This window comes from Moschus berezovskii, chromosome 25 (assembly GCF_049115385.1).
Source record: "Moschus berezovskii isolate FMDL1 chromosome 25, NW_MosBer_1.0, whole genome shotgun sequence".
In the NCBI taxonomy this organism is placed as follows: domain Eukaryota; kingdom Metazoa; phylum Chordata; class Mammalia; order Artiodactyla; family Moschidae; genus Moschus; species Moschus berezovskii.
The window spans coordinates 23,042,810-23,186,988 of NC_142484.1; the positions used below are offsets into that span (position 1 = coordinate 23,042,810).

A 144,179-nucleotide genomic window follows, 5' to 3' on the forward strand; every position below is an offset into this window, starting at 1 on the left:
CATCCTCTGTCATCCCCTTCTCCTCCTTCCTTCAATCTTTCCCAGCATCAGGGTCTTTTCCAATGAGTAATTTCTTCACATCAGGTAGCCAAAGTATTGGAGCTTCAGCTTCAGCATCAGTCCTTCCAATGAATATTCAGGGTTGATTTCCTTTCGGATTGACTGGTTTGATCTCCTTGCTGTCCAAGAGTCTTCTCCACCACCACAGTTCAAAAGCATCAATTCTTTGGTGCTCAGTTTTCTTTATGATCCAACTCTTATATCTATACAATACTACTGGAAAAACCTAGCTTTGACTAGACGGACTATTTTTGGCAAACTAATGTCTCTGATTTTTAATATGCGGTCTGAGTTTGTCATAGCTTTTCTTCCAAGGAGCAAGCGTCTTTTAATTTCAAGGCTGCTGTCACCATCTGCAGTGATTTTGGAGTCCAAGGAAATAAAGCCTCTCACTGTTTCCATTGTTTCCCCCTCTATTTGCCATGAAGTGATGGGACCAGATTCCATGATTTTCGTTTTTTGAATGTTGAGTTTTAAGCCAGCTTTTTCACTCTCCTCTTTCACTATCATCAAGAGGTTCTTTACTTCTTCTTCACTTTCTGCCATAAGCATGGAGTCATCTGCATATCTGAGGTTATTGATATTTCTCCTGGCAATCTTGATTCCAGCTTGTGCTTCATCCAGTCTGGGATTTCACGTGATATACTCTGCATATAAGTTAAATAAGCAGGGTGAAAATATACAGCCTTGAAGTGTGTATATATATATATATATATATATATATATATATATATACAATATACATTTGTACAATATACAGCCTTTCCCAATTTGGAACCAGTACATTGTTACATCTGGTTCTAACTGTTGTTTCTGACCTGTGGGTCAGGAGGCGGGTCAGGTGGTCTGGTATTCCCATCTCTTTAAGAATTATCCAGTTTGTTGTAATCCACATAGTCAAAAGCTTTGGCATAGTCAATAAAGCAGAAGTAGATGTTATGGCAACCCACTCCAGTATTCTTGCCTAGAGAGTCCCTTGGACACAGGAGCCTGGTGGGCTGCTGTCCATGGGATCGCACAGAGTCAGACACGACTGAAGCGATTCAGCATGCCTGCATGCACTGGAGAAGGAAATGGCAACCCACTCCAGTATTCTTGCCTGGAGAATCCCAGGGACAGAGGAGCCTGGTGGGCTGTCGTCTAAGGGGTCGCACAGAGTCGACTATGACTGAAGCAACTTAGCAGCAGCAGCAGATGTTTTTTTTTAACTTTCTTGCTTTTTCAATGATCAAACAGATGTTGGTAATTTGATCTTTGGTTCCTCTGCCTTTTCTAAATCCAGCTTAAACATATGGAAGTTCTTGGTTCACATACTGTTGAAGCTTGAAGAATTTTGAGCATTACTTTGCTAGTGTGTGAGATGAGTACAATTGTGCAGTAGTTTGAACATTCTTTGGCATTGTCTTTCCTTGGGATTGATCTGTGCTAAGTTGGGTAAATTTAATTCCCTTTCAAATGTAAAGAAGTTAGCACATATACCAACCATACTTAGGTCTCCAGGAGAAGATCTCTATGGAGTGAGTGAGAGGTGGATTTAACCAGAATCGGGTTTTGTCTGACAAGTGTGGCCGAGGGAAGTGTGACAAGGACCAGGAGGGAGTATGCAAGGTAGTGATTACCGCAACAGGTCATGGAATCTAAACATGGCAAGAATGGAAGTGAGGGCATGGAAATGGTGGGCAATGATATGTGTTGAGTCAACCGAAGGAAAGTCAGGGTAGCATTTGCCAATCATTGGATTTGGGGTATTAGGGAAAATAAACAGTGCAGATCAGAAGTGAGGGGTAAGCCGTGCAAACTTGAAGTGTATTTTGGAGGTAATGCTACTGTAGGTGATGGCAAGATCCAGGACTGGATGATTAAAAATTGTGGGAGACAAGGTTAAATGAAGGATGTGTTTAGAAAACTGAGAGGTTATAATGTTGGATTGACCATATTCAAGTCTCCAGGAGTGAGGATGAAGTGGTACTGGAGATGACTATAAACCAGGCACTTAAACCAGAAAATAATAAACATTCATATACCTGCCTCAACAATCAAGCATTTATTGAAATTTTATTATATTTGCCAATCTCTTTAAAAATGAATAAATAAAACTAAAGATACAACTATGGCTCAACCCTGCAGCTCACTTTGATCTGTCACTCTTCAGTTCTTCTGAAATTGATGAGTATTATTCTCTCATATGCATAATAGGATGTCAAAATTGAAGGTTACATCTAAATATTCAGATACTGCACAAAATACATTTTAAAAGGGAGGCAGCATGATTTATAGAATTTGAAAGTGGTTACTTTCAAATTCTGATAGCTGGTTACACAGCTCTTAAGCTGTCATCCATGTCAGGGTGTATAAAAATGTTTAATATGGACATTTTATGTAAGGCTTAAAATGTGGAATTTAGAGGTGAGCCATCTTTCCCTCCCCCATCTTTGGCTCTCTCCACAGGGCTCTTCATGATGTATGGAATCCTTAGCCAAAGCTATACAGTTGATAAAGTCTCAGGATTCACAGAGCTGACTCTAAGAGCCCCGGTCTAAGTTGCTGACAGGGCATCGAGGCACCCTGCCTGGTGCACAGGCTGCCAGTGGTCTCCCTGTCTCTTCCCACCACCCTGTGCCCCAGCCCAGGAAGCCCTCACCCACAGCCAAAGCTTAATACGGCACTTGGAAATCAAGGATTGCGTGTAGAATATAGAATCATTTGGATCTGAGTTCCTAGTATTGAATGTATTTTAGGAATGATCAATATATTTGATTGGAAAAACTGAAAACTATGAATGGCATTATTTTCATAGTTACTTTGTATTGTCTCCTGAGTGTCAAGAGTTTGTCAGTCCTCCTCTCGGGGGATAAGTCAGTCTGAGGGGGAGCCTGTAGTGTTGTCACGCCATCTGTTGGCAGCCCCTTCCTGTCTGTCTGAGTGCCATGGACAATGAGTAACCACTGACAGAATAGTTGAGAATTCTGTACTGAACCTAAAGTTTTTATCAGTATGATTGACATGAATATAGATGGTTCAGATGTTTTCAATCCTGCTCCTCCTGGGGACTGACCATGAAACTGACTAAAAGTCACAGCCAGAACAGTCAGTACCAAATCCTGAGGCTACAGAGTGTTCCAAAAACGAATATATGTAAGCTAACAATAAATGGTTTCCAAGGTAATTTCTATTTTGAAGTCGATACTGAAGTTGCAGTGGCCAAATTGGAACTGGTGGGCACATTTTTTTTTGACTCTGCATTGATTGGAATGAAAGTTAAATAACTACTCATAAGTTCTCAAAAGTGAAGGTCATGTTTTTCATTCCTAGAAACCATGCAAATTGTCACCATGTCAGGGACAAATTCCTCCAGAGGGCCTTTCCTAAACTGATTTCCTGGACTGTTATTATGCAGGCAGAGTCTAACTCTAAGGATATTATTTTCCCAAGACTAAAGAACCCAGGGAGCTCTAGACACTCATTTGTGTGTTAGCCGCTCAGTCATGTCCAACTCTGCAACCCCATGGTCTGTCCATGGAATTCTCTAGGCAAAAATACTGGAGTGGGTAGCCATTCCCTTCTCCAGAGGATCTTCCCGACCCAGGGATCAAACCTGGGTCTCCTGCATTGCAGGCGGATTCTTCACCATCTGCACTAAATCCTTTTATGTGCAGAAGGCTTCCAAATGCAGGCCTAAACATGAATCTTAGGGGAACAGAGTCTCAGAGAAAAATAAGGATTCTTCTTTTTCTGTATCATCAGGTAGAAAATGATTATGAACAGGGTTTTATGATTTTAGGCAAACATTTTTTCCTATTGAAAAGAAACTAGAAGTACAAAGCATAGAGAAGATTCAAAGAAGATAACATGAGAAATTTATTTATAATGTACAGAGAGATATTCTGCTTTCAGCTGAGAAAAACAGAAAAGCCAGATGAAAAAAAAAACTCTGAAAACACTGAGGAGTCACTGAGACATTTCAGAGGCACGAGGCTGCGAGAAGACTGGATGATTGCCAGGTCTGGCAGGGCAGCATCACTTCTCAGAGTTGCTTCTGACTGACCAGGGAAGAGGTTCTTCCTCACCGCCCCAGTCTGCCTCTGGACCTCTCCAGGGTTTCCAGGGGAAAGCTTCCTCCGTGTTCATCCACCTCAGAAACATCCTGGAGAGCCCTTGGTAGAACCAACTTGAGGGTTTCCCATGACTGCCTCCACCTAAAGAAGCCAGTGAGGAAGCAGACGATGAAGCTGGCACAGCCATTAGCACAGGGCAGCACAATGCCTTGGCGGCAACAAGAGAAGAAACTATAACCAGTTTCAATCCCCCACCCAGGGAATGAGTGGATGCCAGCAAGCAGGCCACCAAAAGGTGGCGACCATTGTGCTCAGGATGGTCACATACAGCCTATCACCTCTGCATCCGGTGGGCGCCACACAGGAATATGATTAGCAGGGTCAGGCTGGCCCTGGAGAGAGCCACAGATACGAATGTCAGAGTGATGTCAGCACCTGTTGGCACAGGTGTGCCTCTCTCTTTAAGTCTTTACCATTTTTATGTCTGTCAATCTACTGTTCACTTTACAGTGGATGGTGCATCATATTTAATGGCAGCATCTTTTCTTTCTTAATTTTTTTTATTTTTATAAAAAATTTAAAGGTTACTTTCCATTTACAGTTTCTACAAAATATTTGCTATAGTCCTCATGTTTACAATACATCCTTGAGCCTGTCTGAGACCCATTACCTTGCACCTCCTACTCCCCCAGGCCTATGCTGCTTCTCCCAACCTCCCTGCTGGTAACCACTAGTTGGTTCTCTATACCTGTGAGTCTGGTTCTTTTATGTTATATTTACTAGTTTGTTGTCCTTTTTGGATTCCACATCTAAGTGATATTATATAGTATTTATCTTTCTCTGTCTGACTTCTTTCTCCCAGCATAATGCTCTTCAAGTCTATCCATGTTGGTGAAAATGGCAAAATTTTCATTCTTTTTTATGGGCCGAGTAGTATTCCGATATACATATGCGTATACACACACCACATCTTATTTATCAGTTCATCTGCTGATGGACACATACATTGTTTCCTTATCTTGGCAGTTATAAATAACACTATGAATACTGAGTTGCATATATCTTTTTGACTTAGTGCTTTTGGTTTTTTGTTTTGTTTTGCTTTTTCAGATATATACCCAGGAGTGAAATTTTTTTGGATATATATCCAGGAGTGGGTCATATGGTAGTTCTAATTTTAGTTTTTGAGAAACCTCCATACTGTTTTTCACAGTGGCTGCACCAATTTATATTCCCACCAACAACATTTGAGGGTTCGCTCTTCTCCACATCTTTGCCAACATTTGTTACTTGTAGACTTTTTGACTGATAGTCATTCTGAGAGGTGTGAGGTGATATATCATTGTGGTTTTGATTTGCATTGTCCTGATGATTAGTGATATTGGGCATCTTTTCATGTGCCTCTTGGCTGTCTGCATTTTCTCTTGAAAAAATATCTATTCATTTCTTGTGCCAATTTTAAAAATCAAGTTGCTTTTTACATGTTGAATTGTATGAGATGTTTATGTATGTTGGATATTAACCCCTTTTTGGCCATATAATTTATAAATATTTCTCCTATTTAATAGGTTGCATTTTTTTCCAACATTTTCCTTTGGTATGCAGAAGCTTTTAAACTTAATTAAATCCAGTTTGCTTATGTTTGCTTTTATTTCCTTTGCTTTAGGAGGTGGGTCAAAAAATATTACTTCTATATTATGTATTTATGTCACAGAGTGTTCTGCCTGTGTTTTCCTCTAGAAGTTTGATAGTATCCAGTCTTACTTTGGAGAAGGCAATGGCAAGCCACTCCAGTACTCTTGCCTAGAAAATCCCATGGATGGAGGAGCCTGGTGGGCTGCAGTCCATGGGGTTGCTACGAGTCAGACATGACTGAGTGACTTCACTTTCACTTTTCACTTTCATGCATTGGAGAAGGAAATGGCAACCCACTCCAGTGTTCTTGCCTGGAGAATCCCAGGGATGGCGGAGCCTGGTGGACTGCCATCTATGGGGTCACACAGAGTCGGACACGACTGAAGTGACTTAGCAGTAGTAGCAGTCTTACTTACTTTAGGTCTTAGGTCTTTTAGTATGTTTTGAGTTTATTTTTATATATGGTATTAAAGAATATACTAATTTTACTTTTTTATCTGTAGCTGTCCAGTTTTGCCAGCACCACTTGTTAAAGAGACAGTTTTTTTGTTGTAGATTTATTCCTAAGTTTATTCCTAGGTATTTTTTCTTCTTTTTGATGTGATGGTAAATGGGATTGCTCCTAAGTTTCTCTTTCTAATAGTTTGTTATTAATGTATATAAATGCAACAGATTTCTATATATTAATTTTGTATCATACAGCTTTACCAAATTAATTGACCAACTCTAATAGTTTTCTGATGGAATCTTTAGGATTTCCTGTGTAAAGTATCATGTCATCTGCAAACAGTAGCAGTTTTATTTCTTCATTTCCAAATTGGATTTATTTTTCTTCTCTGATTGCTGTGGCTAGGACTTCTAAAACTATGTTGAATAAAAGTGGTGAGAGTAGAAATCCCTGTTTCGTTCCTGATCTTAGAGGAAATGCTTTCAGCTTTTCAAGAGTGAGTATGATTTTAGCAGTGGAGTTATTATATATGGCCTTTATTATTTTGGGGTAGATTCCTTCCATGCCAACTTTCCGGAGAGTTTTTTGTTGTAAATGGACCTTGAACTTTATTAAAAGCTTTTTTCTGTATCTATTGAGATGATCATATAATTTTTATTGTTCAATTTGTATCATTTTTTTAGATTCAGTATATAAGTGATATTATATGATATTTGTCTTTCTCTGACTTACTTCCCTTAGTAGGATAATCTCTAAGTCCCTCCATGTTGCTGTAGATGGCATTATTTCATTCTTTTTAATGGGCAAATAATATTCTATTGTATATATGTACTTTATCTTCTTTATCCACTCATCTATCAATGGACATTTAGGTTGCTTCCATGTCTCGACTATCGAAAACAGTTAAGCCTGCAATTAAGCCCTGCTGGCCATCAAGGCCAAAGACTCCGAAGACCTGTCTTCCCAATGCCAGACTCTCAGACTGGGGAGCCTGACATGGGCTCAGAACTCTTACCCCTGTTCGAGAACTTCTGCAATATAATTATTCTTCAGTTTGCGGGTCAGTCACCATGGATTAGGCTAGATCATGAGTCTGCCCATCCTACCCATCTCACTGTGGTCGCTTCTTTATGTCTTCTGTGGTAGAAGATCTTTTCTGGTAGATTCCAGTCGTTTTCTTTTAGTCGTTCTGCAGACAGTTGTACTTTCGGTGTACCTGTGAGAGGAGGTGAACTCAGGGCCTTTCTACTTTGCCATCTTGTCTGCTCTTCACCATGTGCTTTTTATTCATGGCACTGAACAGGTAGGTTGCAGTTCTAACTTTTAAGTGTATGTCTTTTGGTTTCTTTTGTCTCCCTGTTATCAAAGCTAAATAACGCTTAGACGTGCCTGGGCTTTTTTGGTTGTTATTGTTCGCTATTGTATCCCCAGCATGTAGCACATGTCCCTTAGAGACTGCATATTATAATGCCCCCATTTAACACCGGACGAAGCCCAGGCTTAAAGAGTCAAAGGGTTTCCCTGAGATGACATCCTGAATAGCAGGCTCAGTACCAGTTCTGGGCTCCTCAAGCCCTGCCTGAGGCTTTCCCACTGTTCTCCACCACATCATTTATTATGGGAGGAGCCCACAAAAAAAATCTTCATGTGAGCTTGCAATGTGAGAGATTCAGAGGTGCAGAAACTGATAGTTGCTCCAAATATTCATTACTTCTAGCACATAATTCTGAGAGTTTTAGGCAAGAAAAAGGATCCTTGTCCCAGCTTCCCTTAATGCTGCATGGCAGGATGTGATTAGACACTGGCCAGTGGGAGGTGAGCAGAAGTGATGTTAACTAACTCCTGGGTTGTGCATTTCCTCCTCCTCTTCTCTGGATGGAATGCTCACGTGTCCGGGAGCCATTCAGAACCTCAAGGATGAAGTCATCTCTCTAGGGATGGGGAGCAGCAATTTAAAAGTTATCTAAGGCCTTGAAGGCATCAGTCCAGTCCTATTAATAGTAACTTCTTTCTTGTTTAAGTCACTCTTTTTTTTTTTTTTTTTGCTGCAATGTGTGGCATGCAGTATCTTAATTCCCAAACCAGGGATTGAACCCATGTCCCTGTACTGGAAGCTCAGAGTCTTAACCACTGAACCACCAGGGAAGTCCCTGAGTTACTTTTATAATGAATTTCTTTCTACAGAAGCCCAAATTGCAAACTTAAAATACTTTAAAAATCCTTTAAAAAAGTCTGCATTTCATGTTTAAGGAGTTCATGATGATGGTGAGAGATTAATCTAAAGAAGTAATACCAGATAGGGATGAAAACAGGCAAGCAGGGAAACAAACTGTGAGATACAATGAGAGATTGGTCTAATCATGCTGAAATAGAGAAGGTTCCAGGAAATAGCATCTGTGAGGAGGCTGTAAGACTTGTCATCAAATCTCATTTCCATCTTTTCCCTTCTCTCTGTCCTGGGAGAAGACATTTCTGTGTCTCATGATGGCCTCCCTCTCCTTCTGGCTCCTGGATGCTCTCAGTGAAAGGGGGACATTGACAGGTGATTGGAGGGAAGGAGGAAAACAATCTGGGGATTTCTTTTTTTAGCATTCTGGCTTTCTCCTGCCAGGCTGAGTCGGCAGTGGTGATGTAACTCTACTTTCAGGGATGGAGCCCCTGTCTGGTGGCCCTTTTAGACAGTCACAATGACAGCTACAGCTAGAGCCCTCCCTGAGTTCTGGTAACTTCTCCCCTTGTCTATCAAGCCTAGTGATGTTAAGTCTCCCTTCTACTACTTTCCCCAGTGGAAAGAGGTCATCGTCCCATGTAACTTTCCCTAACCTGCTCAGATTAGTAAACTGTCCCTTAATTAAACTCTTTTTAACTATCACGTATTAGGCCATCTGTTGTCTGCTGGAAGCCTGGGAGCTACAGAAAGGAAAAGCACATTTGAAAAGGAAGTAAAACAAATGCCTGTGTTTTTCTCATAACTTCAGTTTTGGGATGCATGCATGTGCTCTATCTTGCTCTCTGAGTTAAGGACAGAAGCAGATTTCTCACGGTGATAGGACATTTGAGTGGTTGAGAAGGAGAGGAGAATGGGGATAAAGTCTTGATTCGTCAAGGGGAACCATATTGATTCATCAGTTCAGATCTTCAAGGTCAAGGCTGACAGTCTCCAAAGTTGCCAGGAGGAGGCTTCCTGTCTCCTGCCCTTTTCTGTTAACCCCACCTCAACCCCCCACCCCTGCCGCCATGGCTTCCTGAATATTCCACCCCAGGTAGAGTTATGTGATTAGGCACTAAGAGGAAAAACCCAACAGTGGCTTTGGAAATAAATACTCGATAAGTGTACCTTTCCTCCTTTCTTCTTGCTGGAATTGCCAAGCTGGCCCATGCTGAAGGGAAGAGTCTCATGGGATTGACAGTCTCTAGACGATGCTTCTCTGCCTTGGAGAGGTGACCACAGGAGGAGGGTGAAGGCTGGTACCTGGATGAGACTTATCAAGGGTGCTGTACCATCCCATGATTTCCTGTATAGGGACCTGCCGGCAAATGAGAATGTGGACTTTTCTGAGTCATGAGATGTTACTCACCCTTTGGTTCAATCCTTCTCCTGTCTCTCAGTAATGATTATACATTTTAAGAGTAAACTTATATTTCTAATTTTTAATTTATCAGTATTAACAATAAACTCAATTGATTCCACATATGATACCCCATATAAGATTCTCTATGTAAGAATTTAGAATCTGGCGGAGATATGAGGAATTGTCAGAGTGAGAATTTAAAATAACTGTGATAAATGTTCTATGTATTCATTTTGGAGACTGAGAAGGTATCTGTATGATACTAAAATGGTAGATGCATGATATTCTGCATTTGTCAAACCCATTGAACTTTATAACACAAAGATTGAACCCTAATGTAAACTATGGAACTCAGTTAATACTATTGGCTCATCAGTTTCAATAAATGTGCCTCATTAGTGGAAAATGTTGGTAATAGGAGAAACTGTGCAGGGGAGTGGGTGGGGAGAGGGAGCATATGGGAACCCCCTTTACTTTCTGCAAGATTCTTCTATAAATTTAAATGTGCTTTGGAATATAAAATCTATTATAAGCAAAACCACCAACTGGATAAATATTTATAATATGCATAACTCACAGAGGACTCATATTCAGCACATAGGAACTCCTACAAATATTGAAAAAGGGAAACACTTAGTGAAAATGGGCAAAAGGTAAACAGACACTTCAAAGAAAAACAAGCAGTCAATAAGCACATGAAAAGATGTTCAATTTATTAAGTCATTTGGGAAATGCAAATTAAAACATAATGAGATACCACTTCATACTCATCAGAATGGCTGAAACTCCAAAGCACCATGATTGTGAGGAAGAGAGCACCAGAACGGGAACTTCCACACATCCCTGGTGGGAAGGGGAAATACAACAGCTGCTTAAGAAGAGTTAGACGGCTTCTCATAAAGCCGCTCCGTGAGCCCCAGCAATTTCAATTCAGGTGATTTACCCAAGAGAAATGAAAACTCATGTCCCAAAAAAGATCTGAATAAGGACGTTCACAGCAGCTTTATTCACAATAGTCAAAAGTGTAATACTCCACATATATCAATATGAAAACAAACTGTAGACACCCATCCGATGAAGGAGACAAACTGCTGGTATGGGCAATGCAATGTCATAAGTAAATCCCCCAATATTATGCTGAGTGAAGGAAGGCAGGACAAGAAAGTGCATTGTATGAGTCAAAGTTCAGACAAAAGTAATCTTTGGTGACAGAAGTAGACATGATGCTTGCCTCTAGGGCAGGAGGAATGACTGGGAGGGACACGAGGGATCTTTCAGAGGTGATGAAAATGTGTTATGTTTTGATGGGAGCTTTTTGTTACATGGGTGCATATTTATTAAATTTTTTTATTGTAGTATAGTTGATTCACAATATTGTGTTAGTTTATGTTTTGATGGGAACTTTTTGTTACATGGGTGCATATTTATTAAAAAAATTTTTTATTGGAGTATAGTTGATTCACAGTATTGTGTTAGTTTCTGCTGTGCAGAAAAGTGAATCAGTTATGCATGTATGTATAGCCCCTATTTTTTATTCTTTTCCCATATAGATCATTGCAGAATATTGAGTAGAGTTCCCTATACTTATTAGTTATCTATTATATATATATTGAAGTGTCTATGTCAATCACATGGGTGTGTATTTATTGCCAAAACTCATTGAACTGTATCCACCAATGATCTGTGCAATCACTCTGTCTTAATTATACTTCAGTTAATAATTATTGAAAGATGCAACATTTAAGCTTAATATTTTATTTTTATAGAAGAGGTAACAAAAATATTTTGTGTGTAACTAGATTACTAAAATCAGTGCTGTGAGCTCTTTGAAATAGAAGGTAAATCTGGCACAGATCCTGTTCTCGGAGAACAGAGTCTAGCAAGACACACTGGAAACGTGCAGGAAGGATTAGTGAGCTCCAGGGCAAAGATGAAGGAGTAGGAGTGAGAAGGCGTGCATGTCGGATTCTACTGGATGGTATGCAGAAGGAAACCACAGGAAGATGACCCACTTCAAACCTCCGATACACTTTATTATTGATTGATCTGGTTGTAAAACTTCATGCTTGAAAAAGTTGAAAACGGTGAAGGCAACAAACTTAAAGATGGGATTCAAATCTGGTAAATGGAGATTTAGCACAGGCTGGACTTAAAAATTCATCATTTTTTTCATTCATTAAATCATTTATTCAATAAACATTTATTCAGTTTGGGAGTCATTCTGAGGCCTGGCAAAATCAAAGACTACTCTTAGGGGCTGGTTGGAAATTGAATTCTTTTCATTGTATAAAAACTGATTGTAAGAAAGCAATAGATTGTAAGAAACTGGTCACAAATGTCATGTTTAATCCCTGCCAAGTGCAGTGACCAAAGAAATTTAAGACCTTTCATGCACTGCGTTCAACTTCTGATGAAGATGGGATTCTTCATAAGTGGAAACAGTCCTGGAACCCAGAGTTGGCGAAGCTCCCATGGGGTGGGGTGAAGGCCCCTGGGTAAGACAGTCCTGAAGACACTGCCAGTGCTTGTGCGACAGGCACCTTCTCCCTTAATCCTCACTACCCAGATGATTTGTTTAACCGTTTTACAGTCAGGGTGGGTCCAGAGGCTGAGAGAACCTAAGAAATCCTCCTGAAGTGATAGAGAGAAGGTTGTCACTCAAAGCCACAGTGTGTCTGACCAAGGCAAAGACTCTGAATCAGGACACCAGACTGTTTCTCGACTCCAGGGTTGCCTGAGGAAGGGAGCTTTCGCTTTCACCCACTTCTGATACGTCCTCCAAGGCCCGCTGGAGCGCCACCTTGAGGGTCCGCCGCCCTGGCTTCTTATTCTGCCTTTGCCTGAAGGAGCCCACGAAGAAGTAAATGATGGGGTTGACGGCGCTGTTGATGCAGGACAAACCAAAGACAACCAGGCAACGGTGACAGGGGATGGCAAGCAAATCATCCTGAATCCAGATTAAGAGGAACCAGAGGATGCCGTAGGGCAGGCCGCAGAGCAGGAAGGCCAGCACTGTAAGCACGATGGTCACGTAGAGCCTGGTCAGCTGCACGCGCTGGGACTTACACAGGATCCTGAGCAGCAGGGCCAGGCTGGACCCAGCGAGAAGCCCAAATAAGAACAACAGCCACCCGGCAGCGATGAAATCAAACACCTGACACCAAAGATGGCTGAAATCCGTGAAGAGGAAGCCACAGTACTTCCCCTCCAGGATACTCAGCAGCAGCGCCAGGGACCAGAGCACGGTGCACACGATGGCTGATAAGTGTGTGGGGCGGTGGCACCGGTACCAGACGGGCCACAGGACGGACATGCAGCGCTCAGTGCTAATGGCGCTAAGCAAGCTCAGGCCCGCCAGGTAGGCGAAGGTCATCACAGTGGTGAAGAAGCTGGGGACGGAGCTGGAGCTGCAGCAGGCGATGAGGGCCTCCAGGGAATCTATAATTTGGCAGCAGAGGCAGAGGAAGTCGGCTGCCGCCAGGTTGAGGATGTAGACAGTGAAGGCATTCCTGCGCAAGTGAAAGCCCAGGAGCCAGAGCACAACCGCGTTTCCTGCCAGTCCTCCCAGGGCAACGACGGCCGTCAGCAGGAACAGGGTCGTGGTCACCGTGCTGAAAGTTTGAGGATGGGCCTGGTCAGTGTGATTCATGGGTGTGAATTCTGTCTCCCAGGCTGCGGTGGTTGGATCCAAGCTCAGAAACCCTCCGCTGGTGTTCCTGGGAACACAGAGACGTGAGAGCACCTGCTGTGTGATCATCCATTCTCACGGCCACCCTGCTAGGTGGGAGTTACTGTCCCTGTGTCACACAAGAGGGAACTGGAGGCCAGCAGAGATTCAGATACTTACCGCAGTCCACACAGCCCTGGAGACCTGGAATATTTAAACCCAGTTCTCTCTGACTCAGAAACAAACCTGGAGCTGACTGTGGCTTAGATCATGAGCTCTTCATTGCAAAATTCAGGCTTAAACTAAAGAAAGTAAGGCAAACCACTAGACCATTCAGCTATGACCTAAATCAAATCCCTTATGATTATACAGTGGAAGTCATGAACAGATTCAAGGGATCAGATCTGATAGAGTGCCTGAAGAACTATGGACGGAGGTTTGTAACAATGTACAGGAAGCAGTGACCAAAACCAACCCAAAGAAAAAGAAATGGTTGTCTGAGTAGGCCTGACAGGTTATCTGAGGAAAGGAGAGAAGTGAAAGGCAAGAGAGAAAGGGAGAGATATACCCAACCGAATGCAGAATTGCAGAGAATAGAAAGGAGGCCTTCTTAAATGAAAAATGCAAAGAAATAGAGAAAAACAATAGAATGGGAAAGATTACAGATCTCTTCAAGAAAAGTAGAGACATCAAGGGAACGTTTCATGCAGGGATGGGCACGATAAAGAACAGAAACGGTAAGGACCTAACAGAAGCAGAAGAGACTGAGAAGACATGGCAGGAATACACAAAAGAACTACACAAAAATGGCTTACTGACCCAGATAACCATGCTGGTGTGGTCACTCACCTAGAGCCAGACATCCTGCAGTGCGAAGTCAAGTGGGGCTTAGGAATCAGTACTACAAACAAAGCTAGTGGAGGTGATGGAATTCCAGCTGAGCTATTTCAAATCCTAAAGATGATGCACTTACTATGCCAACAAATTTGGAAAACTCAGCAGTGGCCACAGGACTGGAAAATGTCAGTTGTGATTCCAGCATGCCAAAGAGTGTTCAAACTACTGCACAATTGTGCTCATTTCACATGCTAGTAAGGTTATGCTCAAAATCCTTCAAGCTAGGCTTCCACAGTACATAACCAAGAACTTCCAGACGTACAAGGTTTAGAAAACACAGAGGAACCAGAGACCAAATTACCAACATTCACTGGATCATAGAGAAAGCAAGGGAATTTGAGAAAAACATCTGCTTCATTGACTACACGAAAGCCTTTGACTGTGTGGATCACAACAAACTGTGGGAAATTCTTAGAGATGGGAATACCAGACCACCTTACCTGCCTCCTGAGAAACCGGTATGCAGGTCAAGAAGCAATAGTTAGAATCAGACATGGAACAACTGATTGGTTTAAAATTGAGAAAGGAGTACAACAGGGCTGTATATTGTCACCTTGTTTATTTAACTTAAGCAAAGTACATCATGTGAAACGCTGGGCTGGATGAAGCACAAGCTGGAATCAAGATTGTCAGGAGAAATATCAACAGCCTCAAATATGCAAATGATACCACTCTAATTGCAGAAAGTGAAGAGGAACTAAAGAACCTCTTGATGAGGGTAAAGAAGAGAGCGAAAAAGCTGACTCCATCTGACCCCATCACTTCATGGCAAACAGAAGGGGAAAAAGTGGAAGCAGTGACAGATTTTTCTTTTCTTGGGCTCCAAAATCACTGCAGATGGTGACTGCAGCCATGAAACTAAAAGACATTTGCTCCTTGGAAAAAAGCTATGACCAACCTAGACAGCATATTAAAAAACAGAGACATCAATTTGCTGACAGAGGTCCATATACTCAAAGCTATGGTCTTTCCAGTAGTCACGTATGGATATGAGAGTTGGACCATAAAGAAAGCTGAATGCCAAAGAATTGATGCTTTTGAACTGTGGTGCTGGAGAAGACTCTTGAGAGTCTCTTGGGCAGCAAGGAGATCAAACTAGTCAATCCTAAAGGAAATCAACCCTGAATATTCATTTGAAGGACTGATGTTGAAGCTGAAACTCTAATACTTTGGCCCCCCAATGCGAAGAACTGACTCATTGGAAAGACCCTGATGCTGGGAAAGGTTGAAGGCAAAAAAAGAAAGGGGTGGCAGAGGATGAGCTGGTTAGAAAGCAATCACCAACTCAATGAACATGAGTTCGAGCAAACTCAGGGAGATAGTGAAGGGCAGGGAAGCCTGATGTGCTGTAGTCCATGGGGTCGCAAAGAGTTGGACACAACTTAGCGACTGAAAAACAGCAACTCTCTGACTCTATTGCCTGGGCTCTCTCTACTGCAACATGACCCTCTAATGACATGAGAATATCCCTTCTAGTCAGCCTCCCAGGCCATGTTATGACCGCAGAAGACAGGAGGAGAAAAATATGGACAAATTATGTGAGGGTGACCAAAAGACTCTGAGATCAGAATTCCTTCTATCTGGGACTGAGATAACCTTCTAGGGCCAGGAAGTCATGCTGTGGGGGCCATCTTTGTGACTAAGAGGAATGCACCCCCTAGAAAGAGAGGAAATCATGATATGAAGAGCTCTTGCTATGACAGGTGTGAGTGGGTCAGGAGGCCTCTTGAACTAGAAATGGCCCCATGTGTGAGCTTTATAAGGACAATGCTTTTCTCCATGCATTGGTGTGTGCCCAGTGCCTAGTTCTGTGTGGCGGACACAGTTTAAGTCACTCTTATTATGGATTTTTCTCTAGAGAAACCGAAATTGCAAACTGAAAGTACTGGGTTGGCCAAAAGGTTCGTTAGAGTTTTTCCATAAGATGGTATGGAAAACCTGAACGAATGTTTTTGCCAACTCAATACTTATAAGTACCTGTGTACCCCTACCTCAAAATAAAAACCCAGTGAACACATTCTCAAGGCATTGCTGATGATGTGTGCATGCTAAGTCACTTCAGTCGTGTCCGACTATTTGTGACCCCATGGACTGTAACCTGCCAGGCTCCTCTGTCCATGGAATTTCCCAGGCAAGAATACTGGAGGGGGTTGCTGTGCCCTCCTTCCTGACCCAGGGATCAAACCCGTGCCTCTTGTGTCTCCTGCACTGGCAGGTGAATTCCTTTCCAATAGATAGGCAGCACCACCTGGGAGGCCTATCTCTGATGATGGTGAGAGATTATTCCAAAGAAGTACACTAGATAGAGGTGCAAGCCAGCAGTCAAAGAAACAAACCGAGGAGATACAGTGAGAACCTGACCCAGTCCCAGGACTGTGAGGATGCCTTGGGAAGAGGGATGTTTTCACCCTTGGCCATCGTCTCCCTTCCTCTTTTCCCATCCCTGCATTCCAGGAGGAGATGTATCAGTGGCTAGTTGATGGCCTCCCTCTCTCTCTGCCTCCCGTGTGCTTCCAGTGAAAGGGCCATGCTGACAGGAGGCTGGAGAGTAAGGAGGCGGAAGAGAGTGATTGGGGTTTTGAGCTCCCTGGCTGCCTCCCTGCCAGGCGGTGAGTTGGCAGTTGGCAGTGTTATGCTGCTTGAGGACATAGCCCCTGTCTGGTGTCACTGTGGTTTTAGGAAAGGGCCAACTACAGCTCCAGCCAGAGCCCCCCGCCTGGGTTCTGGTAGCTTCTTCCTTTTCCCCATCAGGCCCAGCAATAGTAACAGCTCCCTATGAAGACTTGGTCTTGGTTGGGGGTGGAGGGCGGGGTTCAGCGTCCTTTAGAAATAGCCCTTAGCTGTGCCCACCTGCGTTAAATTCTCCTAAATTACCATCTTAGATTATGCCCTGTATTTTCTGCTGGGACAAGGCCAGATACAAGGATACAAGAAACAAGACAAACAAAATAATATTGACTAGCAAGCAAATCAGTGACGCCTGAGGTTATCAGCAGCAATTTAGCTTTTCAATGCCCGCATGCCACCTCCCTCCCTAAATCAGAATCCACAAAATATTTCTCTTCATAAGCAGATTTGAATGTCTGGAGAGAAGAAGAGCATATAGGGAAGTGGAACAGAAGCAGAAAGAACCTGCTTGACCCTATTGGGCTCTCCCATAGTTGAAGCTACCAGCAGCCAAAGCTTCCATTGGGAGCTTCCTGTCTCCTGACTGTTGCTGAAGGGTGCCTGTACCCCCTGCCTGCCCTACCCCGACATGAACTCATGAGAGTGTGGACTCAAGAGGAGACAAATCTGCCTTTGATCAGAGATAGTTCTTGAGCAAATTCTTACCTTGACACCATTCTTCTTGCTGGAGGTAGTGAGTGGAAAAGAAATAGCTTTGCTGGGCCGACAGACGGCAGAGAATGCTTTTCCACCCTCTGGATGTGTGGCTTTCTGCAGGAGCAGGAGAGAAGCCTGGTGACCCAGGGAGGCTTATCAAGATGCTGAAAGACCCTGCAATTTCCTGCAGGAGGGGAACTGGCAAATGAGAGGTCCTGGAGATGAGAGAGACAAGAAAGCTCACGAGATGTTTTTTTATTTGCCCTGACTCCAATCACTTATCCCTGCCTCTGTACCCATCCTGACCTCTTCGGTCCCCCTCCCTATGAGGAAGGGCTGTCCTAAAGCCTTTTGCTGCTTGCTGTGAGCCTGTGCAAGACACCGACCTACCAAGTAACATGAGCGTCTGTAGCTAAAGAACGGTTTGCTTGGCATTCAAGGCCCTGCATGGCCTGGCTCACTTGATCTTTTAAAATTTAATCACAGAAGTAGTGAATGCATATTAATTTTATTTCAAATGATACCAAGATGCATAAAATTACTAGATTTGGGCACATTTAGGGTTGTGTGGCCATAGACTAAGGTGCAAAAATGAAAAGTAATGTCTCTCCTAATCTAATTTCCCAGTAGCAACCAAGGTCCAGTTTCCATTCTTAATTATTTTAGATGTTAATGCTATAGCTTTATATGGTAAAAAAAACCATACATTTATATTTTTGATTTATGAATATCAACAACAGGGTATATTGAGCTCCCTTATAAAAGATAAGGAATACCACCTGTACTCTGTGTCACCTTTCTCCCTCTACGTCGTGATATTTGTTAGCTAGATTGTATTTCTTTTTTTATTAAAGGCTTAAAAAATCTTTTTAGTTCTATATACTTTATTTAAAAGAAATAATTTATTTAATTTTGGCTATGCTAGATCTTCATCAGAAAGGTGACTGGGGACAAAATTACAGAAAACAGCAGCTTTCCTAGGTATGAAAAAAAGTGAGGAAAAAAAAAAAAAGAAAATGAAACCTCAACTACTTCTGGAGAGAAAAAGAAATGAGGACTGGGCTTTTCTCTGGGCTCTTCCTCAGTCTCCACAGGCAGCCAGTGGTTTCTTTCTTCCAGAGCTGCCCTAAGGAAACCTCCTTAGCATCCACCACTTCAGATTGCCTGGATCCTAGCTGCAGTGAGCAGGGGCTACTCTCTAGTTGTGGTGTGGAGGCTTCTCATCATGGTGGTTTCTTCTGTTGCAGAGCGTGGGCTCTAGGGCATGTGGGCTTCAGTAGTTGCAGCTCCCAGGCTCTAGAGCACAGGCTCAATAGTTGTGGCCCATGGGCTTAGTTGCTCTGTGGCATGCGAGATCTTCCCGGACCAGGGATCGAACTCATGTCCCCGGGTTGGCAGGCAGGGTCTTATCTACTGCACCACCAAGGAAATCCAGCCAGATTTTTTTAGATTGTCTGGAGCCCAACCAGTATTTTCAGTCTTAGCTCCTATGACTTCATGTGCCCATCCTGCCACTACATTGAATTGCTTGTGGTTTCATTTGAAAACTTAACTATGACCCATTTAAAGGACCTGAGAAGTCATTCATTCATTTCCCCAGCACTGTCGTGTGCATATGCTGTGCCAGGGCGCTGTTTCAGGCATGAAGATCTGATGATGGTGATACACAAGACTGTGCCCCTTCCATTCCAGAGGAGCTGGGGAGCTCATCCTTGGGAGTGAGTATTTGTGGAGAAGAGGTTTGAGACTCAACACTGGGGCCTCCAACCTCCAGAGACCCCGAGGAAGAGGAGGACTCGGCCAACACAGCAGTGAAAAGCAGCTACTGAAGGAGTAGTAAACTAGGAAAGTATCCCAGAGACAGAACAGAGACGCTATTGTCGAAGATGTGAGTGAGCCACAGCATCAGTCCTACCAAGAGATTGACCAAGATGAAGACTAAGTAAGAACTGGCATAGTGAGTCCTGGCCGATCCTGACAGGCACGGTTCCAGCGGATGTCGAGGCTGGAAAACTGGAAGAATGTGGGTTTTGGAGAGAACGGTGTGATAGCAGACCTGGACAACCTCAGAGAGTCATCCTGTGATGCTACCACAAAGACAGGTCGCTCAGAAAGGTGACTGGGGACAAAATTACAGAAAACAGCAGCTTTCCTAGGTATGAAAAAAAGTGAGAAAAAAAAGAAAATGAAACCTCAACTACTTCTGGAGAGAAAAAGAAATGAGGACTGGTCAGCCCTACCAGACAGTAGAACATACTCGAAAGCCTCGGTGAATACAGTGAGGCGTGAACATGAAAACAGGCAGAGAGATTGAGGCAGCGGGACCGAGAGTCTCAGGAATCAAACAGACATGCATGTGGGATCCAGTATATGAGAAAGGGGCCATTTTGCATGGGAGGGGGTAGAGCTAAAATAATAAAAATAATAAATCAGTGAAGGTTATTGGGCAACTGAGAAGCCAATTAGAGTAAAATGCCTTAGGGACCATAGCTCATATTTACACCTTGTTAACTTTTTTTTTAATTGATGAATAATTGCTTTACAGAATTTTGCTGTTTTCTATCAAACCTCAACATGAATCAGCCATAGATATACGTATATCCCCTCCCTTTTGAGCCTCCCTCTCATCTCCCTCCCCATCCCACCCCTCTAGGTTGATACAGAGCCCCTATTTGAATTCCCTGAATTAACTTTAAAATGGATTGTGTATTTAAATATAAATAAGAGAAGCAAAAAGAGTCAGAAGAAAACACGGGGAAATTCTTTTTTGGTGTGTGTTCAAAGAATTTTAACTATAAATACTTTGGTATTCTCTGATTGGTAGGGGAGGAATAGTAATCCTTTTTTAAAAATATTGAATTATAGTTGATTTACAATGTTGTGCCAATCTCTTCTGTACAGCAAAGTGACTCCGTTTCTTTCTTTTCTCCTCCATTATGGTTTTAAACAAGGTAATGAGTATAGATCCCTGTGCTGTACGTTAGGACCTTGTTGGTTATCCGTTCTAAATGTAACAGTCCCAAATTCCCAGTCCATCCCTCTCCCTTCTCCTCTCCCCCTTGGTGACCACAAGGAAATTCTTTTATAACCCTGGATTGGGGAAGATTTTCCTAAACATGACACAAAACTCAGAAATCATAAATAAAAACATTGAATAAAAATAATTGAAAATTAAAAATAATTTTTCTTCATGGAAAAGGTCACTGTAAGCAAATCAAACAGCAAACTGGGGAAAAGTATTTATAATGCATTTTGGGCAAAATTATCTATTGTGTATGTCTGTATTTCTGACACATTACTGAGAGAGAATTTTAACAGCCTAGTAAGAAAATGACCAACTCAGTTCCTATGAAACCCATGTTTCTTAATTAAGCATGAGAAAAAATGTCATACTCATGATGATCAAGGTTCATTGAAACTCTACCAAGATATCTTCACCTTCAGATTTTCAAATATTCTAAAGTTTGATACTTCGAGAGTGAGTAAGGAAAGTGGCACTCTTGTGTGCCTGGCACTCCCAGCCAAAACGTGGCCCCCAAAGAGAAGCTGCTTATAAGACTTTACAAATCTATGCTGGCTAGAGATGTGGCTGAAACCCTGGGAGCCTGGCCAACAATCACCACAGTCACCAGCTTTGCAGGAACAGGTCTCTAAACCTTCCCATTGAAAAAGATTTCTCAAAAGATGTGAGCAGAAGATGAAGTTCTTCGGTACTGCCTAGAATGTCACTGGCTTTACAGAAGATGTTTTTTTCTAATTTGTCTGGAAGTAGGGTGCTACCTCTGTAGTCACAGTCCTGTACCTGGACACAAGGGTTGACCAGCAGGTTCTGTCTTAGCCCTTATTCCCTGCTTTGCCCTGTTCTTTGTTTGGTTCCGTGGACAAAGTGTACAGCTGTCTTTCCTCATGAACAACACCAGGACCTTAAAAGCTTTAACCTCTAGCCCCTTCCTCCCAATCAACTGTGCTCCAGTATTACTCCCCTCCAAGACATAAACTGTTTATTAAGAGTTCTAAATAGTCAGTGTTTTTTCAAATGTATCCCCATAAAACTAGTGTGTTTTTGCTCAACTTCTCATTTCACCCCTGGTGGCTCAGCAGTGAAGAATCTGTCTGCAATGCAGGAGACCCAGGTTTGATCCCTGGGTCGGGAAGATCCCCTGTAGAACGGAATGGCTACTCACTCCAGTTTTCTTGCCTGGAGAATCCCATGGACAGAATAGCCTGATGGACTACAGACCATGAGGATGCAAAGAGTTGGACATGACTGAGTGACCAATTCTTTCTTTCTTTCCTATTTTGCATCTCTTATCTTCCATTCGTTGAGATACATTCTTCAGAAGTTCCGTTCGTGAGAGTCTTTGTGGGGTTAATGCCCTGGGTTTTTTTCTGTCTGCAAATGTCCTTGTTTCACCCTTATTTTCTGGACGTGGTTTTTTCAGGCTGGCATCTCAGGGTGACAGTTACTCTCCTCCAGCACATTGGAGGGCCACTGTCTTTGGCTGCCAATGTTATTCTTGTGAGATTGGCCATCAGTCAAGTTGCCGATCACTTTCAGTGATCTGCCTTTTTCCTTCCTAAGGGCTTCTCTTTTTTCTCTGATGTGCTACACTGTCATCAAAGTGTGTCTAGTGCCTTTCTCTTTATATCACATTTTGGGTTTATGATGTTTCCTGGATTTTAAGATTACTGTCATTCAGTATTTCTGGATGGTTTTCTGCTACTATTTCTTCATATATTGCATAGTGGTTGAGACCACAAACTCTGGAGCCAAGCTGCTTGGCGTCTCTATGAGACCTTGGACAAATATTGTAATTTCCGTGTTTCAGTTTCCCCATGTGTAAAGTGGGGATGATATTATTCCTCATCTATAAAGTGGGGATGACATTATTACCTACCAATAGGTTTTCTCGTGGACGTTAGTGAGTTAATTACATAACAGTTCAGAACAGGGACACATGGTAAATGCTATATATTTGCTAGCTCCTATAATCATTTTTATGATTACCTCTTTCTAGACGTTTCATCCAACATACGTGTTTCTCTTTCTAGTCTCCATATCCCTTAACATCTCTTTCTTGTTTTCTTTTTGGCTCCTAGGTAGCTTTCTTGATAATTTCTACAGATGGATCTTCTAGGTTTCTAGTCTCTTTTCCTCTGTGTCTAATCTTCTGTGTAATTCATCCACTGAATTTTAAATTCAATTTTTAGATTATTAGTTTCTAGATAATCTGCTTGAGACTTTGTTTCGATATTTGCTTGGTCAGTTTCTGGCTTGGTCTTGAGGCTGATTCACATTGTCAATTCTCTTTTATGTCTTTAACCCTATTAAGCAGAGCAGTCTTAAAATTCTCTATCTGAGAATTCCAGTGCTGAAGTCTGTGTGTGCTGACCTTCCTGTCTGGTTTTCCCTCTGCCACTTCATGATGGTGCTTTGCTTCTTTGCGTATTTGTGATTTTAGACTGTTAGCTGCTCACTTTCCTTGGGACTTTAATCTGTGGGAATTCTTCCAGGTCTGGATTATAGTTGAGTTTCTAAAGAAAAGAACTTGTGTTTTCTTTTGCTGATGGACTGGAGGAGCTTCCCAGCATGGCTCTCATCTCTCAGGATGTCCCCAGAAACCTCACCTGTCATTTGTAGCTTTAGCGAGACCACAGGTTGTATGAGTTTGGATCACAGTCTTTCCTGTGGCTACAAATTCTCCAGAGAAAATTTCAGTGTGTCTAGATCCAAGCTTGGTAAACAATTTCTTGGTGGTTTTATTTGTTACTAATGAGAAATACACTAAGGTTTAGTCTTTTGAGGTCTCAGTTTTTCATGGGCACCCTTGTTAAACTTCCCAACTTTGGGTTGTCTAAAAACTATATTTTCTAGCCCTGCTACATCATGAAGAGCTTAAAGTAGCCATAATAGGCAATATGAGTTTCTTTTTGAGAGCCAAGGGGATTGACTTAAAGAATTTAAGGGAGGAAGTAACTTGATCAGCTCTGTGCTTCAGAGAATCCTCTCAGGCTACTGAGAGGAGAATATAGATGAAAATACAAATCTCTAGTCAGACCTCTACATGGAAACAACTGCATGAATACTTTGATTCATGCACACAAAGTATCCAGCTATTTATGCTGTTTTGTAACATGTAATATATTTCTAGTTTGATCCTTTTAATTGTGGAATCTGTTTTGTCCTAATCCCTTATCTGTAAAATGAGATGCTTTCTAGCTGTGATGAATCTAAAATGAAAATCGTTGGTACCTGTGGAGGTTTCTTCATGTACCCTCCTCTCTCCTTGGATCTGTTTTGTACCAAAGAGAGTGAAGACCTCAGATGGGAATCTCTGGCAGGCCAAGCTTCATCCCGGGATGACTTGCATCTGTTAGGGCCTTAATGGTTCCCAGAGGCTCCCCTTTCCATCACTGTGATATGCTCAGCAATCTAGGCCCCTCTCCACAGCCGCTAAGTTTATGTTAGAATTCTTTCCATTAGAATTGAGAATGCAGGGCAGTGTCATTTAGAGAGTCCCTATAAAGGACAGTTTTGTTGGGGAGGATGTGGAGGCGGGGAGGGTGTGTGTGTGTGTCTGTGTAGCTGATTTTACTACATGAACTTGCAGATGTATATTTTGGAAGACAGGGGCTCATCCCTGGATCTCATTCCATGCCATGCAGTTATTACCAGCCACTGAAAGCCAAGCAGATGCAATAAAACCAGGAGAGAGGAAATATCCTGATGACGTCATTTGGACTCTGGATCGCACTGTTCCTAGAGCCAGCCTCTCTTGCCAGCTCCAGGAATAGCTATTTGAACCAATAATGTCCCATAATGAATTTCATTTGGGTCTGCCCTCTGCTCACACAGCCACCAATATGTCCATATCAAAGCTTTTATTGCACTGTACATTAAGCATCTCAGGACATGATTCTCCCCTGTTGTACTCCGAGGTCTTTGAGAAGAATGAACACATCTTTGAGTCCCGGGGCCAGCAATAGTGTCTGACCCAATGCTCAGCAATTATTTTTACTAGAAATGCATGCATTTGTGCCTGCAGGCATGAGTGAATTAGTGATTGAATAGACACATTGGAGAGATGAGAATTGGGAAGTGATTCTGGGCAGAGAACTTTAAAGGCTTCACTGTGAGAAACATCTGACAGTAGGAAAGCAAACCAAAATAAAGGCAAAGAATAGTTAACAGGTTAAAATACATTTAAAATGCACCCAACATGAGACTTCCCTGGTGGTCCAGTGGCTAAGACTTCCATTCCCAATACAGGGGGCCGGGGTTTGATCCCTGGTCAGGGAACTAGATCCCACACACTGCAACTAAGATCTGGTGCAGCCAAATAAATAAATACATTAAAAATAATAAAATGTACCCAACAGTTAAGAAGTCCAGCCCTGTGGGAAGTAGAATGTACCTGGAGTTGACTTAAATTAGTTTCTAAGTCCTGTACTATTTGGGATGGAGAAGGCAATGGCAAGCCACTCCAGTAGTATTGCCTAGAAAATCCCATGGATGGAGGAGCCTGGTAGGCTGCAGTCCATGGAGTCGCTAAGGGTCGGACATGACTGAGCGACTTCACTTTCACACATTGGAGAAGGAAATGGCAACCCACTCCAGTGTTCTTGCCTGGAGAATCCCAGGGACGGGGAAGCCTGGTGGGCTGCCGTCTATGGGGTCACACAGAGTCGGACACGACTGAAGTGACTTAGCAGCAGCAGTAGCAGCAGTACTATTTGGGAAGCAGTGTATTAAGAGCGTGGAGGACCAGGCCATCATGAACACAGAGAATCCTAGGGTGTCCAAGAAAGTGGAAACAGAATGTGCTGGACTTGGGGGTGGGGACAGTTTCTGGGTTGCAAGATACTTTCTATAAAAACCTTTTTGGAGGGTGGGCTTCGCCAATCTTGGCTGTTCTTGACCAGGGATGGAGGACCATGAGTGCATAAACAGAATGACCCTTGATCTGTGGTGGCCCTGCCTTGGAATGCTGGATCAAGGTTAGTCTGAACTGGTTGGATGGAGGGAGAAACAGTTGCAAGGCTTCAGGGAAGGAAAGAGGCTTCAGCAAGCTGGGGAGAGCTTGAGGAGGGCAGGAGGTCTGGGACTCCCTTGCAAGAACTGACGTGATCCTTGCATAGGGAATCACACAGCTTCTCAGACTCTTGGTAACACCAGGTAAGGCAGCAGGTGTGAAGAGCCCTTCTCCTGGGCGCTCCAAGCCAGAGGACCAGAAGTCTCCTACAGAGTCAGGAGCTCCAGGAAGGGCCTCATGCTTCAAGGCAGCTCTGAGTTGACTTTCTACTGGAGTGGAGGAGAAAGAAGGCTTACTGAATTATTTTCTTCCCATTCGTCTTTTACGTCCATCTGTTCTTGCTCACTCAAGGGTTAGGCTCCTCCGAAAGTCAGCGGATCATGGAGACAGGAGCCCCAGGGCTCCCGAGCAGCCGTATGGTCAGGGAAGCCTGTGGCCAAGATCATCTCAGTGGGGAGAGCCAACTCCTGTCTGATCCTTCATTCTGTGTCCTTCCAGCCATCAGCAATTCAGATCTGCTGTCAGGGAACATTGCCTGGGGATTCTAGAAATGAAAAAGTTGGGACAATCAGTGCTCTAGTTTTCCTCATTTGGAATTTATTTTTCCTCCGAGCATCATGTAAATTCATCCACAGATATTTATTGAATGGCTGCTTTGTGCAGGGCACTGGCGTGGACCCTGCTTATAAGGAGTGAGTATCACAGAGTAAAGTCCTCAGTTGAGTTCAGTTCAGTGGCTCAGTTGTGTCTGACTCTTTGTGACCCCATGGACTGCAGCATGCCAGGCTTCCCTGTCCATCACCAGGTCCTGGAGCTTGCTCAAACTCATGTCCATTGAGTCGGTGATGCCATCCAACCATCTCATCCTGTCGTCCCCTTCTCCTCCTGCTGTCAGTCTTTCCCATCAGGGTCTCCTCCAGTGAGTCAGTTCTTTGCCTCAGATGGCCAAAGTATTGGACTTTCAGCTTCAGCATCAGTCCTTCCAGTGAATATTCAGGACTGATTACTTTAGGATGGACTGGTTTGATCTCCTTGCAGTCCAAGGGACTCTCAAGAGTCTTCTCCAACACCACAATTCAATAGCATCAATTCTTCGGTGCTCAGCTTTCTTTGTAGTCCAACTCTCACATCCATATATGACTACTGGAAAAACCATAGCTTTGACTAGATGAACCTTTGTTGGCAAAGTAATGTCTCTGCTTTTTAATATGCTGTCTAGGTTGGTCATCGCTTTTCTTCCAAGGAGCAAGTGTCTTAATTTCGTGGCTGCAATAACCATCTGCAGTGATTTTGGAGCCCCCAAAAATAAAGTCTGTCATGGTTTCCATTGTTTCCCCATCTATTTGCCATGAATTGATGGGACCAGATGCCATGATCTTTGTTTTCTGAATGTTGAGTTTTAAGCCAGCTTTTTCACTCTCCTCTTTCACTTTCATCAGAAGGCTCTTTAGTTCTTCTTCACCTGCTGCCATAAGGGTGGTGTCATCAGCATATGTGAGGTTATTGGTATTTCTCCCAGCAATCTTGATTCCAGCTTGTGCTTCATCCAGCCCAGCATTTCTCATGATGTACTCTGCATATAAGTTAAATAAGCAGGGTGACAATATACAACTTTGACGTACTCCTTTTCCTATTTGGAACCAGTCTGTTGTTCCATGTCCAGTTCTTACTGTTGCTTCTCGAACTGCATACAGATTTCTCAAGAGGCAGGTCAGGTGGTCTGCTATTCCCATCCCTTGAAGAATTTTCCACAGTTTGTTGTGATCCACACAGTCAAAGGCTTTGGCATGTTCAATAAAGCGGAAATGGATGTTTTTCTGGAACTCTCTTGCTTTTTCTATGATGCAGCAATGTTGGCAATTTGATCTCTGGTTCCTCTGCCTTTTCTAAATCCTGCTTGAACATCTGGAATTTCGTGGTTCACGAACTATTGAAGCCTGGCTTGGAGAATTTTGAGCATTACTCTGCTAGTGTGTGAGGTGAGTGCAATTGTGCAGTAGTTTGAATATTCTTTGGCATTGCCTTTCTTTGGGATTGGAATGAAAACTGACCTTTTCCAGTCCTGTGGCCACTGCCGAGTTTTCCAAATTTGCTGGCATATGGAGTGCAGCACTTTCACAGCATCATCTTTTGGGATTTGAAATAGCTCAACTGGAATTCCATCACCTCCACTAGGTTTGTTCATAGGGATGCTGCCTAAGGCCCACTTGACTTCACATTCCAGGATGTCTGGCTCTAAGTGAGTGATCACACCATCATGGTTATCTGGGTCATGAAGATCTTTTTATATAGTTCTTCTGTGTGTTCTTGCCACCTCTTCTTAATATCTTCTGCTTCTGTTAGGCCCATACCATTTCTGTCCTTATTGTGCCCATCTTTACTTGAAATGTTCCCTTGGTATCTCTGATTTTCTTGAAGAGATCTCTAGTCTTTCCCATTCTGTTGTCCTAGTGTCTGTGGTATTATGGAGACACGTGCGTGTAGTTAGTAGGCTTGGATTAACTCAGTGCTCCTCTGGTTGATTTTTCCTGTTTGATCTGTTCATATTCAATCCGTGACAAGAAGATTCCAATGCATTTGCACATTTTTTTGTGTGTTCCAAAAAGGTCTCTGACTGTGAATCCAGCCATTCTGGGTTGCCTGAGTACTCTGGCCCTAGAGGAGTTCTCTGATGGCTTCTGCTCTAACCCCAGGGGAGCTCTATAACGAGGACCCCTTCTGATGGCTTTCCAGGGGGCCCGAGCCTGGGCTCTGCTGACTAGCTCATCGTCTTAGTGCTTGAGTGGCAGATGCAGTGGGCTTCTCCCTCACTGTCCTTTCCTGACGGCCTCCTCCTTTCCCATAACCTCTCCGAGGCTTTAACCGTGAAGTCTTGGATAAAGATTGTGCTCCTTGAGTTTCGCCTTGTCATCCGGACCACCTTCTTCGGCACTCTGGCCCCTGTCAGCCTCAAGTGCTGCCTTTCTGTGGTCCTCCTCTTCTGGTTACCCTGTCGCTCAAGCCCGGGACTCGTTACTGTTTCATGTTCTCAGTGTCTGTTTCTGCTGGTGGCACAGCTGTAACCTGCACAGCTCCCTCACTTCTGGGTGGCCCGAGCCACAGCTTGTGTGTGTGTGTGTGTGTCCAGCCTCAGCCTGATCTCTGGGGTACAGCCCAGCTCCCAGCTGTGGCTGCCTGGCAAGCTCTCTGTGCCCACATGGCTCTGTGCCCATCTTACCTCTGTGGCCCACCCCTAAGCATGGCTGTGTTCCTTGTATGGTGGATGGATATTTACTGTGGTGAGAGCGCAATCTATCTTGTCTTGGGATCTTCTGTCCTGAGTCAACGGCAGTGCCTCCTGCTTCTTCACCTGCTGTCTTACATCATCAATGCGATCTATGAGATCCAATAATATGCTGTTTATGAGATATTAATTTAAAACCTAAGGATACAGAGAGATTAAAAGTAAAGAAATGGAAAAAGATTCACCAGGTAAACAATAACTGAAAGATAATGTAGTTATATTAGTCTTTATGGTCATAAGGAGCTTTTTATTATAAAATGATTATTTTTATATTAGTAGAAAAATATCTAAAACATAACTTTTATGGGATGGGGAAGGAGGTGGGAGGGGGTTCAGGATGGGAACACATGTAAACCCATGGCTGATTCATATCAATGTATGGCAAAAACCACTACAATATTGTAAAGTAATTAGCCTCCAACTAAAATAAATAAATTTAAAAATTAATAAATAAAATGAAAAAAATATAACTTTTAAAAAGAACCATTTATAATATCAAAAATGTTATTGGGAATAAATCTAAAGCAAAGCATATATAACCCTATATGTAGACACAAAAAAAAATTTTGAGTGACATTAAAGATTATCCAAGTAAATAAAGTTCATGTTCATGGACAGGAAAATCTAACATTATAAAGATATGAATTCTCTTTATTTTCTCTACTATACATTCAATTCAACTCCAATAAAAATCTCAATAGAATTATGTGCAGCTTGATAAACTGAGTTTTAAATTTAAAAAGAAACATCAAAAATAGATAATATGCTTCTGAAAAATAAGTTTAAGGAGAGGGGACCTGCACTTTAATATGAAGCTGTAGCAGTTAAGACTATATGGTACAGACCTGGAGAGAGACAGATTGATCAGTAGATTGCAAAAGATAGCCCAGAAAGATTCACTCAAATACCAAACTGAAATATAGTAGAGCTAGCATGGGAACTTAATGGGTAAAGGAGGAACTTTTTATTAAATAAAGCCAAGAAAAATTGTTATTGTAGCAGAGGGGGTTTTTGGTGTCCACCAAAAATAAAGAATAAAATGTCTTACTCAAGGTCACACTTTAAATGATTCTGACCCTTTGCTGCTACTGCTGCTGCTAAGTCGCTTCAGTCGTGTCCGACTCTGTGCGATCCCATAGACGGCAGCAGACCAGGCTCCGACGTCCCTGGGATTCTCCAGGCAAGAACACTGGAGTGGGTTGCCATTTCCTTCTCCAATATGTGAAAGTGAAAAGTGAAAGTGAAGTCGCTCAGTCGTGTCCGACTAGTAGCACTCCATGGACTGCAGCCCACCAGGCTCCTCCATCCATGCGATTTTCTAGGCAAGAGTACTGGAGTGGCTGCTTACAGCCAACCTCAAATGAGAATATGAAAGAGGACGTGGCGACCCCACAGTTCTCAGTGCTTCAGCAGGGGCTTGCCTTGTAAGCAGCGGCCCACAGAAAGTTGGTGATCCGATCAGAGAGTCCGCGGCAATGTCTGACCCCTTGTGACACAGGTATTTATATTTTAATGTCCTTGTAAAGTTTAAGATATTTAAGTATACAAAATCACCATCCTTCCTACTCTTGGTTACACATCATGCCCATTTAACCCTTCAGACCACAGCCCAGCCCTTTACGTCTGTGTAATCCTCATCATGTGATCTTCAAGAAGCTACTTAACTCCCTTGGGTCTGTATCTTATCATTCATAAAATCGGAATAACATCTGCCTGCAGTTATTCTTAGGGATGTCGAAGCAGGGAGAAGCAAAAAGCAAGGTTTTAACATTTTGGTTTTAGAACTATCCCATCTGATGAAGACGTGAAAGAAAAGAAATGTGACATGCCTCACAGAGCCACTAGGTGGCAGTAGATGATTATTGTGGGGTCGTGTTACCCTTGACCGGCCAGCAGGGGGCTTACGTCCATGAAATCTGGAAAGAGCTCCAGATTAAATAGGATGGCAAAGGGACTTATAATGTTGCTTCTGGATGGTTATTCATGGATGGCAGCGAGCAGCTATTCCTGCCAGTTTAGGGCAGTGTCTATGAAATCAACCTCTGGAATGGTTATTCCTGGTCTCCAATCCTGAATCTAAGGATTACTAACTTAAATTTGATACCAGTTAAGTTGCTTAACCTCACTGACCCTCAGTTTCCTCACATGTGAGATGGTTGTGTCCTCTTATAGGGTTGGTGCAAGGTCCTCAACACAAGTGAGTGCTCGGCACAGGAGAAAAGCCCTAGGAATGTCAGGAACGTGCTCATCTTTGTCCCCATCATCTTTATTATCGCATTCCTTTCCCACAACTTCAGAGCCTCTGAAGCTTGGCCTGAAGTCCAATCCCCCAAGGCCAGCAGAGTCTGGAGCTGCTCAGGCCATGTCTGCCCCTGTGAGTCTCTGGGGCAGAGCAGTGAGTGTGCTTTCACTGCTGCTGCTGCGTCTCTGTTAGAGTAGATACATCGTGCAAACACTGGCTGTAATGAGGTAAAGGATTGTTATGTGCTGTGCTGTGCTTAGTCTCTCAGTCATGTCCAATTCTTTGCAACCCCACGGACTGTAGACTGCAGGGCTCCTCTGTCCATGGGGATTCTCCAGCAAGAATACAGGAGTGGTTCACCATGCCCTCCTCCAGGGGATCTTCCCTACCCCGGGATCCAACCCAGATCTCCTGCTTTGCAGGCAGATTATTTACCATCTGAGCCACCAGGGAATCCCCCCAAAGGACTGTTATAGCTGATGAAATTATCTTAGCTTTCACAGGGTCATTGGATGAGGCACATGGCCCTTGGGTCCCCGCAGAGACCAGCTCCCTTCCATGGCTTTCTAGCTCCACTCATTCACTCACTTCAGTTGCTCAGTCGTGTCCGACTCTTTGCGACCCCATGAACTGAAACACGCCAGGCCTCCCTGTCCATCACCAACTCCCGGAGTCCACCCAAACCCATGTCCATTTAATCAGTGATGCCATCCAACCGTCTCATCCTCTGTCATCCCCTTCTCTTCCTGCCCTCAATCCCTCCCAGCATCAGGTTCAGCATCAGACGAGTCAGCTCTTCACATCAGGTGGCCAAAGTATTGGAGTTTCAGCTTCAACATCAGTCCTACCAATGATCACCCAGGGCTGATCTCCTTTAGGATGGACTGGTTGGATCTCCCTGCAGTCCAAGGGACTCTCAACTGTCTTCTCCAACACCACAGTTCAAAAGCATCAATTCTTTGGCGCTGAGCTTTCTTTATAGTCCAATTCTCACATCATACATGACCACTGGAAAAACCATAGCCTTGACTAGATGGACCTTTGTTGACAAAGTAATGTTTCTGCTTTTCAATATGCTGTCTAGGTTGGTCATAACTTTGCTTCCAAGGAGTAAGTGTCTTTTAATTTCATGGCTGCAATCACCATCTGCAGTGATTTTGGAGCCCAGAAAAATAAACTCAGCCACTGTTTCCCCATCTATTTGCCATGAAATGATGGGACCGGATGCCATGATCTTAGGTTTCTGAATTAAGTTTACTGAATTTTCAGATCTTAATTTTCTTAGTTGAGCTTTAAGCCAACTTTTTTACTCTCCTCTTTCATTTTCATCAAGAAGATCTTTAGTTCTTCACTCTCTGCCATAAGGGTGGTGTCATCGGCATATCTGAGGTTATGGATATTTCTCCTGGCAATCTTGATTCCAGTTTGTGCTTCTTCCAGCCCAGCATTTCTCGTGATGTACTCTGCATATGTTAAATAAGCAGGGTGACAATATACAGCCTTGATGTACTCCTTTTCCTATTTGGAACTAGTCTGTTGTTCCATGTCCATTTCTAACTGTTGCTTCCTGACCTGCATACAGATTTCTCAAGAGGAAGGTCAGGTGCTCTGGTATTCCCATCTCTTTCAGAATTTTCCAGAGTTTGTTGTGATCCACACAGTCAAAGGTTTTGGCATAGTCAGTAAAGCAGAAATAGATGTGTTTCTGGAACTCTCTTGCCTTTTCGTTGACCCATCGGATGTTGGCAATTTGATCTCTGGTTCCTCTGCCTTTCTTAAAACCAGCTTGAACATCTGGAAGTTCATGGTCCACATATTGCTGAAGCCTGGCTTGGAGAATTTTGAGCATGACTTTACTAGCGTGTGAGATGAGTGCAATTATGCGGTAGTTTGAGCATTCTTTGGCATTCCCTTTCTTTGGGATTGGAATGAAAACTGACCTTTTCCAGTCCTGCAGCCACTGCTGACTTTTCCAAATTTGCTGGCATATTAAGTGTAGCACTTTCACAGCATCATCTTTTAGGATTTAAAATAGCTCCACTTCTATCACCTCCACTAGCTTTGTTCGTAGTGATGCTTCCTAAGGCCCACTTAACTTCACATTCCAGGATGTCTGGCTCTAGGTGAGTGATCACACCATCGTGATTGTCTGGGTCTTGAAGATCTTTTTTGTACAGCTCTTCTGTATATTCTTGCCACCTCTTCTTAATATCATCTCTTCTGTTAGGTCCCAACCATTTCTGTCCTTTATTGAGCCCATCTTTGCATGAAATTTTCCCTTGGTATCTCTAATTTTCTTGAAGCGATCTCTAGTCTTTCCCATTCTATTGTTTTCTTCTATTTCTTTGCACTGATTGCTGAGGAAAGTTTTCTTATCTCTCCTTGCTATTCTTTGGAACTCTGCATTCAAATGGGTATATCTTTCCTTTTCTCCTTAGGTTTTCTCTTCCCTTCTTTTCACAGCTATTTGTAAGGCCTTTTCAGACAGCCATTTTGCTTTTTTGCATTTCTATTTCTTGGGGATGGTCTTGATTCCTGTCTCCTGTACAATGTCACGAACCTCCATCCATAGTTCATCAGGCACTCTGTCTACCAGATCTAGTCCCTTAAATCTATTTCTCACTTCTACTGTATAATCGTAAGGGATTTGACTTAGATCATACCTGAATGGTCTACTGGTTTTCCCTACTTTCTTCAATTTCAGTCAGAATTTGGTGATAAGGAGTTCATGATCCGAGCCACAGTCAGCTCCTGGACTTGTTTTTGCTGACTGTATAGAGCTTCTCCATTTTCGGCTGCAAAGAATATAATCAATTTGATTTCACTGTTGACCATCTGGTGATGTCCATGTGTAGAGTCTTCTCTTGTGTTGTTGGAAGAGGGTGTTTGCTATGACCAGTGTGTTCTCTTGGAAGACATCTATTAGCCTTTGCCCTGTTTCATTCTGTACTCCAAGGCCAAATTTGCCTGTTACTCCAGCTATCTCTTGACTTCCTACTTTTGCATTCCAGTCCCCTAGAATGAAAAGGACATCTTTTTTGGGTGCTGTTCTAGAAGGTCTTGTAGGTCTTCATGCTGCTGCTGCTGCTAAGTCGCTTCAGTCGTATCCAACTCTGTGCGACCCCACAGATGGCAGCCCACCAGGCTTCCCCGTCCCTGGGATTCTCCAGGCAAGAACAATGGAGTGGGTTGCCATTTCCTTCTCCAATGCATGAAAGTGAAGAGTGAAAGTGAAGTCGCTCAGTCGTGTCCGACTCTTAGCGACCCCATGGACTGCAGCCTACCAGCCTCCTCCACCCATGGGATTTTCCAGGCAAGAGTACTGGAGTGGGGTGCCATTGCCTTCTCCAGTAGCTCTTCAAAGAACTGTTCAATTTCAGCTTCTTCAGCGTTACTGGTTGGGACATAGACTTGGATTACTGTGATATTGAATGGTTTGCCTTGGAAATAAACAAAGATCATTCTGTCATTTTTGAGATTGTATCCAAGTACTGCATTTTGGACTCTTTTGTTGACCATGACGGCTACTCCATTTCTTCTAAGAGATTCCTGCCCACAGTAGTAGATATAATGGTCATCTGAGTTAAATTCACCCATTCCAGTCCATCTTAGTTCGCTGATTCCTAGAATGTTGATGTTCACTCTTGTCATCTCCTGTTTGACCATTTCCAATTTGCCTTGATTCAAGGACCTAACATTCCAGATTCCTATGCAATATTGCTCTTTACAGCATCCAACCTTGCTTCTATCACCAGTCCCATCCACAACTGGGTGTTGTTTTTGCTTTGGCTCCGTCCCTTCATTCTTTCTGGAGTTATTTCTCCACTGATGTCCAGTAGCATACTGGGCACCTACCGACCTGGGGAGTTCATCTTTCAGTGTCCTGTCTTTTTGCCTTTTCATACTGTTCATGGAGTTCTCAAGGCAAGAATACTGAAGTGGTTTGCCATTCCCTTCTCCAGTGGACCGCATTCTGTCAGACCTCTCCACCATGACCTGCCCGTCTTGGGTGGCCCCACACGGCATGGGTTAGTTTCACTGAGTTAGACAAGCTGTGGTCCCTATGATCAGATTGGTTAGTTGTCTGTGATCATGGTTTCAGTCTGTCTGCCCTCTGATGCCTTCTCTCACTGCCTACCATCTTACTTGGGTTTCTCTTACCTTGGGCGTGCGGTATCTTTTCACAGCTACTCCAGCAAAGCGCAGCCACTGCTTCTTACCTTGAAGGTGGGGAGGCTCCTCTCGGCCGCTGCCCCTGACCTTTGACGCGGGGTGACCGATCCTGGCCGCGCTTCTGCGCCGTCGCAGCCGCCGCGCTTCTGCGCCGTCGCAGCCGCCGCGCTTCTGCGCCGTCGCAGCCGCCGCGCTTCTGCGCCGTCGCAGCCGCCGCGCTTCTGCGCCGTCGCAGCCGCCGCGCTTCTGCGCCGTCGCAGCCGCCGCGCTTCTGCGCCGTCGCAGCCGCCGCGCTTCTGCGCCGTCGCAGCCGCCGCGCTTCTGCGCCGTCGCAGCCGCCGCGCTTCTGCGCCGTCGCAGCCGCCGCGCTTCTGCGCCGTCGCAGCCGCCGCGCTTCTGCGCCGTCGCAGCCCTTTCTAGCTCCAGAGAACCCAAATGACTCTCCGGTCTCCCTCTCCTCCCCGAATTGCTGTTGAGGACTGGCTGCCTGCCAGTGTGGTTTTCTCTGGCTTTCCTCTGCCAGTGCTTGGCCAGGGCAGGGCAGCGAGAGGTACACAGTGGGATTTGTCCAGGACAGGGTGGGTAGGGTGTGTGTGAAGCCTGTGGTAACAGTTTGGGCAGCCGGCCGAGGAGGAGGAGGGCAGGGTGCAGGCCTGGCCTGGGCTCAGCTTCAGCCTTCAGCTCCCTGAGGGGTGGGGTTGTTGGATGGAGGACACCTGTGGGCCCTGGACCTGCAGTTCTCTGTACTTGGCCAGCTCCTTGTATGGGGCTGGAGTTGAGAAAACCAGGGCTGTGGAGCTGGGCTCATGCCCAGTTTACAGAGAACTGTGCCCTTTGGGAGAATGGCGGGCAGAGCCTGGCTGGAGCAGAGTATGTTCCAAAATACAGAGATCTGTGCAGTGTCAAACCTCCTTCTCATGTGCCCTTCAAATGCTATGCTGGTGGTGCCTCTGAGACTCTGGGCGTGCAGGCCTCCTAGTGCTCTGTATTCCACCCTCTTCTCTGCCTCACGGAATAGCTTTTATCCTATAGGACCATCAGGCTCCCTTCTTGGAATGTATCTTGGCTCACGGGGTGCCTTCTTTGGTTGACTCCTGCAGCCCCTGAGCACTGCTCCTAGATTGGACAGAGCACACCCTGCTCTGCAGTTACATTCATGGGTCTATCCTCCAGGTTGGAAACCCCCTGAGAGCAGGGACCATGTCATGCAGCCATGGGTTCATTCATCTGTTTGTTCAACAAGTACGGGATTGAGCACCCGTTACTTGGAGGGCCTTGGTCTGGGTGCTGGGGCTTTGTACAGGGAGCCAGGCCTGAAATCCGGCTCCTGAGTCCCGCCTGACCTAGTGCTCTTTCCAGGGCCCTCTCCCTTCCCACCTCTCGCAGAGCCCAGCGCCCCCAGGGTGTACTTTTGCTGGGTGGGGGGTGGAAGTGTTCAGGACCCACCATCCTCTCAGCCCCAACAGGCAAGCCCTTGTGTTGGGGGGCTCTGGGGGGCCCCCCTTCATCTTCTCTGGACAGTCCCAATCAGGGAGCAATAAGGCTATATCTTTTTCTTTATATAAAAAAAAATAAACGTGATTTAATGTACATTTATTCTTAACATGGGGAACATGTAGTATAAACATTTCCTACTGAATAAGTGATACTCATTAAGCCAAAACAGGAAATAAAGGGAATTTTAAAATCAAGTTTTAGCTGGATTGTTTGAAATGCAAATATTCAGATTTTAATCAGTGGAAAAAATCTCAGTTGTGTTTTTTCACCAGGAGCTTCAACTGAATCTAGAACTTTTTCACACTTCAATTAGAAAGAAAATAAAACAGAAACTCAGAAAAAAAAACAACTATAAAATTGGCTGCTGAGAGAGCAAAGACTTTTTACAGAGACCTGTACAGCATCATGCCAAGAGGGGCAATGTCTGGCAAGAGTTGAAATGGCAGTGTCTTGCTTTGTGCAGGTCAAGCACTGGTATAAGCACTTCACATGTATTAACTCATGTAATCTTCACCGCCACTGTACGAAGTGAGTACCTTTATCACCCCCCTTTTCCAGATGATAAATGTGAGAGAGAGAGGTTAAGCAACTTGCCCAAGATCACACAGCTAACAAGGAGCCATCAGAAAGCAAAAGATAGTCTGTGCAGCTGTTGTAACCCTGACCACTTCAGCAATGGCCAAGGTAAAAAGGTGAGCCTAGAATATGTGAGGCGGAGCATAAAAGATGTCTAACATGCCTAGACACCTTTCCAGGACACCCAGCCACCCTGTGAGCCAGGCCTATGCTATCTCATGCTCTATTTGGGCCCACTGGGCTGTGCTGCTTGGTTTCAGAAGGGGGTGGTCCATGAGCCCTCTTTCGAATACACAGGGCTGCTGGGGAATTCTCCCAATTTGCCTGAGCCCACGATCACTTGCTGTTTTTTTAAGTAAAAACCACAGCACTCACACCCCAGGTGTGCATTATCAGATTCCCAAATATGTTTTCATTTGTAAATTTCCTCCAAAACATTTAACTCTAACCTCTTCCTAAACTGCTTATGACCATTCAGAATGCCATGTCTCATCCTGCTTCTGTTCTGCGGGTCAAAACAGAGGCAAGCAGCCAGAGAAATGGTGGGGCTTGAGGACAACTCAGCCACCTGGGGGGATATCTTAAGAGCCCACAGCATCACTCAGGGCTCTTGGGGGTACAAACACTGAACCAGAAGGGCAGGGCTCATGTCTGCTTTCTCACCTTGAGATTCTGCATAGGATTCCATTTGGAAGGAGGTTCCTTGTTCTAAAAATAAAATTTGAAAGGTACTGGGCTAGGTTATTGCTAAGATCTTCATGGACTCCCATCTCCTGGGGCTCATTTGTTCATTCCACAAACATCACTTAAATGCCAGAAGCTCAGAGGCACAGAAGGTCCAGTGGTAGATAAAAATGTTATGGTCTCTGCCCTCATGGAGGTCCAAACCCATTTGGAAAAAGACAGCAAAGTAGTTATACAGGGTGGTGGGTACCATGAAGAAAATCTATATGCTGCTGGGATCTGAAGTAAACTGGGGCTTCTTTAGGAAGTTTAAGTTGAACCCTGGAGGATAAAAGGGAACCAGACCTGATAAGAAGCAGGGGGAAAGCATTCCTGGTGTAGGGAACCACAGGTGCCAAGGTCCTGTGGCAGAAAAGCTTAGCTTCTACTATGGCTGCAGCTGAGAGAGGGAGAAGGACGGCCTGAGTAGGGTTTATGCTAAGTGCACAGTCATTGAAGAGCTTAAGCAAGGGGGAGACCCTATCTATTGAAAAGATCACTTTTCTGCTGAGAGAAGAATGCCTTGCAGGAGGCAAGGAGAGCCATTAGGAACCTGCCGTAGGAGTAGAGGTGGATGATCTTCATCAGAGCTGGCTGGAATTGTGAAGGACCTGGCATGGGGGCAGGTACAGGGGTGAGAATCATGTTCTGAATGTGTATGAGAGATCTCATTTTCCCACCTGCACGATATGGGTGTTCCCAGAGGTGGCTTCCCTAGTAGCTCAGATGGTAAAGAATCCACCTGCAATGCAGGAGACCTGGGTTCGATCCCTGCATTGGGAAGATCCCCTGGAGGAGGGAATGGCAGCCCACTCTGATATTCTTGCCTGGAGAATCCCCACGGACAGAGGAGCCTGGCGGTCTGCAGTCCGTGGGGTGGCAAAGAGCTGGACACGACTGAGCGGCTGAGCACAGAGCTGTCTACGCCTTTTCTCTCACCGCCTGGAGTTCTCTCTGCTCTGCATAACCTGCCATGCTGGTTTCTCTGTGCTCTGTGCTCAGGTGTGCCTGCAGACCAAGGGACACTGGCCCCTGATCTCCGCGTGGTTAGTACCTTCTTTTCATGTGAGCTTAGCTCAGCTATTGTACCCTTACCCAGACCGCCTCCACCCAGACTGTATCACCTCACCCTATTTTATGTTCTTTACTTTTACTCTTTGAGAGGAGCTTGCCCATTTATCTGCTCATTGCTTGCCTCGCCCACCTCCACTGTAATGTAAACTTCATGAAGGCAGCAGTCTTACCCAAGGTGCCCAGGTGGCTGGGGGCAGCCCTGCAGTGCTAGGCCTCCCCACAAGAGGGCGCCTGTAAATTTCTTTTTCCGTTTCTGGCTGGAAAACTCTCCCAGGAGTGAAACTAACAGAACCTTAACTCAAATTTCAGTTTGCCTAGGATTTGTCACATTTATGCATACTATCATGTATCGTGGTCTTTCGTGTCTCTGAGAGTAAAAAAAAATTTTTTTTTCTGTGGGATTTTGAGATATTGCCTTGAGATGGGGAAGGGAAGTGGCATGGGACCATCTCCCTCCCATACCTCTTCTTGTCTGCTAAGCTTACACCGACTCTTGCTTGGGGTGACTTGTTCATATGTCTCCACTGACTGAAGCCAGAGACAGATTGTCTTCAGACATATGGGATATAAATTAACATTTTCTTGATCATAAATATGTATTTGGCCATTCCCTAGAGATTTCCTAACCGATTGGGTAAGACTGAGGAGATGTCTGTTCAGATTGATGAAGGCTGGGAAGGGTTTGACGTAACAAGGGAACAGAGAGTGTTGCCTGGTAACTGATCATTGCTGTCATTAGGCAGCCATGGAGTAGTAGAACGTGCGCAGGGCCAAGGCAGGGTCACGGGGGTGAGCCCTGTTTTCCATCCTGGTTCTGTTGGCTTCTAGCCACTTTGTGATGGCTCTGAGCCTCCTCTTTCTGTGAAAATGACAGTGCTTTGGCAGACAACGAGAGGCGCTTTGTAAACACATATGCAGGTGGTGATGGTAGAAGGGGGAGGGATTATTAACTGCTGCTAGCACAGTCACGTTTGAGACCCCTCCCCTGGGACGGAGGGTCCCACTATGAAAGAAGGGCTCCTGTGGAGCTGAGAAGGGATACGAGGAATGTCTGGATGTGTCACTTAAATAAGAAGGAGGGCCCAAAATAGGAACTGGGAGCTGGGACAGGAAGGTGGGGAATCCCAGAGGTGGGAGGAGTAGCCCAAGACAGGATGGGCCAGGTGGAGAGATGATTCTGGAAAAATATTTTCAATAACATTCCTTGCTACTGACACAGGGCAGGTGTGAGCAGGCTGCATTTAATGGCTAGGGAGGGGATGGACACGTTTCGAATGTTTTCCTATTGGAAAACGTGTTGTTGGCTTCAATACAGGAAGTTGGGGAAACTTGTTCATCATTAGTAGCACTTAAAAAAAAAATCTGCCTGGTCATTTTTATAGTCACTTACTCTTTACTCGCTTTTTATTTTCTTTTTATTTCTTTAAGCATGTTCAACATAATTGTTCATTCGTCTCTGTCCCCATATCTGAAGTCTTTGTGGGCTGGGCTCTGCAGGGCGCTGTTCCTGCTGTCTCTCACTCATGGTGGTCTTTCTCCTTGGATGCACTGAGATTTGGACTGTGAGGCCCTTTTGGAGGTGGTTTCCTATGATAACTCTGTGGTTTGGCTTGAGATGCATTCCTGCAGAAGGACTTGTGACTGTTTCCAGGCATCTGGACATACAACAGACCACAGTCTGCTTGAAATTTAAAGGATCATTGGAGAGATTTTAAGGGCAGGCTGCCTTGTCATTTCAGACTCCTGCATCAAGCAAGGGTCAGCCTGTAGCTCTCAAATCTCAGAGGACAATTTTTTTTTCTTCAGCTCCCCCAAATCAAGACTGACCCAGACACTTTTCCTATTTTGTGTTTCTTTTTGTTGTTGCTGCAATTCTTATCTCTCCCCAGTGTTCCTCAGGGCAGCCCTTCCTGAATCCTGGCTTTCTGTGGAAGGGTCTCCAGTGTGACTCCCCAGCCTGCATGGGTACAGAATGAAGGCTGTATACTATCCTCCTCTCTTCCTGGCACAGTTCTGTGCGTGGCAGTTCTAGGCCACGAGGTCGCGCCTAGCCCACCTGAGCATGTGACTGTTTCTTCACATGCATCCGCTCGGACTTGGATCTGGCTTCACTCCTGGCCTTAGATTCCCCTTCCTTGATATAAAGATGTGTTTTAAAATATTTTCTCTAACATTTTGACATGGTTCATGGGTGGGGAGTTTCAGGGAGACCTCAGCATTACCTGGGAACTCATTAGAGGTGTAGAATCTCAGGCTCCACGTGGACCCACAGACTCAGAATCTGTGTTTTTATATAACCCTGGGAAACTGGGTTGAGAAGCATGACTTTCCTCTACTCTATTACCTGAAACAGAAGGAGATCAGGCACTTTGCATGGATATTCCAGGATAGGGAGAAAATGAAACTATTCTTTTCCCTCCCCCCGGCTTCTCCCTGGATCAGTGGCTCAAATGAAGAAAGGCTATGGTTAGTGTTATGTCTCTGTCAGCAGCTGCTTTTCTCAGACCTGCAGAAATCCTGGGTAGATGGACTCAGCCCTGGGCGATTCCTGAGCTGGGTGTGACTCCTGGGGGTGGGCTCAGAGGTCCCAGAGCTGTCCCTGCCCCATATCTGCAGGGCCAGGCAGCCCTCATGCCTACCGAGTTTTCTCCATCTGCCCCCCAAACCACGCCCCCCCCAGCTCGCCTCCCTGATGTTCCATCTATACCACTGATCTTCTGCGTTAATTTCCCTACTCTGAACAGTAGCTGGATGGAGCTGGCCCTGCACCCCAGCCTTGACCCCCTTCTACTCTTAGAGGCAACACAGTGAATCTAAAGGGACAGGACTCTTCCCCTCTATGTTCAAGGATCTATTTCTGTGGGAAAATAAGTGGACAAAGGAAGTAGCCCATGGAGTCCAGGGTGAGAAACCATAGCCTTAAATAAGATTACTTGAAATTCTACATAATAAAATGTCCACTGAAGTGCCTGAACTTGGCCTGGCACTAACTTCTTCACATATTCAGCATCCCTAACTCTTGCAGTGTGGCTCCCACTTCCTCAGAATTCATGATGAGTGAGGCCCTGGGCTCAGCATGTGGTATGCATCATCTCATTTAACCCCCACACCATCCCCGTGCAGAGATGAGATGAGGGAGGCACAGTCTGCCCGCTGTCCAGGGACACCAGGTGGGTAAACATTTGGATTAGAACCCAGATCTCTGAGACTAAAACCCACTCTCTCTCTTTTTTAAAAAAATACTTATTTTTGTTCATTTATTTGGCGGCACCTGGTGTTAGTCGCAGTACATGAAATCGTTCATCGTGGCATATGGAATCTTTAAGTTGGAGCACGTGGGATCAAGTTCCCTGACCAGGGATTGAACCCAAACCCCCGCATTGGGAATGCCATCTCAGCCACTGGACCACCAGGAAAGTCCCCCCATGCTCTTTCTATCCCTCTCTTCTGCTCTCCGAAGTGCAGCACCCAGCAGAGCCACTGACCCAAAGAAAGCCCTCAATACATGTTTCTAAAATGACTGAATCTTGCCACGTAGAGACTGCTGATATTGAACGCCTGCTCTGTGCAAGCACGTTCTCTATGTTAGTTTGGATCTTTACAACAATCCAGAAAGGTACTGATGATTATTATTTGTTTTAAAGATAAGTGCACAGAGGTTCAGAGATGTCGATTAAATTTCCCAAAGTCACACAGCTGATGAGTTTTTGATCGAGTTTTTGACCTTGAATTTTGGAAATTAAGCCTTTCTTTTTGATGCCTAAAGCCGTGTCCTTTTGCTTATATCATTTCATCCCCTAATATGGGGGATTTAGTCTCGGGAAGGGGTGTCTTAGAGTTGACACGATACCAATGGTGCTGGAGACCCTTGAGCAGTCTGTGAGAAGCACCTGGAGGCAGACGGTGTGTGGAGGGTGTCTAACAATGTGAGGGAGTGAGTGCTCCATATCTGGGGTATTAGGTGTCTTTCCCTCCAGAAGGCCCGGAGGCTGACAGAGGGCAACCTGGGTGATCCCTTATCTGACAGTCTGAGGCACAGGCGTCCTCTCGGTCAGCCCTGGAAATCCCTGGAGAGGATGACTCTGAGCCACCCATCCGGAGCAGGGTAATCCAGAGCACAGTCCTGGTTATTCTAGTTTCTAGGAGGTATTTGGCAAAGTCTTGATTGATGAAGAAATCACCCAGAGTAATTAGTGACGCTTGGGTCATCTTCTTTCCTCCTTTGCCGGCCTCACCCAGTGAGTGGCCTTTCACAGGGGCTGTTTTTTCCCCACATGTGGAAGCAAAGAATGTGACACAACAGGTTCTGACCTTGAGTCTCAGCTGGGAAAAAGTTGAAACCTGAAATAAACGGAACCCATTATGTTTACAGTTGAATTTCAAAGGGCTGGTCCCCTAAGTGCCCTCTTCTAACCAAATACTACGAGCTCAGAGCTCTGAATGCACTGAACCATCCTTCAAAGGCAGGTAATATATATTGTCCCCTGCCTGCCATGGGTGCTAAGTCAGTCTTCCTGAAGTCCACCTCCAGCCTGGGACTTCCAGCCACTTCCTTTATCACACTGAAAATCTTCAAAACTATCAGTCGGAACAGTAATGATTTGTATTTGTACAGAAAGTGGTAGTGACAAAGTCCTTCCATGTTCATTCCCATTTGAATCGCCAAAGACCCCTTTTGCAGTAAAGGGGTAATGTGAGAAGTGTCATCTCTGTTAACCAGACCAGGAACATGGGGCTGTGAAGGCAGAGAGCTTAAGGGACCTGAGCAAAGGTACCTGGATTCTAAGAAGCAGATCCAGGACCCCAATCTAGATTTCTTTATTCCAGATTCAGCTACAGCTACTGACCTCCCTTACTGGAGGAGATCATGTGCCTTGCATCAGTATAGCCCCTCAGAATAAATAATCTTACACAAGGAGAAGAGTGTAACCTTCATGACCTCAAAAGTAAAAGTGCTTCAGGGCATCATCTTAGGCTATGACTGTCCACACACCTTCCTGTATCACAGTAAAGACTCCACTGTGGTTGTCACAATGTTCACGTCTCTTTTCACAAGAGAAAGCAGTGTCTCGTAGTGACCGGGAGCACAGGGTTCACGTCTCACCTCCTCTTCAGCTGTGTGACCTTGGACAAGTTAGCTAACCTCTCTGAAACTCGATTCCTCATGGCTGACCGCGTGGGCATGGTGATGATGATTGAATGAGATAAGTCCTGGAGAGCTTAGCAGAGTGTTCAGCACAAAATAGGTGCTCACTAAATATAGACTGAAGATACTAATATAAAGCAAGGACTGTCAGTCAAACCCTGGGACTACCAGGATCATGTCTTCGGGCAGCATTGACTGAATACATGCTCCATGCCAGGCGCTTCTGTGTCCATTGCTCACTGGCTCCTTATAGCACCTCTGTGAAGCAGGCATCATTATTCCCATTTTACGCATCAGGAAACTGAGGCTTACTTGCCAGCTACTGACGTTCATATGTGTCAGAGCTAAGATCTGTACTTAGCTCTCTCTGACTCATTCCACGGCTCTTCTGTGCAATAGAAAGTGATCAGTATACAGAGATGAGAAAATGTGCTTTGTTGATTAGGAGTAGGGTGACAGGAATCCCCTAATCAGGGTATGCAGGGACTGGATCTCCTGGGATGTGGCTCTCGAACTCGCTATGCAGCTTTGAGTTGGTCACCTTGCCACCCTGGGCCTCGCTGTCTCCATCTGCATACCAAGGGGGTTGGACAGATCATCTCAAAGATACTTTCTAGCTCTGTACGGCTACGATGTGCCTCAGATTTCAGAAAAATTCTAGTCTGTGATCCTAGAACGGAGGAAGCATAACAATGGCCCCTGAAATCTCATATCAGTTTAGCCTTGTGAACCCGTGTGTTTCTGCATGAATTCAGAATCTGCCCGAGGAAAACTCTCTAATTATCCCACAGGGACTAGGCCAGCTGGTAATTACCCGTATTATTTTTAATTGTATTTTGTAAGGTGCCTTTCATCCAAGATCTCAAAGGGCTTCTCAAACATTCATTAGTGGAGCCCTGCCCCCTTCTCTGTGGATATGAAAGGCAGAGACAGATTTTAATGTCAGAAAGAAGAGGTGGAGGAGACAGAAGCGGACTGGGACCCCAGGATTAATTTCATCTCTGAGTTCAAAGGAGACAAGAGCAGAAATTTGCCAGAGAAAGTCCCACCTTCAGAAGTTCAAGAGATACTCAGTGAAGAGCAGATGGATCAGGAAATATTCCTTACTTTTAAAAAAATCAGTTCCTGTGTGCCTGGGAGAGATCATTCCGTTTGGCTCTGTTCAGTTTGGCTGCTTCATTTCAGTGTAGACTTGTCCACTAGTTGTCCTTTGAGCTGGTCTCCAGCAGTCAGGCCTGTGCTGATGTGAAAGATAGAAGGGAAGCACGGGTTTCTGAGTGTATTCACCATAGACTTGGGCACACTGGAGTAAGCAGAGGGACACAGGAACCTCCCAGGAAAGTCCCGATGGATGCTTTAAACAGATGGCTAAAGCCAAAACCAAGATGCCCCAGCATGTGGCCAGTGGCTGCCCCAGCACCTCCTGGGCAGTAGGTGAGGGAGAGAGGAGTTTGGGTCCATATGCTAAGTCCAGGGACATGATTGACAAATGACAGATGACCATTGTGAGAAGTGCATCGTGAGGCCACTCTGTTCCTTTCCTCCCCACTCCCCTGCCCCATAACCGAGACATTCGCGTACTTGTACCAAGTTTATCCCCATCCCATTGACTGGGTAGAAGGGAACACGAGAGAGCATGAAAAACTCTCCCAGGGTTGGGGGAGGGGCCGATGGGCTTTCCTGCTGGTGTGTGAGCTCCCAGAGGACAGACTGGACTGCCATTCACCACTTTCCCCAGTACATGTTCTGGGCACCGAGTGGTGGATGCTCAGAACATATCTGTTGACCGCAGGCATAGATCATGAAGCTGCCACTCTGTTTCTGGCCTTGCAAGATGGTCCGATACAAAACAGAGAAGGAGCTTTCCTCTCTGTGGCTTGGAAATGGTTGGATCCAAGCCAGGGTCACACGGTTCCAGTGACTTCAGAATGAAAGACTTAAGTCACCGATAAGCTAGGGGTGAAGGTGCATATGGTGTGGTGACCAAGGGCCCAGGGTGAGGTGTGTGGGAAGCAGGGCCCGCAGTGCGAGGTGACAAAGAGGAGGGCTGTCCTGCCTGCCGGGAGCTTGCGCATCTTTAGCAAGAAGGCTGGGACCCGTGGGGTGAGGCTGCCAACGCTTCTGCTGATGGGGGCTCCCAGGCCCAAGACTGGTCCACTGGAGATGGTGCAGCTTGGAGGGCTGCAGAGACAGGGGGAAAGGATGAGGCCTGACCTCGCCCGCAGGGAACCGGTAGTTCTGTTTCGGAGATTAGACTTACACACAGAGCAGTTCAGAGAACAATGCAGGGTTCATCGCTGACTATAGACTGTGACTTTCCTATGTGGGAAGAAAGGGTCTCACTCAGGGCAGCCTTTCTTGTTGGGCCAGACAAAGGTCTGGGTGTTCTTTCTGCTCCAGATACACCTAATGATTGGCTGTCACATCGGATGACAGGAACGTTATGTGGCCGAGGTCAGAAACAGGGAGGAGTCTGGAGGCCAGGATGTTGGAGAAAGCTTCAAGAGGGAGGAGGAGCCGTGGTGGTTACTATTAAGTCACCAGTAAAAAGAATTACTGTCCCCCTCACCACCTTGTTAAAGGGCGGAGTCTGTGTGGTGGGGGTGATGGGGAGAAAAGTGAGAGGTTCTAAGAGGCAGAGGCAATGCCTTAGAGCTCCCCAAAAGTGAAGTCGCTCAGTCGTGTCCAAGCCTTTGCGACCCCATGGACTGTAGCCTACCAGACTCCTCTGTCCATGGGATTTTCCAGGCAAGAGTACTAGAGTGGGTAGCCATTTCCTTCTCCAGGGGATCTTCCCAACCCAGGGATCGAACCCCGGTCTCCTGCATTGTAGGAAGACACTTTACTGTCTGAGCCACCAGGAAAGTCACAGAGCTCCCCAATGAGAGAGCATTTGAGAACATGCCTGCTGGGGATCTGATCCCTTTCTCCCCGTTCTCACTCTCTGTCCGTGGGGATTCTCTGGGGCTGACATCACCTCTTGACTTTGTGGGTGGCCCAGAATTCAGACTCAGTGCTGGACCCTCCTAGCCACAGGATCTGTCCAGGGATGGCACCTGACACCTGCTGAGCCAGTGAGAATCCCCTCAAGGACTTCTTGTAGAATTCCTGGGGATAAGGCACTCTGCTCTTTGGAGTTGCCGAACTAGAAGAATGTAAGCCTGGAGCTGCTGGGGGTGAGCCTGGATATTGAAAGATGAAGCTAACATAGAAGAAACCAGAGCTTCAAGATAAAGAGGGACTTTTGCAAACTCTTGATAAGTATTCAGATACAGAAATAAATGTACTTCTTTTAAAAAAAAAAGAAATAAATGTACTTCTTTTTTTTTCTCTCTCTCTCTTAAGCTATTAGATTTAAGTTTCTGTCACTTGTAAGAGAGAAAAATCCTTACCTCATATGTCCAGTTGATCAGTGAACCAGATCCTGGGTCTCCTGATCCATCCATCCATTCACACACATACATTTAATAAGTAAGGCACTTGCTCAATGCATTTTTTTGGATGAATTAACAAATGACTAATTTGTCATGATGTGTTTGATGAGAGATACATCCAGCTCCCTTTAATCCTGGTGGAGATTTGTCAACAAAGGGCAAACCTAGTTCTGAACTCAGAACTTGGAAATCAGTCAGGAATTCAGTCCTCCAGGGCAGTACTGACTTTCATCAATGTCTTCAGCAACACAGCAGGACATGATCTTTCCTTTGCTAAACATGATTCGGTTGTGCTGGTGCCACAGCCCACATGGGAGGGCCCAGGATGTCACTGATAAGCATGTGGGTTTTCCTGTTGGAGCTGATGCCAGGACTATGAGCTCTGCAGTGACGCGAGTGTGAATTGCCAGGGAGGACTTACTTGCTTTGCCTCATGGGACCTGTTTTGCTTGTTGTACATGGTGATCACACCAATGGCAGAACTGGCCAAGAACCTCAGAGATGGCCAACTCTCTCAGGATGACTCTAAAATAAACTCAAGTCAGACGACATAGAAGTAAACTGGTCACAGATCTCAAAATGCCTGTTTTTCCAACGAAAACTATAACTCGCAGAGAAGAAGGGAAGTGGCCAAGGCACTAAGAGAATAAGGAGAGACTCGATCTGGACTCCAGACTCCCAGTCTGCTGCTTTTCCTACAAAACCACTTTCCTTCCTTGGGCCACAGCCCCAAGTAAGTGCCTGCTTTGAAGAGTCTCCTGTTCTCCCTGTCCTCATCCCCCTAGGAAGGGCTTCTGGAAAAATCACCTGAAGGCTAACCAAAACTAGGCCAGCTGGATACTCCCCTGGGTTCCCTGGATGGCCTCCTGAAAGGGTTTTCCCTCCCTAAGCATCGTGGAGTCCTGTTCTCCTGGGGCCACAGCAGGGCACAGAATTCATCATTAGTTTTGCTAGGCCCATTCCCCAAACACTAACCACTTTAATCATCTCTGTCTTTGGTTCAAGAGCCCTTGGCCCCTCCCTACATGGAGGAAAGTCTAGCCCGATATGGTTCCAACCTACCTTTAGAGCTTTTTCTCTCTATGTTCCCATGCAGAGTCTCTGCTACGACCACAGAGTCTTCTTTTTCTTCCCTGGGTCCACCTTCAGTACTCTGGAGTTCTGCATCTTTCTTTGCCCTCCTAATGTACAGCCTTACTCTTCTCACTGACAGACATTCCCCCACCCTTTGAGGTCTATCTGTAGCCCTGACTCTTCTATGAAGGCCCACCTCTGACCACCCATTCTATGCCCTTTCTTCCAACAAGGCCACCTGGGTTCTAAATATGGAGCCATAGTCCCACCTCTAATTTCCACACCAAGCCACAAACCCATCATGGGCCAGTGAATAGCCCCTGGTGCTTGATTCTCACAAGAGGAGAAAAGGCAGGCCGGTGAAGCTGGGTCACGTGCTCCCAGACATAGCTTGTTTGCAGTTGGAGACAAGTCAGTGAGGGCCCCATCAAACTTGTTTTCCCGGCTGAGGTTCTGGCCCAGGCTTGTCCCCGTTTCCCAGGACACCGCAGATGCCACTACGAGGTGTTGCCTCAAATGTTCAGGGAAGAGAGACAGCTTCCTGGGAAGACAGAAGAGTATGGGCATGCTCGGAGTAGACTGTTAGGCTCCCGAAGGGGATGCTACTGTCTTCTGGCTGATCAGACACTCTCCAGAGTTTAGGAATTGTGTGATTAAAGGTGGGAGGGGGCTTCTCTGGCGGTCCAGTAAAGACTCTGAGCTCCCTCTGTAGGGTTCAATCTCTGGTTGGGGTTCTAAGATCCCACATGCTACAAAGCAGAGCCAAAATATTTTCTTAAAAATAAAAATGAAGTTAAAGGGGGGAGGTGGAAGGACTACTTGAAAGAGGAGCCCATGCCAAGAGGGAAGGGGTTCTAGGAACTAGGGACAAGTAAACTGAAGAAAAAACTTGAGAGAATGTGATCTGTGTCTTTAAAATGGTCAAAGGGCCACTGAGACCAGCAGAGGTGGACCCATCAGTGTGGTCCCTCAGAACCGAAGTTGAACTGGGGCAGGGAAGTTACAGGGGAGCAGGGTTCTGCTCAGGCAGTACTCTCAATCATGGGAAGATGACAGTGGGAAAGGAATAAGCGGGCTCCTCCTCAGCAGGCGTGTCCAAGCAAAGGCTTCAACCTCAGCTGACCCCCCAGTTCACCTCTGCTTCTCTGCACAACTTATCTCTCCATTTCTCAAAGAGATCTTTCAAACCTCATCTGCTCTCCTTGAGGGTGGGATGAACGGAGAGTAGCATGGAAAGATATACACAACCATATGTAAAATAGATAGCCAGTGGGAACTTTCTGTATGACACAGGGAGCTCAACCCGGTGCTCTGTGACACTCTAGAGGAGTGGGAGGGGAGAGGGAGGGGACATATGTATACCTATGGCTGATTCGTGCTGATGTATGGCAGAAACCAACACGGTATTGCAAAGCAATTATCCTCTGATTAAATTAATGAAAAAAAAGCCCACCTCATCTTCTCTTCTTAGGCCTCAGCACCTACTCTGGTGTAAATGTATCAGCCCATCTCCACTTTCCCCATTCTGGTTCCAATAGAGTTGCAACATCTCGTAACTAGTGCCCCAGCCAGCTGCTTAGGTTCCCACCAGCCTGCCTCCATGCTGCCAGAGGGAGATTTCTAAAATGCAGATGCGAACCTCTAGGCTCCTACCTAGAGCCCTGCAGGGGTTTCCTGGTGTCCTTAAGAAATGGCTGAAATTTCAAGACCCCTCTTGGTCTGATCTTGGTAGCCTCATCCCTTGTTTTTTCCCTTCAGCACCAGCAGTTGTGGATGATTAGATCCCTGCCCCACAACACTCACTCCCACCTCTGGGCCTTTGCACATGCTGCTCTCCCTCACCTGGAAGCGTTTTCTTTCTTATTACTGTTCCTACCTCACCCACTCCACGCCACCTGGCTCTCTGCAACTCATCTACTAGGGTCTCAGGTTCAGTGTCACATCTTCCAGGAAGCACTGCTTGGCTTCTGAAGTCTGGGTTAGATGTGCCTGCCATGTATTCCCTCAGCATCCTATTGGATCCTCAGCTTTTGGCACATGATAGTGCATGTGCGAGCGCACATGTATGTGTGTGTGTTTGTGTGTGTGTGTGTGTGTGTGTACTCCACCCCCTCCCCCAGCAGAGGGCAGAGACCATGTCTTTTTTTGTCTGTTTTGGATCAGAGACCTAGTTCCAACTCAGAATATATTGGTTGAATGAAAGAGTGTCCTTCTTTGCAAAGAGGCTGTAGAAGGGATTCTTTCTTTGGGCCCTTTCCACCTCTGGGACCACCTTTCCATAAAACACACCCTCTCCTACCCTTAAGTGGTATGTTATCATGTCAACAGAAATTTTCAACATTCAATTCCTGTTTCAAACAGAAATTCAGTCTAGGTGATGGTGCAAATGGCAACAGAAGACTCCTCCGAGATCCAACATGACCAGCATTGGGTTGCATAATATGATTGCAGAAGGAAGTCTCAGTGGTGAAATGTTTGTTTCCATAGCTTCACGCTCATTCTCGGTAGCCAGGGGAGGGTGATTAATTTTCTGGAGGGACTGTTTAGACAGCCTACCCCCCTGGATACTATCTTGCTTCCATGGCTCCTGTATAACTTGGTGCTGTTGTGTCACTTGGCAGAAACAAATGAACAAATGACATTGATAGCCAACAACATGCACCTTGCTCTACACGTCACACCTTATACAAAAATAAGCTAAAAATGGACCATGGAGCTAAGTGTAAAATGTAAAACCATAAAATGTTTAGAGGAAAACGTAGGAGAAAAGCTTTGTGATCTAAAATTAGGAGAAGAATTCTTAGACATGGCACCAAAAGCACAATCTATGAAAGGAAAGGCTAAACTATTTAGACTTCATTAAAATTGAAAACTTTTGCTCTGTGGGCGACTCAGTGAAAAAGATAAAATGATAAGTACCAGTTGGGAGAAAACATTTGCAAACTACCTGACAAAAGGCTTGTTTTCAAAATGAAGAACTCTATACTCAACAGTAAGATAAATAATGCAATGAGAAAATGAGCAAAGAACTTGGACACTTTCCTAAAGATACGCAGATGACAAATAAACACATGGAAAGTTGTTCACCATCACTAGCTATTAGGGTATCACAAAGAGATACCACTGCACACCTATTAGAATGGCTAAGATAAAAAATACCAATGAAACAAACGCTGGCAAGGAAGAGGAAGCAGAGGGTTTAAAGTGGGTCTTACATCTGCTCTTGGTGAGCATGTGAAATGGTAACAGCCATTCTGGAAATCTGCCTAGGAATTTAAAGCATTAAACATATACTTGCTGTGTGATTCATGAATCACAATCTTGGGGACTTATTTCAGAGAAATGAAAACATGCTCACATAAAAATGATCATGGCACATGCTCACATTAAGTGTCCTAGATGCAAAAGTTCAGAGAAGCTTTATTTGTAGTAGCTCCAAACTAGAAAACAACTCAACTGTCCTTCAATACGTGAAGGTCAAACAAACTGCAGTACATCCATCTCATGGAACACTACCCAGCAAGAAAAAGGAGTGAATTATTGATAAATGCAACAACTGAGATGTATCATGAAGCTATTATGCTGAGTGAAAAAATGGCAGTCTTGAAAGGTTAAATACTGTATTATTTCATTTATAAAACATTCTCAAATTGACAAAGGGGAGATGGAGAAGAGAGAAATGCTTGTGAGGGCTTGGGAAGGGGAGGGAGGTTTGATTATAAAATGACAACACTATACGGCTGCTTTGTGGTTCTGGGCAGTTCTGTGTCTTGTTGTGGCAGTGATTATAGATATTAATACATACACAAGTTTTATAAAAAGAGTGAGTGCATGCAGACACTGGTCAGACTGTTGTGCTGATCAATCAGTAACGCACTGTAGGTGTGTAAAATGTTACAGCTGCAGGTGGCTAGATGACCGGTATGTAGGGCATTTCTGCATTATTTTTACATCTCCCTGTGGCTCTAAATTATTTCAAAATTAGAAGGTAAAAAGTGAACTGGGAAAAAGGAAGCAAAGGAGCCTCATACTTATTAAACATCTAACTTGTGCTAGGTGCTCTTTTTAAGGAGGTTGCCATTATCTTTATTACCTCCACCATAGTTTGGCCTCAGGTCAAGCATCAGGGAGGGAACACAGCCCCATCCATCAGAACAAAACCCAGTTTTCCTTAAACTTCCATAAGCCCCTTATCCTTATCCATCATAGGGCAGACAGAATGAAAACCACAATCACAGAAAACTAACCAAACTGATCATATGAGCCTTGTCTGGCTCACTGAAACTATGAGCCATGCAGTGTAGGGCCACCCAAGATGAACGGGTCATGGTGGAGAATTCTGAAAAAACATGGTCCACTGGAAAAGGGACTGGCAAACTACTTAAGTATTCTTGCTTGAGAATCGCATGAACAGTATGAAAAGGCAAAAAAGTATGACATTGAAAGATGAACTCCCAAAACATGCTACACTCCAGAAAGAATGAAGAGACAGAGCCAAAGCAAAAACAACGCCCAGTTGTGGATGTGACTGGTGATGGAAGTAAAATCTGATGCTGTAAGGAACAATACTGCGTAAGAATGCTAGGTCCGTGAATCACGGTAAATTGGAAGTGGTCAAACAGGAGATGGCAAGAGTGAACATCAACATTGTAGGAATCAGCAAATGAAAATGGACTGGAGTGGGTGAATTTAACTCAGATGACCATAGTATCTACTACTGTGGGCAAGAATCCCTTAGAAGAAATTGAATAGCCATCGTAGTCAACAAAGAGTCCAAAATACAGTGCTTGGATGCAATCTCAAAAATGACAGAATGATCTCTGCTCGTTTCCAAGACAAACCATTCAATATCACAGTAATCCAAGTCTATGCCCCAACCAGTAATGCTGAAGAAGCTGAGGTTGGATGGTTCTATGAAGACCTTCTAGAACTAACACCCAAAAAAGATGTGCTCTTCATTATAGGGGACTGGAATGCAAAAGTAGGAAGTCAAGAACTACCTGAAGTAACAGGCAAATTTGGCCTTGGAGTACAAAATGAAGCAGGTCAAAGGCAAACAGAGTTTTGCCAAGAGAACACACTGGTCATTGCTAACATCCTCTTCCAGCAACACAAGAGAAGACTCTACACATGGACATCACCAAAAGGTCAATACCGAAATCAGATTGATTATATTCTTTGCAGCCAAAGATGGAGAAGCTGTATACAGTCAGCAAAAACAAGATGGGGAGCTGACCGTGGTTCAGATCATGAACTCTTTATTGCCAAATTCAGACTTAAATTGAAGTAAGTAGGGAAAACCACTAGACTATTCAGGTATGACATAAATCAAATCCCTTATGATTATACAGTGGAAGTGACAAATAGATTCAAGGGATTAGATCTGACAGGGTGCCTGAAGAACTATGGACAGAGGTTCGTGACATTGGACAGGAGGCAGGAATAAAGACCATCCCCAAGAAAAAGAAATGCAAAAAGGCAAAATGGTTGTCTGAGGAAGCCTTACAAATAGCTGAGAAAAGAAGAGAAGTTAAAAGCAAAGGAGAAAAGGAAAGATATACCTATTTGAATGCAGAGTTCCAAAGAATAGCATGGAGAGATAAGAAAGCCTTCCTCAGTGATCAATGCAAAGAAATAGAGGAAAACAATAGAATGGGAAAGACTAGAGATCTCTTGAAGAAAATTAGAGATACCAAGGGAATATTTCATGCAAAGATGAGCACAGTAAAGGACAGAAATGGTATGGACCTAACAGAAGTAGAAGATATTAAGAAGAGGTGGCATAAATACACAGAAGATAGCAAAAATCAATAAAACCAAAAGCTGGTTCTTTGAGAAGATAAATAAAATTGACAAACCATTAGCCAGACTCATCAAGAAACAAAGGGAGAAAAATCAAATCAACAAAATTAGAAATGAAAATGGAGAGATCACAACAGACAGCACAGAAATACAAAGGATCATAAGAGACTACTATCAGCAACTATATGGCAATAAAATGGACAACTTGGAAGAAATGGACAAATTCTTAGAAAAGTACAACTTTCCAAAACTGAACAAGGAAGAAATGGAAAATCTTAACAGACCCATCACAAGCATGGAAATTGAAACTGTAATCAGAAATCTTCCAGCAAACAAAAGCCCAGGACCAGACGGCTTCACAGCTGAATTCTACCAAAACTTTAGAGAAGAGCTAACATCCGTCCTACTCAAACTCTTCCAGAAAATTTCAGAGGAAGGTAAACTTCCAAACTCACTCTATGAGGCCACCATCACCCTAATACCACAAAGACAAAGATGCCACAAAAAAAGAAAACTACAGGCCAATATCACTGGTGAATATTGATGCAAAAAATTCTAACAAAATCCTTAACAAAATACTAGAAGACAGAATCCAACAACATATTAAAAAAATACATCATGACCAAGTGGGCTTTATCCCAGGGATGCAAGGATTCTTCAATATCCGCAAATCAATCAACGTAATGCACCACATTAGCAAATTGAAAAATAAAAACCATATGATTATCTCAATAGATGCAAAGAAAGCCTTCTAAAAAATTCAACATCCACTTATGATTAAAAAAAAAACCCTCCAGAAAGCAGGAATAGAAGGAACATACCTCAACATAATAAAAGCTTTATATGACAAACCCACAGCAAACATTATCCTCAATGGTGAAAAACTGAAAGCGTTTCCCCTAAAGTCAGGAACAAGACAAGGGTGCCCACTCTCACCACTACTATTCAACATAGTTTTGGAAGTTTTGGCCACAGCAATCAGAGCAGAAAAAGAAGTAAAAAGAAACCAGACTGGAAAAGAAGAAGTAAAATTCTCACTGTTTGCAGATGGCATGATCCTCTACATAGAAAAGCCGAAAGGCTCCACCAGAAAACTACTAGAGCTAATCAATGAATACAGTAAAGTTGCAGGATATAAAATCAACACACGGAAATCCCTTGCATTCCTATACACTAATAATGAGAAAACAGAAAAAGAAATTAAGGAAACAATTCCATTCACCATTGCAACGAAAAGAATAAAATACTTAGGATATATCTACCTAAAGAAACAAAAGACCTATATATAGAAAACTATAAAACACTGGTGAAAGAAATCAGAGAGGACACTAATAAATGGAGAAATATACCGTGTTCATGGATTGGAAGAATCAATATAGTGAAAATGAGTATACTAGTCAAAGCAATCTATAGATTCAATGCAATCCCTATCAAACTACCAACGGTATTTTTCAGAGAACTAAAACAAATAATTTCACAATTTGTATGGAAATACAAAAAACCTTGAATAGCCAAAGCAATCTTGAGAAAGAAGAATGCAACTGGAGGAATTAACCTGCCTGACTTCAGGCTCTACTACAAAGCCACAGTCATCAAGACAGTATGGTACTGGCACAAAGACAGAAATATAGATCAATGGAACAAAATAGAAAGCCCAGAGATAAATCCATGCAGCTATGGGCACCTTATCTTCGACAAAGGAGGCAAGAATATACAATGGAGAAAAGACAATCTCTTTAACAAGTGGTGCTGGGAAAACTGGTCAACCACTTGTAAAAGAATGAAACTAGAAAACTTTCTAACGCCATACACCAAAATAAACTCAAAATCGATTAAAGATCGAAACGTAAGACCAGAAATTATAAAACTCCTAGAGGAAAACATAGGCAAACACTCTCTGACATAAGTCACGGCAGGTTCCTCCATGACCCACCTCCCAGAATATTGGAAATAAAAGCAAAAATAAACAAATGGGACCTAATTAAAATTAAGAACTTCTGCACAACAAAGGAAACTATATAAGCAAGGTGAAAAGACAGCCTTCAGAATAGGAGAAAATAATAGCAAATGAAGCAACGGACAAAGAATTAATCTCAAAAATATACAAGAAACTCCTGCAGCTCAATTCCAGAAAAATAAACGACCCAATCAAAAAATAGGCCAAAGAACTTAAAAACATTTCTCCAAAGAAGACATACAGATGGCTTACAAACACATGAAAAGACGCTCAACATCACTCATTATTAGAGAAATGCAAATCAAAACCACAAAGAGGTACCATTTCATGCCAGTCAGAATGACTGCTATCCAAAAGTCTACAAGCAATAAATGCTGGAGAGGGTGTGGAGAAAAGGGAATGCTCTTACACTGTTGGTGGGAATGCAAACTAGTACAGCCACTATGGAAAACAGTGTGGAGATTCCTTAAAAAACTGGAAATAGAACTGCCATATCACCCAGCAATACCACTCCTGGGCATACACACCGAGGAAACCAGAATTGAAAGAGACACGTGTACCCCAATGTTCATCGCAGCACTGTTTATAATAGCCAGGACATGGAAGCAACCTAGATGTCCATCTGCAGATGAATAGATAAGAAAGCTGTGGTACATATGCACAATGGAATATTACTCAGCCATTAAAAAGAATACATTTGAATCAGTTCTAATGAGGTGGATGAAACTGGAGCCTGTTATACAGAGTGAAGTAAGCCAGAAAGAAAAACACCAATACAGTATATTTATGCATATATATGGAATTTAGAAAGATGGTAAAGATAACCCTGTATACGAGACAGCAGAAGAGACACAGATGTATAGAATAGTCTTTTGGACTCTGTGGGAGAGGGCAAGGGTGGGTTGGTTTGGGAGAATGGCATTGAAACATATATATTATCATATGTGAAATGAATCACCAGTCCATGTTTGGTGCATGATACAGGGTGCTGGGGGCTGGTGCACTGGGATGACCCAGAGGGATGGGATGGGGAGGGAGGTGGGAGGAAGGATCAGGATGGGGAACACATGTACACCCCTGGCAGATTCATGTCAATGTACAGCAAAACCAATAATAAAAAAAAGAATACACAGAGGAACTAGACAAAAAAGATCTTCACCATTCAGATAACCACGATGGAGTGATCACGCATCAGGATGACCAGACTTCCTGGAATTTGAAGTCATGTGGGCCTTAGAAAGTATCACAATGAACAAAGCTAGTGGAGGTGAAGGAATTCCAGTTGAGTTGTTTCAAATCCTAAAAGATGATTCTGTAAAAGTGCTGCACTCATGCCAGCAAAGCTGGAAAACTCAGCAATGGCCACAGAACTGGAAAAGGTCAGTTTTCATTCCAATTCCAAAGAAAGTCAGTGCCAAAGAATGTTCAAACTACTGCACAATTGCACTCATCTCACACGCTAGCATAGTAAATGCTCAAAATTCTCCAAGACAGGATTCTACAGTACATGAACCATGAACATCCAGATGTTCAAGCTGGTTTTAGAAAAGGCAGAGGAACCAGAGATCAAATTGCCAACATCTGCCAGATCATTGAAAAAGCAAGAGTTCCAGAAAAGCACCCACTTTTGCTTTATTGACTATGCCAAAGCCTTTGACTGTGTGGATCACGACAAACTGTGGAAAATTCTTCAAGGGATGGGAATACCAGATCACTTAACCTGCCTCCTGAGAAATCTGTATGCAGGTCAAGAAGCAACAGTTAGAATTGGACATGGAACAACAGATTGGTTCCAAATTGGAAAGGAGTACATCAGGCTGTATATTGTCACCCTGCCTATTTAGCTTATATGCAGAGTACATCATGACAAACACTGGGCTGGAAGAAGCACAAGCTGGAATCAAGATTGCTGGGAGAAATATCAATAACCTCCGATATGCAGATTACACCACCCTTATGGCAGAAAGTAAAGAACTAAAGACCCTCTTGATGAAAATGAAAGAGGAGATTGAAAAAGCTGACTTAAAACTCAACATTCAGAAAACTAAGATCATAGCATATGGTCCCATCACTTCATGGCAAATAGATGGGGAAACAGAGGAAACAGTGCCAGATTTTATTTTGGGGGGCTCCAAAATCACTGCAGATAGTGACTGCAGCCATGAAATTAAAAGACACTTGCTCCTTGGAAGAAAAGCTATGACCAACCTAGACAGCATATTAAAAAGCAGAGACATTACTTTGCCAACAAAGGTCCATCTAGTCAAAGCTGTGGTTTTTCCAGTAGGCATGTATGGATGTGAGATTTGTACTATAAGGAAAGCTGAGCACTGAAGAATTGATGCTATTGAACTGTGGTGTTAGAGAAGACTCTTGTGAGTCCCTTGGACTGCACGGAGATCAAACCAGTCAATCCTAAAGGAAATCAGTTCTGAATATTCACTGAAAGGACTAATGCTGAATCTGAGACTCCAATACTTTGCCCACCTAATGCAAAGAACCAGCTCATTGGAAAAGACCTTGATGCTGGGAAAGATTGAAGGTTGGGGGAGAAGGGGACAACAGAAGATGAGATGGTTGGATGGCATTACTGACGCGATGGACATGAGTTTAAGTAGGCTCCAGTAGTTGGTGATGAATGGGGAAGCCTGGCGAGCTCTAGTCCATGGGGTCGCAAAGAATTAGACACAACTGAGAGACTGAACTGAGGTGCCCTTAATTTGTCCATTCATTCAATATATTTATTGGATGCCTTCTGTATACCACAAGCTATGCCTGAAAATTAAAGTAAACTGCCTTTCTGATAATTACAGTCTAGCTCAGAAAGAGTTGCCCAAGGTCACACAATGGTAATAGATGGAATTGGATTCAAAGCCAAGGCTGCCTCTAGAAATTTTTAAGTACCATGTGGCCATAATCTATTTATGCTATTCGTTTTGTCACTTAAAAAAAAACCAAACTATCTTCAAAGCAATTATATTGGGAGGTGATTTTTCATCAAATCTCTAGAGGGTGTTTTTTTACTCTATTAGAGGATTTACTACAGGGTTTCTTTATTTAAAAGATATTGAACTGTGGTGTTGGAGAAGACTCTTGAGAGTCCCTTGGACTGCAAGGAGATCCAACCAGTCCATTCTAAAGGAGATCAGTCCTGGGTGTTCATTGGAAGGACTGATGCTAGGGCTGAAACTCCAATACTTTGGCCACCTCATGCGAAGAGTTGACTCAATACTCTGATGCTGGGAGGAATTGGGGGCAGGAGGAGAAGGGGATGACAGAGAATGAGATGGCTGGATGGAATCACCAACTTCGATGGGCATGAGTTTGAGTGAACTCCAGGAGTTGGTGATAGACAGGGAGGCCTGGCATGCTGTGATTCATGGGGTCGCAGAGTCGGACACGACTGAGCTACTGAACTGAACTGAACTGAGTTATTGGAAAATTTATCAATGTGTCATCCTTTTCTTAAATTGTGGATTCAAGAAACACAGAGAAGAAAGGAAATAAAAAAAGGAAACTTTCTCCTCTCAGTAAATTCACTTGGGTGTCCAGTTATTTTCTGGGCTCCCCTGACCTTGATGGTTATGGCAGGATTGGCCTCTCCATTTCACCCCCAAGATGGTATTGCAAAGCCCCTGTTCCCACTTCTGCCCACTGCCCTGGAGATAGCAGGATTTCCAGGGCTGTGTGGCTGCCTGGGGATTAAGCACAAAGCATCACGCCTTTGGAGCCATGTGAAGGCCCAAGGCGTGCCTGGGGTGGTGTGGGGACCACCAGTGGAGCTGCCTCCTTAATATGGGTCACCCACATGCTGGCCTGGCCATCAGCATCTGTGGGCTCCCTGAGGATTTGTATCTTTCCTCTGAGTTCCTGGATCACGCAAGATGTAAATTTATGTACCATCACAGCCGATAGGGAGCATCCCTCAAAATGATCAATATTGTGTCTCCTGGCCTTACCAACCAGGCAGGTGGAAGCCAAGCAGGATTTGTGTCAATTTAGAAAAATGTAAAAAGTGATGCTTCTTCCATTTGAGTCTTATGGTTTACACTGACTTTATGTGTGTAAATATGTGAGCGAGACAGAGGGAGAGAAAGGAAGAAATGTGCCCCTCATACATTTAACCCAGCACTTGCTGTACATGTCACTTTGCTGGGACATATCAATTATGTAAAATGAGGGAACTATTGATTGGATTTTAGCACAAGTGCCCTCCTTGTGCTAAATGCCAAAATCCATACCCTCTATTTTTAATCTGTTTTTAAAAATCTGTGTTTGAGAACTTGTAGATGGTGGAGCCAGCATGTATTTCAGGTCTGGCTGATCCCAAATCCCATCACTAAGCATTAGAGTGAAGTTAATTCTCGGGGCTCTAATCCCACACTGAGAGATGCCTGCCTTTGCTCCTGATGGCAGACTGGAAGGGAAGATAGACTCTTCCTCATCCCTGCTCCATCGCACATGCCTGGGCTTCAGCTTGACTCTGTTCCTTAAGCCCAGGGTCCCTGTACCAGTCCCAGCTAGACTGAGTACAGTGGCTCCCGTTTGCTTTCCTTCCTTTTTTTTTTTTTTTTTAAAGAAAGTCTTTGTTTTTATTTTATTTATTTATTTACCCTGGAGGAGGGCATGGCAATACCCATGCTCTGAGAAATCCCTTGGACAGAGGCTGCACTGGGTCTCCAATGCTGCACACAGGCTTTTCTCCAGTTTCAGCGAGAAGCAGCTACGCTCTGGATGTGGTGTGCAGGTTTCTCTTTGGGGTGGCATCTCTTGTTGCAGAGCAGGGACCCTCGAGTTTAGGTTCAATAGTTGTGGTGCATGAACTTAGTTGCCCTCCAACATGTGAAATCTTCCCAGACCAGGGATCAAAACTGTGATAAGGGATTCTTGTCCACTGGACCACCAGGAAGTCCCCTATGCTTTCATACGTGACCGCCTCCCTTGACAATCATTCCATAAAGAGCCCTAAGTCTTTGCCCTTTGAACTGATGTTAAACTCCATCTCCCCAGAACATCCTGGCCCAATTAATAATGCTATTGCCAAAGGCAGGACTTCAACACTGTCAGGTTTGCCTTTTCTCTGACCAACTGTCCCAGCCTTTCCAGCACTGAAATAGAGTGCATCGTGGAAAGATGTTGGAATAAGAACAGATTTTTGTTTCCATTTTTTTATGCAGGACTTTGAACCACTGTATTATAATTTTAGAATTATTATTGTAGCTGGAAGTTTGTTTTCAACAAATAGTTCTATAAGTCAAGAATGAATAATTATTTTACAGTTTCTACGAAAAAAATGTATTTATTTAAAAAATAAAGATTGTGCTTTTTTTTAATGCAAGGATGTTGCCCATCTTCATGCAAGTCTGTATCTGCTGGTGTGTGACCTTTAGCAACTTGCTGTAACCTATATGAATGAGAGTAACCCTAGGTGCTCAGAACTGCTTCCCTCTATTTGCATCCTAATCTGGCTTTTTCATGGAGCCCTCAACTTGCATCGTCTGGGAAGGTCCACTTCTCCTCCTGAGACCTGCCTGCCTGAGCCTTGAATCCCCTTTCCCTGATAATTAAGTGTGTTGAGATGTCTGAGTGCTGATGTCAACCTGACACTCAGGATGGGACAAAACCAAGGTGGGAAACTCATTAACACCACTAGGATTTATAACAAAATAACTCAAACAGTTCCAGTCATCAGGGGAGACAGAAAGGGTCTCCCGGGCCACCTGCCAGCATCAGCACGTTGTTTCCTTCATCCTGAAGTTTCTCTTTCCGTTTTCCTTTCCCAAGATGGTGATAGCTTTGTGGTATTTCCTGATTATAATGCAATAAACATTCTTATTTTTATAAGTGTAGGAAGGCACAAAGAAGAGATAAAAATCAACCATAATTTCACTATTGGAGTAGGAAATGGCAACCCACTCCAGTATTCTTGCCTGGAAAATTCCATGGACAGAGGAGCCTGGTGAGCTTCAGTCCATAGTGTTGCAAAGTGTTGGACATGACTGAGCACACATGCAATCTCACTATATCTTTCCAGATATTATCACCATATCCTTCCTTTTTCTAGACCTCTGTAGCAGAAGGCTTTTTATCTGATAGTATTGGGATTGTGCTTAGTGAGTTAAGGAAAAAAGAGTTGAAATAAGAAAATGATAACAATAACAGGGAGAACAAGATGGCGGAGGAGTTGGTGGATGTGGAGTACATCTCTCTGCACGGATATATCAGGAATACACCTTCAGACACAGAAGTGCATGCAGAACACCAGCTGAGAGCAGACTGGAGTACCTGACCAGTGGAAAAGAATATATAGACCCAGGCAAAACTCGGTAGGAGGAAGGAACTAGGGGGAAAAATAGGAGTGTTAGTAAGAGTGGATCTGCCCTTGGCAGGTGGGGGAACTGAAGCAAGGGTCCGATCCCCACATTGGGGCAATTGTCTGAGTCAGAGGAGAAACATTTAAGGCTTAGAGTGAAAGAGCTGATCTGTGGCAGCCTAAATGGAATGAGAATCAGACAATCTTTGCTGCAGCCATACATACCCTGGACAGGGACGCAAATCCTGTGGAAGGCTCAGTGGCTGGGAGCTGGAGTTTAGGGATTGTGGGGCAATCCCAAGGTGAGGGCTGCTGTTGACTGTGGAGAGATGGATTGAGGTGGTGTGAGGGAGGAGATTGTCATGGGCAATGCCTGTGGAGGAAGCGGGACAGCCATGGAAGCAAGGCGATACTGATGAGTCATGCCTAGGGGGTGGAGCCATCACCATAGCCTCTCCCCCTCCTACATGGCAGCACTGGCAGCTGAACAACAGAGAGGTTGGCCCATCAAATGTCTGGTGCACTTAATTACAGAGCAGGACCCCACCCAGGGTGCCCCTTTAAGTGCCTGATGTGCTGAATTACAGAGTAGAACCCCAGCCATGGGGGCACCTCTATGTGCCTGACCCACCGAGCAATAGAGAAGGACCCTAGGCAAGGGAGCCCTCTAAGTGCCTGAACGGGTGGCGCTACAGAGAAAGACTGGCCAAAATGGCTTTCTGATAGCCAGCTACAAGAGGGTCAAAAAAAGACTCTGATAGGGTCATAACTCCTTCAGCAGAAGCAGTCCCTTGGACACTTGGCACCACTGGGATCCTGCAACCCAAGCAACTGCACCACCTTCATGCTCAACTCTCACTAGGGCAGAGCTGCCACAGGGAAAAAAGTCTTGCGTCTGTGTGTGCAGGATCGCTTTGGTAGTGTCCAACTCTTTGTCATCCTGTAGACTGTGGCCAGAAATGGTATGGACCTAACAGAAGCAGAAGATATTAAAAAGAGGTGGCAAGAATACAAAAAGAACTATACAAAAAAGATCTTCACGACCCAGATAATCACAATGGTGTAATCACTCACCTAGAGTCAGACATCCTGGAATGCGAAGTCAAGTGGGCCTTAGGAAGCATCACTATGAACAAAACTACTGAAAGTGATGGAATTCCAGTTGAGCTATTTCAAATCCTGAAAGATGATGCTGTGAAAGTGTTGCACTCAATGTGCCAGCGAATTTGGAAAACTCAGCAGTGGCCACAGGACTGGAAAAGGTCAGTCTTCATTCCAATCCCAAAGAAAGGCAATGCCAAAGAATGCTCAAACTACCGCACAATTGCACTCATCTCACACGCTAGTAAAGTCATGCTCAAAATTCTCCAAGCCAGGCTTCAACAGTATGTGAACCATGAACTTCCAGATGTTCAAGCTGGATTTAGAAAAGGCAGAGGCACCAGAGATCAAATTGCCAACATCTGCTGGATCATTGAAAAAGTGAGAGAGTTCCAGAAAAACATCTACTTCTGCTTTATTGACTACTCCAAATCCTTTGACTGTGTGGATCACAGAAAACTGTGGAAAATTCTTCAGGCAATGGGAATACCAGACCACCTGACCTTCCTCTTGAGAAACCTGTATGCAGGTCAGGAAGCAACAGTTAGAAATGGACATGGAACAACAGACTGGTTCCAAATCACTTGCATTTCTATATACTAACAATGAAAAATCAGAAAGAGAAATTAAGGAATCAATCCCATTCACCATTGCAACAATAAGAATTAAATATCTAGGAATAAACTTACCTAAGGAGACAAAAGAACTGTACACAAAAGATTATAAGACACTGATGAAATAAATCAAAGATGACATAAATAGATGGAGAGATATTCCATGTTCCTGGGTAGGAAGAATAAATATTGTGAAAATGACTGTAATACCAAATGCAATCTACAGATTCAGTGTGATCCCTATCAAATTACCAATAGCATTTTTCGCAGAACTAGAACAAAAAAATTTCACAATTCATATGAAAACACAAAAGACCCCGAATAGCCAAAGAAGTCTTGAGAAAGAAGAATGGAGCTGGAGGAATTAACCTTCCTGGCTTCAGATTATACTACAAAGCTACAGTCATCAAGACAGTATGATACTGGCACAAAAACAGAAATATAGACCAATGGAACAAGATAGAAAGCCCAGAAGTATACCCATGCACCTATGGGTACCTTATTTTTTACAAAGGAGACAAGAATATACCATGGGGCAAATACAGACTCTTTAGTAAATGGTGCTGGGAAAACTGGACAGCAACGTATGAAAGAATGAAATTAGAACTCTTCAAAACACCATACACAAAGATAAACTCAAAATGGTAAAGACCCAAATGTAAGACCAGAAACTATAAAACTGTTAGAGGAAAACCTAGGCAGAACACTCAGTGACATAAATCAAAGCAAGATCCTCTATGACCACCTCCTAGAGTAACGGAAATGAAAACAAAAGTAAACAAGTATGCAGGGACCTGATTAAACTTAAAAGCTTTTGGACAGCAAAGGAAACTGTAAGCAAGCTGAAAATATAACCCTCAAAATGGGAGAAAATAATAGCAAATGAAACAACTGACAAAGGGTTAAATTCCAAGATATACAAGCAGTTCATACAACTCAATGCCAGAAAAACAAACAACCCAATCAGAAAGTGGGAAAAAGACCTAAACAGACGTTGCTCCAAAGAAGACATACAGATGGCTAACAAACACACAAATAGATGCTCAACATCGCTCATTATTAGAGAAATGGAAATCAAAACCACAATGAGATATCACCTCACACCAGTCAGAATGGCCATCATCAAAAAGTCTACAAACAATAAATGCTGGCGAGGGTGTGGAGAAAAGGGAACACTCTTGCACTGTTGGTGGGAATGTAAATTGATACAGCCACTATGGAAGATGGTATAGAGATTCCTTAAAAAACTAGGAATAAAACTACCATATGATCCAGCAATCCCACTCCTAAGCATATACTCTAAGGAAACCAAAATTGAAAAAGACACATGTATCCCATTGTTTGTTGCAGCACTATTTACAGTAGCTAGAGCATGGAAGCAACCTAGATGCCCATCGACAGATGGATGGATAAAGAAGTTGTGGAACATATACCCAATGGAATATTACTCAGCCATAAAAGGGAACCCATTTGAGTCAGTTCTGATGAGGTGGATGAACCTAGAACCTATTAACACAGAGTGTAGTGAGTCAGGAAGAGAAAGATAAATATCGTATTCTAACACACATATACAAAATCTAGAAAAATGGCCCTGAAGAATTTATTTACAGGGCAGCAGTGGAGAAGCAGACATAGAGAACAGACTCATGGATGTGGGGAGAGGGGAGGAGAGGGTGAGATGTATGGAGAGAGTAACATGGAAATTTACATTGCCTTGTGTAAAATAGACAGCCAATGGGAATTTGCTGTATGGCTCAGAAAACTCAAGCAGGGGTTCTTTATCAACATAGAGGAGTCGGGAGGGGAGGGAGACAGGAGGGAGGTTCAAAAGGGAGGGGGTATATTTTTACCTATGGCTGATTCATGTTGCGGTTTGACAGAAAACAATAAAATTCTATAAAGCAGTTATCCTTCAATAAAAAATATTTTAAAAATAACAAATGATGTATATTCTTTAACTTTTCTATTTTACTTAAAATATAATCAATGTTTTAGTATAGCTTTTTATGTTACTGTTACTCTGCTAAAGGGAGTTCACCTTTGTCTTTCTTATATAGACACCCAAATATTTTACCTCCTAATTCTTGTTTTGACTTCTTCAAAGAAGAAAGAAAAATATTTGGAAGCACTCTGAGAGCAGACTCTTGAACCTTGGCCATTATTCCCCTCCCCTAACCCATTATAGCCACCTCACTACAATAACACTTGTGTTCTTCAAAGCTCTCAACTTAATTTTTAAAATACATTTCTCTGTGTTCACTCATTTTTCTGACTTATGTAACATTTAACTATTAATAGACTAACAAGTAAATTGGAATAAAGAGGCTGGAGAACTATAAAACTGACTCCTGCTAAACACATGAGCTGTCTGTTTGGAACACACGTGGGTGGGCACAAAGGCACACACACACAGCCTTCCATCCAGAACCTTCAGTGGGCCTGAGCATCAGTCCTGGAGGTTTTCCAATTAGAAGGGGTGTATTGACTCAACTGAGTCAGCTAGATGGTTGGATATCAATTAGAGTTGACACTGTAAGGAAATACACACAAACACACAATACACATTAATATAATGTGTTTAAAAAATTTGAAATAATACTGTCCATATGGCCCATTTTTTTTGTTTACCATGTTTTTTATTTAGATGGTAATAAATATAGTCTGACCTTATCACTTTGGGTGATTGCATAGTACTCCATTGTATGGATATGCATCTTTACCCAATCCCTTACTAAGACCTTTTAGACTTTGTTTTCTTTTTCCTTTTTCTTTTGCACTTGTTTGTATTTTTAATGCTTGTCTGATTATTCCCTCAGGATAAATTTCTAGGAGCAAAACTGCTGCATCAAAGCATATCCATATTATTAAGATTTTGATACACATTGCTACCAACACTCCAGAAAATGTATACCAACGTACAAACCTCCAGTAATATCACCCCCAGATTTCCCTATTGGCCCCATCACTGCACCCCTCTCCACCCAGCCTCTCAGTGAGCAGTGAGGACTCTCAGGAGGAAAAGGTTGGACAGATGTGAGATGAGGCTTCCCCAGAGAGATGCCCAGTGGGCTGAACAGTGGTACCAAAGTTGTGAATCCATCAGAGACAGAAAATGTTCAAGGAGGGGAGGAAGTGCTGTGTGGGACTACCGCTTCCTTTCATGGAATCTCAGGACAACATTGTGCAGCAGAGAGCGCCAAGGACGAGACCCCCCCAAGGACCTGGTTCTGATGGATACCTCTGTCACTTACAGGTTGTGAGACCTTTAGGCAAGTCATTTAACCTTTCTGAGCCTCAGTTTCTTCATCTCTACGGTAGAATTATCCTCGATCAGCGCATTTATCTCAGTCTGCCTTGCCTTACATACGGCTGGAGAGGTTGCAGTCTTACTCTCATCAGGGAATTGCTGCCTCAGTGCAAGGAAGGAGATGATCTTGGACTTCCGTGCTTACAACCTGGGTTTTGTTTAGCTTCTAAGAACAAGTCCTTGCTTGCTACCATGGTTAGGGTCTTCGCCTTGAATTTGATAACCACTTTGCCCATATTCTTGATTCCCATGAAGCTGGGTCCAGAAACAGCTGGAGACTGAAGAGGGGGTGAGGGGAACAGGAAGAGGGATACAAAGGACAGTTTCATCCTATGTGTCAATGATTACCATTAGGTTTATTTCAACACAACCTGCCTAATCTTGAACCTCGGACTGCAAGATCACCCTTCCTGAACCTGCCTGCCCTTGGACTCCCCATCTGGTCTCATCTGTCTGTCCTGCCTAGTGCACCTCATTGGACAATCCCATTTGTTTCAACTAAAGCAGTTCCTTGAAAATAACAGCTCCCACTCACAGGTTGTGAGCACATATTAGATGTCAGGTACTATGCTAACAATTGTACGTGTGTTATCTCTACTGATAGTCCCAAAGGTAGGCATTCCCATTTTACAGGTGAAAAAACCATCTCAGCAAATTTAGCAGGTTTACCACAATCACACAGCTAGACTGTGAATGAGCTGAGATCTGAACCCATTTATTTGCTAACCAAGCCTGTGTTGTTAGTCACTGCCAACAGCCAGGAGAGCCGGGGAGGACAGTGTTCAACTCTCTTCCCATTTTATAGGGGAGCAAGTTGAGTCTCAGAGTATGTCAGAATTACATAGCTAGTCTGTAGCAGCTGCTGCTGCTGTTGCTGCTAAGTCACTTCAGTCGTGTCCGACTCTGTGTGACCCCATAGACGGCAGCCCACCAGGCTCCCCCGGCCCTGGGATTCTCCAGGCAAGAACACTGGAGTGGGTTGCCATTTCCTTCTCCAATGTGTGAAAGTGAAAAGTGAAAGTGAAGTCGCTCAGCTGTGTCCGACTAATAGCGACCCCTTGGACTGCAGCCTACCAGGCTCCTCTGTCCATGGGATTTTCTAGGCAAGAGTACTGGAGTGGTTTGCCATTGCCTTCTCCGGGTCTGTAGCAGAGCCAAGCCTAAAGCCAGATCCCAGTAAAGGCAAACCGGATGGAGCTGTTACTCAGAGAGGTCACTGAAATATTGAGGGATGGTCTTCTGGTTCCTAAAGTGGGAAAAAACAGGAGATACTTTGAAATCTTGCAGAAGGATTTAAAATATTCACTTAAAGACTTTTTGGCAGAACCTCTATATAGGGTCGCACAGAGTCGGACACGACTGAAGTGCCTTAACAGTAGCAGCAGCAGCAAGAAACATCTGTGGAGACAAGGATGAGTCGTCCCTGTTCCTGTCTATGGAAACCTTGAAATGCAAATGCAGCGTGACAGAGTTGCAGATGGAGTTGGCAAGGAGCACTTCCTGTTATATCAGGGAAGACTTCTTAGAGGGATGCATTTTCATTAGTCCTTGAAGGGTTGCTATAATTGGAAGAGAGTCAGTGGTGCCCGCATACCTGGAGAGCATAGTCCTGACTTCAGACTGACACGTACCAGATGGCTCTTGTGAGCCAAGCAAACAGTAGAGCAAACTTTACATGCTTCATGATGTTATTTTTAAAGTTATCCTCACTAATGTGTAGGCTGTGTTTGCTTGTTATGTTGCTGGATGAAATAAAGAGAAGAATGATCTATGTTGCAGACCTATGCTCCTTACCCTGAGCTTAAGTTTCACCATCTCCTCGCTTTAAGAGCCCTCTACGTAGCTTTTTAGGCAGGGGTCTCTTCAACAGTCTTCCCATGAGCTCCTGTTGAGAACATATCTTCTTTAGTCACCTGCGTTAAGTGTTCATTAGTGCTTTCCCATCCATTACGTCATTTAATCCTTACACTGTCCTCAGGAGGAAGATGTGCAGAAAGTATTCCCATTTCATAGAAGAGGAAATTGAGGACTCAACATAGGGGTAACAAGTAGGCTTCAATTCACATTGACTTCCTGGACCACCGTATTGAGGGTTCTGAGGGGAGATCTAAGGGTTCACTGAAAACTAATGCTGTGATTAATTAGTGATAGCTTATGGTGAACGGTGTCGGATTCCTGATCTCTGAAGAAGATTTAACTTCGGGACCAGGCTTGATCACTCAAGAACTTTTGTATAGCAGAGTTTTATTAAAGTATAAAAAAGGACAGAGAGAGCTTCTGATGGAGAGTGCCCCCCTAGTGTTAGCAAGGGAGTTATATACTTTTTGAATTAGTTATTACAATAAATCAAAAGAATGTCTCAAGGTTGTAAAGATCTTACTAGACCCACTCCCATAATTTACATTTTAAGATAATAGGATTAGCCAGAAGGTTTTCAGGAAGCAGAAACTGTCCTCAAGCAGGATATGTTGTTGTTATATAATCCTTAGTATGAACTGAACAAAGTTGAAACTGAGTCGTTTGTTGTGTAATCATTAGTTCTAGGCTTAAAGGAAAAACCATTTTATAAGACTGAGACTGAGACTAAGGAATGTAGAGAAAAAAAAAAAAGATGTTTGTCCTTTGCTCCTCCTTGAGAATTCCAGACCCCTTTCTCCTCCTCAGGGACCCCGGACTTCTTTCTTTTTTGGACCCCGGACTTCTTATCAACTTGCCTAGGAATGGACTCTCTCATTAGCAATGTCTGCCCTGGACACAGATAAGGAGGCAGGCACCTATGCTGGTGAGTAAAAGATCTTCAGTTCAGTCACTCAGTCGTGTCCAACTCTTTGCAACCCCATGAATCAGAGCATGCCAGGCCTCCCTGTCCATCACCAACTCCCGGAGTTCACTCAAACTCATGTCCATCAAGTCGGTGATGCCATCCAGCCATCTCATTCTCTGTCGTCCCCTTCTCCTCCTGCCCGCAATCCTCCCAGCATCAGAGTCTTTTCCAGTGAGTCAACTCGTCACATGAGGTGGCCAAAATATTGGAGTTTCAGCTTTAGCATCAGTCCTTCCAATGAACACCCAGGATTGATCTCCTTTAGAATGGACTGGTTGGATCTCCTTGCAGTCCAAGGGACTCTCAAGAGTCTTCTCCAGCACCACAGTTCAAAAGCATCAATTCTTCGGTGATCAGCTTTCTTCACAGTCCAACTCTCACATCCATACTAATTCCCAACTGGGGGGTTTTCCCACCACATGTTCCTCCTTGAGGGCTTGTGGGAGGAGGCTCAGGTATATAGATACAGGTAGGACAGTGTTCTTGCCTGGAGAATCCCAGGGATGGGGGAGCCGGGTGGTCTGCTCTCTATGGGGTCGCACAGAGTCAGACACGACTGAAGCGATTTAGCAGCAGCAGCAGCAGCAAGACATGGTACAGAGTGAATGCTCAGTGTGGTAGACTAAAAATGGTCTTCCAAATGATATCCATGTCCTAATCCCTGGAATCTGTGTTACCTTATATAGCAAAAAAAAAAGTGTGTGTTGGGGGTCCTTTGTGGATATGATTAAGGATCTTGAGATAGGGAGAGTATTCTGGATTATCCAAGTGGGCCCTAAATGCAATCGTGTGCATATTCATAAGAGGGGGTCAGAGAGACTTCACAGAGGAGAAGGCGACGATAAGGCAAAGAGAGTTTTAGATGTTTCCACAAACCAGGGATTGCTGATGAGAAGCTGGAAGTGACAAAGAATGGAATTTTCCTTGGGGCCTTTAGAGGTTGTGCAGCCCCACCAACACCTTGATTTTGGCCCAGCGGTGCTGGCTTCAGATTTCTGGCCTCCAGAACAGTGAGAAAATATATTTCTGTTTTTTCAAGCCACCAATTTTGTGGCATATGGTTACAGCAGCCACAGAAAATGGATATACTCAGTTATATACTTTCATTGAGGTATAGTTGATATGCAACACTATATGTTTCAGGTATGCAACAGTGAGTCACCATTTTTAAAGGTTATACTCTGTTTATAATCATAATAAAACATTGGCTATATTCCCTGTGATGTGTAATATGCCCCTGCAACTTACAAACATAGGAGTTTGGCCCTCCTAATTCCCTACCCATCTCCTGCTCCTCCCCTAGTTTCTCCCCGCTGGTGACCGCTGGCTTGTTCTCTGTATCTGTAAGTCTGTTTCTCTTTTGTTATATTCGCTAGTTTTAGTTGTTAGATTCCACATGTAACTGATATCATACCATATTTGTCTTTGACTTATTTCACTAAGCATAATACCCTCCAGGTCTATCTATGATGTTGCAAATGGTAAAATTTCATTCTTTTTCTTACAACTGAGTAATATTCCATTGTGTGTGTGTGTGTACCCTACATTTTCTTTATCTCCTAATCCACTCATGAGACTTAGGTTCCTCCATATTTTGCCTTTTGTAAATAATACTGCTATGAACTTTGTATACTCAAAGCAGTATAATTTTCCCTCTCTTTGCAGTTTTTCTGAGCTCTGGAAAATAAAGTGCACACGTATTGTGCAGCAAATAATTTATATTTCCATATAAATCTCATTATCAATAGAAGAGACCTCCGCTATGAGTAGATAACGTTTAAAGCAGAATCTAATGTCTATAAAGATCATGCTTAGATGCTTACTGTATAAGGATGTTTACTCTACATGGATACTAATTAAAAATTAATCAGTCTGCTCCATTTTCTACTGGAACAATTATTTGTCTGATGTTTTCTGCAGTTTATCTTCAATAGCCCATGGTTGGGATAATAGCTTTGTGACCAAGTGTGAGCCTTTCATTCTAAGGAAAAGGCTTGCCTCTGTATTTTAAGGGTGTTTTGTGATTGTTTTGACGGTGTTAGGGATTTTCCTCCTTCAGGAAGAGTCTGGTAAAGAAGCAAAGATTCGGCCTGCCATGAAATTAGCACACAGGCAGGCTGAATATCCAAGGTCAGCAAACTGGAGGGAATAAATCATGTCATCTCAGCACGCAGCCCATGGAGCCCAAATTAGAAAAAAAAATCCATTATGAGAAATGAAATTCTTAATAATGAAATCCTATTCATGAAGGGATGTATGTTGGGGAGGTTATGAAATGTGACTTGGAAGAGGTTTAGAATGTTAATATCTGAGAATTCAGAAGATGACTGTCACATATTTGCAGTGCAAATAATAAATTGTGAGTCACTGTGCCATTTTCGTTTTTTAATATTCTACTCATGTCACACTCAGGAGAAAACACCTGCTACAGGAAGATGCAGAAGACATAGAGCTATCAGGAAAATCACTGTCCAAAGAGCCTCAGTGAAGATTTCCCCCAGGCTGGACATCCTGGATGTCTTCTGGGTGCTCCATTGGGCTGACGGTGTTTAATCCCATCCCACCCCCATACCCTGTCACTGAGGCCCTGAGCCTGAGGCGCTGAGTTCTTGTACAGTAAAAACCTTGCTCCTTGTCCTCTGCCCTTTCTTAGTGACCACACTGCTTCCTGGGACACACACCGCTGCCTTGTCAGAGCCCAGCATAGGCCTCCTCTTCAGCCTCCCTTAGGCACGTGCTGAATCAAGTTAATCTATAACTGGTATTTATTGAGTGGAATTAGGAAACGGGCTGCTTTACCCTTGGCTGGGTAAGAAAAAGGCTGTGTTTAGAGTGTGTTGATCTTGTTTCTTAGGCCCTACCTGAGTTACCCCAGGGAAACCAGGTTCAAGTTGCCTTGGGACCAGAACAGGCTGGACTGAGCAGGATTTCAGCAGCCCTTTAGTTAAGCCAAATCTTCTCTGGCCTAGAATAACCTCAAATCACTGTTGTCTTTGTTTACAGAAAGCCTGGAGGAGTCCCACATGAGCTAATGCATCACATCACACACTTTCATTACTATCCAGCACCACCGAACTCTATCCTAAGCAAGTGCAGTATTTAATCCCATAAACAAAACAGGTGGGTTTCCTGTTTTTGAGACTGGGTAATTTATTTTAGTAGCTGCAAAGTCCTGGGAAAAAAAAAAAGATTCCTTTCTCAGTATGGCTCTGAGAAGCCCTGTGGAGGTATAGCTGGTGAAATCCCTGCCTGCCAGCACAGGTGGTGCTTGTGGTCAAGAGCCCGCCTGCCAATGAAGGAGACGTGAGAGACGTGGGTTCGATCCCTGGGTCGGGAAGATCCCCTGGTGGAGGGCATGGCAACCCACTCCAGTATTCTTGCCTGGAGAATCCCATGGACAGAGGAGCCTGATGGGCTTACAGTCCATGCAGTGGCACAGAGTCAGACATGACTCAAGTGACTTAGCACACGTAGTCAGACTAAAACCTACAGAGCTTCCATGTCTCGTCAGAGGCAATTCAGCCAGTAATTGGCTGAGTAAAGACTTGAAAGCTGTACCTCTTGACTCTTCACCCAGCTCCTCACACTGTCCCACATGTCCCCTTCAAGGCCACCCAGCATCAGCACTGGTAGAGGAGGAAGCTGAAACAGGGAGAGATGGGGCTTTTGCCTCAGACCCTCTGTGGGGCTGATCACAACTGGAGGCCTGGCCTCTCGTGCCCTGGATTCAGTCACAGGTCTTGATTCTCTCTGAATGTGTCCCACCCTGGGGGTATCCCAGTCCTGTGGGCAGTTCCTGGTTGGGTTATATGCAGCCTCCATGGCCTGAGATAGCTGTCAGGGCCCATGCCACGGGCTTCACCACTGTTCTCCACGGCCAAGGCGACCCGGGATGCTGTGCTGCCCAATCCGTCCTGAGGGAGGCAGGGCACCTGTGGAACGTGGACACGAGTCCTGTGACTAGCTGAAATTAGGAACCGTGATGCCGCGGGTTAACCTCCGAAGGATCGCCTTTGCTGCTCGGTTCCTCCTCAACCTTGTCAGCCCAGGCCTTTAGGCTGGGACTCCTGACAGCCTTTCCTCCCTCACCTGCATGGAAGCATCAAGCGGGATTGCGCGCCCGCGTGTTGTATGTTCTGTGCTGGCTCCGGGGTTGCGGCAGCGAACAGAAAGGACACGGCCCTTCACTCAGAGAGTCACAGACTGGAGGCCCAAGCAGTTGCAATAAGGTAAGGGAAGCGCCGAGCTGTAAAGCCGTGGGGTGTGGGCAAGGACAGTCCCTTCAGCCTCGGGGCGGGGGTGCTGGGAGACTTTGCAGGACTCATTCCCATCTTGCTCCTCCCATCCCCCCTGAAATCCCTCTCACTGAAATCCCCTGAGTGCCTGTTATTTAGGAGATATTGTCCCAGGTGTTATGGGGAGTTGGCTCCAGATTTCTGTGACCCTCGGTTCTGGACTACTTTTGGAAACAAGTAAATCTTATCTTCTCCCATTTCCTGATGCATTTGTTTCCCCACCACCCAGGAACCCAGTTCCCTTCGCTGCCTCCAGGTTGTCCAAAGTCGCTTATCATCCCACTCACCTGGCCTCTCCCTCCAAGAAGTTCCCCCGATCTCAGCATTTCTTCCAGCTCATGTCTGCCTGTTCCCAAACCCAAACTGCTGTTTTCTCAGACAGAGGCATGGGGATTAGATGAATTCTGTTTATTTTCTCTCTGTTGTGGGTTGAATGTGTCCTCCTATAAGGTATGTTGACGTCTGAACTTCTGGCACCTATGAATGTGACCTTATTTGGAAATGGGGTCTTTGTAGATACAATCAAGTTAAAATGAGCTCATACGGAATCAGGGTAAAACCTAATTCAATGTCTTTATAGGAAGAGGGATGTTTGGACACAGAGAGACCCAGGGGAAGAGTGCCACGAAGAGGCAGAGATGGATGTGCTCACAAACCAAGGAATAAGAATTGCCAGCAACCACCAAAAGCTAGGAGGAGGCAAGGAAGAATCCTCCTGGAATGCTCGGGGAGAGCATGGCCCTGCATACACCTTGATTTAGGACTTCCTCAAAGTCCTAAATTAGGACCAGTCCTGATGTAAGACTTGCCTCTAGAATGAAATCAGACAGAGGATGAGATGGTTGGATGGCATCACCGACTCAATGGACATGAATTTGAGCAAATTCATGGAGATGGTGAAGGGCAGGGAAGCCTGGCGTGCTGCAGTCCCTGGCGTCGCAGAGAGTCCGACATGACCAAGCAACTGAACAACAACAACTAGAATTAAGTCACACAGTCTAGTGTTTTGTTGTGGCAGCCTTAGGAAACCAATACATCCTGCTGAATGGGTTTACTTGTAAGGACAAAGGCATCTCTAACTCGTGGAATTTCAGCTGGTGTATGTCCCCTTCTCTGTGAATTGTCCCCACACACAGTCCTTGCTAACTCCCTTTGTGATCATGGCAAAACAAGCTACTCCATCACCGCCAACTGGTCAAGGTAGGTAAGCAACCCAGAGCCATCTAAGCCCTTGAACAAGAACAACCAAATGGATTCTCTTTTTCAAAATTCTGGATGAAGAGGCACAGAGACGATGATAAGCAGGTAGTGGGTGCTGGGACTGTAAACAGAATCATGGCTGGAGTCAGTGTCACATGCAAGCAGAAGTAGTGGGGAAGCAGGAACCATGCGAAAGCAGAGGGCCTTGCTCTACAGAGAGAAGAGGACCAATGTCCAGAAGCACAAACATGAGAGAGAAAATAGTGACCTTGGTTACCTTAGTTTTTGAGAGTATCTCAGTGCTTAACTCTCAGAGAAGGCAATGGCAACCCACTCCAGTACTCTTGCCTGGAAAATCCTATGGGTGGAGGAGCTTGATAGGCTGCAGTCCATGGGGTCACTAAGAGTTGGACACGACTGAGCGACTTCACTTTCACTTTTCGCTTTCATGCATTGGAGAAGGAAATGGCAACCCACTCCAGTGTTCTTGCCTGGAGAATCCCAGGGACGGGAGCCTGGTGGGCTGCCGTTTATGGGGTTGTATAGAGTCGGACACGACTGAAGCGACTTAGCAGCAGCAGCAGCAGTGCTTAACTCTAGTCCCACAAATGACTTTGCAGCAGGCAGTAGGGAGCCACAGAAGATTCAAGGGAGTGGCAGGGTTTCTGTCATTTTATTTGGTGTTCTGCCTCTTCTACCATCTCACCCACTACTGCCCTAGCCAGCTATCATCTCTACTGGTCAGATTCATCAGAAACTCAGTGGCCTTGGGAATGAACTCAGTCCCTCCTGCTTAGGAAATCCAGATTTTGTCTGGATTCACCACCCAATCAAAGCACAGTGTGGAATTTTTTCATTTAGAAACTGAGATGACAACCAATTCAGCCTTTTACGGTCCCTGCTTCTATATTCTTGAACAACTTGCACTGGAGCAAGCCAGCTTAGTCAGTTACCATGGACACCTCTCTGTCACTATAATCAGAGCCGACAGGCAGCAGCTAACAGCAGATTTAACGAGTGTCTTGTCCTCTAGGGAAGGCACAGCTGAGGGAAATGTAGCTTTTCTCACTAACATAAATAGTGTGCAGAACAGGGAAGTGAAGGAAAGCGGAGGACAGTTCTATCAAATGTCACAACCCGTGTCCTTTTTGAAACAAGGAGTAAATACTGGCCCGGGGAACCTTGATCATATTTGCTATAAAGTCAGGAATATTCCAGAGTTGGATCATGATCATTGTTTAGGCTGAGTTTTCCCTAAGATCTCAGGTTTTCTCAGTTTCCTTTGTACCTAGTAACTTCCAACATTTATACAGCACTTATTATATGCACATTACATACATTCGTTCATTTAATCCCTACAACTACTCTGTGGAGTAGGTTTTATTAATAGTCCCATTTTGCAGATGAGAGTGGTAAGGTCTCTTCTGCAAGCTCTAGCCTGATGCCCCTGGGGTCAATGGGCTTTCCTCAGGAAGTGATGTTTAACTGTATTCTAGATGCTTTTGAACTGTGGTGTTGGAGAAGACTCTTGAGAGTCCCTTGGACTGCAAGGAGATCCAACCAGTCCATTCTAAAGGAGATCAGTCCTGGGTGTTCATTGGAAGGACTGATGCTAAAGCTGAAACTCCAATACTTAGGCCACCTCATGCGAAAAGTTGACTCACTGGAAAAGAGTCTGATGCTGGGAGGGATTGAGGGCAGGAGGAGAAGGGGACGACAGAGAATGAGATGGCTGGATGGCATCACCGACTCGATGGATGTGAGTTTGAGTGAACTCCGGGAGTTGGTGATGGACAGGGAGGCCTGGCATGCTGTGGTTCATGGGGTCGCAAAGAGTCGGACACGACTGAGCGACTGAACTGAACTTAACTGAGGCGCACAGAGAACAGGGGAGATGTATATATAAACCAACAAATACAGAGCTCTGATGGATGGATATAGAAGGTAGAGAAGACCTTGACTCTTGCTACACTAGAGTCAAGGTAGATGTATTACCTAATCCTGAGTGTTGCTGTCATGATTTGGATACAACCAGAACATTTTCCTTCAGTTCAGTTCAGTTCAGTCGCTCAGTCGAGTCCGACTCTTTGCGACCCCATGAATCACAGCACGCCAGGCCTCCCTGTCCATCACCAACTCCCGGAGTTCACTCAAACTCATGTCCATCGAGTCGGTGATGCCATCCAGCCATCACATTCTCTGTCGTCCCCGTCTCCTCCCACCCCCAATTCTTCCTAGCATCAGACTCTTTTCCAGTGAGTCAACTCGACGCATGAGGTGGCCAAAGTATTGGAGTTTCAGCTTTAGCATCAGTCCTTCCAATGAACACCCAGGACTGATCTCCTTTAGAATGGACGGGTTGGATCTCCTTGCAGTCCAAGGGACTCTCAAGAGTCTTCTCCAGCACCACAGTTCAAAAGCATCAATTCTTCGACAATCAGCTTTCTTCACAGTCCAACTCTCACATCCATACATGACCATGGGAAAAACCATAGCCTTGACTAGACGGATCTTTGTTGGCAAAGTAATGTCTCTGCTTTTTAATATGCTATCTAGGTTGGTCATAACTTTCCTTCCAAGGAAGGAGCAGGTATTTAAATGTGGGACTGCAATCAGGTGACTAAGGCTCAAAACAGCAACCAGCAAAATACACTTCCTGCTCCACCTTCTTTCTCTTCCTCTCTCTACCCCTCCCCCCCAACACACCCATATGAATCTGGTTAATCTGGCAAGTAAAATATAAGATGTGTACCATGTCCTCCTAACCCAGATCATATTAGCTGAGGTTTTTAGAGTACCTTATCACCAGATCTTGATAAATAGCATATAAAAGGAAGTGAAAGACTCACTTTCAGTTTTTAACTGTGAAGCTTTTTCACAGATAGAAGACATGTAATCGAGCAAGACTTCTAAGCAATCCCTGCCCTGTCCCTCAACCCCCAGTCCTGAAAATCTGTGAGATTGGTGGTATTTAGAAAGCTGAGACTGCCGAGGGCTGGTGAGATAGCCGTGAAGGGTCAGGAGAGTTGCCCTAATCCTATCTCCATCAGTAACTTGCAGGGTGATCTTACACAAGTCACTTCCCTCCCCGAGCCCGAGGCTCCACATTTATAAACAGAGGAAGTTAGAAAAGTCCTTTGAGCTGGTTTATGAATTATGAAAACCACCCTCTACCCTACCCTATCCCCACCCTCCCACCCCCACCTCCACCCAGGCTAAAGCAGGTCCCTAGGTTATATTCTTGGTACTTTTCCTTGTTAGCACTTATCATTTTACTTCTTCTTTTTTTAAAAAAAATCAGTTTATTTGTCTCTATCAGTATTTGCTCTCTCCAAAATACTTGAACTCCAGAGGAGCAGTGATTGTATTGTTCACCACTATACTCATGTATTTTAGCCTGTGTTTGGCACAAAATAGGAACTCAATAAACATTTGCTGCCTGAAGTCTTCCTAGCAAATACTCCTCCTCACCCCAGCCCTTCTGGCCTGGTACCAGAGAGCACTGGGGATTCCTAACTGGTGTCTGTGGGAATCTCTGTGCTAACAAACGTGTGTGGGTTTTTCTGTTTGTTTGTTTTTTTTCCTGTTGTTATTGACATTGCAAAGGGTCACTTTGGTGCCAACATTGAAATGACTACAATGAGCCCCTGTTTCAAAAAAATTGCCCCTGTCTTTCACAGGGCTATGGAAGAAATGAGGAGGCCAGATTCAAAAGCTGAGTCAGAACGAAGTCAGTTGCTGCCCATAGTGTGACAATGAGGATTAGCAAACCATAATGTGGAAATTTCTTTCAAAGCCAAGAATTGTTAAGCATTGTGCAGTCAGCACTTCTTAGAGTGATTTATGAACTTGAACAACTTTTGATTTCGTTTTGAAAACCATCACTTGAGCTGTATTCATTCATCAGTTCGTTTGTTTGGACAGCACTTCTTTTTTAGGTTTTAGCACGTGCCAGTCCTGGTGCAAAGCATGGTGAGGGATGTAAAGACGATGTGTGCCAGAGGCCCATGACCAAGTAGAGAGTCTACCCAGGGACTGCAAGGCTGACTCTCAGAGGGCAGTGTTTGTGAATCCATTTGATTGCTGTTAGACAGTAAAGCCCCAGGACGCCAGGGGATAGCATTTTGGTCTTGCTCCACACTGAATCCCCAGTGCTAAATGGTGCCTAGTCTGTAGTTGTTGTTAAGTCGCTTAGTCATGTCCAACTCTGCAATCCCACGGACTGCTGCACTCCAGGCTTCCCTGTCCTTCACTATCTCCCTGAGTTTGCTCAAACTCATGTCCACTGAGTTGGTGATGCCATTCAACCATCTCATCCTCTGTCACCCCTTCTCCTCCTTCCTTCAATCTTTCCCAGTATCAGGGTCTTTTCCACTGAATCAGTTCTTTGCATCAGATGGCCAAAGTATTGGAGTTTCAGCTTCAGAATCAGCCCTTCCAATGATCACCCAGGGCTGATCTCCTTTAGGATGGACTGGTTGGATCTCCTTGCAGTCCAAGGAACTCTCAAGAGTCTTCTCCAGCACCACAGTTCAAAAGCATCAATTCTTCGGCGCTCAGCTTTCTTCACAGTCCAACTCTCACATCCATACAATACTACTGGAAAGATGATAGCTTTAAATAGACAGACCTTTGTCAGAAAAGTGATGTCTCTGCTTTTAATATGCGGTCTAGGTTTGTCATAGATTTTCTTCCATGGAGCAAGTGTCTTTTAATTTCATGACTGTAATTACCGTCTGCAGTGATTTTGGAGCCCAAGAAAATAAAGGTCTGTCATAGTTTCCATTGTTTCCCTATCTATTTGCCATGAAGTGATAGGTCCAGATGCCATGATCTTAGTTTTTTGAATGTTGAGTTTTAAGTCAGCTTTTTCACTCTCCTTTTTCACTTTCATCATGAGGCTCTTTAGTTCCTCTTCACTTTCTGCTGTAGGGTGGTGTCATCTGCATATCTGAGGTTATTGATATTTCTCCCAGCAATCTTGATTCCAGCTTGTGCTTCATCCAGCCTGGCATTTCCCATGACGTACTCTGCATATAAGTTAAATAAGAAGGATGACAATATACAGCCTTGACGTACTCCTTTCCCAATTTTGAACCAGTTTGTTGTTGCATGTCTGGTTCTAACTGTTGCTTCTTGACCTGCATACAGGTTTCTCAGGAGGTAAGTAAAGTGGTCTGGTATTCCCATTTCTTTATGAATTTTCCACAGTTTGTTGTCATCCACAGGGTCAAAGACTTTAGTGTAGTAAATAAAGGAGAAGTAGATGTTTTTCTGGAATTCCCTTGCTTTTTCTGTGATCCAACAAATGGTGGCAATTTGATCTCTGGTTCCTCTGCCTTTTCTAAATCTAGCTTATACATCTCGAAGTTCTCAGTTCATGTACTATAAAAGCCTAGCTTGAAGGATTTTGAGCATTACCTTGCTAGCATGTGAAATGGGTGCAACTGTACAGTAGTTTGAACATTCTTTAGCATTGCTCACCTTTGGAATTGGAATGAAAACTGACCTTTTCCAGTCCTGTGGCCACTGCTGAGTTTTCCAAATTTGCTGGTCTGTAGTAGGCACCCACGGAGAAGGCAATGGCAAGCCACTCCAGTACTCTTGCCTGGAAAATTCCATGGATGGAGGAGCCTGGTAGGCTGCAGTCCGTGGGGTCGCTAAGGGTCGGACACGACTGAGCGACTTCACTTTCACTTTCACACATTGGAGAAGGAAATGGCAACCCACTCCAGTGTTCCTGCCTGGAGAATCCCAGGGACGGGGGACCCTGGTGGGCTTCCGTCTATGGGGTCACACAGAGTCGGACACGACTGAAGTGATGCAGCAGCAGCAGCAGCAGTAGGCACCCAACATATATTTGCAGAATGAGAGAAAGAGTGTCATCTAAAAGAGATTAAAGGGACCTCCCTGGTGGTTAACTGGTTAAGAATCCACTTTCTAATACAGGGGACACTGGTTCAATCCCTGGTGGGGGAACTAAAATTCCATAAGAACTGGGGCAACTAAGCCCACAGGCTGCAACTAGAGAGAAGCTGTTGCCTTCCACAGTGAAGATCTGGTATGCTGCAACAAAAAACCAACACAGCCAAATAAAGAGAAAAAGTATCTGGCCCAGATATGCAGATAACACTATGCTTATGGCAGAAAGTGAAGAGGAACTAAAAAACCTCTTGATGAAAGTGGAAGAGGAAAGTGAAAAAGTTGGCTTAAAGCTCAACATTCATTAGTTGAATGAGCTTAAAGCTCAACTAAGATCATGGCATCTGGTCCCAGCACTTCATGGGACATAGATGAGGAAACAGTGGAAACAGTGCCAGACTTTATTTTTTGGGCTCCAAAATCACTGCAGATGCTGATTGCAGCCATGAAATTAAAAGACGCTTACTCCTTGGAAGGAAAGTTATGACCAACCTAGATAGCATATTAAAAAGCAGAGATATTACTTTGCCAAAAAAGGTCCATCTAGTCAAGGCTATGATTTTTCCAGTGGTCATGTATGGATGTGAAAGTTGGACTGTGAAGAAAGCTGAGCACCGAAGAATTGATGCTTTTGAACTGTGGTGTTGGAGAAGACTCTTGAGAGTCCCTTGGACTGCAAGGAGATCCAACCAGTCCATCCTAAAGGAGATCAGTCCTGGGTGTTCATTGGAAGAACTGATGCTAAAGCTGAAACTCCAATACTTTGGACATCTCATGTGAAGAGTTGACTCACTGGAAAGGACTCTGATGCTGGGAAGGATTGGGGACAGGAGGAGAAGGGGATGACAGAATATGAGATGGCTGGATGGCATCACCGACTCAATAGATATGAGTTTGAGTGAACTCCGGGAGTTGGTGATAGACAGGGAGGCCTGGCATGCTGTGATTCATTGGGTTGCAAAGAGTCGGACATGACTGAGTGACTGAACTGAACTGATCTGGCCCAGAAGGTCCCATAAGGAAATTCTACCATATACTTAAAGGAGTAGATTTTAAAAACATGTTATGGGGGTTGGAGAGGTAGAGCTTAGTCTCATCTGGAGACATCACCTGATCAAAGCTGCGGTGGAGGGGGTGGGAACTGTCAAAATTAGGATTAGTGTTCCCACTGTTGCTCTCAGACCCATTTTACAGATGAGGAAACTGTCACAGGGAGAGGGATTTGCCCAGGGTCACACAGTGTTATTCTCTCTGCCCTCTGACTGATAAGGATAAGAGGTTTATGGAAGCTTCCTGATGGGAGAGACTGATTGTGGGGGAAACTGGGTCTTGTTCTGATGGGTGGGGCCATGCTCAGTAAATATTTAATCCAATTTTCTGTTGATGGGCAGGGCTGTGTTCCTTTCCTGTTGTTTGACTGGAGACCAATCTATGGTGGAGGTAATGAAGGTAATGGCGACCTCCTTCAAAAGGTCCCGTGCACGCACTGCCACACTCGGTTGTCCCGACCCTGTGGCAGGCCACTGCTGAACCACGCCTCTGACTCCTGGACACTCACAGGCAAGTCTGGGTCAGTCTCCTGTGGGGTCACCGCACCTTTCTCCTGGGTTCTGGTGCGCACAAGGTTTTGTTTGTGCCCTCCGAAAGCCTGTTTCCCCAGTCCTGTGCAAGTTCTGTAATTAAATCCCACTGGCCTCCAAAGTCAAATTCCCTGGGGATTCTCTGTCCCTTTGCCAGATCCCCAGGTTGGGAAATCTGTTGTGGGTCCTAGAGCTTTCTTAACAGTGCAAGAATTTGTTTGGTATAATTGTTCTGCAGTTTGTGTGTTGTCTGCTCTGCAGCTCTATGGTGGGGTTAATGGTGACCTCCTCCAAAAGGGTTTATGCCACACCCAGGACTGCTGCACCCAGAGCCCCTGCCCCTGCAGCAGGCAACTGCTGACCTGTACCTCCACAGGAGACACTCAAACCCTCAAAGGCAGGTCTGGTTCAGTCTCTGTGGAGTTTCCTGGTGCACATAAGGTTTTGTTTGAGTCCTCTGAGCATCTTTGGCGGGTATGGGGTTTGATTGTAAACGTGATTTTGGCCCTCCTACCATCTTGCTGGGACTTCTCCTTTGTCCTTGGATGTGCCGTATCTTTTTTTGGTGGGATCCAACATTCTCCTGTTGATGGTTGTTCAGCAGCGAGTTGTAATTTTGGAGTTCTTGCAGGAGAACTTGCCTTGTCTAATTCAATGAAACTATGAGCCATGCTGTGTAGGGTCACCCACGACGGACGAGTCATGGTGGAGAGTTCTGACAAAACGTGGTCCACTGGAGAAGGCACTGGAAAACCACTTCAGTATTCTTGCCTTGAGAACCGCATGAACAGTTTGAAAAGGCAAAAAGATATGACACTGAAAGCTGAACTCCCCAGATCGGTGGGTGCCCAATATGTTGCTGGAGAAGAGTGGAGAAATAACACCAGAAAGAATGAAGAGATGGAGCCAAAGCGAAAACAGTGCCCAGCTGTGGATGTGACTGGTGATGGAAGTAAAGTCCGATGCTGAAAAGAACAATATTGCATAGGAACCTGGAATGTTAGGTCCATGAATCAAGGTAAATTGGAAGTGGTCAAACAGGAGATGGCAAGGGTGAACATCAACATTTTAGGAATCACCGAACTAAAATGGACTGGAATGGGTGAATTTAACTCAGATGAACATTGTATCTACTACTGTGGGCAAGTATCCCTTAGAAGAAATGGAGTAGCCATCATCGTCAACAAGAGTTGAAAATGCAGTACTTGGGTGCAATCTCAAAAATGACAGAATGACCTCTGTTCGTTACCAAGGCAAACCATTCAATATCACAATAATCCAAGTCTATGCCCCGACCAGTAATGCTGAAGAAGCTGAGGTTGAATGGTTCTATGAAGACCTACAAGACCTTCTAGAACTAACACCCCCAAAAGATGTCCTTTTCATCATATGAGACTGGAATGCAAAAGTAGGAAGTCAAGAGATACCTGGAGTAACAGACAAATTTGGCCTTGGAGTACAAAATGAAGCAGGGTAAAGGCTAACAGAGTTTTGCCAAGAGAATGCACTGGTCATAGTAAACACCCTCTTCCAACAACACAAGAGAAGACTCTACACATGGACATCACCAGATGCTCAATACTGAAATCAGATTGATTATATTCTTTGATTAGATCCCCTGGAGGTGGGAAAGGATTACCCACTCCATTATTCTGGCCTGGAGAATTCCATGGACTGTAGAGTCCATGTGGTCACAAAGAACTGGACACAACTGAGCTACTTTCACAACATATTCTTTGCAGCTAAAGATGGAGAAGCTCTATACAGTCAGCAAAAACAAGACTGGGAGTTGACTGTGGCTCAGATCATGAACTCCTTATTGCCAAATTCAGACTTAAATTGAAGAAAGTAGGGAAAACCACTAGACCATTCAGATATGACCTAAATCAAATCCCTTATAATTATACAGTGGAAGTAACAAATAGATTCAAGGGATTAGATCTGACAGAGTGCCTGAAGAACTATGGACAGAGGTTCTGACATTGTACAGGAGTCAGTGATCAAGACCATCACCAAGAAAAAGAAATACAAAAAGGCAAAATGGTTGTCTGAGGAAGCCTTACAAATAGCTGAGAAAAGAAGAGAAGTTAAAGGCAAAGGAGAAAAGGAAAGATATAAGCATCTGAATGCAGGGTTCCAAAGAATAGCAAGGAGAGATAAGAAAGCCTTCCTCAGGGATCAATGCAAAGAAATAGAGGAAAATATTAGAATGGGAAAGACTAGAGATCTCTTCAAGAAAATTAGTGATACCAAGGGAATATTTCATGCAAGGATGGGCACAATAAAGGACAGAAATGGTGTGAACCTAACAGAAGCAGAAGATATTAAGAAGAGGTGGCAAGAATACACAGAAGAACAATACAAAAAGATCTTTAGGACCCAGATATCCAGGATGGTGTGATCACTCACCTAGAGTCAGGCATCCTGGAATGTGAAGTCAAGTGGGGGCCTTAGGAAACATCATTATGAACAAAGCTAGTAGAGGTGATGGAATTCCAGTTGAGCTATTTCAAATCCTAAAAGATGATGCTGTGAAAGTACTGCACTCAATATGCCAGCAAATTTGGAAAACTTAGCATCATCCGGTCCCATCAATCATTGCAAATAGATGGGGAAACAATGGAAACAGTGACAGACTTTATTTTTGGGGGCTCCAAAATCACTGCAGATGGTGACTGCAGCCATGAAATTAAAAGACTCTTGTTCCTTGGAAGAAAAGCTATGACCAACCTAGACAGCATAATAAAAAAGCAGAGACATTACTTTGCCAACATAGGTCCATCTAGTCAAAGCTATGGTTTTTCCAGTAGTCATGTATGGAGGTGAAGAGTTGGACTATAAAGAAAGCTGAGCACCAAAGAACTGATGCTTTTGAACTGTGGTGTTGGAGAAGACTCTTGAGAGTCCCTTGGACTGCAAGGAGATCAAACCAGTCCATCATAAAGGAGATCAGTCCTGAGTATTCACTGGAAGGACTGATGCTGAAGCTGAAACTCCAATACTTGGCCATCTGATGCGAAGAACTAACTCATTGGAAAAGACCCTGATGTTGGGAAAGACTGAAGGCAGAAAGAGAAGGGGATGACAGAGGATGGGATGATTGGATGACATCACTGACTTGATGGACATGAGTTTGAGCAAGCTCTGGGAGTTGGTGATGGACAGGGAGGCCTGGCGTGCTGCAGTCCAAGGGGTCACAAAGAGTCGGACATGATTGAGCAACTGAACTGAAAAGAACTGAACTGAACACAGTGTTATGGGCTGAATTTTGCCCCTCCCCCCATTTCATATATTGGAGTCTTAACTCCTAGTACCTTAGAATGTGACTGAATTTGGAAGTAGAGTCTTTAAAGAGAGAAGTCCAAATGAGGTCATTTTAGGGCCCTAATCCATTATGACTAGTGTCCTTGTAAGAAGAGGAGATAGGGTGCAGATAACACGCACAGAGGGAATGTGAAGAAGATACCCATCCGAATCCAAGGAGAGAGGCCTTAGAAGAAACAGCCCTACTGACACCATAATCTTGGATTCTGGCCTCTAGAATTGTGAGAAAAATAAATTTCTGCTGTTTAAACCAGCCAGCCTGTGGTACTTTGTTATGGCAGCTTTAAGCCCAGCTAATATATGTGGTAAATAATGGCAAAGTTTGGACTAGAAGCCAGGTCTGCTGAGTGTGTGTCCTCAGCCCTTTACATGGCCACCTCCAGCTGGTCCATTTGGTACTCTCTCCACCACCCACTGCTGAGGAGGATGATGACAATAACAATAGCAGCTAACCCATATACAGTGCCTGTTAGGTTCCGTGCACTCCTCTAAGTACTTTACACACAATGGCTCATTTAATTCTCCCAACAGCGCTGTGAAGTAAGTACTATTATTTTCCCATTTTTATATTTTACAGATTAGGAAACTGAAACACAAAGAGATTGAGCAACTTGCCCAAGATCATATGACAACTCAGTGCTGGCACTGGGATTCAGGCCCAGACGGTCTGCTCCAGGAACATGCCCCCTACCATTAGGCTATTCTCCGGTGCTATGTCAACACGCTAAGACAGAGGCATTTTCAAAGATGAGAGGTAAGGACGGCATTTCAAGGCCTCACTGGGTTTGCTTTCCTTCAGCCACTAGCTACAGATATACCCATCCCAATCTGAAGTAGCTCAGTTGCTGCTGCTGCTAAGTCGCTTCAGTCGTGTCCGACTCTGCGACACCATAGACAGCAGCCCACCAGGCTCCCCCGTCCCTGGGATTCTCCAGGCAAGAATACTGGAGTGGGTTGCCATTTCCTTCTCCAATGCATGAAAGTGAAAAGTGAAGGTGAAGTCGCTCAGTTGTGTCCGACTCCTAGCGACCCCATGGACTGCAGCCTACCAGGCTCCTCTGTCCATGGAATTTTCCAGGCAAGAGTACTGGAATGGGTTGCCATTGCCTTCTCTGAAAGTAGCTCAGTAGAGGCATTTAAAAAAAAAGGGCAGACTTGAAAGTGAAACAACCAAACCACTTCTGCCAAAGCACTTTGAGGTAAGAGACATGGGTTAGAATCCTTTCTCCACCACTTACCAGCTGAGTTATTTGGGGTTTATGGAATCAGTCTGAACCACAGTTTCTCCTTCTGGAAACATCATAAGTGATCAATAAACAGAGCTCTTGTTAAGTGAAATGACCATGCCCAAAGGCTCTCTCCTCTGTGAAATCTTGCCAAATGTCTCATCCTAGGGTGTTCAAATTGATTGCTTGCTCCACTGGCTCTCAAGGGAAGTTGCTTGCACTTCTATTTGCCACTTAATTTGTCCTTCCTTGAATCATAGATTGCATCCAAGTACTGCATTTCAGACTCTTTTGTTGACCATGATGGCTACTCCATTTCTTCTAAGGGATTCCTGCCCACAGTAGTAGGATATAATGGTCATCTGAGTTAAATTCACTTGGATGCAATCTTAAAAATGACAGAATGATTTCTGTTCGTTTCCAAGGCAAACCATTCAATATTACAGTAATCCAGGCCTATGCCCCAACCAGTAACGCTGAAGAAGCCGAAGTTGAACGGTTCTATGAAGACCTACAAGACCTTTTAGAACTAACACCCAAAAAAGATGTCCTTTTCATTATAGGGGACTGGAATGCAAAAGTAGGAAGTCAAGAAACACCTGGAGTAACAGGCAAATTTGGCCTTGGAGCATGGAATGAAGCAGGGCAAAGGCTAATAAGAGTTTTGCCAAGAGAACGCACTGGTCATAGCAAACACTCTCTTCCAACAACACAAGACTCTACACATGGACATCACCAGATGGTCAACACCGAAATCAGATTGATTATATTCTTTGCAGCCAAAGATGGAGAAGTTGTATATAGTTAGCAAAAACAAGACCAGGAGCTGACTGTGGCTCAGATCATGAACTCCTTATTGCCAAACTCAGACTGACATTGAAGAAAGTAGGGAAAACCACTAGACCATTCAGATATGACCTCAATCAAATCCCTTATGATTATACAGTGGAAGTGAGAAATAGATTTAAGGGACTAGATCTGATAGATAGAGTGCCTGATGAACTCTGGACGGAGGTTCGTGACATTGTACAGGAGACAGGGACCAAGACCATCCCCATGGAAAAGAAATGCAAAAAAGCAAAATGGCTGTCTGAGGAGGCCTTACAAATAGCTGTGAAAAGAAGAGAAGTGAAAAGCAAAGGAGAAAAGGAAAGATATAAGCATCTGAATGCAGAGTTCCAAAGAATAGCAAGGAGAGATAAGAAAGCCTTCCTCAGCAATCAGTGCAAAGAAATAGAGGAAAACAACAGAATAGGAAAAACAAGAGACCTCTTCAAGAAAATTAGAGATTCCAAGGGAACATTTCATGCAAAGATGGGCTCGATAAAGGACAGAAATGGTATGGACCTAACAGAAGCAGAAGATATTAAGAAGAGGTGGCAAGAATACACAGAAGAACTGTACAAAAAAGATCTTCATGACCAAGATAGTCACAATAACGTGATCACTGACCTAGAGCCAGACATCTTGGAATGTGAAGTCAAGAGGGCCTTAGAAAGCATCACGACGAACAAAGCTAGTGGAGGTGATGGAATTCCAATTGAGCTATTTCAAATCATGAAAGGTGATGCTGTGAAAGTGCTGCACTCAATATGCCAGCAAATTTGGAAAACTCAGCAGTGGCCACAGGACTGGAAAAGGTCAGTCTTCATTCCAATCCCAAAGAAAGGCAATGCCAAAGAATGCTCAAACTACCGCACAATTGCACTCATCTCACACACTAGTAAAGTCATGCTTAAAATTCTCCAAGCCAGGCTTCAGCAGTATGTGAACCATGAACTCCCAGATGTTCAAGCAGGTTTTAGAAAAGGCAGAGGCACCAGAGATCAAATTGCCAACATCTGCTGGATCATGGAGAAAGCAAGAGAGTTCCAGAAAAACATCTATTTCTGCTTCATTGACTATGCCAAAGCCTTTGACTGTGTGGATCACAATAAACTGTGGAACATTCTGAAAGAGATGGGACTACCAGACCACCTGACCTTCCTCTTGAGAAACCTGTATGCAGGTCAGGAAGCAACAGTCAGAACTGGACATGGAACAACAGACTGGTTCCAAATAGGAAAAGGAGTACGTCAAGGCTGTATATTGTCACCTTGCTTATTTAACTTCTATGCAGAGTACATCATGAGGAACGCTGGGCTGGAAGAAGCACAAGCTGGAATCAAGATTGCCGGGAGAAATATCAATAACCTCAGATATGCAGATGACACCACCCTTATGGCAGAAAGTGAAGACGAACTCAAAAGCCTCTTGATGAAAGTGAAAGAGGAGAGTGAAAAGGTTGGCTTGAAGCTCAACATTCAGAAAACAAAGATCATGGCATCTGGTCCCATCACTTCATGGGAACTAGATGGAAAAACAGTGGAAACAGTGTCAGACTTTATTTTTTTGGGCTCCAAAATCACTGCAGATGCAGATTGCAGCCATGAAATTAAAAGACGCTTACTCCTTGGAAGGAAAGTTATGACCAATCTTGATAGTATATTAAAAAGCAGAGACATTACTTTGCCAACAAAGGTCCGTCTAGTCAAGGCTATGGTTTTTCCCGTGGTCATGTATGGATGTGAGAGTTGGACTGTGAAGAAAGCTGATCGCCGAAGAATTGATGCTTTTGAACTGTGGTGCTGGAGAAGACTCTTGAGAGTCCCTTGACTTCAAGGAGATCCAACCAATCCATCCTAAAGGAGATCAATCCTGGGTGTTCATTGGAAGGACTGATGCTGAAGCTGAAACTCCAATACTTTGGCCACCTCATGGGAAGAATTGACTCATTGGAAAAGGCCCTACTGCTGGGAGGGATTGGGGGCAGAGGGACAACAGAGGATGAAATGGTTGGATGGCATCACCGACTTGATGGACATGAGTCTGAGTGAACTCCGGGAGTTGGTGATATATAGAGAGGCCTGAGTGCTGCAATTCATGGGGTCGCAAAGAGTCGGACACGACTAAGCGACTGAACTGAACTGACTGATTTTATGGTTTAGAACTATTTTAGTAGAATAGAGGACACATAATTCTTTCAATCCTTTTCCAACTTAACTTCCAAGGGTTTGGTTTCGCAACAGCTACATTAAGGAATAATTGAAAAAACTGTAGTAAATACTGGACTAGAAGAAGCCCTAGTGTTTTCTGAAGGCTGAGGTAGGAGAGCCCCATTGCCCCAGTGGACTCCCAAGGGCAGAAGCTAAGTCTTCACCTAGCTTCATATCTGTCCTTCAGGCTGGATAGAGGTTGGGTGTCAGCTACTTCAGTGCAGTTCACAAAAGGGTGTGGGGAGCGCAGATGGGGGCTTTTCCCAATCCACCGATGGAACTTATGTATTTTTTCTTTTGCTGAGGAAACAGAGCCCCAGAGGTGAAAGAGACTTGCTCAAGATCACCAGAACAGAGTGGCAAATGTTTTAATAGTTGACATTTATTGGTTCCTTCTTATGTCAAACTTTGGCTAAGGGGCTTTACATGCTTTATCTCGTTTAATCCTTCTGACAATTCTGTGAAATAAGTACCCTCGTTTTCTCCATTTCACAGATGTGGAAATTGAGGTAAAGTTAAGAGACGGTTTCTCAAGGCCATCTAGCTATTAAACAGCCAAGTCCCGGTTTGCACTCGGCAGATGGTGGTTGACGTTGGAATAACAGCCAGATCCTGGACCTGTACTAGCGGCAGGATGAGGCATGCGGACAGGTGGACACCTACCTGGGCAAGCAGTGCACAGCCTTGGCCAGCGGCTCTTAGCACCCGGCGTGGGCGGGGCGTGGGCGGGGCCTCCGACTCGCAGTTCTCCACTAGCCTCCCTGGGGGCGCGAGAGTCCCGCCCCCCAGCCTAGAGGAGGGCATGGATTGGCTCTTCCGAGGCCGATTGAAGGCGCAGCGCTCGAGCCAGGGACGCGGTGGAGGCGGAGTCACAGGAGGAAGTGGGAGTAGAGACGGCTCGAGGCGGGCTGGCCAGCGGGCCGCCGCCGCCACTTTGTTGAGTCGCCGCCGCCACCCGGGCGATGGAGGGGCCGGGACTTGGCTCGCAGGTGAGTTTGGTAGGGCGCAAGCGTCTCGGGGAAGAGAAGGAGGTCTTGGGTGTGAGGCAGCTCCCAGAGGGGCCTCAGGGAGCGGAGGGGCAGGGTCCAGGGAGGGGGAAGCCTGGAAACGCCGAGAATGATGCAGGGAATTCTCTCCAAGGCGACAGGGAAGAAAAGGCGAGGACATAGGGTGAGTGCCATACCGGCTCTCCCGCATCCACCTTAGGGCCGGGACCGCTGTGGGGCCTGGGAGGGGAGGGAAGCGTTCCTGGGAGAGGTGTCAAGTGACACACCTGAGTTGAACCAGCCCTTCGTGACCTTGGCCTGAAGTCTGTGAGGTTCTATTCATTTCTTTTTCGGCCGAGGCGCCTGGGAACCTGCCTTCGCCCCACCCAGCCCTGTTCTAGCTCCCTGTTTCCATATCCTTGCTTACTCCTTGAAAGATCTGAGGCAGTTTGTTTAGGCCGGAGAAAGCGGGGTGGAGAGGGAGGTGCGTGATAGCTATCTGCAAAATCCCAAAGGACTCTGTGTGGCGGAGGTCGTGCTGGAAGCCAGATGTAGTTTCAGAAAACAGAAGGGGCCAATGGGGAGTGACAGGAGGTACATGTTAGCTCCAGGAGAACTAGATTTTTGTCCTTTTTGTTTATAGTCCTAACTGGCGTATTATAACTGTTTACTTAGTATTTGTTGAATATATGAAAAATACTCAGGTTCAGCCAGGGTCTAGTGAGTTCTTAGCATATATATGCCAAATGCTTTTGTGTGCATTATTTAGTTACAGAATTATAGAATCCCCATTTACAGATGAGAAAACTGAAGCTGTCTCCAGCTGGAGTGAATTGGGTAATAGATTTTTCTGTCCCTAAGTGGCATTCAAGCAGTTTGAGATGACTGGCTTAGTTGGCCTCTCTAAAAAACGTCTTTGCCGTCTTGAGAATGTTCCTCATGTTCCCCCTTTCCCTCCGTTCTTTCAGCAAGCTGATGTAAGATTAAGTGAGAAACAAAACAGGAGGGAAGTTGTCAAATGTTCTTGCATTTTGATAGAATAAAAAAGGTTTGCAAGCAGACCAGATATTACAAAAAAGGGTAGAACCTTCACATGGAAAATGTCTCATTTGTTTTCTTCCCCCTTAGAGTTTCAAGGAAAAGTTAGTAGGAGTAATTATCATATCTTAATTACTACCACTCATTTACAGAAGCCTTTAAGTGCATAAACTTCATTACCTGGTGCTTCAGGAAAGATTGCCCTGCTTGAATTCCCTGCCACATGGAGGGAGAGCATGATTCAGAGGTTGAGATTAAATGGGACAGGGTAAAGATTGTTGTTGTTGTTAATAATAATTGCTATTAACTTTTTCAATAATAACGTAAAGATCTTACCGATGCTCTACAGTTTGCAAAATACTTCTGTATTCTTAATCCTCACTGTGACTCTGTGAGGTGGGGAGGGATTGTTACTACAGTTTTAAAGATTAGAATTGAGGCTCAAAAAGTTGGGAGTCATGGAATTTCCCTGGTGGTCCAGTGGTTAGGACTCAGTGCTTTCACTGCTGTGGCTCAGGTTCATTCCCTGGTTGGGGAACTGAGGATCCTGCAAGCTTTGTGGTGAGGCCAAAAAAAAAGAGGGGTCATTCGTTAAAAGTCAAATAAATAGCTGTTAAGTGACAGAGCCAAGACCTCATTCGTTCTACCAGGGGTTAAGCATTGTTACAGGTGCTGGAGATTAATTGGTGAACAAAACAGACAAGAACATTCCTGCTCTGGTTGAGTTTGGTTTCTCTGATTCCAGCCGAAAGGTTTTTACCAGAATTTGCCTTTACTCTCTGGCCCCCAGTTTCCTCTCTGACCTCTTTTTTTTTTTTAATACTGATTTCTTGCTCAATCAGCCAAAGCCATACTGGCCCCAGGGCCTTTGTACTTACTATTTGCTCTATCTGGGAAACTCTTTTCTCATATACATGGCTTACTCCCTCCACTTTTGTAAGGTCTTGACACAAATGTCATGGCAATGTTGGCAGGCTCTCCCTATCATAACCACTATCAACAACATTCCCTAACCTCCTTCCTTCCTTTATGTTTCTTCACAGCATTTAATGTCATTAACATACCCTGTAAATAATTGCCCAGTGAATAAACTTGGATACTTAACTCTGTTAATACAGAGTACTTGTTAATGCCATGAGAAATTTTAATGGCTCTCTGTCCGATCTCTCTTTCTGTCTTTGTTTTATTTGATAATCGTCAGAATTTTGAGCCTCATGAGAGTTTTAATACGGTTTTCTAGATCTTGGTTTTCTCTTTAGTTAATTAACTTTAATGGTACTTACATACTATTTAGAAAAATTGGATTCAAGATATCTCCATGTGAGAAATACCTCTTATATCTTAACTGTGTTCCTGTCATCTACTACTGTGTAACAAATCATCCCAAATCATAGCAGTCAGGATTTTGGCCAGGGCAAAGCAGGGATGGTTTGTTCCTGTTCCACCACGTCCGGAGCCTGTGCTGGAAAGACTTGTCCTCTGGGATGACTCAGGCTGGTATCATTTGGTGGTACCCTCAGTTACGTGTCATGATGATTTTTGAGCAAGGACACCTGCATGTGGCCTGGGCTTCTGGACAGCATGGTGGTTGGGTTCCAAGAGTGAATATCTCAAGAGACAGAAAGAGGAAGTTGCCGGTTTCTGAGGCCTGAGCCTGCGAAGTATCACTGGCCGAGTGTCACTTCTGTGGTATTTTATTATTGAAGTAGTCAGAGAGCTCAGATTTGAGAGGGAGGGACATAGATTCTTTCCTCTTGATGGAAAAGTATCAAAGAACTTGGGGACTTTGTTATAACAATCACCGCAGATGTATTCATAGCTGTCTTATAGAATTTTATAATATCTTGTTGTGCATTTTCTGCTCCTTGTGGAGAATATTCAGCTAGCTACAAGTGGTTTTTTTTGGTATCCCTGCCCCTCCTTTTCTTTTTCTTATTTTGGTATGTGTCTGTTGTGTTCAGGGCCATATCAAGATGTTTCTCGAATAGTGACTGACACATAGTAGGCATTCAAGAAACACCTGGTGAATGAATGAATGGATTGTAGCAAGAATTTTGTCTTATTCATCCTTTACCTCTAAGTGCCTAGTACCCCGATTGGTATATAGTGGGTGTTCTTTACATTTCCCTGATTGAATGATTAATGAAAACTCTTATGAGTTTGCTGGCGTCTGTTGCTCAGTCTGTTCTGTTACCTTAATATTGTAGGCAGCCATGCATCAGTTAGGCTTCCGCTGCCACGAAGGGTGTTTGTTTATGCAGTGATGCCTTTACCAGTACACATAATAATAACTACTGTACAGCTCTTCTTAGAACCGTAAACATGGATTTGGAAATAACCTTATAGCTACATTGATCTCCTCCTTTCATTTTACAAATGTAGAAACGGAAGCCCCAAATCAGGTAGATGATTAGCTACCATCATACAGCCAACCTGAAATCTGAGACATGGACCTTGTTCTCAAGGAGATTACCTTTCAACATGGTAAAAAGGAAACAACTAGAGAAAACTTAAAAAAACATTTTATAAGCTAACCAGCAAGTAATTTCTAAGAAGGATGTAGGATCGCGACAAGCGTTGCTTTAACCTTTGTGTTGGGACTACATGGTTGTTTTCCGTAAACATTTTATGTGACTGTCCTTGAAGTTAACCTCCCCCAAAAGCAGGTCATTTCCTTTCTCACCTGTAGCTCTTAAGGCAGAATTTTGAGAGGGAGTGATATCTAGAGCAAAGAACATAGCTTACAGCTGTGTCCTCTAAGCTCTTTTGATCATGCAGTCCTGCCAGTAAAGCAGTTTTGGGCTTGCACCCCTAGAGTAAACCACCCTGCAATGTGAAAAGCAGGAATTAAAATTTTCATTGTTGTAAAATGACCTGTATTGTGAGATTAAGGGAATGATGAGAGGCATGTGCACTGCATGCTGGCTGGAAGCTCAGGCCTCCAGCTGCACAGTCCAGATCATCCAGATACTACTGGTCGCAATTTGCTGTCCCTTGTTGGCCCCTGACCAGTTAGCTTACATGTTAACAGGGACGATCCTGGGGCATGTGGTGAGCTGGGACGTAAGAAGTTCAGCTCCTTCTGTTTGATGTACCTGGAGCTTGGGAGAAGGAGCCAGTCTCCAAATCCATATTGTCATGTTATTACCGGATTTGACGGTATGTTTCTAAATTGTACTCATAAGTGAATAGCTCAGTATATACTCATGGTAAGGTTTTGAATTAAAAATGCTAAATATAAGTCTGTTTCAGGTCAGCCTTTTTGATAATTTGAAAATTTTTTTGGAGAAAGGCTGGCCTTTTGTTAGATTAGACAGTCTCTTTCACTTCTTATGGTCAGTGCAGAGCACCTCTTATGATTAGTGTCAGCTCTGCCATTTTCTTGTTTGCTTGTACTTGTATCAATACTACTGCTATTATTTCAGTTCATCATTTCTTTGGAGTGATCAGTGTGAGCCACTTGCTTATTTTGGGAAGGATAGTTTTAAAGTTAGTAATTTGGAGAAGGAAATGGCAACCCACTCCAGTGTTCTTGCCTGGAGAATCCCAGGGACGGGGGAGCCTGGTCGGCTGCCGTCTATGGGGTCGCACAGAGTCGGACACGACTGAAGCGACTTAGCAGCAGCAGCAGCAATAGTTAAAATTAGGTAATATACCTTGAGAATTACTTAGCTTGATGAATACTGCAATATAGTGAAGGTCCCATTGTAACCCCTCTGGGTGTGGACTTTTACGCTGCCCCCAAATTACCTTGTAAACAGACCATGAGGAGTGACCTGCTTAATATACAGATCACATAAGTCTTCCAGGACTAAAGACTCATAAAGATTAAAGAAGACAAATTTATAAACTTTTGTGGCTTTCCCTCCCACCTTTCTAAAAAATGCAGAAGTTATTATAATAGCAGCTTTAACATTTTCTTCTGTTACTGAACGGGTTACTGAGCGCTTGGCCTTGAGTGTGCTTGCCTCACTTTGGAGACCGTTGGCTTTGAAACCAGGCTTTGAGTTTATGTAATCATCTTTAGCTTTTACTCTGATTTGGATTTAGGCAAAAACAACATGAACACAAGGTACCTCCTGTCGTCTACTCTTGGTCACCAGTTTTTGCCGTTCCATCACGTACTGCTTCAGTTATCACGTGAAGTATCTCTTTGTCTCTGACTTAGCTGCCCCATTAGACTTAAGCTCCTAGAGGATATGCACTGATGTCTTGTGTTCCTAGCGTAATGCTTTGCACGTCATAAAAACACAGTAATTAATTGCTGAATAAACTGTTCATAATAAATAAATGCTCTTTATATTGAAATGTGTAATCCTCCTCAACTTTCTGCATGCAAAATGAAACTGATGTCCTTAAAGCCCTGAGACATAATATGAAGTAATACATTTTTATCTATATAATATACAACATTTATTTGTGATGAAAAATCTGTATATAAAGAAAGGCTTAATCTTCTTAATGTACAAATGGAAAAAAGATACATAATCCACTGGAAAAACAGACTATGAAAAGGCAACCCACAAAAGAGAAAATATGAGACAATAAACAATAAACAACTAGGGGCATGCGAAATGCAAAGCAAGATGCCTTGTTTTTTAGCCATCAGATTGGAAAGATTGTAAAAAGATTGATAATAATCAGTTATGGGGAGGTTTTTGGGAAAAAGAACACTTATACTTGCTGCTGCGAATGTGAATTAGGGAAGATAATTGGTCAGTATCTGTTTATGTTTAAAATGCATATATATTTTTTTGACCCAGCAGTCCTGCGTTGGTGAATCAATGTTAGAGAATGTATACAATGTTAATTATAGGGTTGTTTATAGAGTGAATGCTGAAATCAGCTTGCATGTCTAACGTCTAATTATGCTAGATCTTTACAATGGAATAAGATTCAACTATTGTTTACTGACCCCAGGGCTGTACATGATATATTGTTAGATGAGACAGGCAAGTTGATGAATAATTATATAATCAAATCCCATGTTTGAAGATGTTTTGTTAAATATAAGAAAATCATAAAAACCTGTGTATACTCTGTGATGTTATATATATTAAAGTATATACAGATAGTGAGGAAGGATATATACCAAACTGTTAATAATAGTATCTCTACTGGTACAAGATTGGGAGGGAAAGAGTCCAGAATATCAGCTAAAGTGTTCGTGTCTGTATTGCTGGAGCTTTAAAATGAGCGTGAATTACTTTATGATTTAAAAAAATTTACGTTTTATGTAAAAAGCAGACTGATTTCTCTGTCTGTTATCTACATCTGCTGTTTATTGAGACTGTAGAAATTCTGAGTAGAGTTTAACTCTTTTCTTGATCCTTTGTCTTCTTTCAGTTGGAGGTAGTTACCTGTGATATGGTGAAGAGAATCCTGAGGTCCTTTTGATGTTTTAATCTCACTACGTATATGTTCATTTTTATCTGTGTGAGTGTGCGCATGTAAAATAAGAGTTTCATGCAGTGAGGTTGAATTTACCAGAGAAGTCAGAACTTGTGTATTCAAAAAAACATTTGTGATTCTAGCTCTGGCTAAGAAGCAAAGAACACTCCACCCTGTCCGTCCCCTTGAATGGACTGGATAGAATAGAATGCTCTTTAAGTATTCTCAAAAGAAAATTGTAGCAGGCAGAGCAGGGGGAAGACCGGAATTCGAGAAACCACTGAACTAGGAGCTAGTTTGCCTTTTTCCCATCTGAGTCCCCTCCTCTCCACCCTCCACCCCGGGACTTGAACCCTGGCAGTGAGCATCCCTGCAGACAGGAGTGCTCGTGGAGAAGCCCTCTGGTTCAGATTCAAGGAGCAGGAAGGTGATCTCCTGGCAGCGCATGCACCTGAAACCCTGAGGGAGGAGAACTTCCTCTCTGAGCAGAGGAGTTGCGGTCCCAGGGCAGTGGTTGTTAGAAGTGACAGCAGAAGCATGATCCATGAAAGAAAAAAAAAAATCGCTGAATTATACTTCATTAAATGTTTACTTCATTATACTTCATTGAAAATGTTTGCTGTATGGAAGAGACTTAAGAAATGGGAAGATAAGCTACAGATGGGGAGAATATATTTACAAATCACATATCTGACAAAGGACTTACTTGTGTCTAGCATGTGTAGCATAAGGAACTCTCAAAACTTAGCAGTGAGAAAATAGCCCAATTAAAAAAGTGAGTAAAAAGACAGTTCACCCAAGAAGATACATGGATAGCAGATAGCACATGAAATGACACTCAGCCCCCGTTAGCCATCAGGGATATGCAGTCTGAGGCCCTGGTGAAACGCTACTACACACTGATTATACTGAAGAGAGAGTATCAGATCCAGAGGATGCACAGCAAGTGGAGCTCTTGTAATTTGCTAATGGCAATGCAAAGCAGTCCAGCCACTCCGGAAAACGATTTGGCAATTCCTTGTAAATTTAACATGTACTTACCAGATGGTCAAGCAAATTTCTCTGTCAGAGAAGCAAAACATATGTTCACACAAAATGTATGTTTATAGCAGCTCCATTTATAATTGCCAGAAGCTGGAAACAACCCAGGTGGGTTGTTTAAATGGATAAACTGTGATCCATTCATGTAATGGAATACTATATAGCAGGGAAGGAACTATTACTAACATATAGTAACTTGGATGAGTCTCAGCATTATGCTGAGTGCAAGAAGCCAGTCTTAGAAGATTATATTCTGCATTATTCCATTGTTTGACAGTCTGGGAAAGAGAACAAATAAGTAATGAAGAACATATCCGTGGTTGCCAGGAGCTGAGGTAGTTGAGCTAGAGATGTGGCTTAAAAGGAATATCTCAAGGGAGTCTTTTGAGGTGTTGGAACTGTTCTGGATCCTGATTTTGGTAGTGGTTACAAGACTCCACATGTGTTAAAATCCACAGAACTGTACACCGAAAGGTCAATTTAAGATAACTTAGAACAAAAGTACTGATCTCTTATGAGTAACCCGTTGAGGGATTATGAACTTCTTTCAGTAAACCTATCATTTCTTTAATCTTTTTTGGAACTCCTGGAGAATTGATGTAAGCACATTTCACGTATCTTCAATTTTCTATTCTTGATGTGTATTCATCCTTTCAGAGTTGTTTTTAAACAACTGAAGAAGTTGTTCAGAGACAGGTCTGGTGAATAAGGTGGATAAAAGTCTGGTAACAACTTTATGATATCTTTACCATAGATGGGATTATAAAATATTAAGCCAGTTTGAATTTCTAGGAATGATTTGCTAGATATTTGATGTGAACCTCTCCCTTAAATGCAACTAAACATGCTAGATACAGTAGGAAATCTTTTTAAGTATTTTATATTGTATATGCTATTGTAAATTTTAAAAAAGATCCCTTCGGGTTTTCTGTGTATATGATCATGTTGTCTGCAAATAAAGGTGGATTTGCTTTTTTTTCTAATCTGTATGCATTTTTTCTTTCCTTTACTCTTATTCTGTCCAGGACTTCATTACATTGTTGATTACAAGTGGTGATAGTGGGCATTCCTGTTTTGTCTCAGTCTTTGCAGTTAAAGCATTCAGTCTTTTAATTGTGTGGTAGCTGTAGATTTTTAAAAAATAATTTGTTTTTGGCTGTTCTGGGTCTTTGTTGCTGTGTGTGGGCTTTTCTGTAGTTGCGGAGGGCAGGGAACGGCTCTGTTGCAGCGCGTGGGCTTCTCGTTACGGCGACTTCTCTTGTGTTTAGGCTTCAGTAGTTGGGGTGCATGGGCTCAGTAGTTGAGGTTCCCGGACTCTCGAGCACAGGCTCAATAGCTGTGGTGCATGGGCTTAGCTGCTGGCAGCATGTGGGATCTTCCCAGACCAGGGATCATACCTGTGTCTCCTGCATTGACATGTGGATTCTTTACCATTGAGCTACCAGGGAAGCCCTGTAGATTTCTTATAAATGCTCTTTATCAGGTTGAGGAAGTCCCCTTCTCTTCCCTAGTGTGCAAAGTGTGTTTGTCATGCATGGGTGTTGAATTCTGTCAAATGCTTTTGTTCTGCTGAATTTGAGTATATTTATTTTGTGAAGACGATGGATTGTACTGATTCCTTTTGAAATGTTTAAGCTTGGTTGTAATGTATATTATCCTTTTTATATTTGAATCACGGAATACAATTTTGCTCACATTTCATTAGGATCTTTACATGTGTGTTCATGAAGGGTATTAAGTCTGTAGTTTTTGTTACTGCAAATGTCTGTTGGTTTTATTTTTGGAATCATGCTGCCTCCTAAAATGAGCTAAGAAGCAATTCCTCTGTATTCTGAAGGCGTTGGTATCGTTTCTTCCCTGAATGTTTTCATAGTGTTTGCCAGTTAAAAGTTATGTGGGCCTGGAGTTGTTTTGCTTTTGTTTAATGGGAAGTTTTTGTTTGTTTAATATTTTTATTTATTTACTTGACTGCGCCAGGTCTTCACTGTGGGATGTGAACTCTTCGGTGTGGCATGTGGGGTCTAGTTCCGTGACCAGGGATCACACCTGGGGCCCCTGAATTGGGAGCAAAGAGTCTTAGCCACTGGACTACAAGGAAGTCCCTATTGGGAAGTTTTAAAATTATGAACTCAATTTCTTTAATAGATAGAGTGCTACTCATTTCTTTTTAATTCCATTTTGATAACTTGTGTGTTCCGAGAAAATTTTTTGCATTTCATCTAGGTCATTGAATTTAATGGCATAAACATGATCACAGAAGTCCCTTATTATCCTTCTAGTGTTTGCAAAATCTTGTAATAATGTCCTCTTTTTTAAACATTGACATCTTTATTTTTGATCAGCCTGGAGGTTTATCAATTTTATTGATTTATTATTTCCAAAGAACCAGCTTTTTAAAGAAAAACTTTACACTCTGTTTTTTTTGTTTTTTAGTAGTTTTTATTTATTTATTTTGGTTGCCCTGGGTCTTCATTGCTTTGGCGGGCTTCTGAATTTCAGCAGTCAGGAGCTACTCTTGGTTGCGATGCATGGGCTTCTCATTGCAGTGGCTTCTCTTGTCGCGGAACACAGGCTCTAGGCCCGTGGGCTTTAGTAGCTGTGGCTTGTGGGCTCTAGAGTGTGGGCTCAGTAGTTGTGTCACACGGGCCCAGCTGCTCTATGGCCTGTGTAATCTTGCGACCAGGGATGGAACCATGGGCAGATTCCCATCTACTGCACTACCAGGGAAGATCCAAGAACAGCTGTTGGTTTCACTGATCCTGCATTTTTTTTTCCTTTTTATATTTCATGGATTTCCCTATCTTTATTGTTTCATTCATTGTATTTTGGGTTTATTTTCCTTCTCTGGGTTCTTAAGGCAAAAGCTTAGGTCATTTATTTTAGTTTCTTCTTTTTTCCCATTCAGTCGCTCAGTTGTGTTCAGCTCTTTGCGACCCCATGAACTGCAGCACGCCAGGCCTCCCTGTCCATCACCAACCCCCGGGGTTTACTCAAACTCATGTTCATCGAGTCGGTGATGCCATCCAACCATCTCATCCCCTGTTGTCCCCTTCTCCTCCTGCCTTCAATCTTTCTCAGCATCAGGGTCTTTTCCAGTGAGTCAGTTCTTTGTTATCAGGTGGCCAAAGTATTGAAGTTTCAGCTTCAGCATCAGTCCTTCCAATGAATATTCAGGACTGATTTTCTTTAGGATGGACTGGTTTGATCTCCTTGCCATCCAAGGAACTCTCAAGAGTCTTTTCCCCATTATAAGCATTTAAAGCTAAAAATTCACTGTATTTACAACTGTGTTGTTTAGTTTCCAAATATTTGAGAATATTCCACATATCCTTTCGTTATTGATTTTTAATTTAATTCCAGCTGTGGCCAGAGAACATACTTTGTATGAATTCAACCCATATACGTTTGTTGAGACTTGTTTTATGGCCCAGTATATTATCTGTCTTGATGAATATTCCATGTGTACTTGGAACACATATCTATTCTGTTGTTGGGTGGGATTTTATGAAAATGTCAGTTGAATCCACTTGGTGGATAGTGTTAAGTCTTCTTGGTAGCTCAGTGGTAAAGAATTTGCCTGCCAGCGCAGGAGACAGGGTAGATGTGAGTTCGATCCCTGGGTCGGGAAGATCCTCTGGAGTAGGAAATGGCAACCCACTCCAGTATTCTTACCTGGAGAATCCCATGGACAGAGGAGCCTGGCGGGCTACAGTGCATGGGGTCCCAAAGAGTCGGACACAACTGAGTGATTGAGCACGCACGCATGCATCTGTTTCTGATTTCTCTCCTTTTCTAGTAGCTGAAAGCAGTATTAAAATACTCAACTAAAATAATGAATCTTCCTGTTTTTCTTTTTTGCTTTATGGATTTCGAAGTTCCTTTTGGGTACACGTGTATTAAAAGATTGTTATATCTTCTTGATAAATTGCCTTCTTTAATATTTTGAGATGTCCCTCCTCATCTCTGGTAATATTTCTTGTGTTGATGTCTACTTTGTCTTATATTAATATAACCATTGAATTCCTTATGCTTATTTTTTTTTCATGGTGTATCTCTTTCTATTCTTTACTTTTAACCTATGTATATTTTTGTATTTAATGTGAGTTTCCTGTAGATGACACGTAGTTTTCTTGGTGTTTGCTTTTTTAAAAATCCAGTCTAACAAACTGTCTTTCATTTGGTTTTCTTTAGACCATTAGTATTTAATGTGATTATAAATATAGTTTAGTATAAATGTATTACCTTATATGTTTTATTCCTTCTCTGTTCTTAGTTCATTTTCCCTCTACTTTTCCTGCAGTTTGAAAAATACTGAGTATGTTTTAAGTATTTTATTTTATTTCTGCTATTGGCTTATTGCATGACTTTATTTATTTAGAAGTTGCTTTTGGGTTTACTTATCACTGTTTATCTGCAAATACTGTTTTAAGAATCTCCTGTAACAATATACTTCTGTTTATTGTCATCAAGAAATTAAAAAACGTGAAAAAGTCTGTTTTGTTGACCCACATAATTATACATATTTACTCGTGTAGTTGGTCACTATTTCTTTGTATTGATTCAGATTTCTGTCTGGTATTATTTTCCTTTAGCCTGAAGAACATCCTTTATTTTTTCTTGTAAGATAGTGTCTGTTAGCAGTTTTCTTAGCTTTGATTTGTTTGAAAAAAGTGTTTCTTTCATTCCTGTTTTTCAAGAATATTTTTGTTAGTGTTTGCAGGTTAAGTTTTTTCTTTTAGATTTTTAAAACTGTCTTGCTTTTGTCTTCTGGCTGGCACTTACTGATAAGAAGTCTGAGATCATTCTTATCTTTGTTTTTTTGAACATAATGTGTCTTTTTCCTTGGACTGCTATCTTTATCATTGGTTTCGAGTAGTTTCATTATTATATGCCTTGGTGTAATATTATGAGCTTGGTGCCGCTTGGGTTTGTTGAGCTTGTAGGAGCCATGGGTTTATAATTTTCACCAAATTTGGAAGATTTTTGGCTGTTGTTTAGTCAAATTATTTTAAAGTATTTCCTTATTCGCCATGACTTCCTGAAGCAAACGCCTGGTGACCTTCCTGCTGTCAAGAGCCATGACCCTCCACCTATTACAAGTAACAGAATACTTTGGTGTCTTTTGTAGATGGCCTTTGTTTTATGACAGAAATATTTGGTTGGTGTAAATGTTATTGTGGTTTCAGACCATGAATGTTATATCATTATAACTAGGTTCAAGCATATCTTTATTAATAGGAACGATTACAATCAGCACGTTTTAGCTAACGGGAATAAGTGTGTGTATTCCTGTAGTGTAAAAATCTGTGCTTTGCAATTCAGCAAACTCTTGAAAAGCATTTTCTGTCTCCTGCTGGTTTTGGAAGGGTTTTCCCTGCAAAAAACTGTTGAGACACTTGAAGAAGTGATAGTCACGTGGTGAAAGGTGACAATGAGGGCTTCCCTGGGGCTCAGATAGTAAAGAATCTGCCTGCAGTGCAGGAGACCCAGGTTCGATCCCTGGGTTGGGAAGATGCCCTGGAGAAGAGAATGGCTACTAGTATTCTAGTATTCTTGCCTGGAGAATTCTGTGGACAGAGGAGCCTGGTGGGCTAGAGTCCGTGGAGTTGCAAAGAGTCAGACACAACTGAGCAGCTAAAACTTTCACTTCAGGTGAATATGGTGGATGAGGCAAAACTTTGTAGCCCACTTTGTTCAACTTTTGAAGTGTTGGTTGTGCAACGTGTAGTCGGGCATTGTCATGAGAAGAATTGGGCCCTTCGTGTTGATCAATGCCAGCTGCAGGGATTGAGTTTTCTGTTCATTTCATCGATTTGCTGAGCATAATTCTCTGATGTAATGGTTTCACTGGGATTCAGAAAGTTGTAGTGGATCAGACTGACAGCAGACCACCAGGCTGACCATGACCTTTTATTTTGGTGCAAGTTTGGCTTTGGGAAGTGCTTTGGAGCTTTTTCTCAGTCCAACCACTGAGCTGATTGTCACCCGGGGTTGTATGGAATCCATTTTTTGTCACACATCACAATCACAATCAACAAATGGTTTGTTGTTGTTGTGTAGAATAAGAGAAGATGACACTTCGAAACAACGATTATTTTAATTTGCAGTCAGCTCATTGAAGCACCCACTTATTGAGCTTTTTCAGCTTTCCAGTTTGCTTCAAATGCTGAATGACCGTAGAATGGTTGATGTTGAGTTCTTCAGCACCTTCTGTAGTTGTCAGAGGATCAGCTTGATGATGGCTCTCCGTTGGTCGTTGTCAACTTCTGACGGCTGTTCATTGCGCTCTTCATCTTCGAGGTTCTCGTCTCCTTTGCAAAACTTCTTGAAGCACCACTGCACATACTGTTTGTTAGCAGTTTCTCAGCCAAGTGTGCTGTTGATGTTGCAAGTTGTCTCTGCTGCTTTAGGATCCATTTTGAACTTGAATTAAAAAAAATCACTGGAATTTACTTTTTCTCTAACATCATTTCCATAGTCTAAGATAAATATAAACAGTAGGTAATAAGTCATTAGCAAAAATACATAGTGAGAAGTATGCATTAAAGTGATGTATAACATAGCCACATTTATTTAAGAATGCATTCCAGTGTTGAATGGCAGAGTTCAACAATGCAAAACCACAATTACTTTTGCACCAACCTAACTCTTGAGAGTCCCTTGGACTGCAAGGAGATCCAACCAGTCCATTCTAAAGGAGATCAATCCTGGGTGTTCATTGGAAGGACTGATGCTGAAGCTGAAACTCCAATACCTTGGCCACCTCATGCGACGAGTTGACTCACTGGAAAAAGAGTCTGATGCTGGGAGGGATTGGGGGTGGGAGGAGATGGGGACGACAGAGAATGAGATGGCTGGATGGCATCACTGACTCGATGGACATGAGTTTGAGTGAACTCCGGGAGTCGGTGATGGACAGGGAGGCCTGGCGTGCTGTGATTCATGGGGTCGCAAAGAGTCGGACACGACTGAGCGACTGAACTGAACTGAATACATAATTTTGGACTTTTCTAATATTAAGCATCTAATCCTAGTGAATAGAATTAAAATGAAAATCTTCTGTAGGATATACCTCTAAGAATGAAAAAAAAATCATTTAATTGATAGATATTGTTGATAGTACCAAATGCTTTATGATGTAGTTGAATGTGACCTTGATTCTCTTACTGTGCCTTGTCAAATTGCTCTTACTCTTCAGTGCAGGAATCACAGCCATGGCCCCTACCCTCCAGGATTTGGTCGACATGGAGTCTGTGCACAGGAAAACAAAGAACTTGCCAAGGCGAGAGAAGCTCTTCCTCTTATAGAGGATTCTAGTAACTGTGACATTGTAAAAGCTACTCAGTAAGTCTTCCTAATGCTTTGTTTTATCCTTAGTTTGTGTTGCGTTTTAATAACCTGTGTGCAGTTCATGGCACTCCCGTGTACACCTTCCTCCCTTCATACTCCAGTGATCGTATGTTTGTCATACCAGCATCAGAGCATTTGATGCAGTGCCGCGTAGTTTTTCATTAATGGTCTCCCATTAGATTGTGAACTTCTGAGCAAAAGCATGTCTTTTTCATCTTTGCTTTTGCACAGTTTGTCTTGTATTACGTGCTTAATAAATGTTCATTGAGTGAGCAGATGGTTTTAAATGACCCTCATGCTAGACTCTTAAGTTTGAAACACACATCTTAGGCTTTTAAAATGTACTGCAACCTAAATATGAAGATGACATAGAAGAATATAACTCACACATTTATGAGTATTTTCTGCGTAGCTGTTGTCTTGGGTGCACTAGAAGAAAGTCTGTGAAATAGAAACAGGTTTTCTGACCACTTGAAACTATAGTCGGTTGTTTTGCTTTCACTGAAAATGAAATATGTTTCGAGTTTCTGCTTAAGATTTCCACCTGTGGGTATTTGCATTAAATCATTTCCAACATTATCACCCTCATGGATCTCACTGATTGTTAACATCTACCACATCTCTTGGCATTGAATATGTTTTGAAATATTTTACCTGTCGAATTATGTTAATTAGTAGGCCACTTTATTAGAAATCAAATATAGGCCTGCCTGTCAGAGCTTCTAATCTGCATGAAAGAAACTGATGTTACTGCACGAACTTGATATAATTTCTGTCAAAAGTGAAGATGTTCGGTGATTAGTTAACCTGTTTGGCTTTAATGTAGACTAATATATTACTTATGTTTGTTAAAGAGTAATTGACAATTATTTGAATATTCTAATTACTAATTTATATTAACTCTGGAGGCCCTGGGAACCACTACTTTTAGTTTAGTTCAGTTCAGTTGCTCAGTCGTGTTCCGACTCTTTGTGACCCCATGAATCGCAGCACGCCTGGCTTCCTTGTCCATCATCAACTCCCGGAGTTCACGCAAACTCATGTCCATCGAGTCGGTGATGCCATCCAACCATCTTATCCTCTGTCATCCACTTCTCCTCCTGCCCCAATCCCTCCCAGTATCAGGGTCCTTTCCAATGAGTCAACCACTACTTTAGTTGAATATTATTTGAGATTGTTTGTATTATTATATTTATATGAAGATGAGAGTGTTCTTGAGGTAAATAGATATTTGCTTTAATTAAAATGGAAACATTTAAATGTTACACTGCTTCCAGTAAAGCTCTGTTATAATAAGTGTGAAAAATTAGGCTCCATCACAGGAATCTCAATAAAAACTCATATATCTTTTGTAAAATTTTCTTCAGGTCTTGGACTTTCTTAAGTGATTGTGAAAAGATTAAGGTGGTATTTGGGAAGGATGAAAAAGAACTGGTTAGGATAGGTGTTTTTGTATTTTCTAAATCATCAATGTCCTAAATAATGTGTACTCTTTATGTTTCTCATGTAAAGGGAATATCTCTCTTTTTCTGATCTCCAATTATTTTTTATTAATTAAAAATTTTTTTAATTGTTGGAAAATTGGTTTACAGTTTTGTGTTGGCTTCTGCTGTACAGCAACACAGATCAGTCATAATTATATATATATATATCCCTTCTGTCCTGAACCTCCTTCCCCTCCCCCCCCCAACCCCTCTAGGTCATCACAGGGGGGAGTATTTCTTTTCCAATAAAATGTTAAAGTTGAGATTTTAAAGATGGAGAATATAAATGTATATATGTATCATTATCAACAACTCATTTTTTCATTAATATCTTCACTTCTCATTGTCAAATGGGTATCTCTCTTTTAAAAAAATGCCATAAAGACAGGCATGTACACATTTTGATGAGGTGGAAGTTACTTAATTTAATGGTGTGGGAAACAGAGATTCTGCCATTTGTTTTGATTTTGACCCTTGAAGGCATAGTGAAACGTTTATGTCCCTCTAAATGAAAGTAAGTTTCAAAGAAACTAAATGGTCTAGTAGGACTTAATAGTTTCTATTGAAACAGAGCTAATGAATGATTTTGAAAATTATTTTAGCATTAAAAAGAGATATTTCTCTCCTGCTTTTCATTCTGATAGTTAAATAACTCTCTTAAATATCCCTTCAGTCTTTCCCTCCTTTTCCATTCCTTTTACCCGAGGCTCCCTTTGCGATCACCTGCCTCTAATACAAGAGCCTCTAAGCTGGTCTCTCAGTCTTTACCTCAAATTAGCTTCCATACTGCACCAATGTGATCTTTCTTACAGCCCAAAGCCTGAGTGCTTTCTTTTTTAAAACCTGCGCTGGCTTCCCCTTGAGCCGTAAAGACTAAATTTCAAAGCATGGCAGAGAAGGATCATGCAGGCTTTGCCTGCCTCTCCTCGCCTCATCTCCTGCCATTGCCTTTCTTATGCTTTATGCTTTTGCGGTGCTGAATTGCTAATTATTTCTCCAAGTATCCGTGTAGTGTCATATCTCTGGTTTTCAAACATGCTATTCCCTCTGCCTGAGATGTCTTCCCTTCATAGCGTGTATATCATGTTCCATCTAGTTCAGGAAGGGCTAATCATTCCTTCCTTTTCTGTACCTATTCCATGTCCATGTTTTATTGTTGAATTTATCCCGTTCCAGTTTGCTTTTAGTCTCGCTCCCTTATTGTGAGATCATTGCTTGGGCTTTGTTTGATTCGGGGATAAGATTATGGTCCAGAATCAGCACCATGCATTCCTGGTATGTAGTGGAAGATCCAGTGAAACTTACTGAAAGAGGGAAACTGTGAATGTTAAAAGTTGATTTCAGAAAATCAGGTAAGTCAAAATAGATTCATCTGTCTCATCAGCTAGTTGCCAAGTTTACTTCTGTTGTTTGGCTTAACATTCCATCCACTTTGTGAATACCATTGCTAAATATTATATTTCTGTGTTGACCAAAAGACACACTGGATAAAGACATGGTAAAAGAAAGAAATTTTGATAGCTGAAATTATTTTAATGGTATCAGTTATGACTTTTATTTTCTGTCTTATTGCAGATACGGAATTTTTGAACGATGTAAAGAGTTGGTAGAAGCAGGATATGATGTCAGGCAACCAGACAAAGAAAATGTGTCTCTTCTTCATTGGGCTGCCATTAATAACAGGCTGGATCTTGTAAAGTAAGATGGGGATATATGTGTGTTAATTAAGTGTGTGTTTTATAATTCTAAACTTTTCCTTCATTTGTCTTTTCTCTTTTCAAGTGCAAGTATGTATGTTTAGCCATATTTAATCCTTTATTATAAATGAATGCTTGAACTTTGTGCCATGCACAGTGGTTATTATAGTATTGAAAAGGACCTCAGAGATCATCTGGACCAGAACTCTCATTGGCCCAAAAAGAAAAATTAAAAATGAAGTCACAGTTCAGGCAATGAATCTGAACATTTTTGGACATGGTACAATGGGCTGATTCAAAACTGGGAAAGGAGTACATCAAAGCTGTATATTGTCACTCTGCTTATTTAACTTATATGCAGAGTACATCATGCGAAAAGCTGGGCTGGATGAAGCACAAGCTGGAGTCAAAATGCTGGTAGAAATATCAATAACCTCAGATATGCAGATGATACCACCCTTATGGCAGAAAGTGAAGAGGAACTAAAGAGCTTCTTGATGAAGGTGAAAGAGGAGAGTGAATAAGCTGACTTGAAATTCAGCATTCAAAAAACTAAGATCGTAGCATCAGTTCCCATCACTTCATGGCAAATAGATGGGGAAACAGTGGAAACAGTGAGACTTTATTTTCTTGGACTCCAAAATCACTGCGGATGGTGACTGCAACCTTGAAAGACACTCGCTCCTTGGAAGAAAAACTATGACAAACCTAGACAGCGTATTAAAAAGTAGAGATATTACTTTGCCGACAAAGGTCTGTGTAGTCCAAGCTATGTTTTTTGCAGTAGTCATGTATGGATGTGAGAGCTGGATCATAAAGAAGGGCTGAGCACCAAAGAACTGATGCTTTTGAACTGTGGTGTTGGATAATACTCTTGAGAGTCCCTTGGATGGCAAGGAGTTCAAACCAGTCAATTTTTAAGGAAATCAACCCTGAATATTCATTGGAAGAACTGGTGCTAAAGCTGAAACTCCAATACTTTGGCCACCTGATTTGAAGAACTGACTCAGTGGAAAAGACCCTGATGCTGGGAAAGATTGAAGGCAGGAGGAGAAGGGGACAACAAAGGATGAGATGGTTGGGTGGTATCACCGACTCAATGGACATGAGTTTGAATAAGCTCCAGGAGATGGTGAAGGACAAGGAAGCCTGGTGTGCTGTAGTCCATGGGGTCACACAGAGTAGGACATGATTGAGTGACTGAACAGTAACAACATGTTTTTCACAATAGAACAGATAGTTTCACCAAGTTTAAAAGAATCACTGAAATTGTTATATTGTAATAATGCCAGGAGGAATGGATGGGTAGGGGAATAATTTAATAGCAAAATTAAATATAGAATACATTTTAGATTAGGCATGTATTGGGTTGTATAAAATTATTCCCCTACATAGAGCACTATTGTGGTTTTTTTTTCCTGTATCTTAGCATGTAAAATGTGTATGTGTACATAAATGTGTATATGTTTTGTATTATACACATTTAAAATCCTTGTGGTTTAAGAAAGTGAAAATATACGGAAGGTTAGAATATTGAGATATACTCACAGCCATACTCCTTTTCTGTGGAAATAAACTGGTGTGTTGTTTAGATAGTATATATGAAGCACAACTCTGAAATAATGAGACTTAATTCCTGTAAGCCACAGAAGCAAATAAGTCTCTTTACCTTATAGTTTCACTTTATACAGTGTATCCCATCTATGCCTCCAGTATAGAGAGTGAAGTGCTCAAAATGTCTAATTTTTCTGGAAGAATTTTGAATTATTTTTTTGCTACCTACTTTTAGCATCATTATTTCCACATAGTAATTCTAACTTTAAGCTGTTAGTTGTGACATAGTTTCACCTGTCTTTTTGGAAGTTAAGTAGAACATCTGTAATAGAAACCTTTTATTTAAATATAAACCATTTCAAGAGTTTTGTGGTTAGAATAAGCAGAGAGTATGTGTTTAGTGTATAGTTGTAAAGGAATACTCATGACAGCAGGAGTAATTACTTACATGATGAGAATATTTCACCAGGGATCTGTTTGATGCTGTTTTGTGAATCTTTCAGACTTCTGCAGATCTGAGTGTTTTAGAGAGGGGCATTATTATAATTTCTGTTTTCGAATACTTTTATTACTAAGAAAAATGGATGTTTTCTTTCTTAGTATGAATTTTAAGTTTTAAATCTTATTTTCATTTGTGTCTGCCCTTAACAGGTTTTATATTTCAAAAGGCGCTGTGGTAGATCAGTTGGGTGGTGATTTAAATTCAACTCCTCTTCACTGGGCCATCAGGTAAAGGTTTCTTTAAATACTGAAATTGCTGTTCAGAATCAAAACTGACTTACGTATTTTCTGAACATTACGGACTCGCACTTTGCAATAGAATTTTCTGTGAAGATGGAAATGTTTGTGCTGTCCAGTAAAGTAGCGCCACTAGCCACATGTGAAATGTAAAGTGTGGCTAATGCCACTAAGGAATTAAGTTTTTAATTTTAGTTAATTTGCATTTAAATAACTATATGGCTAGTAGTTCATGTTGGAATTGCAGTTACAGACCACTTGAAAGACTTTCTTTTGTTTTTACCCCTTCATTAAAAAAAAATACAGTTTTAAAGAGTTTCCATAGATGATGTTTCTGTGTTTAATTGAGGGCCCAAACTAAATTATATGTATTATATTTTATAATCAAAGTAAATATTTTTAATATTTGATCACTTGGACAAATGTGGTAGTTTAGTGAGTGTAAACTCCATCAGTTCTTTTCCCTGGTATGGTTGGCATCTGAAGCTGAAGTTAGTAAGTGTCTATTTGGATACTTAGCAGCTTCTTCATCTTTCATTTTAACTCCATTCTCTGTGATCGGTGGAATGATACGAACCTGAAACTGAAGTGGATAATTGTTCATTTAAGGCAAGGAGTTGAATATTTTCTCTGGAGTCGAGAATTCTGAAGAATCTGGGGTTAGCACATCCCCTTCAGCTACAGTGCTTTACATAGAAATGAGCCGTATTCAAAGAGAAATATGTAGTTCCTAAGACAGTATTAATTGTCTGGGAATTGTTACCCTTCATTCAGCATACCTGTTTCATGATTATATTTTGTTTTTAAAATAACAATAGCAAAGTCCAAGTGATTTTTAATTTCCATTTATTGTTTGTTATGTAAAATTATTTATACATGGTAGTAGTCTTACACATAAGATTTAAGGTAGATTGGAAGGTTATTATTAATAATTATTACCTGCACTCAAGGACTCTCCAGATAGTTCTAAGTTTGGAATGTCTACGTAAAAGATATTTAGAGAAGCTCCAGTGTTTTAAAAATCTGTGCACTGTTAAGAAATACTCTTTGTATCTAACCACAGTCCCTCATGTCTTAGGAATATTAGTTTCTCCCTGAATTTTTCTCTTTTGCACTATAAAGTACAGTATAATTTTTCTCTTTTTTTCCAGACAAGGGCATTTACCTATGGTCATATTATTACTGCAGTATGGTGCAGACCCCGCTCTCATTGATGGAGAGGGATTCTGCGGCATCCACCTGGCCGTGTTATTTCAGCACATGCCCATTATAGCATATCTCATCTCTAAAGGACAGGTATGTTTTGAGACATATTTTATATTCCAGCTGTTGTAAATCTGAAAGGACTCAAAGGATCGTTAGTAACAGTCCTCCTTTTTAAGGTCTAAAAATCATTTTTACAGATACCTGAATGTTCAAATACTAGCCTCAGTAAGTCTAGCTATTGAATACTGCTTTTCCAGCTTCACTGAAGCAAAAAGGATAGGTCATTTAGCTCAGTAACATGTAATAGTTGTTTCTGAAACTTGTAAGCTTATAATAGTTTTTCTTGTGATCCCAGTAATTTGCAGAGTTTTTAAAAAACATGACTTCAAAGCCTGTATTTTTCTTCTGGTTGAATTTGGAAATGGTAGTCAGAACACTAAATTAACCCATCATTTGCTTTCATTATTTGAGTCCAAGTGGAGACCAGTTTAAATGTATGTTTCTTATTGTTCTCTGAAGTAATCCCATGAAAAATGACTTACCTTAAGAGACATTCATTTATGGCACTTGTTAAATTATGGGTTGTTGGCAGTGGGAGTTTCACTGTCAGTTCTACTTGCCTGGGATATGCTTTCTGGTAACAACTAGTTTATATATCAGTAGTTTCATCTGTAGCAGGCATGGAAACATGTTTGTACAAATACTGTTGGAATGACTGTGTTCTCTTTAAATAAGCACTTTCTGTTAGACTTAGCAATTCAAGTAGAATAATTATAACCTCTTGGTTCTGATTTTGGAAAACTGTATGAAGAGTCATCTTTTCTACTTCACTTTGGGCTTCTTCCTCCAAGGCCTGTAAGAATATTCAATCATTGACTTTTTTGGGGGGTTGGGGGCCCTTGGTTGAGGTATTATATATATATATATACCTCATCTCTGGACCCATTTTTTTAAGTGGACCGTATCTTTTTGGAGCTATGATTTCCTTTTTATTTCCTGTATTCTCAAAAATAGAAAAGAATTTTTCATGTTTTACTCTTTGAAACATACTAAATCCAAAAATACAATATACTTTGTATTCTTGCCTCAGAAGGTAGAGTTCACTTTTACTGAAAGTGTTTAAGTAGAGACTGGATGACTTTGTCCAAGAGGTGATAGTTTGAATTAATGTGTCAATTAAAGTCTAAACTAGATAACTTCTAAGGTCTCTACTGTCTCATATTTGATGGTGATTATCAACATTTTCTGTCCCTTAGTCTTCTTCCACTCACAACATACAACATTTAAAATCATATATTCAGATTTTTCCCTTTAAAAATATTTTGTAGGAATCAGTGGATTTTTACCCAATGGATGTGAAACAGAACATTGTTTTATTCAAATGATATTTGAACCCTTGTAGTTCAGATATTTGAGCTGGTGGTGTTGAATGTATTAAAGAGATACTTCTACTAAGAGAGGAAACAAACTTGACTGTGTTTACAGTTAAGCTGATGAACTCTTCTTTTTTTAACAGAGTGTGAATACAATAGACGTAAACGGGCAGACACCTCTCATGTTATCAGCTAACAAAGTACTTGGGTAAGTAAGTGTAATTGAATTGCCTTATTCTGACTCTTGATTCCAGCAGTTTAAGTATCTTATTCTATGTGAGGTGACACAACATTCTGAAGAAAGTAAGATTTTCCGTCTTGTGACTGTGACATGCACTTTTAATGTAGTTGTAGTTAGAAAAGCAGCGTTGAAATAAATTTTCTCTTTTCTGATAGCTTTGGGGAAAAGTTTGAAAGCTACTGATAAGAAAAAAAGTTCCTTACAGAACACCTGACGATTCCAGAGCATATACTTATTAACAGAATTTGCACTTCTTAGTTTATGTTTCTCAAGAATGCTTACAGGTTTAAATGCTCCCATAATTTGAAATCTAGATGATAAATATGCATTTCAAAAACCAGTAAGTTTGAGGGTTCTCTGATATTGTTGACTACTCTGAGAATATTAATTATAATTGATGAAAATTGCAGTTATGAAAATAGCATGTTTATTATGTTCATATCAGTTCCTTACATACTTAAGTTTTTGTGTGTTTGATCATTACTACTTGTGATTATTGGTCACAATACTGTTCAACTTCTGTTATTCTTCTGTTCGAATACATGCTACACTTTGTCCTTTATCAATTTTATTTCCAGCATTGTACTTAGTTTTTGAGTCTGCTTTTACTTAGGATGTTGCTCCTAGGAACTGACTTAGTTCTGATGCTACTTCCTTTTAGTTCCTAGAGTGATAGGGCTCGAATTTGGGGTAGAATTTTGTCAAAAAGCATTTTGTCATTTTTGCTAGTAACTCTCAGGTCATGTATAATGTTTAAAAATCTTGAATAGAATGAGTAAAATAGATTATTATTTTATTAAAGGAATCTCTTGAGTAGTCATGAAAGAAGTAAAGGCATTGAAGATGAAGTAAAAAATATTTCATTGAATTCTGCTTTCAAGTCAATAACTTTCTGTGATAAATAATTTAGGGCATTTTTATACCACTTTATGTAATAAGTGGTTGGAGGGAGAATGTGAAGTTAGCTTTTGGTTTATCTCCTCAAATATGTTGTATGTTTAATTTTTTAATTGGATAAATAACATTATCCAATGTTATTTAATGTTAGCCAAAGTAAAAAAAAGAAAAAAACGTTAACCATTAGATCAATAACATGAAAATAAAAATTTGAAAAACAAAAGCAATTATTCCATTGTATTAATGTTAAAATTACATTACGTAGCAGACAATTAATAGATTTCTCTTGGGGCAGCAACTTGGGCCTCACCAGTATTAGCACCTAGAATAAAACTGCGCAGAGAAGTTCTGCAGTTTGCAGAATACTTACTGATTGGTTCATTGATAGATTATCAAACAGGTTTATTATTTACATTTACCCTTCAAATCATTCTAATAAATGATCCTTGGTGTTTTATTGTTTTGAGACAGGCCAGAACCAACTGGATTTCTTTTAAAGTTTAATCCTTCTCTCAATATAGTTGATAAAATACATCAAAACACTCCACTTCACTGGGCGGTTGCAGCAGGAAATGTTAATGCCGTTGATAAGCTCTTGGAAGCTGGCTCTAGCCTGGATGTCCGAAATGTTAAGGTATGGCCAGGTGTTTATCTCTCTTAGTTTATTATGTCTTCAGTTACCACAAGATACATAGAAACAATAATAGTTGGTTACCCTTCGAATAAATACATTGAATCTATGATTCTCCTGAGTTTGTAAAACTTCTTTAGCATTGGGACTTCCCTGGTGGCTCGGTGGCTAAGATTCCATGCTCCCAATGCAGGGAACCTAGGTTCAATCCCTAGTCAGGGATCTAGGCCCCACATACCCCAACTAAGAGTTCGTATACCACAGCTATAAAAGATCCTGTATGTGCAACTAAAGATTGCATGTGCCGCAACCAAGATGTGGCTCAGCCAAATAAATATTTAAAAAAGTTTAGTACCTACGCTGTATCAGAAATAAAGTTGAACTTTTTCTTTCTTTCTTAGGGAGAAACCCCTCTTGACATGGCCCTGCAAAACAAAAATCGGCTCATTCTTCACATGCTAAAAACGGAGGCCAAAACTAGAGCCAACAAAAATTTCAGACTTTGGAGATGGCTGCAGAAATGTGAGGTATTTTCAAACAGGGCCTATCCCGTGGGCTCCAAGAACTGTTTGTCCATTTGTTTTTGTGTTTGAAGGCATCAGGGAAAACCAAGGAGTTGGCCTACTGCTGCATTGTATCTGCCGATTATATCTTTCCCATACATCCTGTAACCCAAAGTTGGAAATTTGTCACTTTTACTGTCAATTTATTGTTGGTTCTCAGCTAGATGGCTCGATAGCTCTATGTTATCTTTTGAGTACCATAGCATACTTCCACATTTATTTCATGAGTGAATTGAAACACAAATAGTTTAGATTCTTAGAGAAGCAAAAGGAAAAATCCTTGTTGCAAGGAATTTTATAGGAGTTATTCTTAAAGAACTTGTTCCTATTAAAATTTTTTTCAAAGGGGAAATAATAACATTCAAAATGTTTTCTTAGAATCAGGAGGCGTTAAACTTAAAAAATGACAATGTTGCAAGCTTCAGGCATATGATGTCACTTCATAAAATTAAAAGCATCCAGAATTTTGAGAGATGAAACCTAACCTTTATTCTTCTTTTTAACTTGAAAGTTCTTCTGAGTGGTGGTCTTCTAAAGTCAAAAGTGAGCAACAACAAAAAAGTGAATGGAATGATAGAATAAATTAGATTAGAATGATCAGCTTGCTCTTATGTCCAGCAAAATCTAAGTTGTAATAGAGAATGTATTATTAAAATGGATATTGGATTGATGTTACTGTTTAACGTCTTCAGATATGATAGCATTGTCTTCAGAACATATAGAATACCTTCAGTTTCTAGATTAATAGGAATGAGATTTCTATGCAGAGGATCCCCATGAATACTACACCAATTTTGCATTTAAGTATGGGAAGGGAGAAAAAAAGAAATAACAGTTACTCCCTAGTCTCCTTTGCCATCTCCTCTGCTCCCTCCCGTGCTTTATTAGTTGAGTGTCCCAGGGTTTTGTCCTTGGACCTCTTTTCTGTCTAGTCATTCCCTTGGTGGTTTCATGTACTTGCATGGCTTTAAATGCTGTCTATATGTTGACAACTCCCAAATGTATCTTTAGTTCAGACCTGTCCATTTACCTACTTGATTTATCCATTCACCATCCAAAAGGCATTGTCAGTATAACATCCAAAACTGAGCTCCTGATCTCTCCTCCCCACTGCCCCCAACTATTCCATCCAGAGCTTCCCCATCTCAGCAGGTGGCAACTTACTCTCCAGTTACCGTTGCCTCTTTGTCATATCGCGTATCCAGTCCATCAGAAAAACATAGTGACTAGTTCTGCCCTCAGTGTATATCCAGCATCTGACCCTTTTCACCACTTTACCATAACATTTTGGTCCAGCAAAATGAATTCCTGCAGCTCTCTGACATTTTCCTGCCTCCACTTACTGCTAGTCTCTTCTCAGTAGAGCAGTCAGATGAACCTTATGATGTAAGTCAGATCCTATCATTTATCTGCTCAGAATCCTGTGATGTTTCCCCCTTTCTCCCAGAATAAAAGCCAAAAACCTTAGAATAGTTTCCATTCAGCTTTCTCTATACTCTAAAATTTACTTAGCACATTTGTCTGTCTTCCCCTGCTAGAATTTAGGCTCCATGAGAGAAAGACTTTAAATTCATTGATGTGTTTCCAAGTGCCTAGAACAGTGCCTAGCATATGATGTACACTGGAAAATTTGTTGAACAAGGAAATAGTGTGGCTCCTCCGTGAGTGTTGTATCTGCAATTAAAATTGAGATTCACATTTAATTGTTATTTCTGTTCTGAGATTATATTGCATGTAGATTCTAAGTTTACCTTTAAAAAAACAACCCTAGACTTGCTCATTTTGTGTTATCATGCAAATTAGAATTAGAAGCATATTAAAGACTTCCTATCATTTGAAATTGACTTCCCCGGTGGCTCAGAGGTTGAAGCGTCTGCCCGCAATGCAGGAGACCTGGGTTCGATCCCTGGGCCGGGAAGATCCCCTGGAGAAGGAAATGGCAACCCACTCCAGTATTCTTGCCTGGAGAATCCCATGGACCGAGGAGCCCGGTGGGCTACAGTCCACGGTGTCGCAAAGAGTTGGACAGTCATTTGAAATTAGCCATCCTTAGAATGTGGTTTAGAGGAGTAAAGATTGTAGAAGATAGAGCAGAATATAAAGGTCATGCATACTGGAGTTAAGGGACCACATTGCACAGATGTGGTGTCTGGCTTTAATACAGACAACCACAGTGTTGCTTCCTTCTTTTAACTTTGTGGAATAAACTCATATGTTAGCATCCTGAGGATGTGTTTCAGACTTTGACCTCCATGTGACATATGACACTGAGAACTACTCTCTTCTTGAAAGTCCCTTCCCTGGCTTGACTGGAACATTTCTTCTGGTCCTCATCCTGCCTTTCTGGTCATACCGGTCACACTTCCTTACTTACCTTTTGGGACTTAGCTTTTTTCCCCTTGAATATTTCTGTTGGCCAAGCTTCTGCCCTATTCACCTGCACACAGTCCTCAGGATGCTTTTCATTCCTGTCTTTCTAGTCGGTGTACTGATTAAAGACTAAGTTTTGTCCTGTATGGTAGATCTGCTTTTCTGACTGACTCCTGGCTATCTCCTAGATGTCTGTAATTCCACATGCCCTAAATGAAAGTCGTCTTTTCTGCAAACTTGTTCCTTCTGACTTTCTTTTTAGGGCATGGCACCATGCAGTGCCCAGATTGGAACTCTTGTACTTTCTTTGTTGAGTCTTGGGTATATTGATTTTTGTGTGGTCTTTTTGTCCTGTTTTATGCCTTCTGACATAATACTGTTTGAAAGAAATTATTTTTTTTTTAAATGTCAGCTGTCATTAACACGTTTCTAGAAGATCAACATTTCTTGGAGTGGAATAAAGCAAAACTAAACATACTGAACTGAACTGAAACATGTTTAAGCAACATTTTATTAATGCAAGATTTAAAAGATTGCTTTCAAGATTTGTAATTTCTTACAGTTCAGATTTATCTATCAGCAATTTTGAAGGAAAACTGTGTTGTGCTATTGTATTAACTTACCATATATTTAGGAAATAGTTTTTCTTTTGAACTATTATTAGGTGCTTAGGAGGTAAAATCCATTAAGTTCTAAAATTCTGAATCTCTTAATAGGGCTTCCTGCTGCTGCTGCTTTCTGTGATTACCATGTGGGCTGTTGGATACATATTGGACTTCGATTCAGATTCTTGGCTTTTAAAAGGATTTCTTTTAATAATATTGTTTTTCCTGACGTCTTTGTTTCCAAGGTGTGTATTAGTCTTTGCAAAGCTGGTTATTGCATTTCCAATATGAGTACTCCTTTTTTTTTTTTTTTTCCCACTATTATTAGCTGGAGCCACAGATTTTTATTGAGCTATGAATGTTACTTATCACATAGAATGATCCTCAAGGTGGGAGGGCAGGGCTTTGGTGGTTTGACTGAAACCAAATCAGTCAATCCGATAATTTAATTACATTGAACAATTGGTAGAAAATAAATATCCTAGCTCACTTTTTTTTCCTGGGTCACTTTTTGAATTGTTAATGAATAATTGGAAGATTTTTGTAACTATTTTGCATCTTGAAGCATTTTTGCCTATTTTTTGGAAATTGTTTTTTTCTATTTAAATCTAAATTCATTTTAAGCTAGTTTTTAGCTCTTAATGTTTTTTAGGTAAGAAACAACCTAAGTAAATCATAGGAAGTTATAAAATAGTAACTGTGGTATAGTTCTATTTTTAATAAAATAGTCATACATTATATATATATATGTAGTCACTGGTTAAGAATCAGATTGCCTGGGTTCAAGTCACGCTTTACCACATGACAGTCTGACCTTGAGCAAGTTGGTTTACCTCTCTGTGCCTCGATTTCTTCATCTCTAAGATGAAGATGATGTTTATGACAATGCCTGCCTTGTGGTTAATACAAATATAATGGTTAAAATCATGACTGATGCCCAGTAATCAGCACCCAGCGCTTCTTTTCGTCTCCCTTCCCCGGTAGCGTGGCATCCAGTTTCTCACGTGAGTAATGGGTCCCATCCTCGATACTGCCCCCTGCTGTTCTTCCCTGCCCCTCACCCGCACACCCAGTGCCCTGCCAGGTCCTCCCTGCCCTGTCCCAGCTGGCCTGCTCTTGCCCTCTCCTCAGCTGGCTCCTTCGGCGAGGCCTCCTCACTGATCTCCTGACTCCAGCTCTTACCCCACTGTAGTTCCTCCTCACTCAGCAATCAAGGGTGGGCTTTTAAAAAAGCAAACCAGTTTCTGTCTTCTCTCCCTGCATACAGCCCTCCCGTGGCTTCTCCTTGTCCTCAGAAGGACATCCGGACTCCTTGCCTGTGAGGTCCTATGTAATCACCCCTTCCCCTCCAGCATTGTCCCTTACTTTCACTGCCCTCCAGGCTTCTTTCTGTTTCTAGAACATACCAAGCTCATACCCACCCGGGGCCTTGGTTCTTGCTTGTCTGTCAGTCTGAAGGGCCCTGTTCTGTACCACGTTGTTACGTAGCAGGAGACGTCTCATGGGCCTCAGTTCCCAGCATCCCCTCGTCAGCCAAGCCGTGTCTGACTGGCTCTGCTGTATCCTCCCCTTGTATTTTCTTCATGTCACTTCATTACTGTTTCCTGGAATGTAAGGCCCATGCAAGCAGGATACTTGTCTCTCCTGTTGAAGGTTTTCAGTCACTGAAGAAAAGAAAAATGTAAAAATGATGAGAATAAGAGAGAGTCTAAAAGAAAGTGTGTGTTGCTGTCTTCAAGGTGTGATTATGAGTGTTGCTATGTCCTTTGTCTGCTTACCAGCATTTTGTGGAATAAGCATGGGTTTCTTTTGTTACTTAAAAAAAAAAAAGCATTAGCGGAATTTTACCACTTAGTCATTCAAGAGCTGGACAGTAGGCTGGAAATGAATTTAAAAGCTCAAATTTCTGAAAAATAGTAAAATGCCTGAAATTGCCTGCTATTCAGAAAATTTGTAAGTTAGAGATAGTCATTCGTTTTCCACTAATTGAATTGACTTGGTCTTCAAATAAATTTTAAGCCAAATTGAAATCACTTTTTTTCTTTTTTCCAGAGAGAAAGCAAAGGCTGGCACAATATCTACTCACCTAGGATAGGGGCATTTGAGATTTTGTTTTAATAGAAACTCACATTATAATATATTTATATGGAGACTTTGTGAGTTGAGGGCTTCATATGCTAGGCTTAGCATATGGACACTGTTCAAATGGGAGACAAATGCATATGGCAGCTTTGTCCATTCTACTTTTATTTCTTCCACTCTTTAGAGTCCCAATTTCACGGAGTAAACAGCTATAAACTACCACTATTACTAGGCTCCACAGGAGGTTGTTTGTTGATTCAGGCTGCTATGTGATACCTGTCAGAAGTAGACAGGTCGTAGTAGCAGGCTGTTACAAATAAGATAGTTCACTGCACCACTTAATTAGGTCAAAGAAATTTTGCTGCAGACAAGCCATGCCATCAAGGTTATGTGGGCTCCAGTTGGCCTATTCTGGCAGCATATTGGGGGCCTGAGGTTTCGGATCTTTACTTGTTGCCAAGTGTTATTTTATCATAGTTGTGCTTAGGATCTTGATAGCTTTTTAAAAACCCTTTAATACATGTGTTCAATCATTGTTGTTTTATGATATAAATTTTAAAATAGATCTAGGTAAACTATATTCGTGCATAGATTTATTGTATTGAGTATTTAATGTAAAAATTTTTTTTTCCTTTGAAACTATAATAGTAAACATTTGAGTAAGTTTTATGTGGACTTCCATGTTGCTTGTGATCCAAGCACGATGGTTGGGGGTTGATGACTAGAGCCACCGGTAACCTGTATGTATCTTTTTATGTTACGTGTCTGCTTCGCAGGCTGATTGGAGGATAAAAATGCTCAAGGTTGTGTGCCTCTGTGTGTTTCAAAAATACACTGCTAGCTTCGCATTTAGCTTGTTAAATGTGAAGATGACTCTCACAGGGATTTAAATTTTTGCATTTTGAAAATATAACGTGTATTTGAAAATACAACATGCCAGAAATACAAATATGTGTTTCAATAGAAATGAAAAAGATTAACTGAAAATACAATGTTGTTGGGAGTGAAATAACATGTAAGTTAGTTACAGGAACTAAAACATTGACTTTTTGAGAGTCCCAGTATTTCAGTTTTCTCATGTGTAAAATGAAGTGATGGTGGTGCGTAGCTGTTACCGCATGGAAAGTGGCACATAGCACTTAGTGAAAGCTGCTGTTATCTGAGGTCTTCTTTATTTTCACTATTATTATTATTTAAGGGAATATAGAACTAAGATGAATATGACTCATACTTACTTTCACTAATACTTTATGTTTATACCTTTTTTCTTTTAGGTTCTTGCTCGGGTACAAGAGCCTTATATACTTACCAACAGTCTTTCTGCTGAGTTCCATTTTTTGGATGTTTATGACATGGTTCATCTTATTCTTTCCTGATATCCTTCAAGTTTACATTTAAATGCATATCTCATTTATTTTTAAAGAATGACTAAAATTTAGATACTACATTAGATCCAGGGAATGCAAATCAAATTTATGTTAATTTAATGGTCCTGATGGAAGGTGTTTAATGTTGGAAATCTGCTGAATTCTGGATATGATCTCAGGGTACACTATGGAAACAGCAGGTGTTTAGTATTAATTACACATAGGAAGGAAACAGTTTAACAATATATTAAAACAGTGAATGAATTATGAATTATTTAGATCCATAAAAATTACTGTATTGCCTTGAGGTTCTCTTTAAGGTCAGATGGTTCTTTTAACTTGGTCTGCAGTTATAGTCGATTAATAAATCTAGATACCAAGATTACCTGTATAGGTGGAATACTGAAGGAAATGTGTCCTCCTCAGCAGTGGTCAATGCGGTGTTATCATCCAAGACAGTGATTTTCAGTGCACGGTACACATAAATTTGCATTGCCACCCAAAATATATGTGAGACAAAAGCACATCCTAATATGTGCTTTACTCTAACATTTTTGTTTTTTATTCTATTTCCTTTTTAAAAAATGTGAGTCATAGGCCACTTAAATCTTTCATGACCTACCAGTGGATGGCAACTCACAGTTTAAAAAAACAACAACTCATCCAAGGGATTGGTTTATCACTTGAGGAGCAGGGCCCAGGCCAAATCCAGTCACCTGAAAGTGAGGATAGGGGTTACTTCTTAGTTTATAGCTATTTATAGCTCCCATTAGGAAGGATGCATTTTCTCCAGTTTTCAGAGTTCCCACCTCTTTCCAGGCTCCTTTCTCTCCATCATAGGGCCCTGCTGCTGCTAAGTCACTCAGTTCAGTTCAGTTCAGTCGCTCAGTTGTGTCCGACTCTTTGCGACCCCATGAATCACAGCACGCCAGGCCTCCCTGTCCATCACCAACTCCCGGAGTTCACCCAAACTCAAGTCCATCGAGTTGGTGATGCCATCCAGCCATCTCATTCTCTGTCGTCCCCATCTCCTCCCACCCCCAATTCTTCCTCTAGCATCTGACTCTTTTCCAGTGAGTCAACTCGTCGCATTAGGTGGCCAAAGTATTGGAGTTTCAGCTTAACATCAGTCCTTCCAATGAACACCCAGGATTGATCTCCTCTAGAATGGACTGGTTGGATCTCCTTGCAGTCCAAGGGACTCTCAAGAGTCTTCTCCAGCACCACAGTTCAAAAGCATCAATTCTTTGGCGATCAGCCTTCTTCACAGTCCAACTCTCACATCCATACACGACCACGGGAAAAACCATAGCCTTGACTAGATGGACCTTTGTTGACAGAGTAATGTCTCTGCTTTTGAATATGCTATCTAGTTTGGTCATAACTTTCCTTCCAAGGAGTAAGCGTCTTTTAATTTCATGGCTGCAGTCAGCATCCATAGTGATTTTGGAGCCCCCAAAAATAAAGTCTGACACTGTTTCCACTGTTTCCCCATCTATTTCCCATGAAGTGATGGGACCAGATGCCATGATCTTTGTTTTCTGAATGTTGAGCTTCAAGCCAACCTTTTTACTCTCCTCTTTCACTTTCATCAAGAGGCTTTTGAGTTCCTCTTCCCTTTCTGCCATAAGGGTGGTGTCATCTGCATATCTGAGGTTATTGATATTTCTCCCAGCAATCTTGATTCCAGCTTGTGCTTCTTCCAGCCCAGCGCTCCTCATGATGTACTCTGCATAAGTCACTAGGAAACCATTAAAAGCCTTGCTTTCCTTACAGGGCAGGAGAAGGGATGTGGTAGATAGATGTGTACCTTTAAGCATATTCCTTTAACTCTGTTATTTCTCTTTCTAGGAGTGATACACTTGAAAGAATACTGCTTATAAGAGAGATACGTTCATTCAATTTATTTTTTCATTGGAATAAATGTAAACTGAGACAGGCATATGATTTCTGAGTGCATTTATCACCCTTCATTATAGCATGTTTTTACTTTAATGATGCTCTTTATTTCTGAGCATTATCTCTAGTACTTTTCAGATTCCTTTAAATAAATGGCACAGTATATACCATGGGGGTCATTTTGACTTTTCAAAAGATTTTATTGCATTAACTTTCATCTCAATTACAGATTTGAGGGCAGCTTTTTTAAGCACTGGCCTTATGATCACCACTTAATAAAGGCTTGGGTGGTATCATTATGTGATACAAAAATACTTTATCACTTATAGAAGTCCCAAGGCTAGTAAATGTTTTGGTAATTGACGTAGTACTGAAAGGGCTGACTGATACTTTTATTTACCAATTCATATGCAGTGGAGTAAATATAGTTTAATTTAAATTGTGTTTCTTGATGACTTTTTAAATGTGGGTACATGGTCTTTCAGATTTTGCACCAAAAAAGTGTGGTAGTTTTTACATTGAATTATTTCAAATTTGCAGTGTCAATATTAACAAAATTGTTACTCCACCATAGTTTGAAAACCTCAATTACAGAGGTACTTAGTATTCAGCTGTGTTTACTGCTGTTCAGTATTTGTGAAGATGTCATAACATGAAAAGGACTGATTTGATTTCCATAACTGGCCAGAATCTTAAAAGATGGAGTTGACAGAAAGGTATTTTACTGATAAGTACCGCATGAAGCCAGTTGTTCTAATAAGCACCCAGGTTGCTGCTGCTGGGTCCAGGTCAGTCAGTAGGTGGCGCCATCAGATCAGTGTTTTCCAAGCTGAATGCTAAATGCTGTCTGAACTGCCTTGGGTGTGCACCGAGGTGCTGCCCTGGAAAGACCCATCCTGAGGGTGTAGACTAGTCGTGTTGCCATGTCTGGATTGCATGGAGCCTACACTCCCACAGCCGCTTTGCCCATCACGGGAAGATGGCTTGGGAACATGTGGGAGTGTGGTCTTTGGAATCAGATAGAATGAATTGGAGTTCTGGCTTTTTTTTTTTCTTGCTAGTTATTAAGTGAAGTGAAGTGAAAGTCTTTCAGTTGTGTCCGACTCTTTGGGACCCCATAGACTATAGCCCACTAGGCTCTTCTGTCCATGAAATTCTCCAGGCCAGAATACTGGAGTGTGTTGCCATCTCTAGAGGATCTTCCCAACCCAGGGATCGAACCCAGGTCTCCCACATTGCAGGCGGATTCTTTACCTGCTGAGCCATGGTACCATTGGGCAAATAATTTCACTAAATATCAGTTTTCCTGTAAATTAAGGATAACAGTACCAAGTTCATCAGGTGGCTGCAAGTATTACTATGTTACAATGTCTGTAAAATGCTGACCATCGTCCCCATTCTGTAAATAATACCTATTATTTTATTATTATCAATTACTCTTATGAACAAAATCTGTGTGGAAGGTTATATGTTGGAATTTTAAGAACAGCTCTAGGTTAGCTCTTGGGAGAAGGCAATGGCACCCCACTCTAGTACTCTTGCCTGGGAAATCCCATGGACGGAGGAGCCTGGTGGGCTGCCGTCTGTGGGGTCGCACAGAGTCGGACACGACTGATGCAACTTAGCAGCAGCAGCAGCAGGTTAGCTCTTGAGATGAACACTTTCTTTTAGTGCCTTTTGTGTGTACAGCAAGTGATATGTGGCTTTTATGAGGCAGGTTTGAGAGAAGGCCTTACTGATGAGTTTGGAAGTAAGATTAAGATTCAGCAGAGAGATGGTGAACCACTGAACATGATGTTTGGGATTCCAGCTGTAGCTGAGTTAGGTTTAAGAGGGATAAATGTGTGAAGTCCTAATGCTGAGTTTCAGACAATCAGCGTGATACAAGTATACATCATGGTGAGAATGACACAGCTTCAGATCAAATGAAAAAGAACAGGGAGCTTTGACTAGAAGCCTGGCATGTGTAGTGATGCGGCTTTCAAGGAAACCACTGTATTGTCTAGTAGTCGTAGGCTGTGAGTGTCCAGGCAAAAGACATCAGCATCTCACTGTTTACTGCACTGGTCAGGACACACCTGAGATGTGTTTGCTCTGTTTCAAATTCTGTTCTTTCGAAAAGAGACAGTGGTGAACAGAGGAACATATGCAGGAAAGCGTGTTGTTCGAGCAGGGATATTGCTGCTTATCCTGGAGGTGTAAGCTTTGCCTTCCAATTTCAAGTGCCTGAAAGTCTGTCATTTGGAATCCAGTGCCTTGTACAGAATGAGCACTCAGTAAAAATGTTGGAAGCATCTCCTGTAGCATCTGCCTATAGGGCAACTATAGTGTAGGTCTACAGTGTAGATATAAAGGCGCTAAAGAAGGAAAACCAGTTAATCCAAGTTACAAAATGGCAGATCTCAGATCCATGTTGAGAAATATTTTAGCTGCAAAAGGGTCACAGGCTGACTGGGGAGGCTGAATTGTCTCCAGATAACTATAATCCAGGGCTGAGTGCCATAGAATTAACATTCTTGGGTTCAGGGAAGGGAGAGAATCCTTTTCCACAGGGAAAGACCTCAAGTGAAAGGAAGGCCATAAGTTAGGTCTTGAAGGCAGTTAGGACTTGGACCTCCTAAAAGTATGATTTTAGAAATAGATGAAGAAAGTGGGGAACCCTTGAGAGCAGTGAACCATACAAAGCAAGGGCATGGGAACAAGGAATGCTTGGCCTTTATGTGAGGGAATATAGTGAAGAGATCCGTTTATTTGGAAGGAGAGAATCCATCAATTTCTGCAGGATTTGTTTTAAAGATTATTCAGAACAGGAGCCCAAATTTGTTCCACTCAGTACGTGAGATTATCCTGTGATTCAGTTGGAGGTTTTTGAGACTGTGTCATGTATGTTGATCAGGATTTTAGGGGAATGCAATTTCAATTTCACACAGCTTTTTTTTTTTGGGATCCTGTCTCTTTCATAAAGCCAGGCAGGGCCATCTGCAGATAAATCGATAAGCTAAACCAGCAAGATCCATTCCTGCCTACCAGAACTGGATGTGGTTGTGCTGGTTTTTTGTGGGTAAGAGCAGTGCTTCTCAAACTGTAATGTGCGTGTGAATCCCCTAGGGATCTTGGTAAACTCCAGAGTCTGCTTCTGCGGTTTGGGGTGAGGTCTGGAGCTCTACCCTTCTAATAAGCTCCCAGGTAAAGCCATTGCTGTGGTTCCACTGACCACATTTTGAATAGCAAGAGTTTAGAGTTTGTTGTGTGGCTATGTTTTTCCACTCTGAAGTTTAGCACCAGGCAGCTTGGCAACACCTCCGAAGGCAGATGAAGTTACTGTGTCAATATAATGATTTTAATCGGACAAGGAAAACTGGTTTACTGCTGGCTTATTGGTTCATTATTGCACATTCATTTGTCCTTCCCTGAAGCAAAATTTTCCTTTTTGATACAAAGGATTTGAACCACTTTAAAAGCACTTCAAAGTGGGTGATGTCTATCTTTGAAACACTTTATCTTAACTTTTGCCTAATATCTGCCTTTCCAAATAGTATCTAATTTGTAACCACTTTGCAAGGAGAGCAATTTCTTTGTTTCTGAATTAACTCAGCCTAATACAGGGAGGCCTGGCGTGCTATGATTCATGAGGTCGCGGAGAGTCGAACACGACTGAGCGACTGAACTGAACTGAATACAGCCACAAGAATTATGTTATTAAACTTCCGTGTAAGAAATGTTTGCTAGCATTAGTCTAATATATAGGGAAATATTTTTAATTAGAATCTATGAATTCAGTGATTTGTTTCTTTGAATAGTTTTGTTAAAATTTATTCAGTTCAGTTCAGTCACTCAGTCGTGTCCGACTCTTTGCAACCCCATGAATCACAGCACACCAGGCCTCCCTGTCCATCACCAACTCCCGGAGTTCACTCAAACTCATGTCCATTGAGTCGGTGATGCCATCCAGCCATCTCATTCTCTGTCGTCCCTGTTTATTAGCTGATCAGAAAATACTATTTTAGATGCTCACAAGAGAGGCACAATTACACCATTAGATATTAATTTGTTTGGATCTGGATGGTTTTTCAGTATTTAGGAGGTTCTTCATATATCGCAACTGTTCCTCTCAGTCTTTAATATGAGTTTCACTAATGAGAAGAGATAATGATTAGCCAACTATGAGCAAATTCCTATAGGAGTAGAACATAGGATGGGGCCAGGTTTTAGGGTTAGTCTGCGTAGTGGTATGTGTATGTAGGAAAGGTAAGGGTAGAGAGTGCAGAGTAAAGAGACTCTCAAGCACCAGTGATGAAACGTGCCTCCATCATGGTTAGGCTGTTCTTACTGGAAGCCTGATATGTTCCTTAACTTGGCTTTCACATGTAGCAGGCACCCCTTTGTATTTCATTTTCATTATCAGCATAGTAGCCTTCCTCTATTTTTTCTACAAGACTTGGACAACTGATCCAGGGTTCACTAAGGCTTCAGAAGAAGAAAAGAAAATGGTGAGCTTTCTCTGTAATGTTACTGGTTTGTTTTATAGAAGGGCATGTAAACTATGTCGGTTTTTATTGTGACTGCATCTCTAGTGCCTGGCAGCTAACTAGTCTGTTAGTCGCTTCAGTCGTGACAAACTCTTTGTGATCCCATGGACTGTCGCCCGCCAGGCTCCTCTGCCCATGGGATTCTCCAGGCACGAATACTGGAGTGAATTGCCATTCCCTTCCCCAGGGAATCTTCCCAACCCAGGGATCAAACCCGAGTCTCCTCATTACAGCCGAATTCTTTACCATCTGAGCCCCAGGGAAGCCTAGCACATTAAGCGTAAATGTGGAATAATTAAATCAGTGAACAGACTTCTTCACTGTCATTTATTTATATGAAAGTTTAAAAAATGTTTTTATTTGCCATTACAGTAATATACCACCAAGAATTTTTCAGATATAATTTCTGTCAGTAGATATGAGCTCCTGCTTCTTTATAATAATACTTAGGTAATGATCATACAGCTTAAATTCCCCTATTAAATATATGAAGAGTATGTAGGACGATGCCAAGGGGAGTCCTTCTCCTTACTGGCTGAGGAGATGCCCTTTCTTGTCCTCAGACTGAAATTGTCCGGAGTCATGGTGTGTCTCCCATTGCTTGTGAATGTTAGAAGTTGGGGAGATTGTTGTTTCCTCTGTTATCTAAAGCCAGTATTCCTGAAAGCCTGCCTTTGGAACTTATAACCATCAATTCTGATGTATAGGTGGGTTTTGTTTCTTTTTTATGAGTGTATAATGTATGTGTTTATTTTTCTCTAGCATACTATAACTGAGAGATCATTGCCATTCATGGAATACAGGGAGGGGGTGCAATTTTTGTGCATTCTAATTTACTGACTATGGTTGAAAATGCAGCCTTGAAAAGTCACATATTTCAGGCACAGAATGATATGGTGGCAGGTCTTCCAAATTGCTTTTCTAGCTATTGCAATTTGGAGAGAGAACTGTGAGAATGGTATATAACCATGCATCATCCATTCCCCCAGTAAAAAGCAAACGTAAGGTCAAACTTAATGTCTTTCAGAGTATCATCACCCTTGCAGAGACCGGCTGTCTGGACTTCAGAACATTTTGTACATCCTGTCTTGTGAGTGAGTCTTTTCCTCTATAATTCTTTTCCCATAGTAAAAGCAAATTCTTTGTTACAATGCTCATGTAAGCATTTTTCCCATCTTCCTGGTATATTTATACACCTTTTTTTTTTTAACCAGGTATAAAACTGGTTTTTTTAAATTTTGCATTGCTGTTGGAACAATTTTCTGCCTTGAACATATAAGAGAATGATGTTTATAATCTCTTGAAGTTGCCTATGGTTGAATCTCTTTATGTGTTTGGTTTGCTTTTTCCTGCCATGAAGCATATGTTAGAATTAACTTGGAGTCTCAGGATCATGGTGACCCTAGAAACCACCTAGTGAAACCTTTGATTTAGCAACTGAGGATTCATGGCCTAAAGGGAGGAAGTAACTTTCCCCAGATTCCTGACAGAGCCAGAAATGTAACTCATGTGCGCTTCTTCTTGGTCCAATACTCCTCCTGCTGTGTGGTGCTGCCTCATTTCCCCTTCATCAGCGTCAGTCGGCTCTGGACTCCAAATCCCCCTTATTGATGGCCTAATTAACGTAGACACCTGGAAGTAAGAGTAACAAGGCCTTCCAGAGCCTAAGTGAATTGATGATCAGTAGAGGATTATTTGTGCCAGCGTGTCGTTATAATTTAGAAATAAGATTTTGCTTTTGATTTGTGACCTCTTTGGGATTCTGATGTCTGCTTTTCGCTCTCTTGTCGCCTTAGATAAGGAAGCCATTAAGGTCACTCCATTGCCACGTGTGCAACTCCTGTGTGGCTCGGTACGATCAACACTGCCTGTGGACTGGTCGGTGCATAGGTGAGAGTGTTAAGTTTCCATCTGAAGTTCAGCTCTCTTTTCGTTAATGCTTGTGACTCAGAAAAAGCAGGAAGTGTCCAAGGATCGAAGCTTCTGTAGCTCTTGCTTGTCAGAGAATCAGCTCTGTGGTCTAATACTTTCAGAACACTGATTGTTGAGGTTGATAATAATTTATAAGCACCTTTATAGATAGTATCCTATTTGATCATGAGAGGTTGGTATTACTATCTTCATTTTATTTTATTTTATTTATTTATTTTAATTTTATTTATTTATTTTTTTAATTTATTTATTTTTTTTTTACAATATTAGATTGGTTGGTTTTGCCCTACATTGACATGAATTCGCCCCAGGTGTACATGAGTTCCCCCTCCTGAACCCCCCTCTCACCTCCCTCCTCCCTTTATCCTCCCTCTGGGTCATAGAGTTGGAAAAAATACTAAAGGTCAAAGTATTTGCTTGAGTTCACTTTAGTGGTATCCCCACTAAAGTGGGTATCCAGTTTCCCACTCCAGATAGCATGTTTTTTCCATAATTTGTTTCTTATCCCTTGTATTCACCTTTTCTCCTTGCCTCCCAGGCTCAGGTAGGCACCAGAGCCAGAGATGGCAGAGGTCTGGGGTCTGCCTTCCCTGAGAGTATTCATTTTCCTGATCTGCAGACCTGGGTTTCCTCTGAGCCATCACAGTAAAAGGCAGGGCTTTATTACTAGGAACTTCAGAGTCTCATGAGTCTTCAAGGGGAGGCTATGCTTGTAGAATCTTGATGAACAGAAGGCACCTTTCCATGGTACATTTTGATGTCCTCTACTATTGGGAAGATGCCCTAGAGAAGGAAATGGCAACCTACTCCAGTATTCTTACCTGGAGAATCCCATGGACAGAGCCTGGTGGGGTACAGTCCACGGGGTCACAAAGAGTCAGACATGACTGAGTGACTTAACACTTCTGTGAGCTTTCGTGTCTACAGAACAGGTGAAGAGGTCACTCCTGTGTTCCCAGGCTTTGTGGACCCCATCGCACCGTAGGGATGAGATGAATGGCATTAACAACAGGCTGCTTTGAATGGCAGTGGGAAAACAATAGTATAAGCCCACACATTTTTATCACACCGCGTTTGCATAGTATTTTCATTTATATCATCCTCTTTGGTTGCCACAGGCTTGTGAAGTAGACAGAAGAGATGTTTTCCCCATGTTACGAGAACACTGAATCAGAAGTTAAATGACCTACCTCTCGTCACACAACTTGTCATTTGTAAATCAGGATCTCCTGATTCGAGTGGGTGTTGTTCCTTCTGCTGGGCTTTGAGAAGCGGGGAACATGATGGCGGCGAAGGAGCTTTGTGTCATTAGCGTCAGGATGCTGCCATTTCCAGCATGGGGAGGGGGCCGCACAGTGGGGCTTGGACACCCGGCAACCTCACCCATCCTTGCTTCTGTAGACCTTTCTCAGGTATCACAGGTTGCCCCTCTTCTGCTCTGTCCAGTTCCCTCAAGATATCTGTTGCCCCTGTTTGTTCTCTGGGTTCCCCTGACTGAGTCAGCCCTTGATGTCCAGAAGTCTTGTATAAACTCATTACATGGAAGGAAGGGACAGGGTATGATTTGCCCCGAGTCCTGCCCACTCACCTCCCTAGAGGCCATCCTAGGGCTGTATAGAATTTACTTAGTAAGCTTTGTTCTGTCCAAAAAAAGTGTCTTCTTTTAGTAAGTAATGAATAAATATTAGTTCAGTTGATGCAGACATTTGAACAGGACATATCAAAGCTGTTTGGTTTGGGTTTAATGGCATTTAAAAGCAAAACTATCTTTTTTACTTTAGTGAAAGCTTTTGACAGGAAAGTGTTTAATAAGACCTTGTTCTGGAAAATCATTGTAAGAAAGTGTTTAATATGTTGTTTTTCTTTTTTGTTGTAGGTTTTGGCAACCATCACTATTACATATTCTTCTTATTTTTCCTTTCCGTTGTGTGTGACTGGATTATATATGAATCTTTCATCTGTGAGTATACATTTTTCTTATAGCAGACTTACACACCCACACTGATACACTGTTTCTTGTAAACTCTTTTATATCATGTTGTGGCTGGATGACTATAAACCATACCCTAATAAAAGTGAAACGAATGCCCTTAAGACTCTCTCAGCATCAGGAAGCTGTAAGAAATGCTAGGAGAGGTTAGTTGTCAGTAGTTTGGAAGAGATTGAACTCTGAAGTGACCTTGATAAGTTTGAGAAGTGGTCAAAAATAGACTCATATAAGTGCAGATTTATCCCTCAGTGAGATGAGTAAAAATCAGTTGCTCAAGTACAAAGCAAGGGGAAGTGATAGTAAATAAAATAGGGGGGAAGAGTTGGTGGTAGAGAGGTTGAGGCAGTGGGGTGGAGGTGGTCATAGTACTTAAGGCACAGAACTCTGAAAGCTCGTACCATTTGATAAATATCAAGGCAGGACTTAGAACTGATGGGAAAACAGTGACAGTGATTGAAAGGTTGGAAATAATAACTTGGAAGAAAACAGCAGATCACTTATTCTGCTTCTCTGAGAAAGGAAAACAACTTTTCAGTAGCCTCCCAGGAGGTTGTCAGTTGCAGGCAGGGGTGGGAGGGCTCATGTAGGGAGTGACATCCAGCTGTTCCACGGTGATCGAATAAGAGCAGGGTTTAAATTGAAGCAAGAAGGATTTTGGTTAGCTCTTAAGAATTGCATGACTGTGCTTTTCAGACCTAGAAATAGGCTACCTAACTGGAAAAACATACAGAGCTTATAGTTTATTTTGATTTTATTGGTTTAACTGTTTATTCTGAAGGTTTTAGGAGCATTTGGTTCTCCAGGCAGAGGCTTTACTGCTGATCTGTTTCCATCCACACTCCCATTGTATTCATGCTCAAGTCTTGGATTTTGCCAGTAGAATACAAGTCTATTGCTTGAGCTAAAATGTGGAGTGATTCTAGCAGATGTGGAAAATTTATTCCTACATTGTTCCTTTTCCTCTCACGTCTCCTTCCGGAAACACCCAGTATTACAAGTTGTGTTTTGTTTGTTGTTGTTCAGTCACCCAGTCGTGTCAGTTGTTTGCGACCCCATGAACTGCAGCACACCAGGCTTCCCTGTTCTTCACTATCTCCCGGAGTGTCCTCAAATTCATGTCAGTTGAGTCAGTGATGTTATCTAATGATCTGATCCTCTGCAACCCCCTTATCCTTTTGCCTTTAGTCTTTCCCAGCATCAGAGTCTTTTCCAATGAGTCAGTTCTTCACATCATGTGGCCAGAGTATTGGACCTTCATCTTTAGCATCAGTCCTTCTAATGAATATTCAGGGTTGATTTCCTTTAGGATGGACTTGTTTGATCTCCTTGCAGTCCAAAGGACTCTCAAGAGTCCCTTTTGTTTTGTTTCCGTTCCGTCGCTCAGTCATGTCCGACTCTATGCGACCCCGTGGACTGTAGCCTACCAGGCTTCTCCATCCATGGGATTCTCCAGGCAAGAATACTGGAGTGGGTTACCGTTTCCTTCTCCAGGGGATCTTCCCAACCCAGGGATCGAACCCGGGTCTCCCGCATTGGAGGCAGACGCTTTAACCTCTGAGAGATTGTTAATTGATATTCATGAAATGGTTTGTTTTTAGCCCTGCCATAGGCATGGAGAGGACCTCAGTTACCTTGACAGCCCTGTTTCTACCAGATACCTTTGGTGTCTCTGATCACTAGGGAATGCTTTTGGAGCTTAGCGTAACCACCACCATCTCAAATGGAGCTGAGTCAGAAGGTTGTGATCCCTGATTTCAGTTCTTGTCAAAGACCATCAGTAATCCTGAGCACTGAAATTTTGAAACTGCTTAGATTATTATGTCCTGTGGTATAAGAAATTAAAGATTTTTTTTTTTAAATGCTTCTTTCTGTTGAAAGAGCTGCCCTTTTAAAGGCCTGAAAATAAAGCATATTCCTGGAAAACCTTTTGAAGCTGGGCCCCTGGACCAGCTTGTCCCTTGGACTTGATCCTCGGGGAGAGGAGCCAGATTCCACGCCACTCTTGTCTCTCCGCACTCTCTCTTGCCACTAAAAATAGTCACCTTTGTGCGGTGGCTGTGTCCAGCATAAGACTGTATTGATAAGGACAGAAGTAATTTTCCATCACATTCATTCTTTCCAAGTTGCTTTCTTATTACATGCATTTGGTTCTTCCCTCCTCTTTGTCTTCATTCTCTGGCTCCAAAGCAATTTTTGTATTACGTTTTTTGTTTCTTAGAAACAGTCCCACCTTACATTCACTAACAACTGTGTAGACTAGCTGAACATGTTTTGTTCCTTTAATTTATTGTTTTGTGATGGTCACAGTATTTCTTTACACTGAACAAGAGCATCATGTCCGTTTATCATTACTTCACAGAAGTCAAAGGTGAATTTTCACTCCATTTTTCTAACAAGGCCTCATTGTCATCCTACCTTCTTTATTATCAACGCTCCTGATGCTAGAACCCTGCTGTGTACCCTCCTCCTCGTGGGATCCAGTTCTGGCTACTCTGGCTTTGAGCAGCCTCTGTGCATTTCCCCTTTTGTGAGGTCTGTTTTCAGGGTGGACAGTAAGTCACTCAAAGTGTCAACATCCTACGAGCTACAGGGACAAAGATTTTTAGATCGTTGTTAGAACACCATAACTGTCAAAGCTATTTAAAGATGAAAATGATTGATCTGGAGCACAAGTTCCCTATTATTAGCCAGTGGCCACCTGATAAAAATATATTATTAGTACACATTAAAGTGTTGTATTGCATAGCATAATGTATGTGGCCATTTGCAGCTATATCTTCGATAAATCTGAAATCAGTCCCGTGAAAATTCCTGTTCGAAGTCATGCAATGTTATCAAAAAATTCCCAGAAGGGAGCAGTAGACATTCATAAAGCAGAAAGAAAGTAGATATTCTTTCCCACTCAGCAGCTCTTTCCTAAGCCTGCTGTGGGAAATTATATATATATATTTTTTTGTCGTATCAGGTGTGTATGTGGAATGCATCTTTGTTTGCTGTCCTAATGAACAGCTTTAAAGAGAGTGTAATTTGCCTTAAAGTTTTTTTTACCTTGATTGTTGCTCTGTGATGATTGCCCTTTAGAATGCTTCTGGCATATATTCATGAAAGATTGTTGGAAATCAAATGGGACTCAGAAAAAAAAAAGATTTTCAGGACTAAAATGGTCAGACAGTTGATCGTTAAGTCATGGACTGATTTCCTTTCTGCCCCAGGAGCTCTTAAGTGCTGCTTTGGAAAAATGTCTGAAACTACTTATCAAATTGTCAGAGGCATTTATAAAACCTCAAGGTGCACATCTACACAATTCTTATTTCCTTGTCCTTTATGAACGCTTATGATACCTGTTTGATGTCACTGATTTTTACATTGGTCTTCCCTGGTGTCTCAGTTGGTGATGAATTCTCCTGCAATGTGGGAGACCTGGGTTCAATCCCTGGGTTGGGAAGATCCCCTGGAGAAGGGAACGGCTACCCACTCCAGTATTCTTGCCTGGAGAATCCCATGGACAGAGGAGCCTGGCAGGCTACAGTCCATGGGGTTGCAGGTTCGGACATGACTGAGTGACTTTGACTTTCATTACCTGGAAGATCTGTTCCTCTTTTTCTGCCTATTCCTGCCTGTGTTCTATGTGTTATTTTCTCTTCTCCCTAAAAGGAACTGCAGCAATTTTTATCTTCTTGAAGAATGACCACTAGCTTGTTACCTTTTTAAATAATGGATCCCTCTTTTGTTAATTCACAGACTGGTCAAATCATTGTACCACAACATTCAAAGAAGATGGACTGTGGACCTACCTCAATCAGACTGTGACCTGTTCCCCTTGGGTCATGTATATCTTCATGTTAGCAAGTTTTCATTTCTCATGGTCAATGTTTTTATTAATAAATCAACTTTTTCAGGTATTTATTTATTTTCTTATAGTGCATATACAGTAATGTGTAGTGAGGTAGAAGGACTTAAATTTCAAATCAGAAGACTTAGATTTGAGTTCTACCTCTGTCACTTACTCTGTGGATCTGGGCATGTCATTTGACCCCTGAATTACAGTTTCCTGTAAAATGGGGGTGGGTAGTAATTGCTGTCAACTCTAACAGAATGGTTTAAAGGTTAGAGTAAAAAGGTGTTAGTATAATCATAAGAATTATCTAAGCTGATGTCTTTAACAGATAGAGGTCAGGGAGGTGAATTGAACTGCTCAAGGTCACCCACTGAATGGCAAAAATCAGAACTAGTAACTTAGGTCTTCTGATAATTCCATTCAAGGGCTTTTTCCATCATATAATTAAACTATATGGTGTGTAAAAGCATGGTATAAACTGTAAAGCGTTGGGCAGACGTGAGATGATTATGTTCCCTCCCTTTTCCTAGCCCTGTTTGTTATCCTTATTATTATGTGGTTAAGGGCATGGAAGTGGGGAAGAAATGAAAGATGCATTGCTCACCAAAGGACATGGTAATTACACTTGCAGAGAAGGTCATGACCATTAGAGAGGTCACGCTCCAGGGCTGTAGCCACCACCTTCAGCTTTCTGTGAAGCTTCTGTTCCTTCCCTGCTGCGTGCCTGCCTTTAAGAGTGGAACCTAATTCCCATTGTTGCTATGGCCTCCCTCATGGAATGGACAGCCGTGATCAGTCTGAGCCAGTTACTGCGAGACCTCAGATAATTAGAGCATTATTCAACAAAAGCAAAATGTATTCCATTTTTATGAGGAAGTAACCAATTCTGCAATAATAATAAGTAAAGGAAGAAAAAGGGGAAATGCTGAAGAAAGGAATTAAGCTGATAATACTGACTGAATTGAGGCTTCTGAATATTCGTCCTATTCTCCTATCCGACATCTGTAGACTCGGGCAATAGGAGTGGATATTAGCAGGACTTCCCTGTTGGTCCAGTGGTTAAGACTCCTTGCTTCCACTATATGGGGTGTGGGTTTGATCCCTGGTATGGGAACTAAGATCCCACATGCCATGTGGTGTGGCCAAAAAATAATTTAAAAAAAGAATAAATATTAGCATCAATGATTATTAATATTATAATAATCATTTATAATGTGTGTGTGCTCAGTCGTGTCCAACTCTTTGTGGCCTCATGGGCTGTAGCCCACCAGGTTCCTCTGTCCATGGAATTTTCCAGGTAGGAATACTGGAGTGGGTTGTCATTTCCTACTCCAGAGGATCTTCCTGACCCAGGGATCAAACCCTTGTCTCTGCGTCTCCTGTATTGACAGGTGGATTCTTTACCACTCACATCACCTGGGAAGCCATAATCATTTATAAGTTTGTTCTAAGAGTCCAAGAAAGGAGAAAGAAAATTAGAACCGATGTCTCAATTCCTAGGTTCTGCCTCTAACTCCACCTCTAAGTAAATGTATTAGTCACTCATTCGTGTCCAACTCTTTGTGACCCCATGGACTGCAGCCTGCCAGGCTCCTCTCCATGGGATTCTCCAGGCAAGAATACTGGAGTGGGTTACCATGCCTTTCTCCAGGGGATCTTCCCAACTCAGAGACTGAACCTGGGTCTCCTGCTTTGCGACCCCATGGACTGCAGCCTGCCAGGCTCCTCTGTCCATGGGATTCTCCAGGCAAGAATACTGGAGTGGGTTGCCATGCCTTTCTCCAGGGGATCTTCCCAACCCAGAGATTGAACCTGGGTCTCCTGCATTGCAGGCAGATTCTTTACCATCTGAGCCACAAGAGAAGCCCAGCCATAAGCAGGGCACTCAACATCTCTTAGGCTTAGCTTTCTCATCCATAAAATGGACACATGACTTCAGCACAGTCTCCATCTCAAATGTTGGTGAGCCCACTGACAGGAAGGTGCTTTGGAATATGTAAAGCATATATAAAAGGTATTACTAATGCAGATGATTATTTATATATGTTTTAAGTATTCCAAAGCACTTTCCCGTCAGTGGCCTCACAAACATTTGAGATTGAGACTGTGCCAAAGTCATGTGTCCATTTTATGGATGAGAAAGCTAAGCCCAGGAGATGTTGAGTGCCTTGCTTATGGCCATAAGGCTCAGTTAGAGGCAGAACCTAAGATTTGAGACATCAGTTCTAATTTTCTTTCTTCTTTCTGGACTCTTTAAAGAAGTACAAGTATTTGAGGATATAATATCTTTGCTTTTTAAAAGAAAGTTTGTTTATACTCTCTAAGGCAGGAAAGTGGGCTCAAAGTTTTGAATAGCTTTCAAATACAAGAATTCAGAGTAGTTTTCTTAAACAAAATAGTCCAATTATCTGAAGTCTTTCATTTCCTAAGTGCTCTGGTGAGTCATGGTTTTGACTGGAGCAAGTCAAACTGAGAGTGTAGACTGCTGACAGGGACCATGGACTTTATTCTCATGCTGACCGAGGTGTCCATCCCAGTTCTGTCATTTTCTAAGCTGTGTGGCCTTGGACCAGTTGCTTCACCTCTATCAACCTCTGCACTAGATCATTTTAAACATATTATCACAAGTTCTTAGACAAGCTGAAGAGGGTGCTGTGATAATCTGTGTTTTACAGATAAGGAACTTGATGTTTGAGTTGTTTTGAGAATTGGATGAGATATCTCAGTGAATAATACTGGTTTTAATGATTCGAGAATTTTTTAAGTTTCTTTAATTCTTACCCTTCCCCAAATTTATGGCTGTCCTTATAAAGGGTAATTTTCAAATGTCATTAACTTCAGATTAAGTTTATTTGACCCTTTTCAAAGAGATACTAGGAAGCATATAGAGGTTGAGATAATTGCATTAATACTGACATTATGTTGCTTGATTCATCTGAAATTTGAATGCTGAATGTGTTGAGAATCTAAACACGGCCATAAGCCACGGCCTGAATTGCTAAAGCAATCATTTCACAACTATTAGTCAATGCCCTCTGCTTTCTTGAAGGTTAATAAAAAGTAGACAATCCAAAAAAAAAAAAATGCCCAGCTACTAGGTTTACATAGGAGAGTCTGGTTTCGAGCTATCAAGTCCTTGCCCTTACCACAATCCTTGGTTAGTGATGTCTTTGGTGAAGAGCTGATTGTTTATCAGTGTCCCGTGATGCTCTGCCAAGAGTGATGAGCCTTAGTGTGGTGGTGTGGCTTTTTTTTTTTTTTTTTTAACATACCTTCCAATATTCTTTTTCAGATTGCTTTTCTGGGCCTGACCTCCTATGAGAGAACCAGCCTGCTGAAGCAGAGCAAGCAGATGAAACAGACATTGTCCCTCAGGAGGACCCCCTACAAGTAAGTGAGATCTGTTCCTCCTGCTGGGCCTGTGGAAGGTGCTGGCCTCATCCGTGAGGTGACTCCCATGGCTCTGCTGCCATCCTCCCGATTGGCTTCCTGAAGGAGTTGAACCTCTTCTTTCTTGGAAGCCTCAGTGACAGCAGATGAGTGGTAAGGTCATGAGCCCCAAGGTGGTAAGAATTTGGGATTTAGTCTGCTGGACCAAGCACAAACAGTAAGTGACTTTGAAGTTTTGCCAAGCCGGGGGATCTTTTCAGTCAAGCCACATGGTCACAAGGTTGCATATTGCTGGCATGAAGTCAGTGTGAGATAACTGAGCACGTGGCTGAGAAAGCCAGCCACATGGCTCTCTGCAGAAAGCGTTAGATTGTGAGCTTTGCCAGGATTTTCAACCTGACTTTCTGTCACCAGTAATTCTTTTAGCCCTGTGGTTTAATGAGCCCACCCATGTCAAAGAAAAGCTACTTTTTCAGGTTTGGGATATGTTCTCCCCAGAGCACCAGCTGTATAAAACCCGTCCTCTGTCAAAAATGAGGGTGTCTGTAGGAAGGCCATCCTCTTATGATGTGAATGATCAGGCTTTGAAGCTTATCTCCCTGTCACATATATCGGGATCTGGAGACCGGGAGCATTGCAGAGGTGACCCAGGGCCCTCCAGGGATTTGAACGCTTACTGCATATCTCATGAGCAGTCTATTTTAAAGCACACTCATGGTACAAGATGAAACTGTTAGGCTGTTAGACAGGGAAATCAGAGCCCATAATATGACTGTGATGTGTGTTTAGAGGAGAGAAATTGACTTAATTGGGAAGAGGGGGCCAAAGTGATGGAGAGTAGAGAGTGGTGTTAAGCTTGTGTTGATTGCTTGAGACTGGCAGTGGTAATAAGTCCCTTTCTCAGGGATGTAACCAGAGGAATAAATATTTAGTCCACCGAAGTATGGACCTCTTTGTGATAGAGGTGGAATTTTAAGCTGAGCCTTGAAAGACATGGGGTTGGGGAGAAGGAAGGAAGGGCGTTCTAAGCCCTGGAGAAGAGTCTGAGTAAAGGGCCGGAGGTGAGCGAGCTGGGGCATGACGAGTAATGGCTGCATCCCTGGAGGAACTGAAGGTAAAGCCTTGGAGCCACTTTGAATCTGGCTTCCAAATGCTGCTCAACCCAAAGGTTTGTCTTATTTGTCCTCCCTGAGTTACTTTTACTCACAGCCAGCGCTTGAGCTGGGCCCTGTCAATCTCCAGCATGCCTTCCCGCTTCTACCCCATCAGTTCCACATGGGCAGCCCTCTGCCTGGGAAGCTGCCTTCTGAGCAGCCTTGGAACTCTTTCTGATGGCTCTCACTAACCAGCATTAGCACACACTCATCCTCACTCACAGATGTATTCTCATGTAAGATGGGGTATATGCATTAAAAATGAATATTCATGATAACTGGAACAGATAGTAGCATTCAGGAATTTGATGGAGGAAAATAAAGATGCTGAAGATATATGCAATCAGGACAGCTCCAAAGGCAAAGTGGGCCTTTCCCTGGGCTTGAGAACTGGTAGGACTTAAGAGGATGAGGGTGTTACCTGATATAAGATTAGTGAAATGTGGGTTCCAGGGTAGTAGAATGGCCCATGCATTGGGGGATCATGGGGAAAGTAAAGCCAAGGTAGCTATCACAAAAGGTTTGTTTGGGGCATGGAAACCCAAGGAGTCTTGGGGCTTTATTGTGTAGGGCTGTGAATACAAAGATGAGGAATTTGGATTTGAGCCTCTGGGCATAGGAATGTCTTTAAAGGGTTTTGATTGGGAGGTGAGAAGCTATGATGTATCATGTTTTTGGAGGCCCAGTCTGCAGTATGTAAGATGAATTAGAAGGAATTGAGACAGAAACATCATTTAGAGAGTTTCTTAGAAGAATCCCATCTTATTGATTGTGTGTGATTTTTTTTTTTCTGGCCTGTCTGGCCTTCGAGATAGTCCAGATCTGAATTAGAGCAATGAAAATGAAAACACAAAAACTTAATAGTGGTGGTGACCCTTCCAGTGAGTGAGGATCCAGAATGAACTTAAGTTGCCAGGAACCTCAAAATAGGGATTCACGTTCAGAAATGGAGCCAGGCTTCAGTTTTAAGGGTCACAGATTCAAGGAACTGTCTGATTCACCTCTGGATTTCTGTGGGATCTTAGAAGGATGTGTATTGTAAATTCTCAGTGCACATTTAGGGTTTGAATGAATGTTTATCAGGCGCTAACAGGAAATGTAGTAAGACATGTTCTGTTCCTTTCTTGCAGCCTTGGGTTCACACAGAACCTCGCAGATTTCTTCCAGTGCAGCTGCTTTGGCTTGGTCAAGCCCTGTGCAGTAGACTGGACTTCACAGTACACCATGGTCTTTCACCCAGCTAAAGAGAAAGTTCTTCGCTCAGTATGAAGAAAAGCAACCTGTAACTCTCACTTTGATTTGTTTGTACTTATGTCGATGCTCTGTGGTCTGCAAGTGAAATGAAGATTTAGAGTTCACCTAAGCCCAAAGGAAAGCACAGGTGGCTTTTGAAGCCACTTGGTAAAAACAGAAGTTCTCA

At 42.6% G+C, this 144,179-nt stretch overlaps 2 protein-coding genes across 3 annotated transcripts in view; one reads left to right on the forward strand and one right to left on the reverse strand.

The window, feature by feature from the left end:
• Positions 1-12,435: 12,435 nt before the first annotated feature.
• MRGPRX2 (MAS related GPR family member X2) lies at positions 12,436-44,443 on the reverse strand. Its single transcript, XM_088832269.1, has 3 exons — positions 44,364-44,443; positions 35,437-35,805; positions 12,436-13,486 (listed from the first exon to the last, which is right to left on the reverse strand). Exons 1-3 carry the CDS (start codon positions 44,441-44,443, stop codon positions 12,469-12,471), a joined length of 1,467 nt encoding a protein of 488 aa, XP_088688395.1. The 3' UTR covers positions 12,436-12,468.
• A 47,851-nt stretch (positions 44,444-92,294) lies between these two features.
• The window catches only part of ZDHHC13 (zDHHC palmitoyltransferase 13), a 52,203-nt gene continuing 318 nt past the window's right edge, over positions 92,295-144,179 (forward strand). Inside the window, exons 1-17 of one of the 2 annotated variants that reach the window (XM_055416027.2) lie at positions 92,295-92,402; positions 107,068-107,213; positions 110,279-110,401; positions 112,606-112,683; positions 113,844-113,988; positions 115,415-115,479; positions 116,881-117,043; positions 117,442-117,567; positions 120,690-120,823; positions 123,935-124,035; positions 130,292-130,416; positions 131,483-131,545; positions 132,252-132,345; positions 134,264-134,347; positions 138,119-138,276; positions 141,508-141,605; positions 143,890-144,179. The exon at positions 143,890-144,179 is cut by the window's right edge and continues 318 nt beyond it. In XM_055416027.2, coding sequence (XP_055272002.2) covers positions 92,376-92,402; positions 107,068-107,213; positions 110,279-110,401; positions 112,606-112,683; positions 113,844-113,988; positions 115,415-115,479; positions 116,881-117,043; positions 117,442-117,567; positions 120,690-120,823; positions 123,935-124,035; positions 130,292-130,416; positions 131,483-131,545; positions 132,252-132,345; positions 134,264-134,347; positions 138,119-138,276; positions 141,508-141,605; positions 143,890-144,028 — 1,869 coding nt within the window. In that variant the 5' untranslated portion in view covers positions 92,295-92,375 and the 3' untranslated portion in view covers positions 144,029-144,179. The remainder of the gene's footprint in view (positions 92,403-107,067; positions 107,214-110,278; positions 110,402-112,605; positions 112,684-113,843; positions 113,989-115,414; positions 115,480-116,880; positions 117,044-117,441; positions 117,568-120,689; positions 120,824-123,934; positions 124,036-130,291; positions 130,417-131,482; positions 131,546-132,251; positions 132,346-134,263; positions 134,348-138,118; positions 138,277-141,507; positions 141,606-143,889) is intronic. The other variant, XM_088832012.1, reaches the window with a different exon arrangement.

Bases quoted from the DNA above. Each gene is read 5' to 3' on its own strand.
- MRGPRX2 (XM_088832269.1), bottom strand. From the start codon at position 44,443: ATGCCCACGCGGTCAGCCATGAGGAATCGAGTTTCAGAGAGGTTAGCT. The intron at 35,806-44,363 runs GTGAGACGTGAA...CTCTGGAGCTAG, and splicing joins GTCACACAGCTGAAGAGGAG to AAAGGGCTGCGACGGCGCAG. The intron at 13,487-35,436 runs GTAAGAAGCAGT...CTGTGTTCCCAG, and splicing joins GGAGCCTCCCCACCTTCAAG to GAACACCAGCGGAGGGTTTC.